Genomic DNA, 144179 nt, shown 5'->3' on the forward strand with positions numbered 1-144179 from the left:
CGATCAGTCAGGTGGAGGCGTTTTGGATGCGTTGTAGTCGTCGTAGGTGTTTGGCTGGGATTCCTGCGTAGAGTGCGATGCCGTAGTCCAGTGTTGTGCTGATGAGGGTCTGTGTCACCGTTCTTCTTGTTTTGGTCAGGATCCACTTGTATATCCTGCGGAGCATGCAGAGGGTGTTGTAGCAGGAGGAGGAGACAGCGTTGACCTGCTTTGACATGGAGAGGTTGGAGTTGAGGATGAATCCTAGGTTGCGTGCATGGTCAGTGGGTGTTGGTGCTGTTCCCAGTGTGGTCGACCACCAGGAGTCATCCCAGGCTAAGGGGGTGGGTCCTAGGATGAGAACCTCCATCTTGTCCGAGTTCAGCTTCAGACGGCTGCTCCTCATCCAGTCGGCGACGGCCTTCATTCCCTCGTGGAGGTTGGTTTTGGCGGGGTGTGCGTCCTTGGTGAGAGAGAGGATGAGCTGGGTGTCGTTGTGGCGTAGGAGATGATGTTGAGGTTGTGATGGCGGGCCACTTGTGTGAGGGGGGCCATGTAGACATTGAACAGCATCGGGCTGAGAGATGAGCACTGGGGGACGCTACAGATGATGTCGGTGGCTTCAGATCGGAAGGGTGGGACTCGGACGCTCTGGGTTCTGCCAGAGAGGAAGGACGTGGTCCAGTCAAGGGCCTTTTCTTGGATTCCGGCTTCTAGGGTGCGTGTCTTTAGAGTCCGATGGCAGACCGTGTCGAAGGCAGCTGACAGGTCCAGGAGGATGAGGGCTGATGTTTCGCCATTGTCTAGTTGGCGCCTGATGTCATCTGTGGCGGCGATGAGGGCTGTCTCGTGCTGTGGTTTCGTCTGAATCCGGACTGGGATGGGTCCAAGATGTTGTTGTCTTCCAGGTGGTGGGTCAGTTGCATGTTGACGATTTTCTCGATGACCTATGCCAGGAACGGGAGCAGTGAGATGGACTGGAAGTTCTTGAGGTCCTTGGGGTCCGCCTTGGGCTTCTTGAGGAGGGCGTTGATTTTGGCGTGCTTCCAGCTTTCCGGGAATGTCGCTGTTTCGAAGGAGATATTGATGACCTTCAGTAGTTGGGGTGTGATGGCTGCGTCTGCTTTGTTGAATACGTGGTGTGGGCACGGGTCTGACAGAGATCCTGAGTGGATGGAGTTCATGGCCTTGCTTGTCTCGATGTCGTTGACGTTGGACCAGGAGGTCAGGCGGTTGAAACTAGTAGTTTTCACAGGGGAGGTGGAGTCTGGCATAGTCAGCGTGGTTGTGGTGTTGAAGCTGTCGTGGATGTCAGCGATCTTGCGGTGGAAGAAGATGGCTAGTGAGTCGCACAGTTCTTGTGAGGGCGGGATGTCGTTGGCGTTGGCGCTGGGGTTGGAGAGTTCCTTTGTGATGCTGAAGAGCTCCTTGCTGTCGTGTGCGTTGTTATCCAAGCGGTCTTTGAAGGAGGATCTCTTGGCTAATCTGATGAGGTGGTGATGTCTGCGGGTGGCGTCCTTGTGGGCTGCGTGGCTGTCCGGTGTGTGTTCATGGAGCCATATCTTCTCCAGTTTCCGGCATGCGCGTTTGGAGGTATGGAGCTTGTCGGTGAACCAGGTGGCTCTCTTGGTAGTGTGGCTGTTGGAGGGTTTCTTGAGCGGGGCGAGGGAGTTGGCGCAGTCGTCGATCCACTGTCTGAGGTTGCTGGCTTCGCCGTCTGGGTTGGTGTGGACGGCGGGTGGGTTCTGGGCGAGGGTGGTGATCAGCTGGTCATAGGTGACTTTGCTCTAGCAGCGACGAGGCAGCTGTTGGGTGCGGTGGTGCGTGGTTGGTTTCTTGAAGGTGAAATGGATGCAGCGGTGGTCGGTCCAGTGGAGTTCGGTGGTGTGGTCGAAGTCGACGTGGGTGCCTGTGGAGAAGACAGGGTCCGGCGTGTGGCCGGCTGCATGGGTGGGTGCGGTGACAAGTTGTCTGAGGCCAAGGTTGGCGAGGTTGTCGATCAGGGTGACGGAGTTGGCGTCGTTGTCACAGTGGAAACTACTGACACTAGGTGGCTCCCCCTGACAGACTATATGATATAGTTCTTTTAATAGAAGGAGACATCCAACGTGTAATAAAAGGGATTTTTTGGGAACATTTGACCTCTACATATGACATTCTATTAACTGAGGCAGACTGGCCCCTGCTTTTCGTTTTGGCCGCTCCAAGAGGGGATGAGATGACCCACCCTAGTTTTCTGCACACCGTGCCCAAGGAGCAGTCAACAGAACTTTGCAGAAGAGTGGGCTCTGGTGCTTGCACCTGTGTTGTACCTTAGTCAAGTCGGGTGGGATAAACTTTCTCCCAGACACGATATTCCATTGCAGTCTATGCCACAGTCACAACCCCAATATCCCATGCGGCGAGAGGCTAAAGCTCCTGATGCGGAAATCCTTGAACAATTAGAATATGAAGGTTTGATTGAGACATGTGTGTCACCCATGAATAATCCTTGCTTCACTGTTACCAAACCTGATGGGTCGTACTGCCTGGTTTTGGATTATTGACATTTAAATTCACATTGTCGTACATGTGCGGTACAGAGCACCCACAGTTCAGCTCTCGTTGACAGTCTGGTGCGAAAAAGATTTAAGACCACACTAGACATATCGAATGGCTTTTTTAGTCATAACCTGTCCTCTGTTAGTAGTCAATGGACAGCGTTCACTTGTGGCGGCAAACAAAAACAATTTAAAAGATTGGCTATGGGCTATACAAACAGCCCAGGCGTCTTTGCCGCAGGTGTCGTCTCTTTGTTAGATGGCATTGTTCCTGATGCGTACTCGTACATTGATGATATTTATCTCATGGATGACAAATTAGGGCCGCATCTGTGTTGCAATGACCACATCATAGTTATGTTTGCGGGCTTTGGTTATAAATGTAACTTTGCAAAGTCACACATTGCGGAGTACATAGTGTTGTTCCTGGGCTATGAGCTCAACAATGAAGTTAGAAGTCTGGCACCTCACTTCCTAGAGAAATGCGCATGTTTACGGTCTCCTGCAACTCTGAAAAAACTACAATCCTTGCAGGGATTTTTGAATTTCGGGCGTATTTATACTCCCGATTATGCCCAGCGTATCAAACCGATATATGCTTTGATACAACCAACTTTTACCAAGTCATGTTGGCTGCCTGAACATTCAGCTATTCTGCCATTTTTGCAATCTGATCTTCTTGAATCTAAGTACTTATTGACTCATGATAACCACACTAACCTACTAACCTGGTAATAAGAATTGTGCCTGGTGCCGTGGGTTTCACGTACTTGACGTTTAATGAAGGAGACACAATTCCTATCGCTTACAAGTCACACTTGTACACTTCGGCTGAAAAGCGATTTTCTTCTGTCGGGAAAGTTTTGACAGCTGTACAGATGGCGATTCTAAAAGAGAGAGCGCTGTCACAAGGAAAACGCATGTTGGTTGTTACACCTTATCCTGCATCTGAAGCAGTGATGAAAGCCAGTGTACCAAATTCGAAAGTTATATATCCTAATTGGATACAATGGGCAACTTCGTTGACATCTCCGGATGTCACATTTATCTTTGACCCCTCATTGCAAACTCAGGAGTTCTTACAGTATGAGTTTGTTCATCCTGCTCCTCTGTCCATGCGCACACTTGAGGATTACCATTGTATCATTTAGTCTGACGGTTCAGCGCAACCGGCGATAGGATCTAAGTATTCTTATTCATTGGCCTGCGCAACCGTGGCTGGTACCATGGTGAATGGAGAATTCAAGTCTGATGTCGTGCACATGCAGACATTAGGTGACTGAGTGAGGGTCAGGAGTGAGTGAGGGCCAGGTCAGAAGTGAGAGTCAGGATTGAGTGAGGGTCAGGAGTGAGTGAGGGCCAGGTCAGGAGTGAGTGAGGGCCAGGTCAGGAGTGAGAGTCAGGATTGAGTGAGGGTCAGGATTGAGTGAGGGTCAGGATTGAGTGAGGGTCAGGAGTGAGTGAGGGCCAGGTCAGGAGTGAGTGAGGGCCAGGTCAGGAGTGAGAATCAGGATTGAGTGAGGGTCAGGCTTGAGTGAGGGTCAGGAGTGAGTAAGGGCCAGGTCAGGAGTGAGAGTCAGGATTGAGTTTGGGTCAGGAGTGAGTTGCTCACGATTGTCACTTTTGTCTCATGTAATGAAGTGTTTGCTTTTGTAACATGCTGGCGTGTAATCTTCTCCTCATGCTTCAGTTCTGTTCCTATTGTGAAGTGTTGGGTCAGTGAGCCCTGCACACCAGGTCTGCCGGAGTGATAGAGGGGGTCTCGGGGATCTCAGGACGCAGGACTGTGGCTCTCAGCTGCATTCACCGCCTGACACCTCTGCACACGCGCTCTCTGCGTGAACATACTTCAGGCCTCATCTTGTTGCATCAGTCTTGTAAACACTCAGTTGCTAAGACTCATTGGATTGAGTGAGGGTCAGGAGTGAGTGAGGGTCAGGAGTGAGTGAGGGTCAGGAGTGAGTGAGGGCCAAAAGTGAGTGAGGGCCAGGTCACGAGTGAGTGAGGGGGTCTAGGGGCTCGCGGGGGTCTCAGGACACAGGACTGTGGCTCTCAGCTGCATTCACCGCCTGACACCTCTGCACACGCGCTCTCTGTGTGAACATACTTCAGGCCTCATCTTGTTGCATCAGCCTTGTAAACTAAACACTCAGTTGCTGAGACTCATTGGATTGAGTGAGGGTCAGGAGTGAGTGAGGGTCAAGAGTGAGTGAGGGCCAAGAGTGAGTGAGGGCCAGGTCAGGAGTGAGTGAGGGGGTCTCGGGGGTCTCAGGACGCAGGACTGTGACTCTCAGCTGCATTCACCGCCTGACACCTCTGCACACGCGCTCTCTGTGTGAACATACTTCAGGCCTCATCTTGTTGCATCAGTCTCTCTTGTAAACACTCAGTTCCTGAGACTCGTTGGATTATAGTGAACACCTGGTGCAGGTGACTTCTGCCTGTTATTCCCAAGACGTGACTGTGTTACCCTCTGTGGCCCCATAAAACATGAGGACGTTACAAGGAGCCCTGCCTCACCGCACCCGCTGCTACAACAACCATCCTCTCGGCGGCGTAGCTAGGGGGGCTGTCCGCCCCAGGCGGCACAGTTGAGGGGGGCCGCGCTGCACTCGAGGGCCGTTGGGGTGGCATTTATCATTTATTTGGTGACACTCAGTGACAGTAGTGTCACTGTCCCCAAAAAAATGAAAAATTCCGCCGCAACCAGTGTTGCCAGATTGGGTTATTTTTCCCCCGCACAAATGGGAATAATGTTACGAGAGAAAAACGCATAAATAAAATCAATAAACCGAAGCACGCATGCGCACAGTGAGTGACACTCGCAGAGTGTGCAGCCAGATGGGGAAGCACGAATACACAGGCAGAACCTACCTGCATGAATCGACACCCCTCTGATGTAGGGGGTGTACAAAACGACGGGGTTGGAAATATAGTTAGAACACCGGCCCAGACAAGATTAATCTGCGACCGGAAGTACTGTCTTCGCTCTGCACATGCGCAGTGATGATGCACGGTCATGCGCATGCGCAGTTATGAGACGCGAGCGTGTTCTCGGAGTCGGTGGTTGTTATTTATACAATGGCGCACATTCCTTTCTGAGGCACCGCGCAGTGTGATTAATCTGCGACCGGAAGTAGTGTCTTCGCTCCCCACATGCGCAGTGATGACGCGCGGTCCTGCGCATGCGCAGTTATGAGACGCGACTGTGTTCTTGGAGTCGGTGGTTCCAATCGCGCACATTCCTCTCTTAGGCACCGGCAGTGTTCAGCCTCTTCATTTCTGAGGCCTGCAGCCTGAACTATAACATTTCAATGGATTCAATGTACTTATGAATAGGAATCCAATTCAGCTGCCAAATGTGTGACACTCATGGTGGCACTTTCTGAATTTACAAAAACCATCGAATGAAGTGCATTGGAAGAAAAAATATCAGAAATTTCTATATTTTGAACAATGAGAAGCTCTAAACATATTTTGAAAATGATGGGAAACGACTGAAAAGAAAGGTCACTAACTTACAACCTCTTTGTAATATAACTACATTTATAAACTAATTGCGGCAAAGAAGACACAAGAGAAGGAAGTTTGATGGGGCTGAGAGACACTTGAGAAGGAAGTTTGTCAAGCTAAGCATGTGTCTCACAGACACTTGCTTAGCTTGACAAGACCTCACTCATGGATCAACACTGTGCAGCAGACAAAATTTCGGGCACAAGACACGAAGCGCTCACGCATTCCCGGATACTGTGCCGACCCCTTCATTGAGTCCGAGTCCAGTGTGGTGCGAGACTGTGCTAGAGTGGAGCGTCCTTCATGAGAGTCGGAGATTGCGCACAAAGGCGCTCTCCTCTCATTTTCCGCCTCCTGTCATCCGGCCTCACCTCCCATCAGAACCATCATCCACACAGGTATTTGGGTGTCTCGAGAGAGTCGGAGACTGCGCATAAAGGCGCTCTCCTCTCTAGGCGCCCTACAGCTTCTTTGTCTTAATGATTGGGGAAAGTCTTCTCCTATAACGGATTAAACTCCATCCTTAGGAGTGTACTAGCTGTATGGTGTGCATGGTACTCAAGTACATCCCAGCAGAGTCTTCTAGGTACATCCTGGTTTTGCTTCCTGTAAGTATGAAGGGCATAGGTTTCGCTCTGCTTACTTGTATAGTGTGAGATTGTGGCCCTACTCATTCTGCTCTTGCTTTCTCATACATACAGGGATCCCAGAGGGTGCTCCAAAGAAAGCTACCAACTCCTGTGACGGAACAGGATACCTTTTGTTATTTTATCCCATTCCCTTTTTCCCCTGGGATACTTCTCTACCCATAGTGTGGTACTACATTGTGGTGAGAGTACTGTTTAAGGGACATTGGGAACTACTCTTCACGGCATTGTTCCTGCTGGCCGTACCTAAGGTTAGTGGCGTTTTATTCTTGGCGCTGCTGACACCCCTGACAGGGGGGAAAGTTTGTGGGGGGGTTGTTGTTTTTTTCCAGGCATTGTCTGTACTGCATTTCGGGCACGCGGTGGCTGCGTGGGACGTGGACTACGGCATGATGGGTTATTTCGCCTTACATGGGGCATAAATTCCTGAGTTGGAATGTGAGAGGGCTGGGTACATGCACCAAGAGATATAGGATTCTGTCCTCCGTTCGCAGGCACAAGGTTTCGATAGCGTGCCTCCAGGAAACTCACCTCACGGATGATGGGGCTCAAAAACTGGGGAGAAAATGACGGGGACAGGTTTTCCACTCTTCCTTTTCTACATATGCCAGGGGGGTCCTAGTGTGGGTAGCCCCGGAGTCAAGTAGTAAGTAAGTAAGTATTTATTTGTTGATTAATTAAAATCATTACAATTAAGAAAAGATAAAAACAACCAAATAAAACAAGCATATACAGTGGTAGTTAACCATTCCATCAAGATATTCATACATTACGCAAATAATTAAAATACATTGGACTTACTAAAATGCTTTATAATTGCCCCAAAAACTATTATAGCAGCATTTACATAAAATGACTTGTGTTGGCAGATACCGATATTAGCTGTAATTCATATAAGAACAATAATAAAATACAACATTATTACATTACACAACAATTAAAATACATAAGACTTACTAAAAGTGCCTTATAAATACTCCAAGAACTAATATAGCAGCATTTACATAAAGTGACTTTTGTTAGCAGTTTCAATTGGATATGCAAAATTTGACTATATTCCATATGCAAGCAATACGAAGAAGTGCAATATGCATGACTATATTAAAATATACTCCTAGTCCATTAAGCTAAATTAACACTTTGCATCCAATGATCCTTAAATTATGTTCCTTTACATATTTTATATCGCAATACAGTTATTTATCCGTTCTACTCCCTTGAGTTTCTTCTCTGCAATAATAATAAACTTAACAAAAAGATAAGTAAGTTTAATATTCTCTCCACTCAAACAGGTAATAATTGCTTGTCTACATGTTCTAATTCCTAATTCATTAAAGATCGATTTTAAGATGGATTTCCGAGCGTCTGCCAATGCTAGGCATAAGGTTACTATATGGATTATTGTTTCATCCCTTTGCCTACAAAGCCTGCAAATGCTTGATGGCCATTGATTTTCCCATTTTGGTATGCCATCCTTTGTCGGATATCTTCCCAACCTTAAGTACATACATTTATTCTTGAACCTTGGTTTTAAGTGATATGCTAAATAGGGTTGAGGCATCAGTTTACCAAAGGAATTAGCAATTGACCAGAAATGATTTATTTTCCTTAATTCTTTTTTGTCAGCGATGGCCGTTAATAGTGCGGCCATTTGATTCATTTCTTTTTTTAAAACTACTTTACTCCTCATTTCATTTTCCAAATTAGTGCAATCAAAATTATATAAGCATTCAGTTAGGTAGAGCTGCCAGTTTTTTTAATATTCTCCTTCTGATATTTCGAGCCAACAAAGCTTTGCTAAAGATCTTTCCTCCGAGCAGGCTAATGATATTAAGGACTTCAGAAATGCCGATTGACGTGCCACAAATTGGTTTTTCAATCCAAATTCCAATCTTATGTTTGCACGACTGATATATTTAGGAATTTTAAAAACAGCTTTATAAGTTCTAATTTCTATGTAATCGAGCACTTTAGCGTCTTTACCCCGAAAGATGAGTGAGCAGTAGTCCAAAGATGGAATTAACTTTGCTCTCACCACCTTCATCAAATGTTCATAATTAGGGCATAATAATTAGTCTCTTAGTTTCCTGAAGGCAAATGCAAGAGAACAACCCTTGGCTTCAAGGTTATTAAAATGTTGTCTAAATTTTAGGCCGTCATCAAACGTAATCCCAAGGTATTCATAAGATTTCACGTTTTCAATTACCAGGCCGTTGAAATTCCACTCTTTAGTCCTGTTTACCTTTTCCCATAGTCATTATTTTTGTCTTTTTTGTATTAATTGTTAGTCCATTTAGTGTAACATAGCCATTAAAAGAGTCAATTAACCTTTTTAACCCAATTTCTGTTTGGCTCAATAAAATGGTATCATCTGCATATTGCAGGTATTTAATTTCTTGACTCTGAATAAAAGGCGAATGTTAATTACTATCTTTAAAATGGGCTGGCAAGCCCCGGAGTCCTGTTTGCTGTCCAGTTTGTGGGGGCTGACATCCATGGGGGGTACCTGCTCCTTAGAGCTAAGCTAGATGGCAGGGATGTCGCCATACTGAACTCCTACGCCCCGAATACTGATGACCCAGCCTTTTTTCAGTCCCTGCAGGAGGCGCTGGTCCCGGAACTGGAGGTACCGTTGCTTTGGTTTGGGGACTTTAATTGCGTTCTTGACAGGTTCCTACCCTGTGCAGGCACGAAGCTACGAATGACAGCAAAACTCCGGGAGGTCATGGGGAATATAGGAGCTCAAGATATCTGGTGCCAGAGGCACCCGACTCAAAAAGTATACACCTGCTTTTCCCCCACTCACAACACACATAGTCGTTTGGACAAGGTCTTAATTGCAAACCCAGAGGCCACCATGTCACTTGAGGTTACCCATCAGGCACAATTCCTTTCCCCTGTGGCATGTGAGGTGAATTGGGGGCCCCGGTGTGTCGTCCCTGGACCTGGAGGTTACCGACAGAATTCTTGAGGACTAGGTAGTTAAGCACCACATAGATACTGCTATTGCTGACTACGTGGACCTTAACTGCGGGGGGGTAGATCTCTCACTGGCCACGAAATGGGATGCCCTAAAAGCCGTGCTGAAGGGGCGAGCATGAACCTAACCTATGGGGTCCAGAAGCAGCTCCAACGAGAGGTAAAGGAGGCGGAAAGCCGCCTCTTAGACCTGCAGACCTCTGAGACCCATGACACTATAATGAGCGCGGGGGAGCATGACGCCCGGACACGCATCCACGATAATATGGTTAGGCTCAATAAATATACCCTCACACAATATAGGTAGCATCTTCATAGGGAGGGGGATAAATCCGGTCGACTCTTGGCCTGTATTCTTCGACGGGAGAGGGCCCCGGAGAGAATTGTGGCCCTGCACGGCCTACGGGGGGCTTAGTCCACTCAGAAGTGGGACTGCTGTGGGTCCTTCGGTCACATCTCCAGCGGGTGTTCGCTACGGACCCCGTTGTTATTGAGACGTCTTATCTCGCTTACCTTCGGTAATTGGCCCTGCAGTCTCAACCCTAAGCTGGTGCAGGAGGACCTCGATGAAATCTAACACTGGGTGAGGTGTGCGCCGCTTTGCGGCACCTGCCGAAGGCCAAGTCCCCGGGGTGTGACGGATTCCCTGCTGAGTTTTATCAGGCCTTTGAGGGTACACTCCCCAAACTCCTACTGCAGGTTTATCTTGACGTGTTTGAGAGTGGGACTCTTCCACCGAGCATGACGCTGCGGGAAATATGCATGATCCTGAAGCCGGGGGGGGGGGATGCCCACGAGCCTTCCTCGTATCGCCCGATCACGATGATCAATACGGATGTTAAAATCTTGTGTAAGCTTCTAGCCATGCGCTTAGCGCCGTACATGACTCACCTGGTCCATGAGAACCAGTGCGGTTTCATACCGGGACGTAATATGGCTATGAATCTGCGGAGGCTGAATCACATTCTACACGAGGTGCAGGGTCGGGAAGAGCAGATGGCATTGGTATCCATTGACCTCACCAAAGAGTTTGACACGGTCGATTGGGATTATCTTCTTGAGGTCCTCCGTACCATGGGGCTAGGCCCCAATTTCTGTCGCTGGATTTGCATCTTATATACAGCCCCTTGCGTCAGGGTGAAACTGGGGGGCGTGCAATCCGAGATATGTTGGCTGGCACGGGGTACTCGCCAGGGCTGTCTTAGATGTGTCGACTGCCATAAGTCCCTGATCTTTCCACTGGCGTGGTTGGATTCGGTACCCCTGGGAGACCTACCAGACCTCGGGCTGCGCTAGGAACATAAAAGACTCCGTTATCTTGGTATACGGGTGGCCCCGATGGACGCGCAGGCGTTAGTCCAGAATGTCGATCGTATAATCGCGTCCTTACAGCAGTCGGTGTCTTTCTGGAATTCTTTACCACTCTCGTTAATGTGAAGACTGGCCGTCGCCAAGATGGTGATGCTCCCTAGGACGTTGTATGTCCTTCAGAATTTACTGTGTCCGCTTCCACCACGAGTCTTCCGCACTCTCAATACGCTTCTCACGTCCCTGCTTTGGGCGTGCCGACGCAGTAGAGTGGCTCTTCATACCATTGTTTGCAGCTACGAGGAGGGGGGCCTTGACGCCCCGCGCTTTCATCTATATTATTATGCGGCCCAGTTACAACATGCAGCCTGTTGGTTTACAGACGCTGACAACTGGGTGATACGCCTCCTCTCTGGTAGGGTACATATCCAGGCGCTGCAGGTGGCCCTGATGCAAGATAGGGGGCAGACACGTCCCTTCCTTATGTTGTGCGACATACAGCCGCTATATGGCTGTGGTTTGTTGAGAGAACCCTACGGAGAGCACACTTTCACAGGGAGCTCCGATTTGGATATTGGCCCCCTTCATCGATATGGAGCAATATATGTCCTTTCATTCCTGGAGGAAGGGTGGCTGCGAAGTTCTGGCTGACCTTTACCCTAATAAGTCCTTCATTACCTATGAGCAGGCTGAGGAGACTTTTGGCATTGGACAAGGGTAGTAGCTACACTTCGAGGGACTCCAGGGGGTGGCGAAGGTCACCTGGTCCCAGTACCCGGATGCTCCACCACTGACCAACACCATGGACATCCTTCTTTCCTGCGGCAAGGGGCGTAGGCTGATTTCACTTCTCTATAAGACCATGAAACAGGATTCAACCCGCCCCTGTGCCACTGTCCCGGGCAGCCTGGGAGGCAGATCTCGGCGCTCCGCTAGACCAGTGACAGTGGATGCGCATAGGTTCCCTCGAGCGCAAGGTCTCATGCAACGCAAGGTTTAAACTCACGCACTTCAACTTTTTACACTGCACCTACCTAACCCCAGTGTCTCTGAAGCGTATCTCAGAGGATAGGGGAGACGGATGCCCTAGATGTAATGCTGAGAAGGCGGGCTTCCTGCACTTAGCCTGGGACTGCCCTTTGGTTCGGCGATTCTTGGTGGGGGTGGTGGAGCGAATAGTCGCAGCGACAGGCCTTAGGATGGCACTCGAGCACCTGCATTGTCTGCTTGCACTGGTCCGGAATCCCAAGAAAAAGAAATTTCCTATAAACTCCTACAATTAATGTTGGTGTGCGCAAGGCGCAGGGTAGCGATCACTTGGATGGGGCAGAGGGCCTCGGAGGTCTCCACCTGGCTTAGAGATGTGCGGGAGTGGTCCCTGGCTGAGGAAACTCACATGCAATTCACTCTGAGGGATGAGAAGCTGCAGGACGACTTAATGGCCTGGCGCGTTATGTGTGCGTCGGGCTAGCAAAAGAGGAGCTCTCCTCATATGACACAACCGACAGTGAGAGTGGTGGGTGGGGCACGCCCTTTGGGTTTGGATCTGATGGGGAGCAGGGGGGTGGATCTCAGTGATATTCATCATCTGTATCAGAAATGTGCCTGGTTTCTTCTCATGACACTATTATTATATGCTTTTGTATCCCTTACCCATATGTCAGTTCCCTCTCTGTTTCCGCCTGTCGCCCTAAGTGCCGCTAATGAGGTCGTCGATCTGCGTACATACACTGAATAGATGCCAGTTGTGTGTTATTGTTTTTAAGATGTATAAACTGAAAAATAAAGTTAAAAAAATGATATATCTCCACTACTGTCTAACGGTTGTTACAGCTCATATATTCTATACGAGAAAAACAACTGTTCAATACATTCTTAATGAAACGCCCAGACTGTTTATTCTGTGTATCTCTGAGACAGACTAAGTGAACACGAGTGACTGAGCGAAAAGTAGTATATTGTTTCCATGATTCTGAGGGATCAGGGTTGTCATGCTCTGAGGTTGCCAGAAACTATTCTCTCCCTGATAAGAGGAGACTCTAGCGGCACTGTGAGCTAGCTAATACAAATAAGGCTAAGATACCCGGTGGGGGTGTACAGAATCAGTCTGCCACCAGACCCACAGCTTATGTTATCCAAACGCGCAGATCCTCTATAGGACATATAGGATCTAAACGACAGCGTCAATGTCTGCTAACGACAAGTACATAAAAAAGGTGAATCATTAATGTTTACATTTTAACAATTTGCATTAAGGCAGTTCTGGTCAGCACGAGCACTGCCCAACTGAGTTGGAAAAAGAGACTTAGCAAACTCTTCGAGAAGCTTTTTATGAAGTTGAGGTTTCACAGTTGCACACATACAATTCCCCCTTTCTCTCCCTGTCAGCTAAGGGTACCCAGAGCACCTCTCTCCCCTTTACCTGAGCTGTCCTTGTTTTCAGCTCTGCCGAGGTAGTTTGTGTGCTTCTTGTCTTTAATAGCTGTTTTTGCTGCGTTCTATGAGCTTTGACAGCAGTTTAATAAGCATTTGCATAGCCAATAGGTCTCGCCTTTGAGGCTTTATAAGTGTTTAGCCATGCAACCGTTGAGGTTGTTGCACCAAGGATATTGTGCTGCATAACTAAATACTTATAAGGTCCCAAAAGCGAGATCATGACCCACCAAGTCAACGCTGTCTCCTCCTTCTTCAACACCCTGCGCATGCTCCACAAGATCTACAGATGCATCCCCATCGAAACAAGAAGGATGGTCACCCAAGCCCTCGTCAGCAGAAGGCTGGACTACGGCAATGCCCTCTATGCGGGAACCACGGCCAAACTCCAGAAAAGACTCCAACACATATAAAACGCCTCCGCACGCCTCACCCTCAGAAACCCTCGCCAAAGCAACATCACCGCCCACCTCAGAGACCTGGACTGGCTCTCGGTCCACAAGAGGATTACCTTCGAGCGACTCACCCATGCTCACAAAGCACTCCACAATGCTGGACCAGCATAACTTAACGAACGGCCCACCTTCTACACCCCGAACCGCCAGCTTTGCTCCGCTGACCTCGCCTCCGTCCCATACATCCACCAAACGAACACCAGCGGCAGATCATTCTCCCACCATACAGCCAAGACATGGAACACCCTCCCCATCCACATGCGTCAGACCCAAGACCGACTGACTTTCAGGAGACCCCTCAAGACCTGGCTGTTCGATCAGTAGCTGCAACATCCCCCCCCCCGCCCCTTTCAGTGCATTGAGACCTTCACGGGTGAGTAGCGAGCTTTACAAATGTTTTGAGTGAATGAAATGAGATTCAGTTCAGCCCTGCTCCAGCTTACCATTTCTGTACTTAGCTCCTCATCAAACAAAGTAAAATGACAAAAGACCGCGAGTAAAATGCGAATGTTAAAAAGAAAGCCTGGAATTCTTGAATGTGATCCATTCTTGTAATCAAAGGCAAATATGGGGACCAGGTGGCTGTTTTGAATGAAATCATTAGCAGTCTCTGCGAAATTGAACCAGATAGGAGTTTGTTCTGAGCCAGTGACCGTGAAAAATGTCAGGCACTCAGCTCCTATATCCGGTGGCTTCATCTCAGCAAACAAAATTAAAGGTCCGTTGGGGAAGGAAGGAAAACACGTTAGGACAGGAAACCATTCTCATTATCATTTTACAAAAAAGTGCCTCACACATCAAGGCTTTTGTTATTAAAAAACAATCCACAATTCCATTGGTGTTTATTATTTATGGTCCTCTTATGTCAGACAGCAGACAAAATGTGCATAATTTAATCGCTCCAATCCCAGTGAGTATCAAGTGCTGAGATGAACAGAGAAAAAAGAGAAAAAAAGTAACACGCACAAAAAACACAGGACACTGAAACCTGGAAGGTTCAACACAAAATGATCCTGGGTTGTATGTAGTGATTATATTCTGGTGTTGTCAGAGCTGGTCAGGAGGCTTCCCAGAGACAAAAACACCCCAGAGGGCTGCGAATACCGAGACAAGAGTTCGCATCTTACAGACCGCCAGGAGAAGAGGCGCGGGGTGAGGAGTTAAAACCCCTAAATCCCGACTTTGTAGAACAAGGATATATTGCACATGACTTCCCTTTCCCTAACCGAACACTAGCTGTATGCTCTGAAATACAGTGGTGGTTAACCACGGGGGCGGCGTACAGAATCCCTTATTACAGCCTCACAACAGCTGGACTCCACCATATGGGCGCTGCCAAAGCACTAGCCTTAAGTGTTTGGAAAGAAAATACAGCGCCTTGTCTCGGAGTGCTCGTACACCACTCTGTGTACATGCCATGGCAATCTCCCCTGCTTTAGGTATTTATATCTCAGACGCTCTCTAGTGGCCTGGGTGTTTCAGCGCTTTACAAAACCCAAAAGAAAATCTGTATTAACTCCCTATATGTAAGACAGTGAGGCTACCGTTACAGAGCTCTTGATCTAGACCCAGGGTAAGGAAATAACCCAAAAACTCTCTATGGACCACCAAAGGCCACCTTACCATCTGCAATATACAGTTGACCACCTTCGTGCAAAGAGCGCTATATATCCAGGCCCCCTCACACAAGAACATAAACACAAAGTCCAGTACATGGTGGTATCACTCTGCAGCGTGTGAATGGCGGCGGGGGGACGGTGCAACGGCAGGAGCTGCAGCAGCATAAGACAGGGACTGTGAGCACCAGTGGGTGGCGGCGCTGTGCAGGTGAAGAGAGTGGGAGCCGGAAGCAGTCTTCAAGCAGCACGGGTCCCCATACGCCTGATGCGCGCCCTACACCGCTGACCCAATATCTGTGACGGTGGCGGGCGAGTGCAGGCACGTGAAATAAACAAGTGGGAGGGGTGGAGGGAGTGCGTCGAGAGCAGGGACTGGGGCAGGCAGGTTGGCGATCTAAAAGGTGCTGTCCGTGACAGCGGTGGGTAACTGCAGGCCCACGAAATAAACAAGTGGGAGGTGTTGGGGGAGAGTGCACAGGATGGAAGTGACACCCTTGGAATGCATCGTAACGCGCGCCGGCGAAATAAATAGGTGTGCGGGGTTGAGGGAGTGTACAGGCAAATGTAAGCAAGCGTGGCCATGTTAATTACAAACATATGGCCCCTGCGCGCCGCTGCTCACTCCGGCAAGGTGGATGCCCCCACATGCACGAGTGTGTGGAAAAGTGCAGACCGATTTCTAAAGGTCATTTCCTAGGCAGCGCATTCGTGCTGCCTAGGCGAGACCTAAAAAATGAAAATAGGGGGGCATAGGCATGAAAGGAAAGCAAAGCAGGGACTGAGGGAGCAGGAGCTAAGTCTGAACAGGTCTATTGCGAAAAACACCAGGCAGGGTCTGATATGGAAGGCAACACTGTGTGTTCTGCAAGGGAAATCGGGGTGCTTTAGACAGGATGGGCTGTTAATTGCCTGACTCTGCTAGGTAGTATGCAGAATCGGCTGGGAAGCATCACAATCAGATAAAAATACATTTCTAGTAACACATGCTAAAGCTTAAGCTGAATATTTAGAGGACAGAGACACAACCAGGCGTCCTCCAATTGGAGCAGTTAGCTTATTGACAAAAATGAAGATCTTTACTAAGGTGCATGAGCCATCCACGAACCATGTTCTTTGTTTCCTTTCGCTCGCACAGAACGACTTTACATGCATTCTGAAGTTAATTAACCCCTTCAAGTGCAGGCCTTGCTGTTCTGTACACTTTTGAGAAGTGCCCTGGGGAAATGCTGAATGTAAGCCATGGTCAGTCTGGCTGGAGTCCAAGGGTTGCAGAGACAGTGCCAGAGGCAGACCCTTGGCAGGCATGGGGTCGCAGCTGCGACCTCTGGCGCCCCCTTAATGAGGTCCATGCGTTTGCTTTGTGCCTGTAAAATCTTTTGCATTTAAAAAAAATCTTAAAAGTCTCCATTACTTACTATATGCTGGCTCCCACGTCACTTTTCTTAATTTGATTTGGCAATTTACAAATGCTTGAAGGCGTCAAGGCTCTAATGCGTTTAGTCTACTGGAGGGCAAGAGCATCATTCCTGACCTAAAGGACATTACAAGACAACAGCCAGGTCTTCAGAGCCTTGCGGAAAGGAAAATGGGTTTCCAGGCAGAAGGCGATGTACTGAGGGAGAGTATTCCAAAGCTTAGATGCAGCCATAGCAAAAGCTTTCCCTCCCCATCTTGCTCCAGACGTCTAGGAATAATCAACAGAATATTTCCAGCAGAACGCAGCTGTCTAGAATGATCATACTGTTGAAAGAGATGCTTAACTCCCTCAGGGCCTGAGTTGTGAAGTGCCTTATGGACAATGCATAAGGCCTTGAAGGCAATTCGTTTCGTGGCTGGAAGCCAATGCAGTTTCCGAATAGCAGCAGAGACTGAAATATATTTAGGAAGATCAAAAACGAGTCTTGCTGCAGCATTCTGGACAAGCAGCAACTTGTCAATGGCTGTCTTACTAATGTCCAGAAAGAGCGCGTTGCAGTGATCCATCCTGGACATAATTAGTGCCACAGCCGCTTGTTTACACGCAGGAAAAGAAAGAAACTGAAACATCTTCCTAAGGGATTGACCAGAAGATTAAAGATCAGATTGTTATCAACCAGGACGCAATAATTTTTTGCAAAGTCAACAGCGCTGGGATGTTGCCCCAGCATTTCTGGCCACCAAGAATGGGTCCAAATAGATTGTTGGCTACCAAAGATCAAATCCTCGGTTTTATCCCCAGTCAGTTGAAGGTAGTCAGAGGTACTTACCATTGGCTGTCTCCCACATGGCTCCCAAATCACTCATTCCCTTGCTTCCTATTGGTCAGCGCCTCCTCCTCGACCCCATCTTCCTTCTGGCCTTTGAGTCTTCGTTGCGCTGTCGACCCTGATAAAAGTACTGCTACTGGTGGCCAGTGTCCTTCCACTGCAGACACTCTCTCTTAACTTTTCAACATACACTCTTATTGTTGAGTGCGTGTCTCTGCACTCCATCTTCTTCACCCCCACGTGCTGCTAATTATTTTTTTTTTAACCTGCTTCCCATCTTTCACTCAAAAGTTGAGCATCCCACTGCTGATATATGGGTGTTCAGTCCCTGTGGGAGCACAAACTGCCTGTCGGCATATGCATGAATTGGATGTTTGCTCATCACGCACAATGGTCTTACTGCTTACACCAAAGGACTGGTAACAGTAAGATTAGAACGACATGCGTATTCTAGGCCATGTATCTGTATGGACATACCGGGCAATTGAAGATCAATTGGGAGCTTACTTTCTCTGAGAGGTAAAGACATTTTGTTTTATTTTTAGACAAAGCAGCGCTGGCAGGGATGTGCTACTCTGTTCTCCGAGCCATGCTATCTGTACCACATCCAAGTGGTTACATCCAGTGCCTTTGTTTTGGGTGGCTTACAATGATACCTCTACAACATACATGTTTATACTGATAGGTTATGAAATCAATCACCGAATTGTACTGAAACGATGCATAAATCAATTTTGCTGCCTATTTTTAAGGCATCTTTCGATCTTGCAAGTTGCCCACCAATGTGGTGTCTGTTTATAAACAATGGCCATCTCGACTCTGAGGGACTAAGATGCCCATAAGCAAGGTCACATCAAGCTGGCAAAGTAAGGGGAGAGATGGCTCCTATGAGCTGTGAAACCCAGTACCCTCTTTTTTCCGCTTAAGTGAAGGCGGCCGGGAGAAGCATGCTGTCCATGTTCTTACATTTGGGCTAATATGTCCCTTTTTCCCCCACCATTTTTAAGTTTTCCACGTTTTAGTTCCAGTTCCTAAGCAATGCTTGTTCGGAGTTGGCATCTGTGAAAAGGACCCGATTATCAACTTAAATATATTGTTATTGCTATTCATGAAGGCTGAACATATAATGGGGCATTTAGATAGATTTGTAATCCATGTGTTAGGTGAAACAATATTATTAGAACAGTTCTTTAAGCACAAATGCAGGCCAGGAGAGCTGCAACGCACTCAAGAACAAGTATCCCCAGAATGCAAATTAAGGAAAAGGCATAATATGGGATTTTCGTACAGTGGTAGCATTGTTTTATTAAGAGTACACATTTTTCTAATTAAATGGAAATAGGGGAAACTTTGTATTTCTCTTTGTTGCACACGTGTTCTTTGGTTATTTGGTGGTTTATTCCCCACATTGTATTTGTCCTTCTCCTCCCACCACCCACGACAGCTTGAGAACTTTTCTGGGTCACACAAGATCTTTGGGGCTGTTACCAATCATCTCCTTACCTCGTATCACAAGCCGGGTCGTTACCCCATGTCGAAAGGGTGTTATAGCTCATCCATGATCAGATATCGGCAGTGAGTCATCCAATCACAGGTCCCGCGTGCACTAGAGCTGCGCGTGTCTTACCAGAATAAACCAGTGGTCGGGGAAGTAGTACCTTCTCGCCCACAGCACCTTCCAGGCAGGAGGGGCAATAAGGAGCTGTTTGCACTCTTCTGCTTCACAGACAGACACACAGATGTCCCTCTGCATCCCATTTGATTGAAGAGTTTTCCCTGGGCCTGTGATCAGAGTGACCATTAAGGGTTTTCACCCTTAAACTCCTTTAAGGGTTTAAACACTTAAACTCATTCGTTAGTTCAAGTTCTTGTTTGTTACGTTTTTGTCAATGCAGTAAAAAGACACCATAAAATTTTTCTCTGTGCTTTACTAAACACCTGTTTAAATTCATAAACTGTACTGTGTCTACTTCTGTTTCATGAACTTTACACGTGTTCCAAACCTTTAGGCCTGTTGCCCCTCCTAGTTTATTGACCTTGGAGATACTTGGGTCTGTGCAGGCCATTATCAAGCCAAAGGAGAATCTCTGGATTCTTTAAAACAGCTGATCACAGTTGCCGAGTGTTTGCGGACACCTCATATCACTGTTTTACAATCCAACGCTATATATGTAGCAGTAACCTTTTTTCAGGATCACTGACATTTATTATTTTGTTATTCCTAAAGTAGAAACCCACACAGTGTTTTTTCTTTACTTGAAGCTGCTTTGCACAACAGCTGCACTGCTGTGCAACATGTCTAAAAGCATTGATAAATCCAATAGATCTTGCTTAGGCAAAACCTATTGGCTTTGAAGGTGCTTGTTTAGTAAGCTTTCACTCGCCCCTCTTTTTTATTTTTATATTATTAAATCGTTTTTATTTGCATTGAACAAGTTAACAATCCTGCCATGCTAGACAGACAGGTTCAGTTTACCCCGTTAACCGCGTTGGAATGTCTGTCGTGGTGCGGGCATTCCATTGAGCGGGCAGGGTGGCGGTGGCCAACGGTCACGTGCAACACCAGCGAGTTAATGCCGACGGAGCACGGAACGGGTTAATTAGCATTACATCAGTAGTTGAAACATCAGTCAAGCAAATGTAGATTTCGCCTATGAGGGACTCACTTCCCTCGCCCCTCTTTGACATGTTTTCTTATGTAGTACTGTTAAGAGAACAGACTCTCCTTACATGATTGGTTTAGTGGGGGGTGGTCTGACCCGGCCTTCACGCTTGAGCTGCACACGCTGCCACTGACTGACATCCAATCCATACTTTATGGGGACCGCATTCCATCCCGACTGCCGGACGTGATGCGTTCAGTGCTCCGTGCTTGGCAGGTGGCGCTGCGGCACACTCAGTGGACACACAAGTTGACCCGGTGCACCCCCCTCTGGCACAGCACCTGGCTTAAGGAGGTGAGTGGCCTACAGGGCTTTCGCTCCTGGGATCTTGGCGGATCTCTCAGCTGGGCGATGCGTGGGCGAATGACCATATGCGTTCCTTTGCAGACCTATGGACCCGGTATTCCCTGCACCAGTTCCAATTCTACAAATATTTGCAGCTGCGTCACGCCCTCCATGTACACCTCTCTGAGGGCACACGCATCCCTGAGCACAACCCGCCTGAGGCACAGATCATGCTTGGGGACCTGGGGAAGGTGGGAAGACTCCCGCATCTACCGCACACTAATTAATAATACCCCGACCACGCTCGACCGACTCCGACATCAATGGGTGGGAACTCTGGATGAGGTGGATTGGCGAGATGCCCTGATGGCCCACAGGACTATCACTCCTTCCGCCAGACTTCGCTTGGTCCAGCTATACTACTTGCACGCCGCCTACTTGACCCCAGCCCGCCTTCCTCAGGCTGGACTCTGCCCCTCCCCTGCATGCACCAGGTGCGGACATGATCCCGCGGACTTCTTCCACATGGTGTGGGCTTGTCCCAAATTGTCGCGGTTCTGGGGTGACATTGAAGAAGAGCTTACGGAGGTGCTGGGTTGGGTGGTCCCCCATGATCCTCGACATGAACTTGTGGGGATTACGGATGGGCTGGACGGATCCAGGAATGAAAAACTGTTTCTCACAACTGCATTGGATGTGGCTAAAAGGGACATAGCTGCCTCTTGGATATGTCCGGAATCTCCGAGTGTTGGACGATGGCGGAGCGGGGTTGACTGGTGAGCCGCGCAGGAGAAAACATTGTATGAAACACGTGGTTGTCCTAGGAAATATCGCAGGGTGTGGGAGAAGTGGCTGGGGGGACTGATTTAGATTTATGGAAATGTTTACTTATACTATTTTGTAACCTGTCAGATTTGTACATCGGGAAAGTCTTACCTTTTGTATATACCTATGCTTTTATGCGTTGTAATATGTGGCTGAATTTGTGTGTGAAGACAATAAAAATTGTTTATCAAAAAAAGAGAACAGAAAATTACAGGGACAGAGACAGTGGTCACGGATCCTCAATGTTGTCTTACACTACCAGTTACCACAACAGTACAGCATGGCAGGAATGTGATACCATTCCTTTGCATTCGCTTCAACCCCTTCATTATGTTCAACTTCTTATCTGCTTGTAGCCTTATTTGTCCATTAGGAGAAAAACATTTTTGGTTGACTAGACTGACTACCTGTCTTTTAAAATGTTGTCAACCAACAATTTTCCCAAAGGCATTGTGGGAGGGAAATATGGCTTTGATGATTTGGTTCTTCTGTGAATTTTGCTTTTTATTTGGGTGTTAGGATATGGTTGCGGTTTTATAAATCAATAATATAGATGAACACAATTCCAAAAGAGTAAGGAGTGGGGGCTGCGAGACAAGCATATGCTACTGGCAGGATCAACCAGGTAATGGTTGTCTCAAAGATGAAGCCATGCACGTGTAAGTGCACACGGCCGGTACAGTGAAACTGCGAATGGCTCATTAAATCAGTTATGGTTCCTTTGATCGCTCCATCTTTTACTTGGATAACTGTGGTAAATCTAGAGCTAATATATGCCGATGAGCGCTGACCTCCCGGGATGCGTGCATTTATCAGACCAAGACCAATTTGGGCTCGCCCGGCCGCTTTGGTGACTCTAGATAACCTCGGGCCGATCGCACGTCCCCGTAATTTGGAGCAACAAAATTCATCAGGAAGGTGCGCCTGAAGGTCCTGAAAAATGAGCTAGAAATCTGGTGCAAAGTAAGGACTAGGTGCGAGATAGGGTACTATTCAGACCATGCCGCCATTTGGGATTCCCCGGGGACTCCTCTTTGTCTTAAAGATGGTTTGGGTGCCCCTATTAGGCAGGCTGGAGTCTCCATTTGTGTCAGATCTGGGGGGGTACCAATGGGATGTATTCGTGGGAAATACTAAAAGCTAAGATAGGCCCTGGGTTCTCCAAATTTAAGTTGCTACAACTGAAATCATGGTTTGAGGTAGAGAGCGGGGGTATAATGGGAGATTGGGAAACTGAGAATCTCCTTATGTCAGAACATCAGATTAAGAGAGAGGTATCAATTTGGTACAGGAAAATGTTTGAAGCAGACGACAAAGACATTCCATCGCAGGCCTTGGTGTGGAGGCAATCTCCCTTTCAATCCATAATAGAGGAATTATTAGAGCCTTCCTTAAATATTTTATACAAATATACTAAATCCGCAAGCCTAAAGAAAAACCATTTCTTTGTAACTAATCGTATCTATTATACCCCAGCTAAAATAGCAAAGTTTCCCCCAATACCCGAGCCGAAATGTTATGGATGCCTGGCCCCTAGAGCAAACGATATCCATGGTTTTTTTAATGTGAAAAATTGGTAACATTTTGGGAAGGGATCAGAGGCTACCTGCGCAGGATTTTTGCTACCAACATCATGGTTAATGGGACTCTAGTCTTTTATGCTGATGACCGCCTATCACAAAAAACTTGGCTGTAAGAGATAGAGGACTATTACTGTGTCTGATCCTATTAGCGCGCAGGGAGATCTGCCTGAAATGGAAAGACCCTAACCCCCTAAGAACGGAGGAATGGCTGAATTCTGCATTTGCAATGGCTCGCCTTGATTCAGCCAGTGTTGGTAACACCTTAAATAGCCTCTGGCAACCCCTTACCACCATGGGCAGACAGCTGAGACTGTGTAGATACTGAAGGGCGAAGGCTCCCAGTCCTATGATTACACCTTAAACTCCAGTATAAAGAGTTGGTCTGGGGACCTGAGCACCCGCAATTGGCCGGAGGGAGCCCAGGTCCACGACAACGGCTGTAACACTCTGCAAATGCTTAAAGGTGAGATGAGGACAAAACAAAAGGAGTGGGGGCTGCAGCTTCTTGGTCTTGACAGGTATAGTAATGGATTCCTTTTTCTCTCCACAGGTTTCTTGAGGGATGGTGCCACTGGCAGTCTCCTCCCAAAACAAGCATTTGCAATGCAATAGGTCTCGCATTATTAACGTTTGAGCTATTGGCATTGGTAAATAATGCAACACCAATAGCTCAAACGTTAATAATGCGAGACCTATTTCATTGCAAATGCTTGTCTTAAATGTGAATAAAATGTTAATGTGGGTTAAAGAGCGACTGTGCGAATTAAGTTGATGAAAGCCTGCAGTTTTGGAGTTCTTCACAAACACTGCCATGTAATGCAGTATTGCATTACTTCACACCTCACCACTTGCTTCTGTTGTGCTATGGCTGTATGTCATGTGTGCATCTGCTAAATATTCACTGCCATTATTTCGGAGTGAAATAAAAAAATACACAAACAGGAAAAAAAAGCCAAACACGGGTACCAAATGTCGAGAGGGCTTTTAGCCAGCGTCGCTCTGTCCAGCACATCAGACTTACCATCACAAAAACGCACACAGTACGAACACAAGCAGCACACATTCCAACCTTGATGTCATGTTTACTCACAGCAAACTGCAGTTATCAGGAGCATAGATAGTGTTTTCGTACCAAGCCTCGAAAATGTACATTCAGGCTAAGCACATCGACAATATCAACCAAGCTGCTAGAAACAATTTTTTTTTCTTTTTTTTATAAACAGAAATGCTGGAGCATTAATCCCAGATATTCGAGATAAACAGCCACTGAATAACCCTATTCCATTCAGAATCGCTGCCTGTAAATGACATTTTAAGTGGTTATCATAGTGATCTGGCCCTCCTGGACATATCTTGCAGTGCTACAGAAGGGTTTATCGAGGTCTACACTTCCCTCCTTAATAAATGGTGCATCAGGTATGTGGACCAACCAGAGACGCCAGCTGACATTATGAAAGAGGCTCCGCCTCAAAGCGTTCTCCATATATTCAAACACCTACTTGAGGCAGGCTTCCCGGACACTAAATGCCAATGTAGCTTCCAAGTAAGTTGTGATATGTTTATTTTTTTATCCTAAACAGAGCTACAATAAGTAACCTGCAACTCCATTTAAAATTGAGCCTTTTGCGGTGCATGCTAATCACCTGATCCAGGCAAGCAACTAATAAGTGAGCCACAGCTAACTTTGAGGGACAGTGGCACGCGGTTTACCCGCTATCTCCTATTCGTCATGCAAAAGCACTTACACAACAGTCATACCGAGAAGAATTAGACACAAGATGAGACAGACAGCTTTGTGGTTGTACACAAAGAAAAAACGTGGATTGAGGACTTAAAAGCTCTTATGGAAGAGCATTCCAGAGTCTCACCCCTTTACTAAAACCAGCAGTAAGAGTGTGAGGTTCACAGGCAGCGTAAAAGGCAAGGCAAGAGTGGCAACCCAGCGGGCAGCCACGAACACCCACCCAAATTCGATGGATATGAGGTAGAAAGACCCCAGTGCGGCACACCAGAGCTCAATGGCGAGGGCACCAGGCGTGGCGCTCACCTATGTCGTAAGGGTCGGAGCAGCAGCCAGGGCCAAGAAAGACCCAAACGAGAGCCCAGGAGAGGAGCAAGGCCCGTTACGATCACCACCTCATGGAGATCCGCACTAATCAGCTCGGCGGTCAGGCTTGTGTAGCCAGAGACTGCCGGGCAGCACAGATGCAGGACTGGTCAGGAATAATACCCAACATCCAAGCCACGACAGGCAAGGGCAGTAGGAGGTACTTCCTACACTGATGCACCCCTGCCTCATCCAGGATGCATCAGTGTAGTAGCTCCAGCAAGCAGGGTGCTCCGGAAAGCTTGAGCGGGTGGGGCGGGTGATCCAACACGCTCCGTCTCGGCCCACCTTAGTCCTGTGTCAGCTGAGGCGTTATAGCAGGTAGCTTGGCACCCAGTGGGGAACAGCAACAAGGCTTGGTGGTCGGCATAGAAGTTCCAAGCTGGACTTTCTGGACTGGCTAGAGTGGGTGGGCGGGAGACACAACAAGCTCCAACAGACCCCAGCCTTGTCTGGTAGCGGCGTAGGCAGTGCAGCAAGTGGCATGGCGAACAAGATGGGGGTCTGCACAGGACCCTGTGGCCTGGGTGGGTGCAAATCCTTCTCAGCCCAAACTGCGAGCATAGAAGAAGGGGGTACTTCGCCCTCGCCGGGAGCACGGGAGGCAAGGAGGAGGGGGGTTGCCTCCAGTGCCGGAGAGAAAAAGCAGCGTTTAGCCGTTACAACCCTGGAAGAGAGCAATACCAGGGTCGGTCGGAGGGAAGAGGACGAGATCTCCACCAAATAAAGATCGAGGTCCGAGGTCGTCATGATGAATGATCGTCTGTCATTGGATACTCAGTCATGGGGCCATGGGAGGGGACGGGGACAACAGGAGGGGGTCAGGAGCATGTTGAATACGGACAACAGGAGGATGGGCGGGAGCAATGGGAATGCGCACAACAAGAGGGGGCAGGAGCAAAGTGAAACACAACAGAAAATTCAATGAAGAAGAAGCGCGAGCGCGCGCCACTGTAAGGCATGTGTTTCTATTATCGCTCCGTGTGTGCACGCTAATAGAAACCATGTGACTGCCTATTGGTGTCTATTACGCGCATCAAGCGCGTAATAGACACCAATAGGCCAGGAACGCGTCGGCCTTTGGCCAATTGCGTGCAGTCTTTTATAAAAAGACGCACGCAAAGGCCAATGGGGTAGCACTAAACAAAAAAGCACACGCACAGGCGTTTTACAGTCCAAAGTGACTGCTGAAACCACCTTTTTCGATTACAAAATGCCTCGTGCTGCGCGAAGCACTGCTACGCAGTGTAACGCTAGGCGCGAGAACTAAAAATAGGGACAATGCGAGGTGTAAGCTACTTTATTTTTTTACTATTTTCTCCCGTCACCAGGTCACCCACTATGAAGGATTCCAAACACTCTGTGTCTCTTTTCTCTCTGGTAGGAGTGTCATGGTGGCCCGGTGGGAGTGCCCAAGGTTATTAAGAAGTTCACAGATAAGTGCAAAAGGAGAAGGTAGGGAAGGAAATGAAGAGAAAAGAAATGGAAGCTTTGGATCTCTCAGTTCCTGTGCCCAACTTAAGGGAGAATTTCATATTATCCTCCCCCTACTTGTATACTGGCACTTTCTAGGACACATGCATGGGTCTCGAGTTTTCCTCCTTTCCCCTTCATGTAGGTACTCCCCCTACCCACAATGATGCGCCCCACCTTGCTCAGAGCTCTCCTGAGCTGCTGCGGCTGCAGCAGTATCTCTGGCAACGTCTACCATTCGGTGGCGAACCACACATAGTGGATCTCTTCTGTCTTGCTGCGGTCCTGCCGATTCTTCTTCTCCAGTGTGGCGCTGACTCGAGGCTTCTTTTTTGATGTCCCTTTGTTTTGCTGGTCTCGCTCCCGTCTCTCCTCCATGCTGGCGTCTTTCTCTTGGTCTCCCCCTTCTCTTACGGTGTTGCGTTTTAAAATGAAAAGGCTGAAGGACCAGGAACCAGCTTAGTATGCGAGGGTCCCTTTTGTACCGCTTTTGGCCGCCATAAGTGTGGCAGGGTATGCTCAGACGTGAGTCCCTTGCTCACTTTGCCACTGGATTCAAGCAAGTCGGGCTGAAGACGGCTGGAATGCCAGAAACCGGTCCTCAGAAGTTTGTTTCCGGTCCAGGGAAGACATGGCTTGGCAGTTCGGGCTGGACTGTTCCCATGAGGCACAGGGTCAGACTGATTTGCATATGGCCATGTCTGAACTGAAGTGGCAGAGTGGGCTAAAGAACGGTGATGGATTAAACCCAGATCTTTTGACTGGGTGTGAGTGTTTGATTGATTCGGATGCTCCGTCCATCACCACCCCCTTTTGTACCGCTTTTGGCCGCCATGAGTGTGGCAGGGTATGCTCAGACGTGAGTCCCTTGCTCACTTTGCCACTGGATTCAAGCAAGCCGGGCTGAAGACGGCTGGAATGCCAGAAACCGGTCCTCGAAGCTTGTTTCCGGTCCAGGGAAGACATGGCTTGGCAGTTCGGGCTGGACTGTTCCCATGAGGCACAGGGTCAGACTGATTTGCATATGGCCATGTCTGAACTGGGGTGGGAGAGTGGGCTAAAGAACGGTGATGGATTAAACCCAGATCTTTTGACTGGGTGTGAGCATTTGATTGATTCGGATGCTCCGTCCATCACCACCCCCTTTTGTACCGCTTTTGGCCGCCATAAGTGTGGCAGGGTATGCTCAGACGGGAGTCCCTTGCTCACTTTGCCACTGGATTCAAGCAAGCCGGGCTGAAGACGGCTGGAATGCCAGAAACCGGTCCTCGGAAGCTTGTTTCCGGTCCAGGGAAGACATGGCTTGGCAGTTCGGGCTGGACTGTTCCCATGAGGCACAGGGTCAGACTGATTTGCATATCGCCATGTCTGAACTGGGGTGGCAGAGTGGGCTAAAGAACGGTGATGGATTAGACCCAGATCTTTTGACTGGGTGTGAGTGTTTGATTGATTCGGATGCTCCGTCCATCACCACCCCCTTTTGTAATGCGAGGGTTTCTACCCTTGTTATGAGCCAGCCATTCAAGAGGAGCATGGTATGTATATAGGGCAATTTCCTGTCCTTCCAAGTAGTATTGAAGTGCCTTTATTAGCTAAGGCTTCTTTCTCCACTGTAGCATCGTTCTTTTCTTGGGGAAATAGCATGCAGCCATATATAGGATAGGGTTTTCCTCTCGTCTTTCATCTTTTTGGGACAGTGCTGTACCCAAGCCAACTTACACGATGTGTCGTCACTGGCATATTAGAGCGAATGCTTGCATTCAGTGACACAGTACAGTACAGCGACGTACACAGAGGAAGGAGACGCTGACCATGCGGTCTTGTTCTCTTTCCGACGCAGAGACCACGGAGCCGCCTCCGCTCCCCAGGCGCTTGGTAAGCCAAATCTTCGAAATTTTAAAACTCTGTTTAGGCCGCACAGGGATTGCATTTACAAGTGGGTTGGATTTCAACAAACCCTGTAATTACTGGTTGGTTTAAAGACCAAACTACCCCTCCCCTAGCCCCAACCCCCTCCAGTGTAGATTTCAGCAGGTCAAAGCTGCTTGGCTCCTGGGTATCAGATTTGAACGGGTGTGATAAGTACCATCTATCCATCAGGTAGGGTTGCTTCCCGACAAGTTTTTTACCATTCTGGCTAGGATAGAAAAAAAACCTAGAGATAACCATAAAAATCAGGTCCCTTGTCTGCATGAAAAGTACGAAAGGAAGTGGTAGGCTGCAGGGAAATAGGGCATGCAATCATGGCAAGGTCGGTAAGTGAAAATAAAAACGTGTGATCCTGGCCTTATTTTTACCTCTGCTGCGTGTGTCAAAGATGAGCACTGTTTCCTACATCTGTGCCTTGCGAGGAGTAGGAGCAGGGGGGTTTTTGTCCTCTATCTTATGTGAGCAGATACGATGCAGAGTGCTGGGAGAGGGAAGGTAAGTGTGCGCATATAGCGTACTTGAGGGGTTGAGCGAAAGTGCCTGTGTGCTTTGTGTGACTAATAGAGAAAGAGCTGTACGTCATCTCTGAGTGTCTAAACCTGTGTTCTGTGCAAGAATAGAAAAAGGATGTACTGTGTGCTTGCGCGTGCTCTGTCTGTGCAGAAGTGGTTTGTTTGGGATACATGCTATGCTTTCGTGTGTGAGTGTGCGGTTGTTTGAGCAGTGTGTATGTCTGAGTGCAGGGGTACTGGGTTCAGGGTCAGCAGGTCCCTTGTCTGCTTGACAAAGTCCGAAAGGAAGTGGTAGGCTGCTGGGAAGTGGGGCATGCAATCATGGCAAGGTCGGTGAGTGAAAATAAAAACGTGAACATTGCATACATGATTTGAAACACTGGAGGTATGGGGTCCCCCTCACAAGCCTAAGAGACCTTCTCTATTTTATAAAACATAGTTCCTCACTAGGGGGTGTGGCATACAAGGCACTATAGGACCTGTTCCCACCATCATTATAATATGATTTCCCCTTTTGTGTTTTATGGAATTGTAACAATGCTGCTTGTATTATTTCTAATCATATCCCTGATTATGCTCGCAAAAATACTGCATCTTGGAGCACGTTGTTAAAATAAACATTTTGAACTTTACAGTGTCTCTTTTTTACCCATGTTGTGGACTGGTGTGAGAATAACAAACAAAAGAGTGTTCTTGATTCCCACCATTCCTGTGAGTAACCTAAGTGGCATGTTCTGGGTTGTCTAATCATTGGTTACTTTGCTGTAGGACGAAGAGCTAATGTGACACTGATGCTAGTCGGTTAGGGGTTCTAGGTACTGAGGTGAGTTTTCTGATCCACCACAATTCACTGATGTTCTCGGTCTCTGTGCACAGTTCTGTGTTTGAGCAGAATCCATGCAACAGGAGTGAGAAGGATAGTGGAGGGATAGAAGGGGAAGAAAGGTTTGCATTCATTTAGCACCTGTTACCCCTGATGGGTGTTGAAGCGCTTTTCTGGCGACTAGCACGCTATTCTGGAACCCATAAAGGATTAGTGTTGAACATTAGTATAGTGAAATATGAAGTAATTTGAGTGGTGCAATCATTATTCAGTTATTTGGATAAAGGAGGGTAGGTGGGGGGATAGAAGAGGAAAAGAGGTTTGAATTTATATAGCGCTTGCTACCCCTAATGGGGTTTTAAAGCGCTTTTTTGGCGAGTAGCACACTACTCTGGAACCCATAAGGATTAGCATTGAATTAGTATGGTGAAACATGAAATTAATTTGAGTGGTGGATATGTCAGTCATTTATTTGGATAGAGAAGGGTAGGCAGCGGGATAGAAGAGGGAAAGAGGTTTGTATTTATATAGCGCTTGCTACCCCTGATGGGGTTTTGAAGTGCTTTTTTGGTGAGTAGGATGCTACTCCGGAACCCATAAGGATTAGTGTTGAATTAGTATTGTGAAACAGGAAATTAATTTGAGTGGTGGCTATGTTAGTCAGTTATTTGAATTGAGAAGGGTTGGGAAGGAGTAGAAAAGGGAAAAAAAAGGTTTGCATTTATATAGCGTTTCTAACCCTGACGGGGTGTTGAAACGCTTCATTGGCAAGTAGCACGCTACTCAGGAACCCATAAAGGATTAGTGGTGAATTAGTATAGTGGAATATGGAATTTGAGAAGTGAACATGTTAGTCTGTTATTTTGATTGAAAAGGATAGTGGTGGGATAGTCAAGGATTTCTTTTTTAGGTCATAGCAGTAGGAGGGGGCTTTTGGATGAGTAAAAGGGTTTTTGAGGGAAAGAGTCAGAGGGAAGAGTTTAGAAAGGTTTCATTTGGGGGGGTCAGTATAGTAAAAGATGTCAGATGATGCAGGGAGGGGTAGAGTAGGAGAGAGTCTAGAAAGGGTTATTTTGGGGATCATAGTATTGCTATGGGGTTTGGTATAAACGAGAGAGTGGATGTAGAGGATATATTGATAGCAGTATAGGTTGAGAGATAGGGTAGCACATTGGAAATAGTAGTCGAGATGAGACAGATAGTTGGGCTAGAAGATATATTGAGAGAGGTATATGCTGAGAAATAGGGTAGTGCATTGGAAAGAGTAAATTAGAAGAAAGTGATAAATGTATAGATCCATAAGTACATTGAAAGTATATAGATGCATAAAGGAGGTAAGTATATGTAGATTGAAGATATTGATAGAGATACATGATGAGAAATTGGGTAGTGCATTGGATATGCTTTTTCTGGAGAAAAGTAAATAACCCACAGATCCAAGAACATGGAAGGTACATAGATGCACAATGGAAGCAAGTACATGTAGACCAAAGATGATTTTTACATTTCTTTATTAACAACATAATTATTGTACATGTTCATACAAAGCAATACACAAAGATAGGTACATATCTATAGTGAAATAAATGCTTATTTACAGTGATATATATGGTAAATGTCTGTTTGTGTATGGTGCTTTTGTGGGGAAGAGCCAATTCTTGAGTAGTTTTCTGAAGATAAGGTGGTTGTCAGTGGATCTTATGTTGGGGGGTAAAGAGTTCCATAGTTTGGCTGCTTGAACAGAGAAGGGTGTGCCACCCAAGTTTTTTCTGGTATCTTCAGATTTTGAAGCAAGATGCCCCTTTAGAGCAGAGGTTCCTTTGTTTTTTTTTTATAGAATTTTTTTATTGTGGCGAAGATAAGAATAAGGCACAAAATATACAATCATCAACCCAGTCCGCATGTAAACAGCAGGAACAAGAAGTCCCAGAACCAATACACAGCCGTTTATGGCCCACATCCCGGAGGCAGGGCGGCGCAGGAGTAAACATACATTCGAATAGGGAAAAGTGCAATTGTGCTCCAAGTAACAATAAAACATTATCAATGTCTACGCCAGTTTTCTTATGTTGCATTCCTACACTACATAACAGCTTGAACTATAACGAACTACCCCATGAATGACATTCTAGTGCAGGTCAGAATATAGGAGGAGAAACATGCAAGGGCCAGCTAGGGCACAGTCACTAAAATGTTGTGTGGCCTATAGGGAATCCCAGCTAATCCAAACATGGCTGTCAAGGAACAGTGGCGTGACTACCAGGGGCCGCTGCACCAGCTCAAACACCCCTCTCCAGACCCCCCTCCTCCCCCTCACCAGACTCCGAGGACGCAGAGGAAAACAACTCAGTGCTGGTGGCGTCCGAGTCATCCTCCCTCATCCCTTCCATACACATAGTTCTCCAGGCGAGTAAGTCATCCTGGAGCTTCTCGTCTCTGCGAGAGCGCTGCATGTGTGTCTCCTCCGCCAAGGTCCATTCCTTGACATCTCGCAACCAATGAGAAAATTCAGGCGCCCTCTGGCCCATCCAGGTAATGGCCACCCGTCTCCTTGCCAGCACCAACAGAAGTTGCAGCAATTTATAAGACAGACCTTTCTTCTTTGGCTTAGGCACTAACGCTAGCAGGCAGGGAAGTGGGTCTAGTTGCAACCTAAGATGGGTGGTACGGGTAATGGATACCACCACCCTGCGCCAAAAATCCTGGACCAATGGGCATTCCCACGCCAGGTGTAGGAACCCCGCCCTTGCCATCCCACACCTAGGGCAATTGTGACGTCTATCTGACGATATACGGTGGAGGGAGACAGGTGTCATGTAAGTACGGTGAACAGAATTAAAGTGTATAAGCTTAAAGCGGGCATTGCAGGACACTTTACGAGTCAACAGTCCAATCCTCTTCCTCTGGGCCGGGTCCAATTCTATCCCCAGATCCGCCTCCCATGCCACCCAGGCCGGCGCTAACGGGGGAGTCGAGTCTCGGCGCATTGCGGAGTAAAGGAGGGAGATCAGGCGCCTACCTCTCCCACAGGACAAGATAATGTCCAGAGTATGAGTGAGCTGGGGTGCCTCTGGGAATGGGGGCCACGTCGTCCTGGCCCCCTCCCTAAGACTTCCATAGTGTAGGTATTGGCCCTCTTCGAGGTTAAAAGAGTCAATGGCCTTCTCAAAGGACACAAAGGAGTCATCCGGGTAGAGATCCGCCAAGGTCTCGCAGCCGCCCAAGCGCCACTCCCTAAAGGACATATTCTCCTCCAGTGTGAGTATCGGGGCCAATATCCAAAGTGGGAGCTCCCTATGGAACGGCGCGCGTCGTAGAACCTTCTCTACAAAGCGCTGCCAAATGTTGGCCGTATGTCTCACCACATAGGGCAGAGTATCGTCAGCGCCCCGACCCTGCATCAAGGCCTCCTGTAGGTCCTTAACAGTAGTCACGCCTGCAAACAGTGCCAGCTCCCAGTTCTCGTGTTCAGCAAACCACCGGGCGGCCGGGAGAAGCTGTGCCGCATAGTAGTACAAGTCAAACCTCGGGGCCTCGAGGCCGCCTTCGTCCCAGCACCTCGTCACCGTGCGCAGCGCGACCCTGCTGCGTCCACCCGCCCAGAGTAGGGAGGTGAGAAGCGAGATCAGGGTACGGAACACTCGGGGCGGCAACGGACACAGAGTATTCTGCAACACATAAAGGACTCTGGGGAGCATCACCATCTTGGCGACTGCCAGCCGCCCCATGAGGGAGAGGGGAAGTGTATTCCAGAAGGCAATGGATTTACCGAGGGCTGCGAGGATTTTGTCTATATTGTGCGCCAGGAGGGCGTCGTCAGAAGCCGCCATTTGAATACCCAAGTACCGAAACGCCACCCGTTCACACCTGAGGCCGAAATATTGGTGATCCACATCTGGGACCGGGACAGCGTCCGTCAGAGGAAACACCAGGGACTTGTTGACATTCATACGCAGTCCGGAGGCCGCACCAAAACGGTCCAATAGCCGCATTAAGATGGGGAGGGCCTCCACCGGAGAAGTCAAGTAGAAAAGCGCATCATACGCGTAGAGCGAGATAACATTGGTAGTATCCCCCACCACTATGCCCCAGTCGTGTAGTTCCCTACGGGCGGAAACTGCGAGGGGCTCAATGGCAAGAGCAAATAAGAGGGGGGAGAGAGGGCAGCCCTGTCGGGTGCCTCTCCCTAATGACCATTCGTCGGAGCGGGCCGATCCCAGCCGCACCGTGGCTCGGGGCGCCTTGTAGAGTACCCGGATCCAATTGCAAAATCCAGGGCCGAACCCCATTTTCAGGAGTACGTGGAAAAGATAACCCCAGTGCACCGTATCAAAGGCTTTGGCCAGGTCAACGGAGACCAGCACGTGAGGACCCTCTCGTCCTCGCACCTCATGCAGTATGTGGTTCAGGCGACGCAAATTCATCGCCGTATTGCGACCCGGGATGAAGCCGCACTGGTCGGGATGAACGAGTTGGGACATGTGCGGGGCCAGACGATTGGCCAGCATTTTAGTAAGGATTTTTGCATCTGAGTTGATCAATGTGATAGGTCGATAAGCTGCGGGGTCTGTTTTGTCACTGCCTGGCTTCAAGATCATACACACCTCACCCTGATTCATGGAGGGCGGGAGGGTGCCAGTACGCAGAGCCTCGTTATAGACCTGCAAGAGTGGAGGGGCCAGGACATGTCCAAAGGCCTGATAAAACTCAGCCGGGTATCCATCTCCACCAGGAGTCCTGGCTCGGGGGAGGGCGGCTATCGCCGCGGTAATCTCACCCAGCGCCAGCTTGACATCGAGTTCCTTCGCCACAGTTTCCGGCAGGGTCTGTAGGCGGAGGTCCTCAAGATACGAGTGGTAGGCGTCCGCTGATATGGACGGGTCAGTTGCATACACAGTTTGCAGATGGCCACGAAGGACTGCAAGAACATCCGCCTCCGAGTGGACCATAATGCCACTGGGGTTCCGAAGGGCCACGATTTGTTCGGGCGTGAACTCCCGACGAAGAATCCAGGCCAACAATCGGCCCGACTTGTCCCCTTCACGGTGTAGACGTTGCCTATACTGGCCTAGCGTAAATTTATCAAGTCGCGTTAATATGTCGTGGATGGATACCAGGGCAAGACCCTCCGCCAGTTGGTCCAACGCGTTCGGATCGGGCTGGGATTGGGCGCGCATGAGTGCATCCTCCGCAGTCCGTAAGTCAGAGAGCAACTGCTTCCTGACCCCGTACGATAAGCCCATACATGCTCCGGGTACGACTGCCTTAAGTGCCTCCCACCGGGTGGAGTAGGATAGGTCATTTCCCACCCAATTGAGTTCTAAGTAGTCAGAAAGCGACGTTGCTACATGATCTCTGGCCACCTGATCTTGAAGCAGGTCAGACGGCAGGCGCCACGTGCGCGGTCGCGACGCACGATCAGGCCACTGCGCCACGCACGTGACCGGGGCATGATCCGACAGATATCGGGCCAGGTGTGTAACCGTCAATGTAAGTGAAGGAGGAAGGTTAGCTGCGAGGACCCGGTCTAGCCGACTATGTGTACCGTGTGTCGGAGTATAGCATGTGTAAAGCTTCTGTGTGGGGTGGCAAGTACGCCACACGTCCACTGCCCCAAGATTATGCATCACGTCTCGTAAGCGCGCCGTCATGCGGGGCTTAGTGCCCTCTCTGGATGGGTGACGGTCCAACTCATGGTGCAATACGCAATTGAAATCCCCAAACCAAAGGAGGGGCGCATCTAAACTCGGAGCCACAACATCCTGCATCTGGGAGAAGAAGGCCGGATCATCAATATTCGGGGCATACGTGTTCAGAAGTAGGAGGTCCTTGTCATCTAGTCTGATTCTCGCCAATATATATCTACCTTCGACATCTGCGTCAATATATTGAACAGCACAGGGAATCCCAGGGGCCACCCAAATAAGAACCCCCCTAGCATATGTAGAATAGGAGGAATGGAAAACCTGGCCTCTCCACTTTCTAGCTAGGCGTTGTGCGCCTTCCTCGTCCAGGTGTGTCTCCTGTAAACAAGCAATCGAAACCCCATGGCGTTTAAGGAAGGTGAGGACCCTGTGTCTCTTGGTGCACGTGCCCAAGCCACGCACATTCCACGTTAAAAACTTAAATCCCATGGCCAATGCGTACGCCCAAACGGGCTACAGTATAGGCGCAATTCGGACCGCCTCCAAGTGGCCCTTACCACATTTAAATCTAGGGATGCAGCTCTGAGGTCAAGCCTCCCACAAATCGGAACCAATATGCACATAATGTCAGTGTCATCTGTATCACAATCCCAACCCCACCCCCCAACAACCCCAAAACACGAAACTTTTGCAAGAACACCCTCCTCCCCACCACCCATGAGCAATAGGACAGCAACAACCAAAAACGCCACCCCGCCCTTCCCCCGCCAGTGCCAGGACGTGCACCGCCACCCCATACCACACACTCCACACACACTCACACACAGCAAAACAACCCCACCCACCCAACCACCCAGCTTCCCGAAAGACCAAAGTATCTGAGAGAAGCACCCGGGCATATCTCCCCAGCCGTATCAGTAAGGTAAACACGACATCAGACAATTCCACTTCAGACCCCCCATAGCTCACATGACCCAAATGCAATCCCAAGGTACCGACCAGAGTTCGGAAGGTCCCGGCGACAATGTTGAAATGCTACAGGCCAGAGAATCGCAAGTGAAAGGAGGCCCGCTCAGCTGAGAGTGAGCACACAGAAATGCCATGATAGTTTAAACAAGGATCATTCTGACTCCTCTGCCGGTATGGCAGTCTCTGGGACCACCGGAGCTGTAGAAGCCGTGTCCAGCAGTATTTCCTGCAAGGTGTCCGGTACCAGGATGTCACCAGGAGCAGCCGCCCCCGCTGAGCTCGAGCTAGCTCTCGTCGGCGAGTTATTCATGAGGATGGCTCCATCCGGTCCCCCCGTGGGTCGAGCCTCAGGAGAACCCCGGGACCTAGAGCGACGAGTTCTCCTACCACGACGCCGTCTCTGTGGCCTGGTACCCCAAGTGTCACGTGAGCCCCCACGTTCTCCTGGGGGCAAGTCATCCCCTCTGATCTCCAGCCATTCCCAAACTTCCGCTGGTGTCTCAAAGAAATGTGCCCGGCCCTGGGCAAGCACCTTGAGCTTGGCGGGATACAGAAGCATGTACTGAAGCTGCATATCCCGGAGTTTTTGTTTAACCCCCAAGTAGGATTTCCTCTGTTCCTGCACCTGTTGGGTATAGTCAGGGTATATTGAGATGCGACAGTTCTCTATCATGTGGGGCCCCGTCTCCCTCGCCGCCCTGAGGATACAGTCGCGGTCCTTGTAATTCAGAATTTTCGCAATGAGGGCTCTAGGAGCCTCTCCCGGTCGCGGAGGGGGCACCAGGGCTCTGTGCGCCCGTTCCACAATGAAGACGTTGGACAATCCAGTCGGACACAGGTGCTCACGGATCCAAGTCTCTAGGAAGCGCTCAGGGTTCCCTGCCTCCAGTCGTTCCGGTACTCCCAGTACTCGTATGTTGCTCCGACACGCCCGTCCCTCCGCATCCTCAGCGCGCCTTTCCATGCCCGGGTAGTAGAGGTGAGCTGGGCAAGCGACTTTTGTAGGGAAGCGACCCCCGCCTGCAGCTGAGTGATATTGCCTTCCGCATCCGAGACCTTGTCCGCGACGTTGCGAAGGTCCGTCCTCAGAAGGTTTACATCTATCGAGACTGTCTCAATCTGGTGTTCCAGGGCCGCGTGGGAACCCTGAATAGCCTTGAGGAGTTCAGCTCTGGTCGGTTCCGACGGGTCCTCACCTCTGTCCTCAGGGCCTGTCTGCCGCGTGATCCTCTGCGGCTGGTGGCGAGGGGTGGTGTACTGGACGATCGTATTAGGCTGGGAGGGCTTTGAACCTCGACCCGTGCGGGCCGTCATGACGAGCAGCTCAAGTCTGTATGGCACAAATTGCGCACCTCAAGCCCGGTCGACCAAGGAGGCCCCCCCCGAACCGATCCAAGTCAGGGATGGTAGGCGCCCCCCGCGCTACACAGACGATGCAGTACCAGTAGTTCAAGGGAGCTGAGAGGCCAAACAGCGCAGGGGTAGCACTCGTGCACCACCCGACAGTGGGGGTCAGGATATAGAATCCCACCTCGAGAACAATGAGCAAGACCAGTGGGAACGCGGGCATCAGCACCTCCTCACCCCACAGTACTCACAGTTGGCAGTCCATCAAAGGATCCCCCAGGCTCCGCAGATCTGGGCCGGGAGGAACAGAGGCGCTCTCCGCCACCAGCCGCCGCAGACTTCTCGGAGGCCGCCCGGCACAGGCCCCAAGATGGCGGGCGTGTGGGGGAGGGGCGCAGTCCGACAGTAGGCCCAGCGACGCTGTTTCAGAGTCCCCCCTGAGGTAGTAGGGTGACAAGGAGCCAAAGGAGTAGACAGGCTGAGGTTCGGCAGGAGGAGGGAAGCAGGCCCCCAGTCCGTGCGAGGGTCCGTGAAGGTGTCGGGTCCAGCCAGGCACGCAGCAGCCCAGAGGCCCCCGCGGTCACCAGACACTGCAATGCGGGGTAAGTGTAGACGGTACTCACAGCTTCCCCCACCAGGTGCAGCCGCCACGGCGGGTCCGGGATACAGCACCCGGCAATGGTAGAAGCAGGGGGGGAGGGGGCCCAGAGCTCCGACTCAGGAGCGATGCGCAAAATGGACGGCGTCTCCGTCCGGACTTCCTCCTCACCTCCCAGCAGCAGGATCGCTTAGCCGCCGCCCTCCAGTCCCTCACTCACAGCGCGGGAGTCGTGGTTAGATCCTCGGCGGACATCAGGGGACTCGCCCAGGTCGGGAGCCCCGGGTGGTGTGCTCGCAGTCCGGCCTCACCGTGCAGGCCCAGTCCCCGGCGCTGCGTGATTCATCGCGCCGTCTCCGCCCTCAAGGAGCACCCGTGTCGGCGCTCACAGCGGAACGCAGGTCGTGGGTCCGTTTTTTCAGGCTCATGGAACCCAGCGGGGTCACAGCTCCGATCGACAAACCTGTCCAGCGACCAGGAGAGCCCGGGTAGGATCAAAGTTAGGATTTTGCTGGTCTTCGGGACGGAGCTGGAGGAGCTCACGTCCTGTCGGCCATGCTGCTTGGCCACGCCCCCGAGGTTCCTTTGTTGAATGTGTTTGGTGATTTTATTCCTAATGAAGAGCGGTCCCATTCCATGTAGTGCTTTGTGGGTGACGCAAAGTAGCTTGAATGTGGATCTTCTGGCAACCGGTTACCAATGCAGGGCTTTCAAGGCAGGTGAGATGTGGTCTCCAGGTTTGATATACAAGAGTAGTCTGGTAGCCGAGTTCTGAATCCGTTGTAGTCTTTTCATGGTCATTAAATGTGATCCGTGGTAGAGGCTATTGGAGTAATCGAGTTTGGACAGAACAAGGGAGATCGTAGCTTGGACCTTGTGTGGAAATCCCAAATGAGGGAAAATGTGTTGCAGTGTTGTTATAGTGACAAAGCTTGATCTTGCTAGTTTGTCCACTTGGGCATTCTTTGATAGCTTGGAGTCCATGGTCATTCCGAGGTTTCTAACTTCCTTCGATACTTTAGGCGGTGATCCCAGTTCATCAGGCCAGGCGGCAAGCGGGTCATAATGTTTCCAATCGCCACATTTGCGTATTTCCATTTTGGAAGCATTCAATTTGAGATGGCTCCAAGTCATCCACTGATCCACAGCTCTGAGACAACTGAAAATTGGGGATTTTCCAATGTCTTTGGGTGTTCCAGTTGGAGTATTTGTGTGTCGTCGGCATAGTTATAGCACGTGAGGTGAAATTGAATGATCAGTACCGGTAATGACTTCATGTAGATGTTGCAAAGCACAAATGCTGATTGTCCCCAGGTAGGCAAGCGTAGCCTGCCAGTCCTCCTTTACGCGGACGACGCAGTCCTTGGGCAAGGACAACTAGGGGCCTACAACTTCTTCTTAATTCTTTTGCCCTTTTTATGAAGGACTTGAACCTTTCATTTAATCATTCCAATTCGTTCATTTTTGCAGGTGGGACTTCGTAAAGCTATACAAAAACAGGGTTCCTTATCCTGGGTTCACTACGACATAAATAGTATTCTTATACCAACATGAGGGCGTTTATAACGGCGCAGGGGGTTACAATGTTACACCAGTTACCAAATTTACACCTTTGTGCATATGGTGCCTAATAGTATCAACAATGACATGAAACAGTAATATTTATAAAAACATTGATCAATCATTTATTGCAAAAAAAAGATTAAAAGTAAATGGTAACATATACAGGGTTAATGCCCAATTTATCATAAGATTTTTAAACAAAAACATACATCATACTTTAAAAGTTGCTAATATAGCAATGTGTTACGCAAACATTACATCATCATCTTTACAATTAAAATTAAAAAAAGTTATCATGGGAACGAAAAGTGTCGACGCGGCGTTTCGGTGCCTCTTTATTCTGCACCTTCTTCAAGGACTCGTTCGCAGCTCAATTTTAATCCAGGTTTGTTCTTCCTGGTTGTATTTCTTTTTATGTAGCTGAGCACGTTTTTCATCCGCTCACTTCATTCATCCTTTTATTCTTGTATATACACCTTTGATGAAGCTTCACTCAGTTTAAGAAAAATAGGGGACACACTTCAATCCGGTCCACCTTTTCTTGATCTTTTATAAGGTTGGGGGGACGCCTCAGGGAGCTACCTTCTGCTTGTTTCGTAAACCACTTGCTCTTTATGGTAAAAACGAAATGCTTGTGATTATTTCCTCTCCATCATAGGTTCATCTTAGTGGGGCCTTTTTTGAAACATTAGCTGTCCACTTTGTGAATGGTAGCTGAACTGCGCGGCGTCCTCCTCCTTCCCGGGCTCATCTGAAGTGAGCTTCGTAAAGCTAAGCAGTTCACCTTTCGTCAATACCGAAGACCAATGTTTTCTCCTATTTAGGAGTTGTGTAGCGATTCCTTGAGTTGGTGCCCTTTGCTGACTTGCAAGAAAGGGGATATAGTGAAAGCTTTTGCAGCTGTTCTTAACTTTGCCAGCAGAGTGGAAGGGAAGGCAATAGGGGCTCTTTTGAAGATATATGAAGCCAAATATATCTCAAAGGTTAGTTATGGGAGTGAGATATGCGGTCACTTTGGGGTAGGGGCAGTGCAAAGTGCTGAAAACTCTTTCCTGCGACGTGCCCTTTCTGTCCCACAAAGCAACCCATTTAACCCATTTTATGTCGTGCACGAAGAGTTGGGGATTTCTTCCCTCTCAGATGTACTGGCTTTCCGTCCCCTGTCTTTGTGGCTTAATATTTGGGCTTATTAACCCCTCCCATGCTCATGACAAGCTCAGCTCGTCATGAGCCACGGTTCCCGTGTGCTCATGACGAGCTGAGCTCGTCACGGCCGTTAGAATGCTGACACACGGGGATTATTCCCCTGCTGTGCTGAGCGTTCTATTGAAACTGGCGTGGCCGTGACAAGCTCAGCTCGTCATGAGCACACAAGAACCGTGGCTTATGACTAGCTGAGCTCGTCATGAGCACCGGAGCACTGTGCGTGCCCCTCCCCTCCCCCAGCACAGCAGGGGAATATGCCCCGCAGCCAAGGGATTAAGAAAATACACTTGCAAAGATGTCCTACGGGAATGACTTTCACTTGACCATGTCTCAAGCATCCGATGGCTCCAGTATATAAGAGTTGGTCTCTCCAGGGTAGGTAGAAACTATTTGATAACCTGAGTGCAGATGTAAGAGGGACCTTTCTCTGGTCAAAGAGTGTTTTTTAAGAATGAGCTCCTGTGATAGAGAGGGAACTATGAGCTGTGTAAGGCTAGTGTGCGTAAGTACATTGTGTTAAAAACTGTACCAACCACCGAACCTTATTTTCTAGGGCTTAAAAGCATCCATGATCGTTTTCTATTGACCCGGTTTCGGCTCAACCTCTTCCATTACCTCTTGGCACACCCTCGTGGCTCCCACAGAGGCCTGTGCCTCATGCCCTGTGGCTGCAACGGGGAGCCTACTCAGGACATGATGCACTTTTTAGGGTTTTGTAGTTTTTATGCTGTCCCTAGAAAGTTATTTATTATTCCCATTCTCAAAAAAGAGGGTTTTTGGAGGGTGAGACCAACTCTTATCTTTTACAACTGCTCTCTAATGACACTGTTTTGCATACGCTTAACTTTTTACGGGTCGCTCTTAGACTCAGGTCAAGCTGCGATTAACTTCTGTACTGTAATTCATGAATTTTTATCTTGTGTTCTGACTAACTTGGACATATTATATTTTTTCAATCTGTAACTTGGAAAATCATTTCATCATTTTATGTATGACTTTTATGGTTTTCTTTTATAAAACCGAATAAAGTTTGTTGATAATAATCACTAGGGGATTCATTTACAGGGTAGCATGGTATCCCTCACAATAACTGCAGGAGTCACAGTCCACACAATGTACATGCTTTGTTTCCCCTACTTCCAACCTTACATGTACTCCATATCACATGCCCAAACCTCTCCCTGCCGATGCCAATGTGGTCCTCCGTCCTCCCGTAGACCATATTTTTGGCCCCTTTGAAAGTGCCCATACAATAAAAATGCTGCAGTTGTAAATACATATCAACTACCATTTGTTGTGTTTGAAACATTTTATTGAATAATAAAACCTAATAAACATAAGCTGATTATTAAAGCAAAACAAAACATCAGTTGCCATACACATAAGAGACAAAAGTAGTACATAATAATCAACATACTGTGACACAGCAAAGTTATGTAGAGCACAATTCCTAATTTCGGGCAGTCTTTAAAGTTCAACAATGGAAACGTTCATAAAGAACAGGAAAGGAAAGAAGTTGGGATACATTGATGTCATTAATGTAATGCTTCCTACATATAGAAAAACAAATACTAATTATTTTCCTTAAGCAATAAAGTCCGCACATTAAAATACTAAGAAATATATTGAACAATGAACATTTCATGGGTAATTTGAATTCAATTTGAATATTTTAACCTCCTCAGCATTATTTGACTCATGATTACATCCTGCCTGCTTTCTGGAAAGGAACCGTCTCATGGGGTTCAAAATCACATCTTTTCCAACAATAGGATTCAAATGATAAACTTGAATTTCCATTCAATTTATTGATTTAGGCCTTTTTGGAGATCAGCAATTTTAAATATATACAACACCCATACACTTTTGTAAAATTGTCACCTAAACTTTAATTCAATCCACCTTCTAATTAAACACTACCCTTTCCAGCAAGCATCACAGGACCACTTGTTGTTATCTTCCCAATTAGTGATAATTTTTAGGATGGCAACAACAATAATTATGTTTTGAATTTTACTTCCGAAAGCAAAAACATGCCATTTCTGATTCATGGTGCACAATAAAATGTAAGAACAGAAGGGCATCTTTCGGTATAGCATTCATTAAGGGTTGACCAGGCTTGAAACCAGAATTCCTGAACTTTTGGACATTTAAATGTCATATTTTAAAAGTTTAAACAGACCCTGGACGAGTTCCGCAAAAAATAGAAGATGACTGAATTGTACTTAGAGAAAATGGGCTGATATGTAATCTATTGATGTAAAATACAGTGGTCAGGCAATGCCTGTGGATCTAAACTATTCAGATTTTAACTCCAGAGTTTGTTCAATACATTGACTGAGCATAATACTTGAAGGTCCATCTCTCAGATCAGTTCTATTACAGTGTTAGTTGAGATAACGCTAAAAGAGATCAATGATAAATAGATTTTAAAAGTCATGGCTGGAATTGATCCTTGGTCTAAATCTAGATTATTGTCTACAATAGAAACCAGTACAGACAGATCAAATCTAAAAGGATTGAATATGTTTATTATAGTGGTTTAGAGGAAACCCAGAAGACACACATTGTTCCTGAAACTCAGAAAATGTATCTTACAATTATGATTACATCCTTTTCTATGGCCAGAGACTGCTTTAGCTGCTTTCCTGTTTAAGTGACAACTTTTGCAAATATATTTAACAAAACATTAAAGCTGGATGTCAGAAATTCTGTCTTTAAGAATTGTGTAAGAGTTATGTGTGATGGTTTTTATTTGATCTGAAGGAACACTAACCCTAAATATGTACATGCACCTTTTATTATTCAACTAACATTATTAGCAAACTTAATTTGAAGAGAATTGAGAAAAATGGCCTCATGTACCACCGGTTTTATTGTTAAAAAAATTCCACTTGTTCGGTAATTCACAGAGTTTGTAAATGCTAAACCCCTTTTTTAAATGTACTAAGCCCATTTAACAATTCAGAATTTGGAAGGGAAATGTTAATAGTTTCCCTTCTGAATATTTAATACATCCTTAAGGTATGTATTAAGCTTTGAAACCATACGTGGGCTGAAAAACAGTAACAGGAGGTAGTAACCCAAGGGGACATTTGTTATGTTATGTTATGTTATGTTAATATCATTTATTTTGCGCACAGATGCTCCAGCTAAGGAGCGTCCTGGCGCAGGGAATGGTGGACATAACACAACGCTAAAAGAACAGGAAAGTGAATATAAGGAAATTTAAAACAAGTGAGTTTTCAGGGCCCTTCGAAATACTAATAAGTCCTCTAACAGGCGGATTTCTAAAGGGAGAGCATTCCAGAGGGTCGCAGCTCTCACACGAAAAGAACGACTGCCCATCCGGCTAAGCCTGAAACGCGGGACAACCACAAGGGATTGCCCGAGAGATCTAAGAGAGCGGGTCGGGACATAGGCGGATACGAGATTATTAAGAATCTCAGGTGCCGACCCTTTTAAAATTTTGAAAGCAAGGCTAAGGGCCTTGAAATGAATTCGACTTTTAATCGGTAGCCAGTGTAGGGACCGCAAAGTATTAGAAGTGGGACAGAACCTTGGCAGACCCACCACTGCTCTCGCAGCCGCGTTCTGTACGCGTTGTAAGCGAACGATCTCCGATTGGTTTGCTCCCAGTAGGAGCGAGCTGGCATAGTCCAGCCGGGAGATAATCGTCGCTTGAATGACCAACTGTCTTGTCGGAGCATCAAAAAATTTGAGCACCGGCCTTAGCCCACGCAGGACACCAAAACAGCATGCCGCCACTCTCTTAGTCTGGGTCGTAAAGCAGAGGGTGTGATCTAACCACACTCCCAGGTTTCTGAGTTCCATCACTGGTGTAGGGGCCGGCCCTAACTCACGAGGCCACCAGCTGTCCCCCCAGCTGAATCTGTGAATCTGTGAATCTGAAAGTAAAATGGGGTGCATTAAAAAATGCCTTTTTTTAAAAACAATCACAGACACAGTAGTGTGCTGACTCTACAAACAACCACTTTTTACCAAATGGATTATTAGTATTTCCTATATTGCCAAAATGTAGTCTTTAATATTTCTGTAATGTAGTGTAAATATTTGTTCCTGTTATTTCCCATTTCAATATTGTCATGAAATGTACCTATTCTTTTTGTCAAACATATTTAAATATCTTTTTTTTAAAAATCTGTTTTATTTTGTAAATCAGGAGTAGAACATAGGTCCAGATGTGCACAGCGTTAAGCCCACAACCCATTTAGGGCCGGCCGCGTTGCTTTCAAGTGTTTCCCAGCATAGAAAAAGGCAATAATAAACTAGTTGGAACACAGCATGTCCCCTACAACCCATAGGCCGGCCGCGTGATCTAGTACATATCACAATATTAGCGTGTTGTGGGAAGTCTCAGGACCTGTTTAAAACCAATAACATTGAGAACACGGGCTAGAGGCCCATATAAAGTGGATAGTGGTAGATGGACAGAAAAGGGTCGAAAAAAGACATAGTAGAAAGGAGAGGTATACAGCAAAGTAGGGGGTTGGGTGGACGGACAAGAATAGATGTGTGACGGTTTCAGGTGTGGAGAATGAAGGCCTTAATGCTTGTTGAAGGGGTTGGCGTGCACGACTGTTCTAATTATGTGAGAAGCCTGTTAGGATCTGGCAGGAGTATAGCATCCTCAAAGAGTCGCAGCGCTCTAAGCTTGCAGGGTAAATAGCGAGCATGTTCTATTTTACAGAGGTATTTAACTAAGGGTCGCCAAACAGCGGTGAAGCGGGTGTCTCGTGTTTGCAGTCGCGCTGTAAAAAGTTCCATAGTTATTACATACCACAAACGCACGAACCAAGCAGCAATTGGGGTAGTCTCTGCTTTTTTCCGATATAGTGCTATAAGTTGTTTAGCCGCCCCAAGCATGTGAAGTGCTATAGTCCAATCGCTGCAAGTGAGTGCTTTTAGGTTATCAGGTTTAAGGCCCAAAAGGATCATGGCTGTGGACTCAGGCAGGGGGAAGCCCAGTACTTCCTTAATATGACTAAGGACTTCCTTCCAGAGCATGGTCAGGAGCAGACAATCCCATCAAATATGAATGAAGTCTCCAGATGCATTCGAACACCTCCAGTACAAGGGGGACGTTGCAGGGAACATTTTGTGCAGTCGAGCGTGTAATACCATTGTGGCATAACTTTGTATGCATTTTCCCTCTGTGAGATGCTAAGATAGACCCTAGGAATGTCTCGCATTGAAATATCTTTATCACAATTTTTGTGGCACTCTAAAAAGTGTTTTTACTCTCTAACTTGAAGCTTCCTAAGAATAATACTGATGCGCAGTTCCTGGTTTCTCCTAGATCATTTAGCTTTCTCACTAAAACAAGCACAATATTGATTTGAGAGCGGTGGTTATTGTAGTCATACGCACTGGGGTTAGTTTAGAAAAGACCAATATAGAACTTCCTTTATCTTTAGAAATAATACTTGCAAAAGTTTATGTTCAATAATTTCAGATAATTTACAGATAAAGATCCCCTAATTACTTATACCTTGTGGTATCAAAAATCAGCTAGAATTAACAGACTTCTCTTCTAGATAAATCCAGGTTTGAGAAGGTATTAAATGCGATTATCAACTTTCTGTTATTTTAACACATTTTCTCAGTGCACAGAGTATTTTTCCTACATAGATCACAACATTTCAAGCAATGGTCTGTGCTTGAACGTACAATGAAGGGGTAAAAATGCATTTCTATCACAATCAAGAAACCCCTGGGTCTCTGAGGATTACTGTTTCAAATGAAGACCTAGCTAAGATAAAATATCCCTTTAAAATGATGATTTCCCTCACCCACCATAGTTGGCATGCTTCCTTATTGGGAATCTCCTTGCACCATGAAACAACCCCCTCACTGAGAGGGAGGAGTTCAGGCATATTTTGTTATAGAGAAAGATATACTAAATACCACAATAATGAGCTCAGGGTAGTGGGGGCAGCAGAGTGAAAGTTAAAACTTGCTAAAGGGTATGTGGTTTCTATTATTTGTACACCCCTGGGCCAGGATTAAAAATAGGACACTGTGGGAGAAATATATATGCACTGTTAGAGTCAATAGGAGGTCAACATGTTTCAGCCTATTAACCCTCCAAATAGGTGTTTGCGGCATTCTTCAGGGCTTAATCAAAAGTTCTGCCGCTCAATGTACTCAATCAATAACAAGCATTGTCATAGCCAATAGGTCTCGCCTTTGGGACCTTATAAGTGTTTAACCATGCATATTCAGTAACAATGTGAAATAATTACTATTAAAAAAAAAGAAGACTGTAAAGTAACTAAGCTAGACGTGACTTTATAACTGGTTAATCAAACGTTTCTGGTAAGAGTACACAACGTCAAAAAATTCAATACTGCTTTTATATTAATATACCTTTGAAAGCTTGAAGTGAAAGACAATTCTAAGTGGCATTTGGTTATGAGTAGGCGCTAATGACTATTTCCGGATGACAATGTAATTAGCATTTTTTGTATAAGATGTGTTAAAAGTATGGGTAGGGAAAATGTCTATTTTGGCCAAAGGCTGCCCTTTCTATATGCATGCGAGTTTTCATTTGTAAACAGAATCACAATTTGTTATGTGGTACACTGTAATGTTAGATGAATCTGTTTTACCCTTCTGGTAAGCAAGGGATGACGATGAACTGTTTTTTCGTCCCTGGTTTTAAATGGATTCAGGTTGGAACAGAAGAGGTGTTGGTTGACTTTACCTCAGAAAATGGTTGTTTCCCGCATGCTGCTTTCATGCAAATTAAATCCCTTCAGAGGAAGAGGCGGCTGCATGCCTGCATATATGGCCAGATCAGTACTTGGCTGTTTCGGTTCTCCACTGGGGCTAGAATAGAAGCTGTTAAGGGCAAGGGCTTAGCTTCCCATTGGTGCAGCAGGTGCAGTGGCACTAGGTCCCAGATGCCTGAAAGGCCCACTGAACCCTGATAACTGCTGTTTGTCACAGTTCAAACAGAGGCCTGAGGGGCCCACAGAACAATGACTATTGCTGTTTTCCACAGTCCAAATGAACGGCAGAGGTCACATTTCCTTTCTTGCCTTAGGGCCCAAGGCACACTGGCTAGGCCACTGGTTAAGGATGCAGTGGGGAAGAAGTGGCGAGACAGGTGGAATATCTAAACAGCTCGACGATGACTTCATGCCTGGGTATTAAAGTATTCATTACAATTAAAGACTTAAGCAGGAATAAATATCATAATATAGGAAGGCCTATGTACAAATGCAGCTCGATTAGCGGCTGCCTTTAACTTCTGACTTATCACCTCTCCTAATTTACAGTTTTATATTAGATGCAGACTTAAATCGTGACCTATGAATATGTTTATCTATCTTTAGGTTCCAAATGACCCATCTTTTCCTTATGCAAGTATCAGTCAGGTCGGAAAAGCCTAATGGCTTTGAACTTGATAAAGCCACATTAATCACTGGTCTTGAAATACAAATGGCAGCATTAGGCACACAGAGGTGTATTCTACGTAATCTCATTATGTTCAGGGTACGGGAGGGTGTTTAGGGCATAAAGCACTTTGACAAAAACATTTCTGCCACCATAGAAATTCAATCTTCCTTGTCCTACCCTAGTATACAAGTAGTACCACATTCTTTGTATACCTGAATTAAATAGGCACACAAAATAGTACCGTATTTAAAGGCCCAGTTCAGAATTACATGGAAGGTGCACTGTCCCAGACTACACAACTGTGCAGTTTTCAGTGGGTGCTATCATCCCACACAGGGGCGAGCACACCAGATTATGCTGGAAAAAACATGTGGTGCCCCAACGTAGGCGCAGTTGTAAACCACCAGTCTGCTTACATAGTAAAGCGTCTGGCAGCTATTAAGTGAGGTGGCACGTTTCCCCTACAGGTGGTTGGGGTCTGTCACCATCCTGTCAGGTGGGGGGTATACAATCAATGCGCCTCTTGACTGCTTGTTTGCCTTTTCGCCCGTGTCAATAATACAGTGCAGTCCTTGGAGGAGGAGTCAATTTGTATTCATGAAAGACACTTTTGTTTCTCGGATGTGTAATCCCCAGATGATGCCTGAACTGTTCCCCAATGGGCTATTTGTACATCGTATTGAATTGTATGGTCTTATGAGGACTGTTAATTATAATAGAAAATATTTAGTGAGTGTTTATTGCCCTCTATGTCACTCTACTTCTAAGCATCTAATACAGCTGGTACAGTGCTTACTGTCATCTGCTCACTTACATTATGCTTATTATGCTTAATATAAATAGTGCACAATTTTGGCGTTTGTGTCTGCCTACAACGTGGACCTGATACAAATAGCAGTACCTACAAGGTGGATGGTACAATTCAACAAGAGTCTAAGATACTCCAGCACAGATGACTTTGCATCAACATTACGGGGCATCAGTCTTGATGGCAAGCCAACTTAAAACTTATCAGTATTGTATACATTATTATCAGAGACTATACTTGCCTCTTGGATACAACTTTACAACGGAATTTTATTAATTTTTGTACAGTTGTGTGTATACAATAAAACAACCTCCCCACCATAATTGATCTGGCTATTCATCTTGTTGGGATCTGGAGTAGCATGCTACTCGCCTAAAAGCACTTCAACACTTCATCAGGAGTAGCAAGCGCTATATAAATGCAAAACCTTCCCTCTTCTATCCCCCCACAATCTTTTTTAACCCAACTAACAGACCAACATGTCCAGCTCTCATATACATTTTATATTTCCCTATACTAATTCACCACTAATCATTTTTGGATCCTAGAGTAGTGTGCTACTCGTCGAAAAAGCGCTTCAAAGTTCATATGGGGTAGTAAGTGTTATGTAAATCTAAATACATTACAATTACAGTTTACATCGGGCTGCACTAACCCGAGGATAGAAGTAGAGTGGGGATTAGAGTTTATCTGCCCAGAACAAAGCATACTACAGAAAGTGTGGGAACAGTCTATATGTTGTGCACCTGGCAGAGAAAAACACAGCAGAGGTGGGAAGAAGGTAGGTCATCTGATGGTCAGACCTATGTGGAAAGAGGCAATCACTTTGGGCAGAAAAGAGGGCTTACACGGAGGACTACTTTGTTCGGATGGACAGCAAGAAAGGCAGGTCTGGAAGATAAGCCTGAAGCTCACTCATCCTGCAAGCAGAGGTGATGGCAAGCAAAAAACTAGTCTTCTAAGGAGGCGAAGAGGATAATTATGTAGGCGCTCAAAGGAGCACACATAAGATAAGTGAGGTCAACTCCCACTAGGGCATTACGAAAGGAGAAGGAGGAAAGAGATGAGTAATGCACTTCAGAAATCTGTTAACAATAGGATCGAAGGCCATGCTCAAGAGCTCGGGGTACCAGACTTGGAACTGATCGCATTTGATCTTCTTCAGCAATCTTGGCAGAAGTGGTACAGGAGGCTGCAACTCCACTCACAACGAAAAGGGTCGCCGAGCGAGAGCCGCTTTGGAAACTCTAACACGCAGAACTGCTGACATTGAGCGTTCTCTTTGGTGGCGAATAGATCGAATCAAGGCTCTCCCCACTACTGAAAGAGACCTAGCACGACCTTCGATTGAAGATGCCATTTGTGATCCATCATGCACCAGCGGCGGAGTTTGACCGCCCTGGCGTTCAGGGAACCTGCCAGGTGTTGAACCACCAGAGATATGCCCTGATGTTCCAGCCATGTCCAAAGGCGAAGAGCCTCTTGAAATACGGTCCACAACCCCACCCTGCCCTGTTTGTTGCAGTACCACATGGCGGTGGTGTTGTCCGTGAACACCTGCACCACTCTTCGTTTGACAGAAAGAAGGAATGCCTTCAGTGCAAGACAAATCGCCCGGAGCTCCAGAGGGTTGATGTGGTGCCTGGACTCCGCCAGAGACCAGAGGTCTTTGAACTCCGCCATTCCCATATGGCTGCCCCAACCCAGGAGTGACGCATCCGTCACTACTGTGAACTCAGGTTGGGGAAGGTAGAGGGATCTGCTGTTGACCCAATCCTGGTTCGTGAGCCATCACTGCAACTGACTTGCAGTCCCCTCCGAAATCTGAACGTCATCGGAAAGATTCCCCTGGTGCTGCGCCCACTGAAACTTCAGGTCCCACTGCAGTGCACGTATATGCCATCTGGCATGATGCACCAGCAGGATGCAGGAGGCCATGAGGCCAGCAGCCTCAGGGTCATTCTCACCGAACACCGGGATGGAGGCTGAAACCTCGGTATCATAGCCCCAATATACTGGACTTGCTGCTAGGGAGGATAGACCCAAAACTGTGCTGTGTCCAGAACCGCTCTGATGAAAAGGAGCTTATCGGTTGGAATCAGGTGCGACTTCAGCACATTAACTGAGAACCCCAGCAAATGCAGGAAGTCCGTCGTAGTCTGGAGGTGGGAGCCTTCGACAGCCAGTCCTCAAGATAGTGGAAGACTGGAACCCTTGATCTGCGCAGATGAGCTGCGACCACCGCCATCACTTTCGTGAACACCCGGGGGAGGGGGGGCTGGTAAGGTCAAAGGGGAGCGTGGTAAACTGAAAATGCATGTGGCCTACCGTGAACCGTAGGTAATGCCGGTGGGCAGGCAAGACGGGGATGTGAAAGTAAGTGTCCTGCAAGTCCAACGCTACCATCAAATCTCCAGGTTCGAAGGCAGACAAGACCTGAGCCAAGGTTAACAACTTGAACTTCTCCTTTCGGAGAAAGCGGTTGATGTCCCTGAGGACTAAGCTAGGATGCAGGCCTTTGTCCTTCTTGGGTACCAAGAAGTAGTGGGAGAAGCAACCCCGACCTACTTCTGGCACAAGGACGCGTTTGACAAAGAGATCCATAGCTTCCTGGAAGAGAAGGGCCAAATGATCCTCCGACATGGGATGAAATCACCACAAACTGCATGACCCTTACGCACTCCGCTGCTTGCGGAACTCCGCGTTGACCGCCAGAGTTTTTTAGTCACTTTGCGGAGTTCCTCACTGAGGAACTCCGCATAGGCTGAATCTTATCATGAAAAAATAGATATCAGTCATATGTTAAGAAACAAGGGTGTGTAGAAACCTTTTGGGTGGAGTAAAATTTAAGACATTATTATTGTGTTTTTTTGGGCAATTAGTTGATTTTTGCAAGCACTAACACTTCTCTGTGTAAAGTAAAGACCTTGAGAGTTTTGTAACTTTCAGATACTCAAATTGTGGATTCTGTTGCAATTAAAAATATTTCCAGGCCTGAAATTTCTTTGGAGGTTGCATGCGGGCAGCCTAAGTTATCCTGCAAGAGTTTCTTGATGAATTCTATTGCAACTACAATATGTGCTCTCTCATGTAAAGTCAGGTTGTGAGAAGCTTTTCTGCAACTCAAGCTACGCCTTACTTTTCACCTGGTGTGGATGTATTTCTCATATTTAGTGATATCTCCTTTCTGAGTATAACGGTTCTGGCTTTCCCCTCCTGTATATGGCTTTAGTCCAGTGTGAATTCCCTCATGTGAAATGACATTGTATTCAAGAATAAACCTTATCTGACATTTGAGCATTTTTAAATATTTTTTATTTATATTTTTTTACATTCAGAACACACATAAGGCTTTGTTCCCCCGTGTGAGTTCGCTCATGTCAAGTGAGAAGTAATTTGTACCCAAAACTTTGCTTGCATTTCGAGCACTCATAAGGTTTTTCCCAGAGTGGGATCTCTCATGAAGCATAACACTGTCTTTCAGATTCAACCTTTTTTGGCATAAGGATTTTCTCTAGTGTGGAGTTTCTCATGGTGAGATAGCGTTTTTTTCTGCAGCTTTTCTGCCATTCAGAGCACTCATCAGTATGGAGTCGCTTATGGTTAGTGAGGCTGTGCCTATCAAATAGGAATTTCTGGCATTCACAGAAATTGGTAATGTTTTCCCCCTGTGTGCGTCTGCTCATGTAGAGTGAGATTGAGTTTAAAATGTATGCTTTTCTGGCATTCGGAGAACTGATTATTTTGATGGTGTGTTTTCTTATGGCACTTGTAACCATCTCTACCTCTGAATCTTTTCTGACATTTAGAGCACTGATCATTTTATTCACCAGTGTGGATTCTCATATGTTCAGTGAGATGAGATTTTTGTCTGAAACATTTTTGGCATTCGGAGCACTGATAAGGTTTTTCCCCAGTGTGGGTTCTTATATGCTTAGTGAGACGGCTTTTTACACTAAAACATACCTGGCATTCGGAGCACTGATAAGGTTTTTCCCCAGTGTGGATTCTTATATGCTCAGTGAGACTGCTTTTTTGACTGAAACATATCTGGCATTCAGGGCACTGATAAGGTTTTTCCCCAGTGTGGATTCTTATATGCTGAGTGAGATGGCTTTTTTCACTGAAACATTTGTCGCATTCAGTGCACCGATAACGTTTTACCCAAGTGTGGGTCCGTGTATGTTTAGTGAGTCTCATTTTGTCACTGAAACATCTCTGGCATTCAGAGCACTGATAAGGTTTTTCCCCAGTGTGGAATCTCACATGTGCAGTTAGAAGTGATTTAAGTTTGAAATGTTTTGGGCATTCAGAGCACTGGTAAGGTTTTTCCCCAGAGTGGATTCTCATATGTTCAGTGAGATGAGATTTTTGGTTGAAATTTTTTGGGCATTCAGAGCACTGATAACGTTTTTCCCCAGAGTGGGTTAATTCATGTCGATATAGACTCAGTTTGATACTAAACCTTTTCTGACATTCAGAGCACTGATAAGGTTTTTCCCCAGTGTGGATTCTCATATGCTCAGTGAGATAAGATTTACGGCTGAAACTTTTTTGGCATACTTTGCACTGAGAGTGGTTTTCCCCTGTGTGCATTCTGTCAAATTCGGTGAGATAAGATTTATGGCTGTATCTTGGTAACTTTTTTCCCTAGCTTCGGTTATTTTGCCTCGATTTTAGAGTCGGGCTTGTTTAGATAATGTTCAGCACTTATCTCTAAAAGAAATTGTGTGTAATCTTCTCAACACTTGAATTGAGCAAAAAATGTCGTGAAGCAGTCCTGTAACACCTGTTGAAATTTTTCTAACAGATAATAGTCTTTAAGTAATAGCCTCTCCGGCAGCAACTTCATTTGTGACTGAAGTTTTTCTCAAATCTATTTGTATAGGTTCTTAGCAATGCAGTAATAAGGTGTTAGTCTGATATTTAATGATTAAACTGATAAGTACCTTTTTGCACTGGTATAATGGCAGTAACTGAGGGCGTTAGAGCGTGCAGAGTACTATTGTGGATGATTAGTCGCAGAACATCAGTTCCTTCTATCCTTTCTATGTTTGGGGTAAGGTTAAGGTTTGTAGTTCTGAGGATGAGTATTTATTTACATTAGATATAGCGCAACGGTGCTCCTTTAATCCATTTTTATATTTAACAGTTTTACATATCATTCCTGCACAACAGATAATGTTGAGGCGATTTACATAGAATTACAGAACAGTACACAATAAAAAGGAAACAATCTGAGATGGTCATTAACACAATAAAGTGGTGAATTCTTAAGGTTTTCGCCAGAGTGAGCAGAGTGGGTCGAGGTCCCGAGGCAGATAGTCTCAAACTTGCGTAACTGGTTAAAAACGGTTGTTGAACAAAGGTGTTTTTCCAATCTTTTGGTTGTTAACGTGTCAGCTTCGGAGTCTTCTTTCAGCGTCTTTTCTTTGATGGTATCCAGAAGAAACCTTTTATTGTAACTTTCTTTTATGCAGTGTGTGCTTCCTCTCTAGAATTACAAGATGCTTTAGATGAACGTTATTCTGTCATGCTGAGGCAATTTGTCTTTCTGATAATATTTCAGATAAGGATGCTGAAGCGGTCTTTCTACATTATTTCTGATGCTGTGTTCACAGATATGACTTTGCTCTGGGTTAATGAAATGCAAAATTAGAGACTTCACTTACAGGTATAGTACTTTCCTCGCCACACTTAGATTTTTGGAAATTGTTTAAACGTAGAATGCTGGATGTCCTTCAGTTTTTCAAAATAATCCTTCTTATGCCACTGACATTCAGTTGCTTAGTGCTAAATCTTGCTTTCTTCGTCCGTAATTTCAATCACCTATAGTATTAAAATTAAATAGTTAATACATGTACATTTCCAAAAATATAATTTACGAGCCAAATCAATGCAGAATTTTGAAAATGTTGAGCTGTTTTTCAGACAGTGCAGAGTGTAGAATGGTAGCATGAGAGTACTTGGATGTTGGAGTGAGGTTTTGTAGAATTTTCAACATTTTATTAAGCTCACAAAGGATACATGTACCCTATGGAGTTGCAACATAGAATCCCAAAGGCAGATATGAAAGTCATATGGACTGGCACCAAACAGATATTAAAAACATATACACTATTAATTAATTTGTAATGCAGATTTCTGGGAAGGGAATGACTCCTCCACGGGCAACAGGCGTTTTCCCCTGCCCTGAGTTACCACCTACTTGTATCTGGTTTCCTGACTTTTGAGTTTTGGCCTCTGCCTCAAGCAAATCTATTGGGCGTTGTGAGGATTATGCCTAGACCTATCCCTCAACTATGGTCCAGAGTGTGAATCAAGGGCAATGAAATTAAGGCGTACTTTCATGTGTTCATTTTATTCCACCTGATCATTAGTTGTTAGGTTTTTCTGCACCTGGATTTACTGGGTGCAGAAAACCAGGACACAATCTTTTTCCAGACAGAAACCTTAGACTGAAAAGACGCATAAGACTCTGGGTGCAGCAGAAGCAGCCAAGACATATGCTGTTTTTTTTTCACTAACTGGGGGAAACACACAATTCTTCCCTCTGTTGGTGTTCACAGTTGTTGTCGGCCTGTGATTCGGTGTTGAGTGCAGAGCGTATCGATTAGAGCCGAGGAGGATTTGACGAGCAAGCAGATCGGAGTCTGGGACGACTGCCAGGGTTTGTTTTGTGACCGGTTCCCGCTTCACCCGTGTCTTGTTATACGGGCGCTTTAAGTTCTACGGATCTGCGATGGAGGCAGGAACGGCCGCTGCCAGCACCGTGGTGCTAAGGCGCTGCTAGTGCTGCTCGTGCGGCGGCTGCTGCAGAGCACAGAGGAGCCTTGGCCTGCCACCTGATATATGTCAAAAATGTGTTGATTATTTGTTTTTTTTCCACAGTCCACAGGCAAAAATTACATCATCACTTGGTCCCATGCAGGGGATCAGAAAGCCTCAACAGAATTATAACAGGTGGACAAAGTGCATTGATCAATGTAAATCAGCTCCTCCTCTTATTAGATAAGCCAAATGAAAGATACAGCTTCTAAGTGCCCCGGAGCTTAGAGAGAGAGATAAAAAAGAAAAAAAAGAAGATGATGCAACTTTGCTAAGCCAGCAGATAGGTCTAAAGAAAACTCAACGGCCTTCTGTAACGGTAATTTCTCCAGGTTGCTCCACCAAGGTGTTGTATGCGGAATAGCCAAAAAGCGTGGACAAACTCATCCTAATTTGGGATAAGTAATTATGAATCTAACAAGGAACAAAGAAAAAAAACTAATAAAAAACCACTTCCCGGCGTGGCTACCGGCCGAGAAAGATAGCCGCGTTCTAGCATAGCTCTGTGACTGCAGGGCACCTTCCCTGACAATCCGCACAATAATCCTGACTTCAGCAGGCGCTGCTACGGCTGTATAAAAACGGGAGATCTTCTGGTTCCCGGTGAAGCAATCCGCTACTCCAGACTCCTAAAACTCAAGCGGCTACGAGACAGTGCAACCAGGGCCTAACAGCACTACGGAAGCCGGGGACTAAAGTTTCACGGCGGCCCGGCATACAGATGACCCGACAAGAACTGCTCCTAGACACAGAATAAAGGCGGCGAAAACCAAAACGGACGCGGCTGCGCGCACAGGACATCCTCGGACTACAAGGTACTGGTGACTGCTGGAGGAGGCAGAGAGGGGGCTCTGAGTGAAAACCCGACGTTACCGGGCAGGGACTGTGGACTGGGGACGCCGCAGTACGGCGGCACATCAATAAATGGGGGAAATGTCTGACCACATTTGCCTGTCGTATTGGCCTAGAATAGCAAGAGAATTAGCCACCCGGAAAGTAGTTGCCGCCATGGTGGAAAACTTCTTTCCAATGGAATCAAGGTGTCTGCCATCTTGATCAGGAGGAGCAGATAATGGAGACGAGGGATTCCTGGCACGACGTTGTGCTGCCTGGGAGATAACCAAATCTGGCTTTGGTTGACCAATAAGACAGACTGGGAATCATCCGGGGCCTTGTACTTCATATCCAGGCGTAGCAGGACTGCAGGAATGGAAGCAGGGTTTTCATGACCTTCAAACCGTCCTGCCAGATTAAGTCAATGATCGGGATAGCCCAAACCTGTTTCCGTGGCTGATCTTTGGAATCATACAAGAAACAGTCGTATTCCTTGGTGACTCTAGGAAGTTGGAATCTCTTGGACTCCCTGTCCATTAACATGAAACCCACCTATGTCAGCTGACGGAGAGTCAACAGGAATTGGAGTGGTAGGTGACTGAGTCTGAATTTGATAATTGTCCCACTCAGTAAGGAGGGCTCTATCATCCAACTCCCCATTTTATCTGTCATCATCAGTGGTGTGTGCGTCCTCCGGGTGATGAGACATCGATGCCACCGGAGAAACCGGAGGTGGCGGCTCGATGATCAATGAAGGCAGAGGAAGATGCGTCTGTAGGACAGATCAGGCCGACTCCGAGGGAGGAAATCAGCGGTAGTAGTCATCAAGCATATGTTGCAAATTAGAGATGAGAGACATGGGCATCTGCACTGTTGGATTCTCAAGTGGTGGTTGAGTATTAGGCTTAGGGTAATATTCATATCCTTGGTCATCATCAATATCTTGGCATTTGATAAGAAGCTCCAAAGGAGTACGAGCAGCACAGAACCTGTCATCCTCTTCCGAATCCTCCTTATCAACCCCATAGTCAAAAAGCTCCACAGGAAGATTTGGAGATGGTTGAATTGGCAATAGATCCAAAGAAGAATTCCTACGTTGAAGTAGGGAAACATCCGTCGTTCCTGAAGGCGGCAAAAGTGTTGCTGAAGAGTTCAAGGGGATTAGAGACATCAAAGCTGAAGGTGGAACCAAGGATGCCGCTGACAACTCAGCGGTCGACGACGAAGTAACGTAAGGGAAGGCTTCTGTGCTGTCATTGAGGCAACCGTCGACGAGGCATCTGTTGACGAAGCAGGTAGAGCCTTGAGAGCCATCGACCGTCTCGTCGGCGAGGAGGCATCCGTCGGTGACTTACTGGAGACATACCTCTTTTTCGTCGACAACGAAGTGAGGGAGGTGGCAGACGGGCGAGGCTTCACTGACACCATGACAAACATCAACTGAGAGGACGCCGACAGCATAATCATTGTAGGTTGAGGAGAAGAGAAGGTAGAAGTCGTTGTCGTAGCAGTGGCAACGGAAGTCTTCATCGACGACGAGAGACCCATTTTTTTTAGGCAAATGTGTCTCAGGAAGAGACTTAGATGCCTGAGTTCTCTTCCAGGGGTTATCTTCTAGGGGTATCCTGATCAAAGTCATAAGCAATGAATATTCCCGCCCACGTGCGGGGACCCTGGAAATAATATAAAAATATATATGTAAATCCCATATAACTAGCTCCTCATATATGTATGCACATATATCATTTTTTCTCACACCAATGCAGCCCCAAAACTGAGGCTAAACAATGTAATTACTCATACATGTACTGAATTAGCAAGGAAATAAAAAACACATTAGGTCAAATGGCCCTTGAACTCTGTGGTTTAATGAGCAAAATACTCATAAATCATGAAAATTGCTAATAAATAAACATTGTTAGCCCATAGTCTGCATTGTAAAGCAAAAGCATAGAAAATTAAACCATTTTCAACAAATAAAACTGGCACCGTGCCTTTAAGGCAGCCATGACCCCTGGCTTCCCATCATGCCTCAGGGGTGACAGTGAGGTCAGTTGTTCTTTGCATAACCCTGAAGACAGGGCTCAACAATGAATTAGAAACACATAGTCATATCTCATTTGCCTGGGGAGGCGGCTGGGTTGCTTATGACTTTGATGAGGATACCCCTGGAAGAGAACTAGGATTACAGGGAAGTAACTTATCCTTCTCTTCCAGGGGATCCTCATCAATAGTCATAAGCACTGACTAGAATAGCAAGCCCAACCAACCACCAGCAGGCAAATGAGAAGAAACATGACCCAACCAAAACAATTGTAACAGCCAAGCTAGCTGTTAAACAGATTCCGCAAGGCCTACTTGGGTACATGCTCTAGCGTCTGAATCTAGACAATAATGCCTGGTAAATGTATGGACGGACCTTCAGGTGGAGAAGTGTGGCTCAATGGTTAGAGCAGGCAGACCTCGATGCAGAGCTCTGGCCAGGGACCAGGGTTCGATTCCTGCCTCGGCGGGTCTCGGGCTCATTAATTCCCCTGACCGGATATTCTCGCCTCAGTGCCTATTCTGATCATGGGTCCCAGGCTGCAACTCTGGGCAATAGCTTGCTTAGTCTCCACAACGGCCCCCACAACGCAAGGGATGCCTGGTCTGCAACATGGGGGTGCCCAGGAGTGGACACTTCACAGGGAAAGCCAGGAAGGGTTCCCTTGCGGTATTCGTACAAGCGCCGGGAAACCCACAGCGGGTAGCTGTGCACTATACAAGCACAAAAACATTTACATTTACATATACATTTCAGGTCGCTGCCTTACAAATCTCAGACATAGGCAAATTATTAAGAAAAGCCGCAGTAGCCGCTTTCCCTCTGGTAGAATGCGCCTTGGGAGAAAAACACCCAGGGTCTTCTCCGCCAACTGATAAGCCAGCTTAATACAAGAAACTATCCACCTTGAGATAGAACGTTTCGAGGCTGCATAACCTGGTCTGATCGACCCATAGTTGACAAATAACTAATCAGACTTACGTATAGTTTTGGACTTATCAAGGTCAAATTTCAGAACTCTTTTCAGGTCCAAAGAATGCAATGCCTTTTCAGCTGGTGTGGAGGGATTGGGAAAAAAGGTGGGTAGAGAGATGGTCTGGTTTACATGAACATTTTACACCACCTTAGGTAGAAAAGAAGGATGTGTTCTCAACACTACCCTATTCAGACGGAGCACTGTGTAAGGCTCTTTGGCACAGAGACCTTGAATTTCGCTCACCCTGCGAGCCGACGTGATTGCTACCAAAAAAGCAGCCTTCCACGAAATATGCTGCAAAGTTGCTTTATAAATGGGTTCAAAAGGTGGACCCAACAATTTTGATAGCACCAGGTTCACCTCCCTGGGGGGTGACGGAGGTTGCACTGGGGGATAAACCTTTTCGAACTCCTGCAGAAAATCCTTCACAGCTTGCAACTGGAAGAAAAGAAGGTTGGGAAGGTGATCGCCTATAAGCTGTTATCGCAGCCAAATGCACTTTAATAGAATTAAACTTCAACCCAGCTTTAGCCAGATACAATAAGTCGTTCTGCATACACCACATATAGAAGCGCTTCCACTTGCATGCATAAGAATGTCTTGTGGAAGGACGCCGTGCCTCTTTTAATATGGACATGCAGTCTTGCAGAAGTCCTAGGTGGCCGTATTGTATGACCTCAGGAGCCATGCTGCCAAGCTCAGTGACGGAAGGTTGGGATGATGAATCCTCCCTTTCATCTAGGATAGCAGGTCGGGCCTGCATGGCAGCTTCCTTTGCGGGCTCACTGACAGATGGAGAAAGTCCGTGTACCACCATTGTCTCGGCCAATCGGGGCGATGAGGCTCATCGCTGTGTACGAGTTCGTCAGCTTGCTCCCCACCTTCGGGATCAGCGGAAGGAGTGGAAAGACGTACACAAATTCACCTGATCAGTTTATCAAAAGGGCATTCCCTTTCGACCCTGGGCGGTAGAATCTTGAGGTGAAGTCTCGGCATTTGGTGTTTTCGTCGTCCGCGAAGCGATCTATGGTGGGACGACCCCAAGACTGGAAGATGTCTTCGACAACCTTGTCGTTAAGAACCCAGTCTTCTCTGTCTTCGAAATGCCGGCTTAGAGCGTTCGCCGTCACATTCTGTTCTCCTGGGAGGTGGACTGCTGTGATTGATAGATTGCGAGCCAGGAGCCAATGCCAAATGTTTGGAGCCTCCAGCTAAAGAGCCCGTGAGCGTGTACCTCCCTGCTTGTTCAGGTAGTACATTGTGATGGTGGGGTCCGTCTGTACTAACACGGACGAGTCCTGAATCGAGGGAAGGAACGCTTTGAGGGCGAAGTGGACTGCCCTCAACTCCAGCATGTTGATGTGGTAAGTACGCTCTTTGAGGGACCACAGACCTTGCATTTGGAGATGACCCATGTGTGCTCCCCATCCTTGCAAAGATGCATCTGTGATTAACGTCTGGGCAGGAGGAGTTTGATGGAACAGAATTCCGACCTGCATATTTTTCTTCTTTGCCCACCAAGGAATGGATGCCCGCGCTGCGTCTGACAGTGTGATTTTGTCATCCCAGCATGCTGACTGTTGGTCCCACTTGTCCTCCAGATCCTGCTGAAGAGGACGTATTCGTAGTCTGGCATTCGGGACCAGGAAAATGCAGGATGCCATCGACCCTAGCAGGGAGACAATCCTTCGCACCTTTAGGTCCTTGCTGCGAAGCACCAGTTGACACTTCTGAACTATGGAACACTGTCTCTTCTCCGAAGGAAACACTTTTCCTACCTCGGAGTCTAGCAGAGCTCCTAGGAAATGTATCTTCTGAGTAGGCTGTGAGATTGGCTTGTTGAAGTTCACATGCAGAGTGGCAGAGGTCGATGCAGCTCAGAAATTGATTTCTTACACTGTCTGGGGAAGGACCTTTCAACGGCCAGTCATCCAGGTATGGGTACACGAAGACATCCCTGCGGCGTAGAGCGGCCTCTACCACTGCGACACACTTCGTGAACACTCGAGGTGCTGACTTCAACCCGAACGGGATGACTTTGAACTGGAAGTGAGAGGTCCCCAACCGGAACCGAAGCAATCTTCTGTGATTGTGAGCGATCGGCACATGAAAATATGCATCTTGTAGGTCCAGCGAACACATCCAATCTCCTCTCGTGAGATGCGGATATATTTGATGAAGCGCCAACATGCAAAACCTCTCTTTCTTGACATACAGATTGAGTGTTCTCAAGTCTAGAATGGGTCTGTATTCTGCTTTCTGGCCCTTTTTCCTGACTAGAAAATATCAAGAATACACTCCTTTCCCCCTTTGAGAGATTGGCACCCTCTCGATGGCCGACTTTTCGAGAAGGATAGCCACTTCTTTTTTCAGAAGTTTCAGCTGATGACTTGATGTTGGCATTGGAGGAACGGGTGTAGGCCGTTGTTGGAAATTAAGACAGTATCCATTCTGAAGTGTAGCTAACACCCAGCGATCTTTTGCAATGGTATGCCACTCTTCCATATGATGCGCGATGCTTCCCCTCACTGGAGTGGTTAACGGCGCTGGGGGAAGGAAGGACTAATGGCTTGGATTGGGCTTTGTTGGAATTGTTGCCCTGGCGCTGATTTCCACCACCTCTGGAATTACGCCTGCCTCTATATTGAGACTTCTGCTGCCCCTGTTGGTCCTGACCCTTCTGCCACTGAGGGGTTTGAACCCTCTGCTTGGAAGAGACTTTACTGTAGGGACGAAACCTCCTCTGAAACTCTTTTTTCTTTTCAATCCCCACAGCTTTAAGAGGGTCTAATTATGCTTTTATCCGCTGCATCTCTTCATCGGTACCTGCCCCAAACAACGATGTTCCTGAAAAAGGCAAGTTCAAGATCCGGGATTGAGCTTCTGGTTTCAATGCAGTAAGACGTAGCCAGGAAGACTTTCTTGCACACACTCCGAGGGCATAGCCATGCGCTGAGAGGGTCGCACCTTCCGCTGCAGCGCTGATGATTTGGTTGGAGACTTGGCTGCCCTCCAAGAGAATCTCCTCAAAGTCCTTTCGTCCTCTTGCGGAAGTTTCTCGATGGACCGCTGCAGAGAATCCCACAGGGACCTATCATAGCGGCCGAAAAGCGCTATCGCATTGGATACTTTCAGGAGTGAGGCTGAGGTGTTGCAGACTCTTCTTCCACATGAATCCTGCGACTTGCTCTCCCCTAACATTAGGTACTGTGGAGGAGGAAGCTACAGCATGAGATTTTTTCACCACTGCGATGATGACCGAGTCTGGTGGCCGAACGCCTCTGAGGAAGAGTGGATCCTCCTCTGGCAAGCGATATTTCTTGAGAATCCTCACTGGAGCGGCCTTTATTGTCGCTGGCGTGAGGAACACCACCATAACCGGTCCTATAATCCCCGGAACCAAGGGTAGCAGAGGTTTGGGCGCAGACCTATGATGCAAAGTCTCAAAAATAACTGAGGTTTTGGTCTGGTGCGTTGTCATGGGAACACACAGCTTAAGAGCCCCTCTGCCCAAGATGTCTTGAAAGGTAAAGATGTCATCCACGGGATATATTCTGGATGGAGGACTGTCCGTCAAGGTCGGAGAATAATCCCTATGAGATCGAGTAGGGGAAGAGGAAGAAGTGGGAGATCTGCGTTCCCTTCTTCTGCTCCTAGACCTGGACCTCCGTCTGCTGGAGCACACCGGGGTGCGCGATTGTTCTCTGGGCCTGGACACTGGTTTGTCTCGAGCTGCTGCCAGCCTGGCTGCTGTTTCCTAGTCTGGCGCCCTGTGATGGAGAGGCCTGTACCATCTTGGTGACAACCTGATGGAGGGCGAATTCTGAGTATCTCTCCTCACAGGCAAACTTGTTGGTGGGGGTGATCTCCTCTGTCCATGCAGCGAACCATCAGGAGAATGCCTGGACCTCTCACTGTTGGAGGAATATATCACTACATCTGGAGATCTATTCCGGTGAGAAGAGTGAGAGCCTGAAGAAGATGATGAAAGGCTCACTGGAGGCAAATTCTCTCTGGAAAGGCTTCTAGACCGGGATCTTGAGCGACTCCGTGATGCCTCATCCGCTGGACCCGTCTTCCTTTTAGCAGGAAGACTCCTGCTCCCAGGAGAATGCTCAGTAGACCTAGAGTGTCTCCCTGAGGTCGTCTCTCCCTCTGCCGCCAACGCCGACTGTGGAGATCTCTGCTGCGACGGCTGTCTGTGACCTGGCGACGGAGATGGTAAACTTGACATCGTAGCTTTCTGGGTCGACGTGGACCTGGGCAGGACCGGCCTCGACACCGATGATGGAAGCTGCTCCGAGGCTAGTTGAACCTCTCCTTGCGGAGATCTATGGCTCGACGTCGAACACCTCTGGGATTCAGATGGAGAGACTTGCCTCGACGTCAGACTTCGGTGTTGAGAAGTCGAAGACATACGACTCGACGTCGAGAGTCGATGCTTTGACGACGACGGAGGATGCTGCGACGTCGAGCGCCGGTTGTGCGGCATCGACGGAGACTGCCTCGAAGTCGAGTGCCGGTGATGATCCGTCGACCAAGTGTGTCTCGACGTTGAGCGTCGGTGGTGAGGTGACGACGGAGTGTGTCTCGACATTGAGCGCCGGTGGTGAGGTGACGACGGAGTGTGTCTCGATGTCAAGCACCGGTGGTGAGACGCCAGAGTGTGCCTCGACGTCGAACACTTATGACTAGGCGTCAACGGAGAAAGCTTCGCCGTCGAAGGCCTATGATGCTGCGTCGACGGTTGACGTCAGCGGAGGTACCTTGGATCTCGACGCTGAAGTCTTCATCGTTGAAGGAAGATGACTCGTCTTCGACGTCGTCTTCGTCGCCGCTGGAAGCTTCGACACTGATCCTGACGCCGAAAGTGAACAAGTCGGGACTTCTCTCGACGTCGATTGCGTCCTTCATTTTTTCCGTCTCTCAGGAGGCCTACCTCTTTCAGAGAGGCCATAGATCCTTATCCTCTCTCTATCCTTGAGGGTTCTCCTAGAAAGATTCTTGCAGTGTTCACAAGGGTCTGCAGAGTGTGTCTCACAGAGACAGAGGATACACACAGGTCCTGGCCTTCTTCTTCCCACAGGAAGGGCAGGTGTCAAGAATAGAAGGCATTTTGACAAAAATATTCTTTTTTTGAAAGTCAAAAAAGGCAGCACAAACACTCTAAGCTTAAAAGACGTCAAGTGAAAGTAAAAATTGAGGAAAATCCCTAGTATTTTTTGACAGAAAGTCAAAAAAGGGAGGAGCTGTTAAACCAGGGTCCTGACTGAAGGAGCTGGAAAGAACAACTGTCCTAACTGTCACCCCTGAGGCACGATGGGAAGCCAGGGGTCATAGCTGCCTTAACGGCACGGTGCCAGTTTTATTTGTTGAAAATGGTTTCATTTTCTATGCTTTTGCTTTAACAATGCAGCCTATGGGCTAACAATGTCTATTTATTAGCAATTTTCATGATTTATGAGTATTTTGCTACTTAAAACACAGAGTTCAAGGGCCATTTGACCTAATATGTTTTTTATTTGCTTGATAATTTAGTACATGTATGAGTAATTACATTGTTTAACCTCAGTTTTGGGGCTGCATTGGTGTGAGAAAAAATTATATATGTGCATACATATATGTCGAGCTAGTTATATGTGATTTACATATATATTTTTATAATATTTCCGGGGTCCCCGCATGTGGGCGGGAATATTCAGTGCTTATGACTATTGATGAGGATCCCCTGGAAGAGAACTTGGGTTGTATGGGTTGAACCTGGCCTCTACTCACAAGGTGACCCAAGTATGCAACCTTTCCCTGCCCTATCTTGCACTTGCATGCCTTGATAACGAGGCTTGCACTTCTCAGAGCCTCCAGTACTTTCCTAAGGTGGATCAGGTGATCCTGCCAGGTAGAGCTAAAAACAGCAATATTGTGTAGATATGCTGCACTCAAGGATTCCAATTCAGCAAGGGCTTAGTTCACCAACCTTTGAAAAGTGGCAGGTGCATTTTTCAAACCAAAGGGCATTACAGTGAACTGATAATACCCATCTAGGGTTGAAAATGCAGATATTTATTTTGCTCCTGGAGTCAGACCTATATGCCAGTACTCTGAAGTGAGATCAAACGTACTCAAATACTTGGCTGCTCCCAACCTGTCAATAAGTTAATCTGCCCATGGAATTTGGTATGCATTGCTTTTTGGTCACAGCATTCACGCCCCAATAGTCCACACAAAACCTCATTTCTTTCTTACCATCCTGGTTATGAGGCTTGGGGATTAAGACAACTCGGCAGGTCCAGGGGCTCTCAGAAGGCTTTAGAACTCCCAATTCCAGCATCATGCTTACTTCAGTTTTGATGCTCTCATTCACATGTTCAGTCTGCCTGTATATTTTATTCTCGACAGGTAGGCTTTCATCAGCGTCTACATCATGGGTACACCAGCGAGTCTGGCGGGAGGTCAAAAAGAAGAGCCCAGCAAACTGATTTAGGACTTGTCTGCAATCAGTCTCCTGATGGGCAGGTAGGGTGTCTGACAAGACTGCACCTTCCACTGACCCATCTTTTGGATTGCTGTACAGGTCAGGGACAGGTTCACTCTTTGCTTCCTGATCCTCATCTGTAACCACGAGCATGGTCACATCTGCCATGTCATAGTAGGGTGTGAGTCGGTTGACATGAATGACACTATCGGGGTTCCTGTCAGAGCCAGGGTCTACCAGGTAGGTGACCGCCCCTTTTCGTTCTAGGGTAGGGTAGGGTCCACTCAACTTACCTTGCAGAGTCCTAGGAGCCACAGCCCCAAAACCCACAGCATCTGCCCTGGCTGGAACTCAACCATAGCAGCCTTTTAGCATGTCCAGAGCTTCTGGAGCTCTAGGCTGTCCTCAATGTTTTTGCTTGCTTTTTCCACGTACTCATACATCCTGGAGCAAAAGCCAAGCACAGAGTCCACTATATCTGCTAAGGTTCAACAAGAGGTTTCTCCAATCCCTCCTTCACAAGGCACAGTGGTCCCGACAGGAAACCCAAACAGAAGCTAAAATAAGGAGGATCCCACTCCCTTCTAAGGCCCTTCCCAATAGGCAAAAAGCAGGATTGGAAGTAAGACATCCAATCTTATTTTGAGCTTTTCAGGAAGTCCATCAATCATGCCCTTAATGGTCTTGTTAAATCTTTCAACAAGGCCATTACACATAGCAGAGTGGCTTTGGCCACACTGACCAGGACTTATGCAGCGGGGGATTGGAGGTCCCACATTTCGACCCCTAATATTATGCCGTTCAATTGCAACACGCAGCTCGATCGCTCCCTAGTTGGGAAATGTGGCTCTTGGCGGGAATGGTGGACGCAGGTTGTCTTCCAGAGCTGTTAATAGAGGAATCAGGTACACCGAGAGATACTCCATATATTGTGCGACAGGCGGCCAGAGTATGGCAATGGTTTGTAGTGAGAGTACTTAAGCGCGCACCATTCCATAGGGAGCTCCCAATCTGGATATTAAAACCAATCAGGCAGATAGCACTCAGTATGTCCTTCTAGGCATGGAGGGAGGGAGATGCGAGCAATAGGGTGAATTGTACCCAGATGAGACTTATCGCCTTAAACATGCCCGCAAAGAGTTTTGTCTAAGCCAGGGGCAATTTTTACAACATGTGATGCTTGGCAGACGTAACTAAGCACACCTGGCCATGCTTTGCGACCGCTCCGCTGCATACTCAAACCCTGGAGACACTGCTAACCTATGGTGCGTGTAGACACCTAATTATGCATCTTTACAGTACAATGCGATCAGATACAGTAGGCACTACACACGGGTCCGAGAGGCCTGGAATTTAGACTTTGACATTCCAATGGAAGATCAAGACTGGTAGCGGGCCTGTGAACTGACACGCATGGTTTCCAGTAATGCACATTTTCGACTGATACATTATAATTTTCTGCAAAGAACCTACTTAACGTCACAAGGCCTTCATCGAATGGTCGGGTCTTGCCCAGATATATGCTTGCGCTGCAACACTGTGGGGGCTGATTTCTTACATTAACCATGGTCCTGCGATGCAATACACTCCTTCTGGCAACTAGATGTAAAAGAAATGGTGCATGTCACACAACTAAGTATTGAGCTGACACCCAAATGCTGTTTATTAGGCCACTTTAGTTGTCAGAAAGGGCGCATGATAACCTATACATTTGGTCAGTCGCCTATGGTACTGGCATGACATAAAATTGCAATCACATGGCTGCCCCAGCATGCCCCAACGATTGCGCTCTGGCACAGAGATGGGCCTCTTCTTCTACGGCAGACGCTTCTATCTCGTCTTGGTCAGATTCTTCCCCCGAAAGTATGTCCCGAAGGCACATCTTGGGACTCCAGATAGATTTCGAGCTCGGAATCGGACTCTGGAATCGAGAAAGCCTCTTCTTCTACGGAGGACGCTTCTATCTCTTCTTGGTCAGATTCTTCTGCAAAGATATCCAAGAGTGTGTTAAATACTTTGACGCTTCCTCTCTCGTCATCGTGTCTGATGATCGGGTAGAGTCCTCTTGGACTGAAACGACTTACAAGCTTCGCAGTCTTCCTCCTTGTGCTCTGGAGAGAGGCATAAGTTACAAACTTGATGTAGGTCATGCGAGGGTACTTGGCGTGGCACCCAGGACAGAAATGGAATGGAGTCCGTTCCATTTGCAGATGGCTGGCCGTATGTAGCAAGGCCCAACGATTGCCCACAAGGTTTTCTATCCAAAATGGAGAGTTTGTCGATCGATTTGAAACGCAGAGAACAGGGAAACGCGTACCTAATCAATATCGTTGAGGGTAGAGTGGACTGCGCACTGAGAGGAACCAGAGTAGCGGTTTCGGAGCGCAGCAATACACATACAAACCAGTTTGGGGTAAAAAACAACAATGGAGTCAATGCCCATGCCCACTATAACCGAAAGGAGGAGTCACCTTAGCTCGTGACTGGAAAGACTTCTTCGAAGAAAAACAACTTGCAAACATCCGGACCCAACACAAGATGGCACCAAATCAACGCAGTCTCCTCAACCTGCTTCTACACCCTCCGCATGATCTATAGATGGATCCCTACAGACACACGGAAAACCGTCACCCACGCCCTCATCAGCAGCAGACTCGACTACGGAAACGACCTCTACGCCGGAGCCCCGTCCAAGCTCATCAGCAGACTTCAAAGAATACAGAACGCCTCTGCACGCCTAGTCCTCGACGTTCCCCGCCGAGACCACATCACCCCCTACCTGAGAGACTTGCACTGGCTCCCTGTCAACAAAAGAATTACCTTCAAACTCCTGACCCTCGCACACAAAGCACTCCACAACACCGGACCAGAATACCTCAACAGACGACTGTCATTCTACACACCCAACAGAGAACTCTCACTGGCCACCGTCCCACGCATCCACAGAACCACCTCCGGGGGAAGATCCTTCTCCCACCTAGCCACCAAGACATGGAACGCCCTCCCTCTACCCCTACACCAGACAGAAGACCCACAGACCTTCAGGAGTCTACTCAAGACCTGGCTCTTCGACCGCTAGCTGCAGCCAACCTCCCCCAGCGCCTTGAGACCCTCGCGGGTGTGTAGTGCGCTCTAGAAATTTTCTGATGATTGATTGAAGATGGCAGGAGTATGCAAAGCATGTGCATCTACAGCACACATGCCTCGAACAGAGAATTAATGGCCCCAAATCTCTGTTTTGGTATCTGGTCATGTTGTTGCTGAGTGTGCCATGTGATGTGACAGGCTATAGTGCTTGGTGTGATTTGGTCATTTTTGACAAGGTGGAGTGCTGAATGGTTAGGCAATTTTTGATTTTATTTGTTTTTGGGATCGTGTGACATAGTGCGATACCTACCTTATGATGTAAGTAAATAAATTACATTGCTAATATACCATAAGGATGTGGGGTGAGTGTTACTAGGGCCAAAGCCTTGCTGATTATATGCAGAATAACAGGTCTGGGAGGTCACTACTGACTAGAGCAGGTTAGCCGCTGCACAGGCCTTGGGCATTGATCCTATTGAGGATAATATGTGACCGGCCACTGGTGGCTGGAGCTGGCTAGCAACAACGCTAGCCTCTGGTATTCATTACAGGCAGGGTAACAATGCATGTCAATATTGACAGGACCTGGTTGGCAAAGGAGATGACCTCTGGTTTTGAATATTTGCAGGATCTAAGGAACAGGGGTCACTACTGACTGGAGTTACCTAGCTAGATAATAGCTCTCAGGGGGGCAATACTGACTGAAGCTGGTTAGTATGATCACTAGTCCCAAGGTGCTACTAATGACTCAAGTTGGCTAGAATGATATCAGGTCCCAGGGGCCAGTACTAACAGGAGCTGGCTAGTAGGCTTACATACAGGTCCAAGGTGCCACTACTGACTGGAGCTAGCTAAAAGAATAACAGTGGTGGGGTGCGAGTGGCACCAGTGACCGGAGTTGGCTAGAAGCATTGACGACCTTTGGTATTGATTAAATGCAGGATTCCAGGTCACAGGAGGCACTGCTGAATACAGCTGGATAGCAGCAGTGGTGGCCTCTAGGAAGAAGGAATTGAGAAAGCATAACCGGATATACTGGTTTCTTTAATACCGATAATTGGTTACACATGAATGCCACAACGTGCATTGATATATTACATTATCAAATTACAATATTCTTGTATTAATTTGATGTGACTGTTCGCCTTAATATGCCTGCAAAGTTACATGATTCTATTAGGGCTCAGAACCATTTTATTTAGTGATGTCCATCTGCACACTTTCCTGCATCTTGTAGTAAATTGAATATGTACGGCTATGGGAAATTCGGCCGCTCCTTGCTACGCTAACATCTACATGAAACTATTTGAAGAGTCACATATACTGAGCCAAAGCAACTGGATACAACATGGCAAACTGTACCTACGGTACATTGATGACGTCTTTTTATTATGGGAAGGTTCCACTGAAACTCTGGTCTACTTTCTGGAATCATGGAACAATGTCAATGAACGTATTCAGTTTACCTGGGAGTACAGTGATAAATGTGTCCACTACTTGGATGTTGTGAGAAGTTGGCCTGATAGGGGATGTTTCCAATTCTGGAACCACCTGCTATCTGACCAAACAATCCCTTATGGTGTCTGGTTGTAAGTCAACCTTATTAGACAAGCTATCCTAGGGGTAGCATGGACTAAGCAGCCTAAAGGCTTAACTTAAGAGGTCGTGTTAAGCGAGCTGTTTTACCACATACAATCCTGTAATATCAAATGAAAGGACACCACACAAGTATATATTATAAAAATATATGTATTTATTACTAAAAACAATCCCCAGTATTCTTTATGAATAAAGGGGCACAAGCGTTAAATCAAAAGCACTGTTTAAACATACAAGTTGCACAATTATGGATGAGGGCGGGTGGCCACTCAAACCATATACTAAACAAGTGGTATAAGAAATGCCACTCGAACAGTGGTTAGGCCTAGGGCCTAGGGAATCGCTGGGAGCAGTCAGGACAAGCAATGCTGAAGTCGGGAATGGCCCTCGGGATTCGGGAGATGTGCGGAAAGCGCACGCATGCACCAATGTTAACCAATGGTGCGTAAAAGTCATAAAGTTAAAGTTTAAGGACACTTCCGCTGGACCTAGAGGAACAAAACTTAACACACAGACCCTAGAGATGTGCACCAGTGTGGGAACACCGGCGGAGCAAAGTTACCTCACCCACAGGAAGTGGGTGCACAGGGTCGAAGTGGCGTCGGGTTTTGACACGCAGGCTCTTGGTGCTTGAAGCTGAAAGGGCTGCAGGCGGGTTAAAGATGAAGTGTCCGGTGGAGTCCAAGGGTGGACTCAAGTCGAAGGGTACCTGAAAGCAGAGGGGACAGAGTCTGGGTCACTCAGCAGTGACCAGGGTGGAACCAGGACGGAACCAGGCAATGTCGGGCGCACTCAGGTGGTCGTCGAGGAGCTTCTCTCCGCTGTCACGTGGGCTCTGGGGCATCTGCGACGTCCAGGAGCAGGTCACGATCTGTCCCACGCAGGCTCTCACCGTCGGTGCAGTCGGCTTCAAGTTTGGAGCAAACAAGCCTTGGCAAGAGCAATCCACGCGGGATCGGAAGATTGCTTCTCACTCGGACCAGGAAGGTCAGAGTCGGGTCTCCTTTTCAGGGGAGCTGGTGTGGATCTGGAGCAACCAGATTCACGAGTCTTCTTTGTAGTTTCGTCGGCACAGGGACCACTAGCCGGCTGGCAAGTGACCGGGCCAACGCGTTGAGCCAAATGGAGCAGAAGGGCCCCACGCAGCACTCGTCGAGTGTGGAGGGCTGAACTTCGGCTCAGGAGTAGCTCAGGGTGGGGGCTTCTCAAACCCCGGAGCACAGCTTCGAGGGTCACTCGTGGGCTGCACGGTCAGCGTCTCGTGGTCAATTCAAGATGGCGTGCCCCACGCTTCCGGTCGCCTCCACGGGTCTCAGCTCTGCAGGGACTGTGGATCGGGCTGTTGGAAGGCAGGCAAGCTTGATCTCGTCGATCTCAGTTGCTCGAGTTCCGGCGGGAACTGCAACTAAGTAGACGTCGAGGGCTGGATGGTGCCTGCTGCTGCAGGGTGGTCACTCCTTGACCACAAGGGAGATTCTTCGGGCTTCCACGTTGAGATGGAGGTCCAAGGGTCCAGAGTTTCGTTTCTAATGTTTCTTCCAGGAAATCTGATGTGCATTGGCACTGCTCCCACTCTTATTCCAATCTGGGGGGCGTGATTACCTGCTAGGTCCCCTCCTATGGGTGGGACCCAGGAAGTGGGTGGATACACCCCCTTCCTTTGATCCAGGCCGCCCTGGCACGAGGGCTGGAGTGCCCCAGAACCGGTTTGGCCGGATTATGCAAGGGGCAGCCTTGTGCGCCCCAGGCAGTGTCTGGTTTCTTTCAAACCTCCCTGCTACAATCCACTATCTCCTGTCTGGAGGGCGGTGACACCCTCCTGTGACAGGAAACCCTTTGTCCAGGACCCATTTGGTTGAGTTTCGGTCAACTGCAGGGGTCCAGACATTTGTCTGTGGCAGAGGCATCCATTTTGTGGATCTTAAGGTCTTTGGAGAAATTAACCGCATTTAAGTGAAGTAACATGTCTTACCCCTCTAGAGGGGTGGAATGCTATCCCCGTCGCCAGAACTGGCGAGGGGATAGTATTCCAAATCGTATGACACCTTACACGACATGTTTTGATAAAGCCAAACCAAAGTTGCTATTTAACCGCGAGGATTATAAGGCACTTAAGAGTATATGGTATGGCATTATCCTGAAACAGCTTAGGGAGTTGTTCCCGACAGCTGCAGACAGGCTCAGCTCATGCTAGAGCTCCATCTCACATAAAACCACGCACTCTGCCTCCAGGATTGATGAGGCCTTCCATAGGAGTGGCTCACAGGTTTACATGTGTCCAGATATAGGTTTAGATACAGGTATACTATATCTAAGCAAGGGGTGATTACACCACCTTACCCCAGCTGAGTGATCAGCCAGTTGTGTCAATTTAAGAACCAGCCAGGGGTGGCAAAAGATATGCTGCAGCCCCTGGTAGGCCTTGGTGGCCCCTATGCCCTGGGCACCTATAGTGCATTATACAGGGGCTGACAAGGAGTCCATTTCCAATTGGTATGTGCCTATAGCACATGTGTCATTAATTTAGTGAGAGAACAGCAGGCTGGGGGTCTGATCAGCAGGCCCACAGCCTCAGTAGTCGAAAACCAGTGAAGCAAAAAGCAAAAATTTGGGGTGACCATAGGATAGCAGACCCTACTCTCCTACACAACCCCCCCCCAAACGCAGGGACATTAAACTAACCTTGACCAGATAAGTCTTCATGTTCTAAGTGGAAGTACCTGGAGAGACCATCTGCATTACCATGGTCAGTCCCTGGGCGGTGCTCCACTGTAAAGTCCATCCCCTGTAGGGAAATGGACCACCTGAGCAGTTTGGGATTTTCACCCTTCATCTGATTAAGCCATAAGAGGGGCTTATGGTCTGTCTGCACCAGGAAGTGAGTTCCAAACAAGTAGGACCTCAACTTCTTTAATGCCCAAACCACAGCAAAGGCCTCCCTCTCAATGGCTGACCAACGTTTCTCTCTGGGAGTCAGCCTCCTGCTAATGAAAGCAATAGGCTGGTCTTGACCATCTTGATTAAGTTGTGAGAGCACAGCTCCCACCCCCAACTCAGAAGCATCTGTCTGAACAATGAACTGTTTGGAGTAGTCAGGACTCTTCAGGATAGGTGCAGAGCACATGGCCTTCTTCAGGTCATCAAATGCCTTTTGACAGCTAACTGTCCACTGAACCTTTTTTGGCATCTTCTTGGATGTCAAGTCATTTAATGGTGTCACTATAGACCCATAGTTTTTCACAAACTTTCTGTAATACCCAGTCAGGCCCAAGAAGGCTCTGACTTGTGTCTGGGTAACTGGAGGAGCCCAGTCCTGTATGGCCTGGATTTTGCTTTCCAGTGGCTGAACCTGGCCCCCACCTACTAGGTGGCCCAGGTATACAACCTTACTCTGCCCTATCTGGCACTTAGTGGCCTTGATAGTTAGGCCTGCCTTTTGCAGGGCCTCCAAACCTTTCTTCAGGTGGATCAGGTGATCCTCCCAGGTGGAGCTAAAGACAGCAATATCATCTAGATATGCTGCACAAAAGTCATCCAACCCAGTAAGGACTTGGTTCACCAACCTTTGGAAAGTGGCAGGTGCATTCTTCAAACCAAAGGGCATTACCACAAATTGATAATGTCCACTAGGGGTAGAGAATGCTGTTTTGGCTTTTGACTCCTCAGCTAATCTGATTTGCCAGTAGCCAGCTGTCAGATCAAATGTGCTCAGAAACTTGGCAGAAGCCAATCTGTCAATGAGCTCATCTGCTCTTGGAATGGGGTGAGCATCTGTCCTAGTGACAGCATTGAGACCCCTGTAGTCCACGCAAAATCTCATTTCTCTCTTTCCATCTTGGGTATGAGGTTTTGGCACAAGGACTACTGGGCTGGCCCATGGGCTCTCTGATGGCTCAATCACTCCAAGCTCCAACATCTTTTGCACCTCAGCCTTGATGCAATCCCTGACATGGTCAGGTTGCCTGTAGATCTTATTCTTCACAGGCAGACTGTCACCAGTGTCCACTACATGGGTACACCAGTCAGTCTGGCTGGGTGTGAGTGAAAACAAATGCCTGTGGGCCTGCAAAACTTGTCTGCAGTCCATCTGTTGCTGGTCAGTGAGGCTGCCTGCCAAGGCTACTCCATCAACTGAACCATCATCAGGGTTCTGAGAAAGCAGGTCTGGGAGAGGGTCACTCTCTTCCTCCTGATCCCCATCTGTGGCCATGAGCAAGCTCATGTCCTCCCTGTCCACAAATGCTTTCAAGCGATTCACATGGATTACCCTGTGAGGGCTCCTGGGTATTCCAAAGTCCACCAAGTAGGTGACTTCTCCCTTCTTTTCAATGATAGGATAGGGTCCACTCCATTTGTCCTGGAGTGCTGCTGGAGCCACTGGCTCCAGTACCCACACCTTCTGTCCTGGTTGGAACTCTACCAGTACAGCCTTTTGGTCATGCCAAGCTTTCTGCAATTCTTGGCTGGCCTCCAGGTTTTTGGATGCTCTTTCCATGTATTCAGCCATCCTGGAGCGGAGACCAAGTACATAGTCCACTATGTCTAGTTTGGGCTTTTTGAGAGGTAACTCCCATCCTTCCTTCACCAAACACAATGGACCTCTCACAGGGTGGCCAAACAAAAGTTCAAAAGGGCTGTAGCCAACCCCCTTCTGTGGGACCTCTCTGTAAGCAAAGAGCAGGCAGGGTAAAAGAATGTCCCATTTCCGCCTGAGCTTCTCTGGTAATCCCTTTATCATGCCTTTAAGGGTCTTGTTAAATCTCTCCACAAGCCCATTGCATTGTGGATGATATGGGGTGGTAAACTTATAGTTTACTCCACATTCCTTCCACATTGCTTTCAGATAGCTGGACATAAAATTAGTGCCCCTATCTGATAACACCTCCTTTGGGAAGCCCACTCTTGAGAAAACTGCAATGAGGGCTTTTGCCACCACAGGTGCTGTGGTGGTCCTCAGGGGAATAGACTCTGGATACCTGGTGGCATGATCCACTACCACCAGTATAAACCTGTTCCCAGATGCTGTTTGGGGGTCCATGGGACCCACAATATCAATTCCAACTCTTTCAAAGGGAACCCCCACCACAGGTAGTGGTATTAGGGGGGCCTTTGTTGTGCCACCTGACTTACCACTGGCTTGGCAAGTGACACAGGAGCGACAAAACTCCTTGACATCCTCTGACATGTGAGGCCAGTGAAAGTGTGAAACAAGCCTGTCCCACGTCTTGTTCTGGCCTAAGTGTCCTGCAAGGGGAATATCATGGGCCAAGGTAAGAAGGAACCCCCTAAACTGCAGAGGTATGACCAACCTCCTGGTCATGCCAGGCTTGGGGTCTCTAGCCTCTGAGTAAAGGAGTCCATCATCCCAATACACAGTATGGGTACCTTGGGCATCCCCAGCAGCCTCAGCAGCAGCCTGCTGTCTGAGGGGTTCAAGGGAAGGGCAATCTAATTGAGCCTGCCTCAGGTCTGCCCTTGAGGGTCCCCCTGTCCCCAGAAACTCAACCTGGTCAGGTTCAAGCTCCTCAGAGACAGTCTCCTCTTGGACTGCAGAATCAGTTTCCTCTGAAACCTGATCCTCAACCTGGGGCAAGGTGGAAGGCTGAGCCTTTCCTCTCTTGCTCCTTCTCTTGGGTTGTGGTTGGTCTATTGTTTCAAGATCCACCACTGGTTCAGGAAGGCACTTCTTAGCCTGAGCCCTTGTCATGGCAAGGACATGCTCTGAAATCCCTAGCATTTCTGCATGAGTCCTGTACTCCACTTCTGACCATGCTGAGCTTTCAAGGTCATTGCCTAACAGACAGTCTACTGGTAGGTCTGCACTCACCACAACTTTCTTTAGGCCATCAACCCCTCCCCAGGAGAAGTTCACAACTGCCACACTATGGGAGGTAGTGGAGTTGCTGGCGTTGGTCACTAGGTAGTTCTCACCTAGTACAATCTGTCCAGGGTCCACAAAGCCAGGTGTCACCATTGTGACACTGGCACATGTGTCTCTGTAGGCTTGAGCCAGTTTCTCATTAATTAAGGGAGTCTGCCTGTATTTGCCCAGGTTACTGGGGCTTACTGCAGTGGGCAACTCAATGTCCACATCATACAGGAGAACTGCCTGTGTAGGGATTCTGACTAGGCCAGATCCTACTTCAATACCCAGGGTCAACCCAGCTACACCCTTGGACTGTGTTCCACCACTGCTTACTGTACTTGGGGTTGCAGTTGCTTTAGGAGCTGTAGTGGTGGGAACTGGATTTGCCTTGGTGCACTCACTGCCCCAGTGTGAAACTGATTTGCAGGTATTACACCAAGGTGTCTTTGGACCTTTGTTCTTCTTCTTCTTGTTTCCATTTTGGGAACCACCCTCCTTACTATTAGTTTGGGGGCCTGAAGACTTCTGGTCTTTTTCTTTATCTTTCTGATTCTGATTACCACCCTTCTGGTCTGTTTTCTTCTGGTCACCACCTTGGTTCTGGGGTTTCTGCTTAATCCTTGTTCTGACCCATTTGTCTGCCTTCTTTCCCAATTCTTGGGGAGAGGTCAGATCAGAGTCAATAAGGTATTGATGCAACAGCTGGTTTGTACAGTTATTAAGGATCTGTTCTCTCATTATAAGATTGTACAATCCTGTATAGTCTGAAACTTTACTTCCCTGCAACCAACCCTCCAAAGCCTTAGTGGCACACTCAACGAAATCAGTCCAGTCTTGAGTCTGTGCTTTCTGGGTGTCTCTGAACAACAACCTGTATTGCTCAGTGGTTAGGCCAAACCCTTCAATAAGAACACTCTTCAAAACAGAGTAGTTTTTGGCATCCTCAGGTCTAACTGTGAGGAGCCTGTCCCTCCCTTTCTCAGAAAAGGAGTACCATAAAATTGCAGCCCACTGATCTTGAGGAACCTGCTGTACCATGCAGGCTCTCTCCAGAGCAGTCATCCATTTGTGGATGTCATCCCCTTCTTTAAAGGGGGGCGCAATTTTTGTCAGGTTTCTATTGTCATAGCCCCTGTCTTTTTCTCTTGGAAAATTGCTGCCACCAGTGGCATCTAAGCCACTTAATTTCTGCTCTCTTGCCAAGGTAAGTCTAGCTTGAGCCAAGGTAAGTTTAGCTTGAGCCAGGGCTACCTCCTCCCTCTCTATCTGGAGTCTGACAGCCCTCATTCTGGCCCTATGCTCAGTCTTTTGAGAGGCAGTCATACCTCTCTCAGATTCTCTGGAGGCACTAGAAATATGAGAGTCCCCTGAGGGAGATCTCACTCTTCTGTTGCCTGGGAGAATAAGACTGTGGGATCTGGGGAGGTGCTGGCCCTCTCCATTTCCCAGTAGGTTTAAATTGGCCTGGCTAAGCCTGGCAAATCCAACCTGGCTACCCTCCTGACCCTGGTCTTCTGTGTCCTCAATCTCTGAGTCCTCATCCACCTCTTCTCCTTCTTCCTCCTGAGGGGTACCAGTTACAGCTGGGTTCTCTCCTTCGCCCTTTCTAAGTCATCCTGTTCTAGAATGGCTATCAGGATTGGACAGGTGGGGCTTCTGCCCCTTTTTAACCCTCTTGATTTGCACAAGGCAACCAAGTCCTTTCGGGTTAGCTTGTCATAGCTGGAAGTTGCCTGGGTAAGGTCAACTGTCACAGGAGTAGACCCTGAGGCTTTTCCTGTGTCAGACATGACTCTAGTGTGGTGTAAGTGATGCACCTACCTACACTAAGTGTTTTCCTACTGTACCTTACTAGTGAGTTGTAGTCAGGGTGTGCTAATCCCTTCAACCTACAACTACTAAGTTCAGTAGAACTTAATATGCTAAGCTTTTGATTTTATATGTACCTAGAGGTACTTGATGTGATCTTTCAATTTGATACAAAGATTGCAATGGTAAAACAACAGCAAGCTCAAATCCGCACCGCTGCTCACCAATGTGAGAAGTTGGCCTGATAGGGGATGTTTCCAATTCTGGAACCACCTGCTATCTGACCAAACAATCCCTTATGGTGTCTGGTTGTAAGTCAACCTTATTAGACAAGCTATCCTAGGGGTAGCATGGACTAAGCAGCCTAAAGGCTTAACTTAAGAGGTCGTGTTAAGCGAGCTGTTTTACCACATACAATCCTGTAATATCAAATGAAAGGACACCACACAAGTATATATTATAAAAATATATGTATTTATTACTAAAAACAATCCCCAGTATTCTTTATGAATAAAGGGGCACAAGCGTTAAATCAAAAGCACTGTTTAAACATACAAGTTGCACAATTATGGATGAGGGCGGGTGGCCACTCAAACCATATACTAAACAAGTGGTATAAGAAATGCCACTCGAACAGTGGTTAGGCCTAGGGCCTAGGGAATCGCTGGGAGCAGTCAGGACAAGCAATGCTGAAGTCGGGAATGGCCCTCGGGATTCGGGAGATGTGCGGAAAGCGCACGCATGCACCAATGTTAACCAATGGTGCGTAAAAGTCATAAAGTTCAAGTTTAAGGACACTTCCGCTGGACCTAGAGGAACAAAACTTAACACACAGACCCTAGAGATGTGCACCAGTGTGGGAACATCGGCGGAGCAAAGTTACCTCACCCACAGGAAGTGGGTGCACAGGGTCGAAGTGGCGTCGGGTTTTGACACGCAGGCTCTTGGTGCTTGAAGCTGAAAGGGCTGCAGGCGGGTTAAAGATGAAGTGTCCGGTGGAGTCCAAGGGTGGACTCAAGTCGAAGGGTACCTGAAAGCAGAGGGGACAGAGTCTGGGTCACTCAGCAGTGACCAGGGTGGAACCAGGACGGAACCAGGCAATGTCGGGCGCACTCAGGTGGTCGTCGAGGAGCTTCTCTCCGCTGTCACGTGGGCTCTGGGGCATCTGCGACGTCCAGGAGCAGGTCACGATCTGTCCCACGCAGGCTCTCACCGTCGGTGCAGTCGGCTTCAAGTTTGGAGCAAACAAGCCTTGGCAAGAGCAATCCACGCGGGATCGGAAGATTGCTTCTCACTCGGACCAGGAAGGTCAGAGTCGGGGCTCCTTTTCAGGGGAGCTGGTGTGGATCTGGAGCAACCAGATTCACGAGTCTTCTTTGTAGTTTCGTCGGCACAGGGACCACTAGCCGGCTGGCAAGTGACAGGGCCAACACGTTGAGCCAAATGGAGCAGAAGGGCCCCACGCAGCACTCGTCGAGTGTGGAGGGCTGAACTTCGGCTCAGGAGTAGCTCAGGGTGGGGGCTTCTCAAACCCCGGTGCACAGCTTCGAGGGTCACTCGTGGGCTGCACGGTCAGCGTCTCGTGGTCAATTCAAGATGGCGTGCCCCACGCTTCCGGTCGCCTCCACGGGTCTCAGCTCTGCAGGGACTGTGGATCGGGCTGTTGGAAGGCAGGCAAGCTTGATCTCGTCGATCTCAGTCGCTCGAGTTCCGGCGGGAACTGCAACTAAGTAGATGTTGAGGGCTGGATGGTGCCTGCTGCTGCAGGGTGGTCACTCCTTGACCACAAGGGAGATTCTTCGGGATTCCACGTTGAGATGGAGGTCCAAGGGTCCAGAGTTTCGTTTCTAATGTTTCTTCCAGGAAATCTGATGTGCATTGGCACTGCTCCCACTCTTATTCCAATCTGGGGGGCGTGATTACCTGCTAGGTCCCCTCCTATGGGTGGGACCCAGGAAGTGGGTGGATACACCCCCTTCCTTTGATCCAGGCCGCCCTGGCACGAGGGCTGGAGTGCCCCAGAACCGGTTTGGCCGGATTATGCAAGGGGCAGCCTTGTGCGCCCCAGGCAGTGTCTGGTTTCTTTCAAACCTCCCTGCTACAATCCACTATCTCCTGTCTGGAGGGCGGTGACACCCTCCTGTGACAGGAAACCCTTTGTCCAGGACCCATTTGGTTGAGTTTCGGTCAACTGCAGGGGTCCAGACATTTGTCTGTGGCAGAGGCATCCATTTTGTGGATCTTAAGGTCTTTGGAGAAATTAACCGCATTTAAGTGAAGTAACATGTCTTACCCCTCTAGAGGGGTGGAATGCTATCCCCGTCGCCAGAACTGGCGAGGGGATAGTATTCCAAATCGTATGACACCTTACACGACATGTTTTGATAAAGCCAAACCAAAGTTGCTATTTAACCGCGAGGATTATAAGGCACTTAAGAGTATATGGTATGGCATTATCCTGAAACAGCTTAGGGAGTTGTTCCCGACAGCTGCAGACAGGCTCAGCTCATGCTAGAGCTCCATCTCACATAAAACCACGCACTCTGCCTCCAGGATTGATGAGGCCTTCCATAGGAGTGGCTCACAGGTTTACATGTGTCCAGATATAGGTTTAGATACAGGTATACTATATCTAAGCAAGGGGTGATTACACCACCTTACCCCAGCTGAGTGATCAGCCAGTTGTGTCAATTTAAGAACCAGCCAGGGGTGGCAAAAGATATGCTGCAGCCCCTGGTAGGCCTTGGTGGCCCCAATGCCCTGGGCACCTATAGTGCATTATACAGGGGCTGACAAGGAGTCCATTTCCAATTGGTATGTGCCTATAGCACATGTGTCATTAATTTAGTGAGAGAACAGCAGGCTGGGGGTCTGATCAGCAGGCCCACAGCCTCAGTAGTCGAAAACCAGTGAAGCAAAAAGCAAAAATTTGGGGTGACCATAGGATAGCAGACCCTACTCTCCTACAGATGTGGAAATACATCGAGACCCTAATGACTGGTCAACAACCATATATCGAAAACCCACGGACAGGAACTCCATACTACATTACAGTAGTTTTCATCGACTTAGCCTCAGGAACAACCTACCCTTTGCTCAGCTTTTAAGAGTAAAACGTATAGTTTCCAAAGATCACGAATGTAAACAGGCCCTTAAAAACACCCTGGAGAGACTTAAAGCACGTGGGTACCCCACACCCATCTTGGATCTAGCCATGGAGAGAACTGATAAATGTGTGAGATCTCAACTACTAAAACCCAAACCAAAAAAAACCACTGATCGCATGGTTGTAGTTTCAAAACACTCAAAGTTGTCGAATCAGTTTCAACACATCATTCGGAAACACTGGCCCATACTTACAATGGAACCTGATTTCAACGGTATATTTAACCAATCTCCAATGTTTGCATTCACCAGAGGCCGTAATGTCAAAGAACCATTGAATAAACCCATGTCTATCACCACCCCTTTGGTTTATAATGGCTTCAAACCTTGTTATAATTGCAGTAATTGTGGGAACTGCATCCCTGGCAACAGAACTACTCACCCCATGAAAGGACATGTCATAAAACTGAAAGTGAACGCTACATGCAACACCAGCAATGTCATCTATATGTTGAAGTGCCCTTGTGGCAAGTGTTATATTGGGCACACGGAGAGAAAAATCCGTGCACGCATTTTGGAACATAAAAGCAATATACGGACATTCAACTCGAAATCCAGTGTGGCTACTCACTTTATGGAACAGAGACACAGTGTTGCCCAATTGAAATTTCAAGTACTCGAACAAGTCAAGATAACCATGAACAACAAGAACACGTTGTTAAAAAGAGAAAACTTTTGGATCCGCTTGATGTCCACCATGGCACCGCATGGTCTTAATGACCGGATGGAATTTTTGTGCTATCTGTAACTTACTTATGTACTCTAATTTGGTTCATGAACTTGTGTTTCAGCACATGTAGGTTTTGTTACCTTAATGTCACAACGTTTCTCATATTGCATGTTATTTTGACTTTCTTTGGCTTTATTCACCGTTCCAATATGGCCCCCACCTTGGCTATCACCCTTCCTTAGGCTACACCTGAGTTGTAGTCCCTCGTTCATTTCCGGTTTAATCGCGGGTCACCTCTGGGTTTTGTTTGCGCTCACTTCGGCTTTCCTGACAGTTCACCGACTTGACGGCTCTTGGCGGAGCTTGTTCAACGTTTGCATGAAGTAAGTACCTGAGTTGGGACATATTAGGCGGCATGTTATTTTGGTTTATTTCGATTTCAGAGCACGGTGTTTTTAACATTCACTGACCCTGAGTTTCCATCACGCACTTTGGTTCTTCTCCGACTTTTTACCGCAGCGGGTTACACGAGGTTTTGTTACAACCGTTTCTACTCACCGGGTGATATAACAGTGTCGATAGTCTGAAGCCATGACTGCTTGCACCGTTACTAAGCATTATTCTTATTATCTTTATTCACTTGGACACACTACCTTTTTGATGTATAAGTTCGTGTTGCATGATATTTCACGTTTTTTCACAGTGTGCACGACACATGTAATTGAGTATAACTCATTTTTACACCAAACTGAATCGTTTTTATTTGGATTGTTTTCATAGAGTATTCCCCTGAAGAAGGGCTTGGCCCGAAATGCATCGGGATACGTGATTATGTGTTTGGAACATACTTACTGTTGGAATGATATTCGTTTGGATTACTACCTTGATTCTCACTTTCAAAATCATGAATAAAATGTGAAAGCTGATGAATACCTCACATTGAATCAACGCTCTTAAATTTTTGTTTAAAAAGAACTAGACCTTTTTGGTCTCTACCGTTGTGCGCAGAGGTGCTCTCTCAACTGAGTGAGCTTTGTATGAGTACCTTGGTTTTCACACTGCCGGCGCAGACAGTGTTTCCTCTGCTGCACACTCATTGTCTAAAAGACACTACCCTGATCACCCTCAGCTGTGCGAGCTCCTGTTCAATTTAGTAAATTGAATATGGACAAACAGAAGTGTTATTTCCAGAAACAGTGACTTCTGCAGCTTGTCTGTGTATCTTTGATCTGCACCTCATGGACTCCTCACATTCCTCTCGAGAGAAGATCCTACCTCCTACTCATTAGTGTTTTTTTCAGTAGCTGCGTCTATCACGTGTTCATGTTTCATTGACTTGTATTAGGAGAAAAGTGTATAAAAATACATGGGGAGCATTAGCATTATATACTCCAACTTGCTTTAGGGTGGATGCTCTCGTCCATTGCAAAGACAATTGTCACTTGTTAGTTTGCTTGGCCTTTTGCTATTTTTGCATTAAATGTATGATAGATTTGTTGGCCTCCCGGAGTGTTGTGTTTTATTTTACATAGCACAAGAGATGCTGAGGAAAATGACAGTCCAGTATACACATTCTTCATATAAATCAACTCTCAGTATACTGTTCTGGAGGTTCAGTCCCACAGACATTATCTCTAACTGAACGCAGGAACCCTAGGAAGCATGTGCTTTTCAAACCAGTTGCCCTCTGATGCGGCGTCCTCGTTATTGTATAAGTCAGTATGTCCTGAATTTTAGGAGGGTTACCGTATCTAGTGCACCCTGTTAGACAGCGCTCACCTGTGGCAGTAAGATGTTAATAGGCACCTTATCACCTATGCACGGTGCAGGGCTTTGAGTTACAGAGCTCCTCACCCTGTGGAGAAGATTAGGTCAAATTTACCCATTTTCCCATATTTGGTCCTGATGAAATGCCAACAGATTGCTCCATGACTACACAAGGCATGAAAAACGTTGACCTGAAGTATAGACCCCAGCTTACCAGCAGGTCCATAGGTGATCGACACTTTCACACAGTGATAGGGGCCATTAGTTCCTCAATTTCTCTGCCACTGCTTTTAATCTCAACATGGACGAGGAAGATCACATTAACTATATTGTGGCAACTGGTCGATAGTTGATCTTATATTCAGGCTTTCACCAATCTCACATCTTATGACACAACATCCTCTGTCCTACTATGCTCATCCGGCATACTTAATAAAAGATCTCCGACAAAGTGCCCTCTGGTGGTGCCCACCAGGCATTGTAGCGCCGCATGTCACCATCAGGTGAGTGAACGCAACTTGTCTTAAAAGCACCTGCTTCCTAGGGTGTCTGCATTCAGTTACAGATAATGACTCTGGGACTGAACCTCCGGAACAGTATTCTGTGATTTGTTTGTGTTTTATTTTAACAAATGTACATAGCAGATATTGGCGGTTGCTTGTTTCACAAAAATTATTGGATACCTGCCTCAGAGTGCACTTCTTACAGACGAGTATGAGGTTATCATGTTGCTGCTACAAGCTCCTTACCTGTGCGAGTTATCGGGAACGATGCAGGGGCAGACCCAAACCAGCCACACGTGGAGATCAATGACAAATACTGAAGAATTAACAGAGCTTCCAAGCTGGTGACCATTACTTAATTGACCCTGAAAATAAAAGAAGTTTTTAGTATTCTGGTGACTCATGACCATAAAAACAAAGGTTATAAATTCAATATTATGTCAAATACTTAAAAAATGGAACTGGATGTGCTGAATCGATGTTGCCCCAGGTCATGTGTGACACCTTACACCACTATTGCTTATGGGACTTGTAGTTTTGTTTTTCTCATTAAAAGGATGGGTTCTAAAGTCCCAGTGTTCTAAGCGATGTTAGTTAAAATCAGAGGTCTGAGTGAGGGTGAAGCAGGACACTGCTCTGCTTAGCAGTGAGATGAATGACAATTCCACAGCCATTCCATTTTTTGACAGACAGAGGCTCGTTGGCCGTTCGTATTTTCTTGCAACGAGAAAGAAACCTGTTTTGCAGCTTGTGTCAACTGAAGAGATAAAACGCTTGGGTGTGTTTCATTAACTACTGACAAACATGAACAATCAAGAACATGAGTTTATGGAAAACTATCAAGCACCCAATCAGAATCAGCCGCCCTTCACACCCGGGAATTCTTGAGGCTTTGGAGAGAATGAATTGCACGGGGTATAAGAGGAACACTACATCGACTCAAAGCTCACTTCTCAGGGATGTACTGAAATGCCAGCCTCATGGCACATTTAGCCAGCTCTTCACCTCCTCCTCCTCAAACGGTTGACCAGCTATCAGGGCAAATGAACCTGCAGCAAAGCCTCGCTGGCTTGGTTCCACACCGGACCAGGCAATACTCCTCCAAGTCAGCAAGCACTTTGGTCGAGCCAGTCCTAACCCCACATGAATGTTCCCCATCACAACTATTTTAATGGTACTAAGTTATGTTTCTGCTAAATGTAGGAGTCAAAAAGTGAAAGATTTTAGTAGGAAGTACTGAAAGATAAATCATGAAGTTGTTCAATATTTCTGAGTCTGCCACAGTACACAGGAGCATTATTTCTCTACAGCAGCAAATCATGTATGTGCCCTGTAGAAAGCTTGTTGGAATGAAACATGGAATTTATTGCAGCCTACAATTCATGCAACAACATAGAGTGCAAGATAACTTGTGTTATTATTCCAGCAGAACGAAATGCCATTCCTAATGTGTACGTCATTTTAAAGACAAACCCAGAAAAATGTGTGGTCAGTGTTGTTCTTCTGTCTGTTAAAAGACAATCTCCATTAATGTGTTAGGATATAAAATACTATGAGAAATCCTACTCTATGGCAGGGTGCTGCCTGCCACTATATTGCAGGTTACTTCAAACATAATCTGATTTATACATACATACTCCAGGGTGCTGCCAGCTATCGGGTCTGCACACAGCAGTCTGGAGCCACTCAGGAAGGATATAAGCTCTTCATTTCATCTTAAGCCCTTATGTTACATGCACAGCCTGATGGGTCCGGAGAACTTTATCCGCGCTCTAACTGCACCGAGAAGATAGACGTAGCCCAACATAGTCTGTGTTGTGTGGTGGGTGATGCCTGGCATCTTATTATTCGTTGGCGGATGGATGAAGCTCTGATAAGAGCTACTACAAGAAGAGCAGAGAAACAGGACCACAGATCGCCACAGAGTGATAACTGCCCAGAAGCTGAAGAAATAACTGAAACAGCAAACCTCCTACACCCTGGAGATTCTCCAGAGTAAGCAAATGATAGTAATGAAATGCAAACTGCAGCATTAAGGTCACTGTAACACTGGGCAGGGGACGGGAGGAAAAGAACCGGATAATGTTGAGTGGTGGCGTAGTGAACTAACGTCCTCCCCCTCTCTGCCTCATTATCAGCATGACTCGAACAGGGGAGAAGCCTGTTCCTGGGAACTAGCCGACGAATTGGATGACGCCCCCTTTAACTGGAAGACACACAAGTACGCAGCTCCTTCCCCTGATGACGACGCGGGATTCCTAGTGGGTAAAAACACAGAAGAAGTTGTCGTGGCATGTGACGTCACCGACCGAGGATCGAGAGTGGGAGAGCGGCCCGGAGGAGCAGAGAACGGAGCTTTTGAAGGCGAACCCGAGGACGACAGGAGTAAGCCAGGAGGCCACTGGATCCATGAATCGCCGTGCCACACTCCCGAGGGAGGAGTGTGGCTACAACAGGTACGGCAGCGTTTTGCAGGCTGGGTAGGAAGACGGGGTTCTTCTAAACCGTAGCCGCGTGTGTGCCAGAATATCTGCCCAACCTTTCTTTGTCCTCACCGTGTAAATATACCTCTCCTCACCAGTAATCAAGCCTCTGCACCCTCACACGTTTAATAAAGTGTTTAGCACCTTAGCACGGGTGTCTCCTGCACTTGCCCGGTTCCCTGTGGGAGAGTCCAGATAGAGTACATATCCTGACGATCTGTACCTGTTTCTTTTCCCTGGCGGAGTCCAACGAGGAGTTAGGAAGAACGGAACATCCCCTGAAGTCTGCTTCTTAACCATCTGGAAACAAGACCATAACCAGACACCATCACGGACCCCAGAGCTTTTCAGAGAGACACCCTGACAACCCGCCATAAAAAAACATTTTCCAAAATAAAACCTTACCTACCCCGAACTGGTGTTAGGTCTCTTCTTGATCCCACGCCACAGTCACACACTACAACATCTTTCCCTTTAAACCGAAGATAACAGCCTACAATAAAAAACTAACCAAAAAGCAACAAAACTAGAAAATGCATTTCCAAAAGCTGCAAAAGAGAAGCTGTTAATATAAATGAACAATATTAAACGTTGTTGGTACCTTAGTAATGTGCTTGCTTCTGGCTTCACTCCATCTGCAGCAATAACGCTCTGAAAGGAGAAATTACTGCTGTGAGTCTCAGAGTCTTCAGTATTACTGGTCTCAGTCACGAAGACTGTGGTGTCGGAAGATAACTTTCTCTTATTTGGCTTCATAGATCCACCAGTCATGCCATCGCTATTAGCAGACAGGCCACTGTCAGCAGCATCATAACTTCAGGCAGACCAGCAAAGCGGATCTCACCACTCACATTGGGTGAACAGACTCATCTCTGCTACATACATCCACTCTGTTCTCAAATTTGCTTGGGGCTGCCAAAATGCAAAGAGCTGCAATATATTCGCCAAACTTTCCTGACTACCTTGTTTTAAAAAGTTGTGACATTCAAGCGTGATTCTTGGTTCATCTCCAAGCTGAATTTTTTAGAGGTTCTATTGCCACACAATACTATTCCCATATTCCAGTTTGTCCACAGGGTGGTTCAAGCCTGGTAGGTTATCACCTGTCTGTTTTGCAGATAATTTCAGATAGTTTCTGTAAGAAACTGAATTAATATTTACGGTAGATGAGGAACAATCACAACCGTTGTCAGAATGAAAGCCATTCAATTAACCTAGGATCAACCCCCTGATACCTAAGCACGGAACAGGCAGGCTTAACTTAAGGTAATATGTCAAATATTTATGCAGAAACCAAAAAAGTAAAACTCAAAATGCAAAACAATAAAAAACCCAAACCAAAATAGAAAAAAAAGTAAAATGTATTGAACTATATGACACTAAAATGACAAAATCCAATAAGGGGAATGAGATATGAACTGTAACGCTGTAAGAATCACAAGGTGCCAATGGATGAGGGGCCCGGGCATGGATTAGTCTCTCTGGAGCTGACTGCAAAGTCTGAGTGAACTTGTTCTCCCTGTTCAGCAGGAAGTTACTATACCGGAGGAAGGGCTTTAAGTGGAATGAAAAACCTTGTGATGGCTCCCAGAGGGACGTGGTCGACGTAATGAAGGGCGTGGCTTAAAAACCCAAACTGAAAATCCATGCTCTGCATAGTGTGTCACCCCACTGGTATTTTGCTGCTTCGCCATTCCATCCATATACAACAAGTAACATTACATCTACTACAAGCCAGGACTATTGGCTTTGTCAATGGTTATTAGTTGCGTAAGATAAATACGCAATAGCGATGGCTTCAAAGCTTGAGGGGGGCTGCTAAGGGTGAGAGTGGGCTGCGAGAGGTGAGAGAACTGTAGCTGGTGTGAGAGCAGCGCTGCAAGGGTGTAATGGGTGACCGTCCTGACTCGTTCAGAAGCGGTCGCTCCCACACACTCCCTGGCCACTTGAGTATCTTAGCGATATATTGCTCACTGCTGCATTGCTTTTCATAGCTTTTGTGCCTGATTATCATAGCAGCGCTGTACTCGCATTGCCTTAAAAGCTGTTGTGCTTGGAGGAGCTACGCTAGCAACCAAGATGGCCGCATAAGCTCCCGGCTCCGTCGACCTCCGTCGCTGACGGACATATCCTGAACTTAATCCTGACCTCCCGCCAGACTCCCGTGTGTCTGAATCGTCTCTGAGTCCAGGAGCGCAATCCCGGAGTCTTTATCACCTTTTTTGACGAAGTTACACCGTCTGCCTTTTTCGGGCCTCCTCCAGTCTGTGAGCCGGGGCCTCGAGTACTGACCCAGCCGGGTTTCAGTTGAACAACATCAGCCGCGGATACCTGACAAGGTCCGGTCTCATTGGAGTGACACGAATTCTCGATCCTGGTGGTGGTCTCGAGTCCCTGCGTATACTGGCCAGACGGCGACGAGACGTGGATGCCGCAGTGAGTGGGGGTCCGGTTCCTGGGACCCTGCTGCAGCCCTCGGGGTCCGCGGGGGGGGCCCCGCTCTCGGCAGCGGGGTAAAGAGCGCACAGTCTGAAAGTCGCCAGTCGCCTTCGCCCACCTCACTCCAGTTGGTTTCCCCGGAGTAGCCGGCCTCTGGGGTTGATGACCTGCTTTGTCATCGATTAAGCGGAGATGGATCGGACGACGTGTGGACCAACACTGGGGACCGTAATGGCCGCCATCGGGGCTCTTCACTGGCAAATGGAGGCTGCTCTCCACAACCTAACCGTACGCATCGAGACTATTTGTTCGAGACCGGACCCTAGCCCAGAGTCAGACCCGCAACATATGGTGACCCCCGCGAAGTTTGATTTTATCCGGGAGGAGAACCCCGAGCATCGTTCTAATCTGACGCCTATTGTATCTACGCAACTACAGCGACCCGCGACTGGAGCCCCTGACCAGCCAGCGAGCTCGACAAAGTCATCGCCCTCACAGGACTTATTTCTTTCTTCGTTTCTGGAGACCTCCATCGATATTCTTTGGATTGACTTTCGTATTCCTGATAGACTTCGAGACATGACTCTTCTGACACTTTCATGCTATATTGATCTTCTCCCCTTTCTACAACGTTTTGACTCTTTTGCTATTGTGTTGGTCCTATCGGAGAGGGTTTGTGTGATGGATCGTAGAGGCCAGGGTTGAACTTGACTGCTTTAATTCTGTACAGAGACTTCCTTTGACACTGCTGGGTGGTATCGGTGGGAGTGAGGGCCATATGGGATTCTGCTTTTCTGGCTTTGGTGTACTGACTGTGTTCGACAATGGGATTTGCTGCCTCTGTGATATCTGGGGCTGGGCGGGATGGTCTTTTCTCTCTTGGTGATTTCCCTATCAGTTTGCTTATAAGCCTGCTTTACCTCTCTTAGTACCATGGTGGGGAACATCTGCTCGCGGTGGGGGGGAGGGGAGTCCGGGAGCCCGCATTATGTCGTAATATATTCCTCCTCCGTCTTTTCCCTTCCTTGGGGTGTAGTTTAGGGGGCGACAGGCACACTGCTAGTGGGGTAAGGTCGTAGCCATCTGCAGGGGTGCAGGGTGGGGGGGGTTTATTTTTCCTTTCTTTTGTTCTATGACCTATCTTTTTCCCTTTTCCCTTCTCCACAAGAGATGTGGCATATTCTCCTGAGCCTGTTGTTATGCATATTCGGGTGTCGAGTGTCTATTTTTATATCCTGTATCCTTGGTGGGCAGGTTCTGATAATGTTTGCTTATGATTATTTGTCTTGTATTGTTTTGACCCAGCTCCGGCTGGTATTGATACTTTCCAGATGCCTACAATTGTATTGTATTTCTTCATTTCATCTGCCCGTTCGCCACTGTAATATGTTATACCAACGATACCCGAAATGTACATTTCTACTCTTGTGTTATAATTAATAAAAATATATTAAAAAAAAAAAAGCTGTTGTGCTTGACTTTGTGCCTGATTATCATCGTAACGCTGTGCTCGCATTACCTTTAAAAACTGTTGTGCCTGACTATTATCATAGCGCGGTGCTCGCATTGCCTTAAAAGTTGTTGTGCTTGACTAATACCATAGCGCTGTGCTCGCACTGCCTTTATAAATTGTTGTGCCTGACTATCATCGTAGCGCTCTGTTGCCCATTACAACCATTGCATTGCTCGCATTAATTGGTAAATTAATTAGTTACTGATTGTGCCAGTGCCACTGCCCATAGCTATACTCCTCATTGTGCCCCAATCTCGTCCTCTTTTGCTTTTGTTTTCTGCTGCCATTTTGTTGTTGTTGTGCCTCCTAGCCCGTCTCTCCCCCCCCCGCTCCCGCCTCCCAGCTGCTCCTCCCTCCCTCTGGTAGTTTAGGATCGTCCCGTCTGCTGAAGCGCTGTGACCGTCCTGACTCGTTCAGAAGCGGTCGCTCCCACACGCTCCCTGGCCACTTGAGTATCTTAGCGATATATTGCTCACTGCTGCATTGCTTTTCATAGCTTTTGTGCCCGATTATCATATTAGCGCTGTACTCGCATTGCCTTAAAAGCTGTTGTGCTTGACTTTTTGCCTGATTATCATCGTAACGCTGTGCTCGCATTACCTTTAAAAACTGTTGTGCCTGACTATTATCATAGCGCGGTGCTCGCATTGCCTTAAAAGTTGTGCTTGACTAATATCATAGCGCTGTGCTCGCACTGCCTTTATAAATTGTTGTGCCTGACTATCATCGTAGCGCTCTATTGCCCATTACTACCATTACATTGCTCGCATTAATTGGTAAATTAATTAGTGACTGATTGTGCCAGTGCCACTGCCCATAGCTATACTCCTCATTGTGCCCCAATCTCGTCCTGTTTCGCTTTTGTTTTCTGCTGCCATTTTGTTGTTGTTGTGCCTCCTAGCCCGTCTCTCCCCCCCCCGCTCCCGCCTCCCAGCTGCTCCTCCCTCCCTCTGGTAGTTCAGGATCGTCCCGTCTGCTGAAGCGCTGTGACCGTCCTGACTCGTTCAGAAGCGGTCGCTCCCACACGCTCCCTGGCCACTTGAGTATCTTAGCGATATATTGCTCACTGCTGCATTGCTTTTCATAGCTTTTGTGCCTGATTATCATATTAGCGCTGTACTCGCATTGCCTTAAAAGCTGTTGTGCTTGACTTTTTGCCTGATTATCATCGTAACGCTGTGCTCGCATTACCTTTTAAAACTGTTGTGCCTGACTATTATCATAGCGCGGTGCTCGCATTGCCTTAAAAGTTGTTGTGCTTGACTAATATCATAGCGCTGTGCTCGCACTGCCTTTATAAATTGCTGTGCCTGACTATCATCGTAGCGCTCTATTGCCCATTACTACCATTACATTGCTCGCATTAATTGGTAAATTAATTAGTGACTGATTGTGCCAGTGCCACTGCCCATAGCTATACTCCTCATTGTGCCCCAATCTCGTCCTGTTTCGCTTTTGTTTTCTGCTGCCATTTTGTTGTTGTTGTGCCTCCTAGCCCGTCTCTCCACCCCGCTCCCGCCTCCCAGCGGCTCCTCCCTCGCTCCGCCCCCCTTCACTATCCACTTATGACAGATGCACTTTCGCGCAGCGTTCACGCGCAGCGGACACGCCCTATGCGCGCTGAAGGTGCGCCAAAGGTAAGCCCGTCTATGCCCGTCCGCGCCTGGACCACGCCCAGCGCCAAACCCCCTGGCCCTCGCAAAATACACTCCACCTGCATTACGTACGACACCGCTACCCTCTCAGCACTTAACCCTGGCCAACTCCCAAACTGCTACCAAGCCGCCCCAGGACACACCCATGGACCCTTCACCTGCCACTCCTACAAGTTCGACAACACCAGAACCCACACCAAATCCACAAACTCCAAACAGAGCTCCGACACTAACCACCTGAAGTGCATCCTGCTCAACACCCGCTCGGTCCACAGACACGCCATTGAACTTTGGAACCTACTAGACACCACATCGCCAGACGTCGCCTTTCTTACAGAAACCTGGATGAACGCCTCATCAATGCCCGACATCGCCATAGCCATCCCGGACGGCTACAAGATCATCCGAAAGGACCGCATCAATCAAACAGGAGGAGGCATCGCCATCTTCCATAAGAACACCATCCGCATCACGACCAGCTCCGACGATACCCTCGCAGCCGCCGAACACCTTCACTTCCAGATCCACACCGACCCCAAGACCACACTCAGAGGCACCCTCATCTACAGACCACCAGGACCCCGCAAACAATTCAGCAAAGACATCACTGACTTCATCAGCCCACACGCCCTCCCCTCCGAGGACTACATTTTACTGGGAGACCTCAACTTCCACCTGGAAAAGAACAACAACAGCAACACCACCACCCTTCTGGACAACCTCGCCAATCTCGGACTCAAACAACTTGTTGACACCCCCACCCACTATGCCGGGCACACGCTCGACCCAATCTTCACCTCCAGCAAGCACATCTCCTTCAATCACACCACAACTCTCCAATGGACTGACCACAGCTGCGTTCACTTCAACTACAAAAAGACTACGACCCACAACCACCCACAACCAATTCCCCGCAGAAACTGGAACAAAATTACCACCGACCAGCTCATCACATCGCTTCACCAAAACCCTCCTGCCAAATCATCGGACCCAAACCAAGCAGCCACCAACCTCACACAATGGATCACCCACAGCGCTGACGAATTAGCACCCTTGAAAAACCATCAAATCAAGCAAGGCAGCAAAAAAGCCCCCTGGTTCAATGATGACCTTAAGAAATCCAAGAAGATATGTCGCACCCTCGAGAAAGCCTGGCGAAAATACCCAACCACTGACAACCTGGCCACCTTCAAGAACGCCACCCGCAAACACCACCAACTGATCCGATCCACCAAGAAATCAGCATTCAAGGATCGACTCGACAACAACGCCCGCAACAGCAAAGAACTATTCAACATCGTCAAAGAGTTAACCAACCGCACCGCCGGCACCAACGACATAACTCCCTCCCAAGACCTCTGCGACTCTCTAGCCTCGTTCTTCCACAACAAAATCGCTGACATACATAACAGCTTTGGAGACCAGTCCACCCCACCCACCTCCGAACTAAAACCCCCCTCCAACAACCTTTGCGCCTGGAAACCAATCACCACTGAAGGCACCATCCGCCTGATGAACTCCATCCACTCAGGATCGCCAACTGACCCATGTCCCCACCACATTTTCAACAAAGCAGACTCCATTATCGCACCCCATCTCCGAGACGTCATCAACTGCTCCCTCAACTCCGCTACCTTCCCGGAAATCTGGAAACATGCCGAACTCAGCGCCCTCCTGAAGAAACCCACAGCAGAACCCACTGAACTTAAGAACTACCGCCCCATTTCGCTCCTCCCATTCCCTGCCAAAGTCATCGTGAAAGCCGTCAACAGTCAGCTCGCCGCCTTCCTTGAATCCAACAAATCCCTCGACCCTTCACAGTCAGCCTTTCGAGCCAAACACAGCACCGAGACCGCCCTCATCGCAGCAACAGACGACATTCGAACTCTACTGGACAACGGAGAAATAGCTGCCCTCATCCTACTTGACCTCTCCGCAGCCTTCGACACAGTCTGTCATAGCACCCTTATACAACACCTCAGCAACGTCGGAATACAAGGAAAAGCATTGGACTGGATCATCTCGTTCCTAGCCGGAAGAACCCAGAGAGTCCGCCTCCCCCCTTTTAGATCAGAGGCCACCGAAGTCATCTGATGCGTACCACAAGGATCATCACTCAGTCCCACTCTCTTCAACGTATACATGAGTCCCCTCGCAACCATCGCGCACCAACACAACCTCAACATCATCTCCTACGCAGACGACACCCAACTGATCCTTTCCCTCACCAAAGACCCAAACACCGCCAAAACCAACCTACACGAAGGGATGAAAGAAGTAGCCGAGTGGATGAAGAACAGCCGTTTAAAACTGCTCATCTTAGGATCATCCCCCTCCGCCTGGGATGACTCATGGTGGCCACCGGCTCTGGGAAACGCACCCATACCAACGGACCACGCACGCAACCTGGGCTTCATCCTGGACTCCTCCCTCTCGATGACCAGACAAATCAACGCCGTCTCATCATCATGCTTCAACATCCTACGTATGCTCAAAAAAATCTTCCGTTGGATCCCCACCGAAACAAGAAAGACGGTCACCCATGCACTGGTCACAAGCCGACTGGACTACGGAAACACCCTTTACGCCGGAACCACAGCCAAACTACAGAAAAAACTCCAACGCATCCAAAACGCCTCAGCCAGACTCATCCTAGACATCCCCCGCCAAGCTCACATCTCCGGGCACCTGAGAGACCTTCACTGGCTCCCCGTCAACAAGAGAATAACGTTCTGTCTCCTCACCCACGCACACAAAGCCCTCTACGAACTAGGATCCGAATACCTCAACACGCGCCTGTCCTTTTACACCCCCACCCGCCAAATGCGTTCGACCAATCAAGCCCTCGCCGCAATTCCACGCATCCAAAGATCCACCATGGGGGGGAAGATCCTTCTCCTACTTAGCGGCCAAGACCTGGAATTCTCTCCCCACCTACCTCTGCCTTACACAGAACCACCTCTCCTTCAGAAAACAACTAAAAACTTGGATATTCGATAAGTAAAGTACCCCCCCTCCCTCAAGCGCCTTGAGACCCTCTGGGTGAGTAGTGCGCTATACAAATTTTAAACTTGAACTTATGGGTGCTGCGAGGGTGTGATGGGCGCTGCGAGGGTGTGATGGGCGCTGCAAGGGTGTGATGGGCGCTGCGAGGATATGAGAGGCGCTGCGAGGATATGAGAGGCGCTGTGGGGTGGTGAGAGGACGCTGTGAGTGGTGCTGCTGGGGATGAGAGTGGCGCTACTAAGGGTGAAAGGGGCTCTGCTAGAGGTGAGAAAGAACTCCAGGTGGTATGAAAGCTGCACTGCTTGAGCGAGAGAGGGCCTGGTGGGGGTAACAGATGGGCTGGGCGCGTGTCTTCAGAGAAATGTGTGCACCGGGAACCATTGGGCAGACGTTATATCAGAGGGAGTGTGTCAGTGAGATTGTGCATAGAGAGGCTTCTTGCAGAAAGTCACTACAACAAAATGTGTGCAGGGGGGAGTGCGTGTATGGGGGTCACTGGCTAGGAAGTTATTGCGACAAAAGTGTGTGCAGGGTGAAGGCATGCATGGGGGTCACCAGCTAGGAAGTCGCTGTAAGGAAAGTGTGTGCAAGGTAAGTGCGTGCATGGGGGTCACTGGCTAGGAAGTTATTGCGACAAAAGTGTGTGCAGGGTGAAGGCATGCATGGGGGTCACCAGCTAGGAAGTCGCTGTAAGGAAAGTGTGTGCAAGGTAAGTGCGTGCATGGGGGTCACTGGCTAGGAAGTTATTGCGACAAAAGTGTGTGCAGGGTGAAGGCATGCATGGGGGTCACCAGCTAGGAAGTCGCTTTAAGGAAAGTGTGTGCTGAATGAGTGCATGTATGGGGGGATTACTGGCTTGAAAGTTATGTGGCCTACACTGTCATCCACTCGAAAGGGTGTTCTGTTCTGTATTATTATATGTGTGGTATACGAGGCTCCGAGTAGGATTGCATGCCATGAGTCAGCAGGGGGCAGTTATTCCGCAGCTGTTTACTCCTGCCGCTCATGAGTATTCTAAGGTATGGGTAATCCACACGCACAGGGGTGTAATCACTCAGAAAAACACAGCAGGCCGTACACGATGAATACCACTTTAATTTGACAAGTCCCAAAGACAGCTCTGTGATCAACAACAGAGAATGGTGCATGTGTGCGTGCTTACGTGCGTGTGTGGGGATTGCCCTAGAGTAAAATGTCAAAGTCTTTGTTCCCTCACAGATTTTCTGTAATTTTCGCCAAACTGCGCTTAAGTGGACAATATTGCGTCCATCACCACCATGTCCACCACATTCACCACCACTACATCCACCACCTCCACCACAATCACTACGTCCACAACCCCCACCATGTCCATCACCACCACATCCATCACCACGTCCACCCCCACCATGTCTACCACCACCACGTCCACCACCACCACCCTCCACCTCCACCACCACCATGTCCACCACCACCACACCCACCACCACCACCACGTCCACCATCACCATGTCCAACATGTCCACCACCATCACCATGTCCACCATCACCATGTCCACCAACACCACGTCCACCATGTCCACCACCAATACCACCACATCCACCACCACATCCACCACCACCATGTCCACCACATCCACCACAACCACCACGTCACCACCACCACGTCCACCACCACTATGTCCACCACCATCATGTCCACCACCACTACGTCCACCACTATGTCCACCACCACCAAGTCCACCACCACACCCACCTCCACCAGCACCACGTCTGCCATCACCACACCCACCACCACCACGTCCACCACCACTACCACCACCATCACATCCACCACCACCATCACCACATATACCACCACCATGTCCACCACCACGTCCATCACCACCACGTCCATCACCACTATGTCCAAAACCACCATGTCCACGTCCACCACCACACCCACCACCACCACGTCCACCACCACATCCACCACCACCACCACATCCACCACCACTACGTCTACCACCATGTTCACCACCACCACGTCCACCACCACCACATCCACCTCCACCACGTTCACCACCACCACCACCACATCCACCACCACTACGTCCACCACCACTACGTCCACCACCACCATGTCCACCACATCTACCACCACCACCACGGCCACCACCACTACATCCATGTCCTCAACCACCACATCCACCACTACCATGTCCACCACCAACACCACCACATCCACCACCACCATGTCCAACACCACGTCCACCACCACCACGTCCACCACCACTATGTCCACCACCATCATGTCCACCACCATGTCCACCACCACCACGTCCACCACCACACCAACTTCCACCACCACCACATCCACCATCACCACACCCACCACCACCACATCAACCACCACATCCATCACCATCACATCCATGTCCTCCACCACCACATCCACCACTACCATGCCCACCACCAACACCACCACATCCACCACCGAAACCACCACCACATCCACCACTACGTCCACCACCATGTCCACCACCATGTTCACCACCACCACCACCACGTCCACCACCACACCAACTTCCACCACCACCACATCCACCATCACCACACCCACCACCACCACATCAACCACCACATCCATCACCATCACATCCATGACCTCCACCACCACATCCACCACTACCATGTCCACCACCAACACCACCACATCCACCACCGAAACCACCACCACATCCACCACTACGTCCACCACCATGTCCACCACCACCACGTCCGCCACCACACCAACCTCCATCACCACCACGTCCACCATCACCATACCCACCACCACCACGTCCAGCACCACTACCACCACCACCACATCCACCACCACCACATCCATCACCACCACGTCCATCACCACCATGTCCAAAACCACCATGTCCATGTCCACCACCACCACACCCACCACCACCACGTCCACCACCACCACATCCACCACCACTACGTCCACCACCACATCCACCACCACCACATCCACCACCACCATGTCTACCACGTACACCACATCTACCACCATCACCACGTCCACCACCACCACATCCATGTCCTCCACCACCACATCCACCTCTACCACGTCCACCACCACCACCACATCCACCACCACATCCACCACCACCTCCACCACGTCCACCACCACCACCTCCACCACCATCATGTCCACCACCACTACGTCCACCACCACGTCCACCACCACACCCACCTCCACCATCACCACACCTACCACCACCACATCCCCACCACCATCACCACATCCACCACCCCGTCCACCACCACCATGTCCACCACCACCATGTCCATCACCACCATGTCCACCACCACCACGTCCATCACCACCACCACATCCACCACCAAAATGTCCACCACCACCTCGTACACCACCACCTCGTACACCATCTTCTCGTGTAAGAGAGGAGGAGATTTTGACGGGGAGAGTATCCGGGATTGCCTTGGGGCTGTTTTCCAATGGTTCCAACTGAACAGCCTCAAGTGCAATTCCGATAAGTCCGAGGTACTCTTCTTTGGGTGTGATACAGAGCCAGACTGGCAGGCTTGGTGGCCCATTAATATGTTCCCTCCGTCTTGTTCTTCCAAAATTGCTAAGAACTTGGGGGTCAAGATGGATATGGGGCTAACTCTGAAATCCCAGCTCCTCGGGGTGTCGGGCTCCTGCTTTGGCCTCCTCAGGATGCTGCGGAGGTTCCTTCCCCTGTTGTCTGAGGAGCACAGGAAGCTGACGGTGCAGGCTCTAATCGGGTCCAGGTTAGATTACGCGAACATTCTTTACCTGGGCCTGCCAGAGTATCTGCTGCAGCGGCTCCAAGTGGTGCAGAACGCTGCCGCGAGAGCTATCTTTGGTTTAAATAGACGGGCCAGTGCAGCAGGTCTGTTGAAGACCTTGCACTGGCTTCCAATCCGGAAACGGATTGCCTTTAACCCCTTCGACGCTCATGACGAGCTGGGCTCGTCATGAGGTAGCCTCCTCGCACGCTCATGACGAGCCCAGCTCGTCATGTAAAGTGCGGTTTTAAAAAACTCAGCACAGGATCAGAATTCCGCTAGCGCGCATGCGGTTAAGGCTTTGACTCTGGCCTATAAGGCCCTCCATGCGGTGGGAGCAAAGTATCTCCAAAAGAGACTGGCCTTTTATCATCCGACTCGCTCTTTGAGGTCGGAATCCCTGCTCCTGGCGGCTGTCCCGCGAGTGAAGAGAGCTCGCCTGGGAGGCCGCTCTTTTGGACTACTAGCGCCACAGTTGTGGAACTCTCTGCCGTTCACTCTGCGGGGAGCCACCAGCCTACTTGCCTTTAGAAAAGGCCTTAAAACCTGGCTGTTTACCCAGTAGCCCGCTTTTTGTGTGCCCGCTCGGCCTTCTGTCCTTTTTCCTTTTTAACTGTGTTATGTTATTATGATGCAGCCCTCCTTACTAAAAGCGCCGGGACACTCTTTTTGAGTAGCCGTGCGCTATACAAAAGATAAAATAACATAACATAACATAACATAACACCACCACGTTCACCACCACCATGTCCACCACCACCAGCACGACACCCACTTCCACCACCACCAAGTCCACCAGCACCACACCCACCACCACCACGTCCACCACCACCACATCCACCACCACGTCCACCACCATCACTACCACCACCTCCACTACCACCAGCACGTCCACCACTACCACATCCACCACCACAACGTCCACTACTACCACATCCACCACCACCACGTCCACCACCATCACGTCCACCACCACGTCCACCACTACCACGTCCACCACCACCATGTCCACCACCACCACCACGTCCACCATCACTACGTCCACCACCACCACCACTCCACCACCACCACATCTGCCACCACCACCATGTCCACCACATCCACCACCAAGTCCACCACAATGTCCACCACCATAACATCCACCACCACCACATCCACCACCACGTCCACAACCACCACATCCACCACCACGTCCACAACTACCACCACCTCATCCACCACCACCACCACCACCACCACGTCCACAACCACCACCTCCACCACCACCTCCACCACCACCACCATGTCCACCACCACCACCACGTTCACAACGAGGCCACCACCAAGTCTACCACCACCACGTCCAACACATCCACCACCATGTCCACCACCACGTCCACCATCACGTCCACAACCACATCTACCACCACCGCGTCCACCACCACTGTGTCCAACACCACCGCGTCCATCACCACCGCGTCCATCACCACCTCGTCAATTACCACCACGTCCACCACCACCACGTCTACCACCACCATGTCCACCACAATATCCACCACCACCCCCACCACCAGCATATCCACCACCACGTCCACCACCACCAAGTCTACCACCACCACCATGTCCACCACCACCACCACCACGTCCACCACCACCACCAAGTCCACCACCACCGCATCCACCACCACCATGTCCACCACCTTAATTTCCTATGCAATGAATAACGTTAACAGATTTTTCAGTGGCGCATCTGCAGAAAAGTCCTCTTCGTGTTGGAAATTAAGAGAAACTTAACCCCTCACCCAAACAATACATTTACGAATAAAAATGGACTGAATGAGAACCGTGGCCTGCGGCCTTGGTGCTACAGTAATATTACACCTGGCGGCCAAGAAACCAAGCGCGTAGGAGCCCTGAGAGCACGGCCGCCGCGCCGCAGATGCACGCAACGCGGCGGCCATCTGTGGGTTCTGCCCCGGTAGCTCGCGTGGTTTAATGTAACAGGCCATTGGCTTTGAATAGATCCCACGGGCTTCCCTGGGGCGGGATACACTTACAGGGGCAGATTTAATCTTCCATGAAAAATCTGTGGGATGCCAGTGGAGCATGGGACAAAGAGGCGCGAGGGGGTTATAGCCGCTGCCAAAAGGACCACTGGACATAACTTCTCCAAACAGTATATGTCCATCTTCACCATTGACCTAGTAATGCACACCAGAACCTCAAGGACAACTGTGGCAATCAAACCACACACACACAGGTATCTAGGTAATCCATAGGATTGCTTCTGTTGTGGGGTGGGAAGGGGGAATTCCATAAATCTAATGCCATTTGAATTAATTAAATTGGGGACTTTACTATAAGGACAATAGTACTTCAAGGAAGAAAGCGGCCACTGAGGCATTTATGCCACACACATGTTTATTTGTTGACAGGAAAATACACTATGCAAAATGTTTCAGTAACTGACAGCTGTTGGTTAAACCTGGGCAGAATCATTCAAATTCAAACTTTGTTGACAACGAATTAGAAATGTATGGTTGTGTGTACAGCACCCTAGGCCATAAGGGCCCACACAAAAGCTTCAAATTTAAGTTTTCTAATGTTACTAAAAAGACCATGAGACTGAAGATAACAAGCATTTGCAATGCAACAGGTAGCGCATTTACACGAGTTTAAGCTATTAGGATTTTAAATGACAAAACATTTTATATATGTTTTGAAACCCAAAACATAAATAAAAGGCATTGTCATTTACAATGCCAATAGCTCAAACTTGCGTCAATGTGAGACCAATTGCATTGCAAATGCTTGTTCCAGTTTGTTGTGTGTCCAAACACCCATTTGGTAGCAAGTAGTAGGTATACCCCAACTGCCTGGTTTTTAGTAAACATCAAATGAATCGCTAGTGGGCTGCCAACTATCAGGTTCGCACTGAGATAGAGAATATTTACGGGCACCAAAATAAAAATGCTCACCATTAGTGAATAGCTGAAGAAGTGGCATCTATAAGCTAACTGTAATGCACAGCTATCATGCAAAAGGAAATTAATAATAGACTACTGCATAGAATATCTGTGCAATGCAGTAAAAAAAGTACATAGATATGCAAGTCAGATTCAGAGAGGACTATATTCATTCTGTGCATAAACAAAAGGAATCCTACCAGGAGAGAAGTGCGGCCCATATAGGGTATGGGAGCACTCAGTGTTTGGTAAAATACCCCTCACACACCAAAAGGCCCCTTGGTGTCATGCTTCATCATCGGGGTCTTCGCACCCCTCTAACGGAATGCGGCGTGCTGCGACCTACGACTACGCGGGAGCACTGGTAAATGACTATGTGTGGTGCAAGTGATAGGGATGATAATGTGAGTGGTGGTAGGTAGTGAAGAGTTAAAAAGTACCTGGCTCGTAGGTGAAATTTTTTTTTTATTCAAGACCTCGGGCTGGCACTGTTAAAAGAAGTGAAGTGCGAGGTAAAGTCTGTCGTGATTATGAACAGTACCTCATGTGTGCGTCGACATGTTTCGGAGCTTGCGCTCCTTCTTCAGGACGGGAGCACAACTTCCCCACCTTACTCACGTATTACTAGTTCGTAACTCAAAAATATTGGTTAGTTAACAAAAAGTGACAAATTATTTTAAGTGATAAAAAGGCTACAATGTGCCTACAGCGGATTTTTGGCTCAGGATACATGCAGTTGCATGACTTAATAGATAAAAGTTGCTTGCTTCATGAGCTCATACAAGCGTCTGGGGGTTGATTGCTATTTTGTGCAATAAGCTGGGGACAAATTATCCACTGTCTGACCCCACACGTAAAAGTTAATGTTAACATGTTCCCCCACGTTTCATTAAAACTCCCCCACATTGTTGTACCAAAATACATTTAAGCTTTCTTTATTCATGTACATGAGGGTATACGCTGCTCATGTGTGTGCTTATATTACGTGAATCACGGTTCATTACCATTACAGAGAGGCATAATAGATTTGCTATGTCCCTCTCTGTGACATTACTGCACACTGCCTATTCTAATTTGCAAACCCTGCCCCTCTAAAACCTATTTTTTGTTTTGTTTAGGGCTCGTGCCCCCTGTGCTTTTCATGTTTGTACTTGCGGTTTGCTGTTTTCAGTATCTGTATGGACTTAAATATACAAAAGTGATGTTATTACAATCCTTAAAATAGCAAATGTGTCACAAATTGTGGCTTTCGTAAGGACGGAGGGACAGGAGACTGATTAGTTAAGTGGTGAATAAATACACCAGCCTCGTCACACTCACACTTCCTTGAAGACTTGACAAGCCTGTCTGCTCAACTGCGACCCCTTTTTGAAGAACATGGAAATACACATGTAGCTGGGGTGGTCGCCGGGAGGATCTAGATCAGTGATACCCAAAGTACGGCCCAGGGGCCGCATAAAGCCCTTCAGGTCTTTACTTGCAGACCCCTGGGCAGCAGCAGCACTGGCCTGCTGTTTACTCGAGTCAGAACTAACATGAACAAGAAACGTACATATACAGCAAACACTTATTTTAAAGGTTAATTGCAGTTAGGAAAATGAAGTAACAAGGCCTTTATCTTTAGGAACACCTTCATTCTTAAAGGCAGCCACTAGATATACATGCTTTGTTTCCCTACCCCGACTTTACACCCCCCGCTGGCATCAGGGCGGCCCTCGGTCACACCATAGACCAAACTTTGTGGCCCCCGAGAAAATGTTTGTGAGTACCCATGACCTAGATCAAGAAAAGGCGGAAGTAGTTAGACACGAGGACGGAACAGAAGCTTGCATCTCTAAAAGCCACAAACAGGAACCAATGAAAACAAGCATCTGCATAGCCAATAGGTCTCGCCTTTGGGACCTTATAAGTGTTTAGCCGTGCAACAGTTGATGTTGTTGCACCAAGGATATTGTGCTGGATAACAAAACACTTATAAGGTCCCAGAGGCGAGACCTACTGGCGATGCCAATGCTTGTTTACCTGATGGGCATCGGCTGACCGCAGCCTGGTTACTGAGGCCCTAGTGAGGTGGAGACATATTTGGGGGAGTTTTAGCGTCATCAGATGAAGCTGTGCAGGCCCAGGTACAATGAGGCGCAGTCGGTGCTGCCTGGGAGTGGGTTCTTTCACTTTTGATTGGCGGGGCCGCCCCCCTTCACTCTGGGGAGAGCCACAAACGGGATTCAAGTCGATCTTCGCATCACAGACTTTTCAGGTGAAACAAATGTCACCGTTTGCTGAGGCCTTGAAAAGAGCGACCCAACTCCAGCAGAGAGGGCCAATGAGCATTGATACAAAATAATCATGTCTAAGGATCGATGCAACAACAACAACAAATGAACCCCGGAGAGCAGGCTCGAGACCCTCCAGCAGCAGACACTCTTTGTACCTTATGGCCTCACCTGGGGTTCAATGTGGTGCTCTGGTCCCTCCTGGGGTCGGGCCTCACCTGGGCTCCCTGCTGTGGGGCCTGGGCTCCCTGCTGTGGGGCCTGGGCTCCCTGCTGTGGGGCCTGGGCTCCCTGCTGTGGGGCCTGGGCTCCCTGCTGTGGGTCCTGGGCTCCCTGCTGTGGGTCCTGGGCTCCCTGCTGTGGGTCCTGGGCTCCCTGCTGTGGGGCCTGGGCTCCCTGCTGTGGGTCCTGGGCTCCCTGCTGTGGGTCCTGGGCTCCCTGCTGTGGGTCGTGTTAAGCTTTGTAAGGTCTTTGTGTAACGCCCGGCCTGAACTATGAGCGCGGGGAGATGAGGCTGTTCGTTGACAACTGCGCATGCGCTGGGGACAGACACCGCAAAGAGGCCATGGATTAACTGCGCATGCGCTGGAGATAGACATTGCTTTCCATAGCGTGGATTAAAGAGGCCTTGGATTAACTGCGCGTGCGCCGAGGACAGACGCCGCTGTTAGGGCAATCCAACTCCAGAAGTCGTTGCAAGAGAGATTCACAGCACGGAGCGCAGCACAGGCCCCGACAGCACGGAGCGCAGGGAAGGGCCACACCTCTGAGCCAGCACCGGTGGGACGGGGTCCTCGCAGGGACACAACGAGTGAGAAGCAACAGCTGCCTTCTGCCGAGGGGCACGAGGCGCCTCGCGCCACAGCACAGGGTGAGAGGTATGTCAGGGCAGAGCTTCTCTTTGGAGCGGGCGTGTCTTTGCTCTGCGCATGCGCACTGAGGCTGGGCGTCCCCTGTCTAGGACAGGTCATAGGCTGCGCTCCGTGCAAGGTCCTCACTCGGTGATGGGAAGTAGGGTCTTCGCCTCGCACGTGCGCAGCTGTGACGCGCGGTCCTGCGCGTGCGCTGCCGCGAGACGCCATGTTTTGTTCTCGCACTCGATGGAGGCTCGTGCAGCGTCGTGAGCGCGCGCGTCACTCCTGGGTGGAATAACACACCGGACCCCACTCCTCACAGGCGGCCGGTGCCCCCTGGGTGCCCCCCGGGCCCTGCAGCCCCCACGGACCGGAGCACGAGCAGAGCGGAGGGAGGCCTCTGACCCCGCAGGTCCACACGTTTAATGAAGAGTATTTATTTATTTATTTATATCTAAGTCAACCTTGTTAAAAAATTCTCAGGGTATTTTATCTCGAACACTAAGAAACAATGACTGCTAGAAAGAACAAAGATACCTGGCTCTAGAATGATCCAGGGGTCTGGACAGAGAGACGGACACTTGGACACTTTATGTTTAATTATCTCTCTTCTGCATTTTCTATTTTAAGAGCAAAGCTCTGCCTTTCCTGTTCACATAGATCACTAGAGGTGACAAGATATATTTGCCACAAAAAGCCCCTGAGCCTAGCGCGAGTGATCCTAATGCTGAATGTATGCATGTGGGATGGTGTCTGCTGTGTTAAATGTATGCATGTGGGATGGTGTCTGCTGGGTTAAATGTATGCATGTGGGATGGTGTCTGCTGGGTTAAATGTATGCATGTGGGATGGTGTCTGCTGTGTCAAATGTATGCATGTGGGATGGTGTCTGCTGTGTCAAATGTATGCATGTGGGATGGTGTCTGTTGTGTGAAATGTATGCATGTGGGATGTTGTCTGCTGTGTCAAATGTATGCATGTGGGATGGTGTCTGCTGTGTTAAATGTATGCATGTGGGATGGTGTCTGCGTTGTCAAATGTATGCATGTGGGATGGTGTCTGCTGTGTTAAATGTATGCATGTGGGATGTTGTCTGCTGTGTCAAATGTATACATGTGGGAGGGTGTCTGCTGTTTTAAATGTATGCATGTGGGATGTTGTCTGCTGTGTCAAATGTATGCATGTGGGATGGTGTCTGCTCTGTTAAATGTATGCATGTGGGATGTTGTCTGCTGTGTCAAATGTATACATGTGGGAGGGTGTCTGCTGCGTTAAATGTATGCATGTGGGATGTTGTCTGCTGTGTTAAATGTATGCATGTGGGATGGTGTCTGCTGGGTTAAATGTATGCATGTGGGATGGTGTCTGCTGTGTCAAATGTATGCATGTGGGATGGTGTCTGCTGTGTGAAATGTATGCATGTGGGATGGTGTCTGCTGTGTCAAATGTATGCATGTGGGATGGTGTCTGCTGGGTTAAATGTATGCATGTGGGATGGTGTCTGCTGTGTCAAATGTATGCATGTGGGATGGTGTCTGCTGTGTCAAATGTATGCATGTGGGATGGAGTCTGCTGCGTTAAATGTATGCATCGGGATGGTGTCTGCTGTGTTAAATGTATGCATGTGGGATGGTGTCTGCTGTGTCAAATGTATGCATGTGGGATGGCGTCTGCTGTGTCAAATGTATGCATGTGAGATGGTGTCTGCTGTGTTAAATGTATGCATGTGGGATGGTGTCTGCTGCGTTAAATGTATGCATGTGGGATGGTGTCTGCTGTGTTAAATGTATGCATGTGGGATGGTGTCTGCTGTGTCAAATGTATGCATGTGGGATGGAGTCTGCTGCGTTAAATGTATGCATCGGGATGGTGTCTGCTGTGTTAAATGTATGCATGTGGGATGGTGTCTGCTGTGTCAAATGTATGCATGTGGGATGGCGTCTGCTGTGTCAAATGTATGCATGTGAGATGGTGTCTGCTGTGTTAAATGTATGCATGTGGGATGGTGTCTGCTGCGTTAAATGTATGCATGTGGGATGGTGTCTGCTGCGTTAAATGTATGCATGTGGGATGGTGTCTGCTGCGTTAAATGTATGCATGTGGGATGGTGTCTGCTGTGTTAAATGTATGCATGCGGGATGGTGTCTGCTGTGTTAAATGTATGCATGTGGGATGGTGTCTGCTGTGTCAAATATATGCATGTGGGATGGTGTCTGCTGCGTTAAATGTATGCATGCGGGATGGTGTCTGCTGCGTCAAATGTATGCATGTGGGATGGTGTCTGTTGTGTGAAATGTATGCATGTGGGATGGTGTCTGCTGGGTTAAATGTATGCATTTGGGGTGGTGTCTGCTGTGTCAAATGTATGCATGTGGGATGGTGTCTGCTGTGTTAAATGTATGCATGTGGGATGGTGTCTGCTGCGTTAAATGTATGCATGCGGGATGGTGTCTGCTGTGTGAAATGTATGCATGTGGGATGGTGTCTGCTGTGTCAAATGTATGCATGTGGGATGGTGTCTGCTGTGTCAAATGTATGCATGTGGGATGGTGTCTGCTGTGTCAAATGTATGCATGTGAGATGGTGTCTGCTGTGTCAAATGTATGCAATGTATGCATGTGGGATGGTGTCTGCTGTGTCAAATGTATGCATGTGGGATGGTGTCTGCTGTGTTAAACATATGCAGGTGGGATGGTGTCTGCTGTGTAAAATGTATGCATGTGGGATGGTGTCTGCTGTGTCAAATGTATGCATGTGGGATGGTGTCTGCTGTGTCAAAAGTATGCATGTGGGATGGTGTCTGCTGGGTCGAATGTATGCATGTGGGAAGGTGTCTGCTGTGTTAAATGTATGCACGTGGGATGGTGTCTGCTGTGTCAAATGTATGCATGTGGGATGGTGTCTGCTGTGTCAAATGTATGCATGTCGGATGGTGTCTGCTGTGTTAAATGTATGCATGTGGGATGGTGTCTGCTGTGTCAAATGTATGCACGTGGGATGGTGTCTGCTGTGTCAAATGTATGCATGTCGGATGGTGTCTGCTGTGTTAAATGTATGCACGTGGGATGGTGTCTGCTGTGTCAAATGTATGCATGTGGGATGGTGTCTGCTGTGTTAAATGTATGCATGTGGGATGGTGTCTGCTGTGTCAAATGTATGCATGTCGGATGGTGTCTGCTGTGTCAAATGTATGCATGTGGGATGGTGTCCGCTGTGTCAAATGTATGCATGTGAGATGGTGTCTGCTGTGTTAAATGTATGCATGTGAGATGGTGTCTGCTGTGTTAAATGTATGCATGTGGGATGGTGTCTGCTGTGTTAAATGTATGCATGCGGGATGGCGTCTGCTGTGTTAAATGTTCAGCGTGTTCTTTAGTCAGTCCTCGAACAGAAATGAAAAACAAAGTTAGTTTGTCATTCAGTTTGGCCGGTCTCGGAGAGGCCTGCTTTATGGTATAATCTCCAAATTGCACTTGCTATGCTATGAACTTTGTTTTTAGGCTACCATGCTGTCATGAATGTTCAAATCAATTAGCTCTTCTGAGCAGCTGCAGTGCCTGCTTGCCTTACGTTACTGAGAACTGCAGTCACGCAGTCTGTCTCTGGGTAGTGCCCTTCCATTTCTGGTGCTTTGTAGTAGTTTTAAGATCTTTTTACAGGTTCCCATTACTCAATTGAGTGTAATTTCTGATTTTTATAAGTTTTCCTCATGATTTTGCTCATGATAAAGTGTCACTCATAATTACAATGAAATTTTGAAAATGTCACACATTGCAATCTGAAAACTTGGCAGCAATGTGTGTGATAGCTGTATTGGATGAACATGGACTTTGAGACTGTCCCCCGCGATATAAACGTTCTTCTGGGGTTACCTCTTTGCCCAGGGATGTGGGGATGGTTCTGTAAACCTTGGTAGAGCTGGAGACCAGGTCACTTAGAAGCGGGTGATAGTACACATGGAGTGAAGCAAGAACCCATGGACATAGAATGTATACACATGGAGTGAAGCAAGAACCCATGGACATAGAATGTGTACACATTGAGTGAAGCAAGAACCCATGGACATAGAATGTGTACACATGGAGTGAAGCAAGAACCCATGGACATAGAATGTGTACACATGGAGTGAAGCAAGAACCCATGGACATAGAATGTGTACACATGGAGTGAAGCAAGAACCCATGGACATAGAATGTGTACACATGGACTGAAGCAAGAACCCATGGACATAGAATGTGTACACATGGAGTGAAGCAAGAACACATGGACATAGAATGTGTACACATGGAGTGAAGCAAGAACCCATTGACATAGAATGTGTACACATGGAGTGAAGCAAGAACCCATGGACATAGAATGTGTACACATGGAGTGAAGCAAGAACACATGGACATAGAATGTGTACACATGGAGTGAAGCAAGAACCCATGGACATAGAATGTGTACACATGGAGTGAAGCAAGAACCCATGGACATAGAATGTGTACACATGGAGTGAAGCAAGAACACATGGACATAGAATGTGTACACATGGAGTGAAGCAAGAACCCATGGACATAGAATGTGTACACATGGAGTGAAGCAAGAGCCCATGGACATAGAATGTGTACACATGGAGTGAAGCAAGAACCCATGGACATAGAATGTGTACACATGGAGTGAAGCAATAACCCATGGACATAGAATGTGTACACATGGAGTGAAGCAAGAACCCATGGACATAGAATGTGTACACATGGAGTGAAGCAAGAACCCATGGACATAGAATGTGTACACATGGAGTGAAGCAAGAGCCCATGGACATAGAATGTGTACACATGGAGTGAAGCAAGAACCCATGGACATAGAATGTGTACACATGGAGTGAAGCAAGAACCTATGGACGTAGGAGACATGGAGTGAAGCAAGAACCCATGGACATAGAATGTGTACACATGGAGTGAAGCAAGAACCCATGGACATAGAATGTGTACACATGGAGTGAAGCAAGAACCCATGGACATAGAATGTGTACACATGGAGTGAAGGAAGAACCCAGGGACATAGAATGTGTACACATGGAGTGAAGCAAGAACCCATGGACATAGAATGTGTACACATTGAATGAAGCGAGTGAAGCAAGAGCCCATGGACATAGAATGTGTACACATGGAGTGAAGCAAGAACCCATGGACATAGAATGTGTACACATGGAGTGAAGCAAGAACCTATGGACGTAGGAGACATGGAGTGAAGCAAGAACCCATGGACATAGAATGTGTACACATGGAGTGAAGCAAGAACCCATGGACATAGAATGTGTACACATGGAGTGAAGCAAGAACCCATGGACATAGAATGTGTACACATGGAGTGAAGCAAGAACCCATGGACATAGAATGTGTACACATGGAGTGAAGCAAGAACCCATGGACATAGAATGTGTACACATGGAGTGAAGCAAGAACCCATGGACATAGAATGTGTACACATGGAGTGAAGCAAGAACCCATGGACATAGAATGTGTACACATGGACTGAAGCAAGAACCCATGGACATAGAATGTGTACACATGGAGTGAAGCAAGAACACATGGACATAGAATGTGTACACATGGAGTGAAGCAAGAACCCATTGACATAGAATGTGTACACATGGAGTGAAGCAAGAACCCATGGACATAGAATGTGTACACATGGAGTGAAGCAAGAACACATGGACATAGAATGTGTACACATGGAGTGAAGCAAGAACCCATGGACATAGAATGTGTACACATGGAGTGAAGCAAGAACCCATGGACATAGAATGTGTACACATGGAGTGAAGCAAGAACACATGGACATAGAATGTGTACACATGGAGTGAAGCAAGAACCCATGGACATAGAATGTGTACACATGGAGTGAAGCAAGAGCCCATGGACATAGAATGTGTACACATGGAGTGAAGCAAGAACCCATGGACATAGAATGTGTACACATGGAGTGAAGCAATAACCCATGGACATAGAATGTGTACACATGGAGTGAAGCAAGAACCCATGGACATAGAATGTGTACACATGGAGTGAAGCAAGAACCCATGGACATAGAATGTGTACACATGGAGTGAAGCAAGAGCCCATGGACATAGAATGTGTACACATGGAGTGAAGCAAGAACCCATGGACATAGAATGTGTACACATGGAGTGAAGCAAGAACCTATGGACGTAGGAGACATGGAGTGAAGCAAGAACCCATGGACATAGAATGTGTACACATGGAGTGAAGCAAGAACCCATGGACATAGAATGTGTACACATGGAGTGAAGCAAGAACCCATGGACATAGAATGTGTACACATGGAGTGAAGGAAGAACCCAGGGACATAGAATGTGTACACATGGAGTGAAGCAAGAACCCATGGACATAGAATGTGTACACATTGAATGAAGCGAGTGAAGCAAGAGCCCATGGACATAGAATGTGTACACATGGAGTGAAGCAAGAACCCATGGACATAGAATGTGTACACATGGAGTGAAGCAAGAACCTATGGACGTAGGAGACATGGAGTGAAGCAAGAACCCATGGACATAGAATGTGTACACATGGAGTGAAGCAAGAACCCATGGACATAGAATGTGTACACATGGAGTGAAGCAAGAACCCATGGACATAGAATGTGTACACATGGAGTGAAGCAAGAACCCATGGACATAGAATGTGTACACATGGAGTGAAGCAAGAACCCATGGACATAGAATGTGTACACATTGAGTGAAGCGAGTGAAGCAAGAGCCCATGGACATAGAATGTGTACACATTGATACACATGGAGTGAAGCAAGAACCCATGTACATAGAATGTGTACACATGGAGTGAAGCAAGAACCCATGGACATAGAATGTGTACACATTGATACACATGGAGTGAAGCAAGAACCCATGTACATAGAAAGTGTACACATGGAGTGAAGCAAGAACCCATGGACATAGAATGTGTACACATGGAGTGAAGCAAGAACCCATGGACATAGAATGTGTACACATTGAGTGAAGCAAGAGCCCATGGACATAGAATGTGTACACATGGAGTGAAGCAAGAACCCATGGACATAGAATGTGTACACATGGACTGAAGCAAGAACCCATGGACATAGAATGTGTACACATGGAGTGAAGCAAGAACCCATGGACATAGAATGTGTACACATGGAATGAAGCAAGAACCCATGGACATAGAATGTGTACACATGGAGTGAAGCAAGAACCTATGGACATAGAATGTGTACACATGGAGTGAAGCAAGAACCCATGGACATAGAATGTGTACACATGGACTGAAGCAAGAACCCATGTACATAGAATGTGTACACATGGAGTGAAGCAAGAACCCATGGACATAGAATGTGTACACATGGAGTGAAGCAAGAACCCATGTACATAGAATGTGTACACATGGAGTGAAGCAAGAACCCATGGACATAGAATGTGTTCACATTGATACACATGGAGTGAAGCAAGAACCCATGTACATAGAATGTGTACACATGGAGTGAAGCAAGAGCCCATGGACATAGAATGTGTACACATGGAGTGAAGCAAGAGCCCATGGACATAGAATGTGTACACATGGATTGAAGCAAGAACCCATGTACATAGAATGTGTACACATGGAGTGAAGCAAGAACCCATGGACATAGAATGTGTACACATTGATACACATGGAGTGAAGCAAGAACCCATGTACATATGGAGTGAAGCAAGAACCCATGTACATAGAATGTGTACACATGGAGTGAAGCAAGAACCCATGGACATAGAATGTGTACACATTGAGTGAAGCAAGAACCCATGGACATAGAATTTGTAGCTCTGGCCAGTTGCGGTTTGACTAACCTGCAGCTTTGAGCTCTTTTTGTCAAGAGCCTCTGGAAGCTGTGGGTTCAATGCAGTGGACAAAACATGGGGGTGCGCTCGTTGCTAAAATGGAGCTAGTGAAAGTTGAAAATTAGGCACCCACAGACCAAGTGGACTATTCCCTGTTGGTGAGTGTCACATGTCATGAAAGATTACAGTGAACTGCATATACCATAATGCACTGGGAGTTATGGGGCTAACATTCTGGTAGTTTTAATAATTTGTGTTTTTCCGCTGGTGAAAGGCAAAATGGACTTTCCTCTTCCGGGTCAGTGACGGCAGGTTCATTCATTCATTCATTCATTCAGCTGCATTGCTGTGGTTGTATTTATACCTGTCGTAGCCTGCTCTTAGGGAAGTGGTCCTCCACCGCCTTCTTTTTAAATAAATCTTATAAATAGTACCAATGTAATGACGTCGTCAGGCAATTGGCACATTTCTCGGGTGGGTTTTGTGTCTCGTTGCAGGTTTTTCTGTGGGGGTTTCCACACTAATACTGTACGTCCCACGGTAAGCAAAGGGCACCCCAAGGTCGTCTGCGGGGGGGCCTCTGGATGATCCGAGCTCCTCAAAGCCGCTGCGGTTCGGGCGCAATAAACCTGCATTGCATGGCGAGGTGGGGGAAAGAATGAATAGTTTAACTGCCCTCCAGGGTAGAGGGTGTCAGCCCTGAATCAGCTGCGCTTAACTCCAAATAACAACAACAGCCTGTGGCTGCTTCAGGGAGACTGAAGGCAGTGACATCCGAGGAGGCAAAGGTTTGATTCAAAGCAGAGAGCGCTCGAGACACACGCACGAGACAACAGAGGCCGCACGGAGCCTCTGGGCAGGAGGGTTATTAATAATAGGATTGCAGCATTTGTGGCCGTGAGCTCAGCCTGGTGGCAGAAAGGATGCTCTGCAGCCACAGTGTGCGTCACAAGTTTACAAGTCGATGGGTTTAAAGCCGAGATTCAGGGCAAGCATTCATTTCATTTGATGTAAACACCGTGAAGAAATGATGCTTTGTGTTTATTAGCAGGTAAACATGCGCACTTTCTACAGAGGAATAGTATTTGTATCTGTTCACAGGCTTCTTTCATATTGTCACACTCGGGCTTTAAGTGGGCCGGGTCTCTATCTAGCAGGACCACCCTTCACTCTTTATGTCAATTCAAAGAGACTCCTTATAGTCCTTTCACAGTCTCATCATTTCAGAAATGATGCTTTGTGTTTATTAGCAGGTAAACATGCGTACTTTCTACGGAGGAATAGTATTTGTATCTGTTCACAGGCTTCTTTTATATTGTCCTACGCAGGGCTTTAAGTGGGACGGATCTCTCTCTAGCAGGACCACCCTTCACTATGTATGTCAATTCAAAGAGACTCCTTATAGTTCTTTCACAGTCTCATCATTTCAGAAATGATGCTTTGTGTTTATTAGCAGGTAAACATGCGCACTTTCTACAGAGGAATAGTATTTGTATCTGTTCACAGGCTTCTTTCATATTGTCCTACGCAGGGCTTTAAGTGGGACGGATCTCTCTCTAGCAGGACCACCCTTCACTATGTATGTCAATTCAAAGAGACTCCTTATAGTTCTTTCACAGTCTCATCATTTCAGAAATGATGCTTTGTGTTTATTAGCAGGTAAACATGCGTACTTTCTACGGAGGAATAGTATTTGTATCTGTTCACAGGCTTCTTTCATATTGTCCTACGCAGGGCTTTAAGTGGGACGGGTCTCTCTCTAGCAGGACCCCCCTTCACTCTTTATGTCAATTCAAAGAAACTCCTTATAGTTCTTTCACAGTCTCATCATTCCAGAAATGATGCTTTGTGTTTATTAGCAGGTAAACATGCGTACTTTCACCAGAGGAATAGTATTTGTATCTGTTCACAGGCTTCTTTCGTATTGTCATACGCGGGGCTTTAAGTGGGACGAGTCTCTATCTAGCAGGACCACCCTTCACTATGTGTCAATTCAAAGAGACTTGTTGGACAGGCCGCATGGTCGGGCTGTCCCCCCTCCCCGCAACGGGGCCCGGACCCTGGCTCTCCCTGAATCCCCAGCCAGAGTCCCCGGCGACCTCCCGAAGTAACCTGCAATCCCTCCACCACGAGACACCAGCTCCGGACCCGGCTGGCCCGGGTCACCATCCGCACCCCGACCTCGGCCCAGCCGCCATTTTAGGGTACTACAGCACGAGGCCGCGTGGCCTCAACTCGACCCTAACCCTGGGCCCGGCCGGCCCCGACATCGAGGCACCAACCTCCCCCCAGGAGGCAGAGTGACTACTTGGCGAGTCAATGGAAGAAGGAATCGTCAACGGCTCTCCTCCGCCAGGTGTCGATCACCCCCGGCCGCCCTGGGCGCTGGCTCCACCCCCCTGCTGGGTGTCTGGACTCCCTCAACCCGGACCTCCGGGCCCCCAGGCGCGAGGGTCCGGACATCAAAGGGGACCAGACCTATAACTGGGGCAGGGCCAGACCAGGAAGGCAGTTGTATCCTGGAGTCGAGAGACCCTGAGAAGAACTCATCCGTGACTGGCCTGCTGGCGCTGCCGCGGCCCTCTGCCTCGTGAAACCATCCTCTTGGCCTGCTGGCACTGCCGCGGCCCTCTGCCTCGTGAAACCATCGTCTTGGCCTGCTGGCGCTGCCGCGGCCCTCTGCCTCGTGAGACCATCGTCTTGGCCTGCTGGCGCTGCCGCGGCCCTCTGCCTCGTGAAACCATCGCCTTGGCCTGCTGGCGCTGCCGCGGCACTCTGTCTCGTGAAACCATCATCTGGGCCCGCTGGCGCTGCCGCGGCCCGACTTGCAGACTCTCCAGCTCGAGGATTGTGAGCTCGCCTCTTGCCACCTCCTGTACCGACCCGGTACCAAGACTGTCCCGCTACCCCCTTTTCCCTACAGAGACTAGAAGTGAGAGGACCCTCGGGTCCGATATATCCTGTATCGCCAATATCCTTGCCTTACGAACCTTATATAAAGTATTGAACTCAACCTGGTGTGGTGCCTATTTGTGGGGAGGGAGGTGACCTGTCTGTACGATCGCCGGAGACGGTCCTCATCGGGGACCTCTCCCTCAGTATTCGGCCGACCCTCAGGGTCCCCGTCTAACATTGATGGCCAGCGGCGCGATCCGAACCTACGCATAATCGTACAGAGAGTCACTCGCCCCACGACACACAACCACCATGACAACAGAGAGCGGAACAACGGAAAAATTCCAGATGGAAAAATTGGAAGACTACAACCACCGGGAACTGAAGCAATATTGCATAGAACTTGGCCTTCCAACCACAGGTCTGAGCACGAAGGAAGACTTCAAACGAGCCCTAGAAGCTTGGGCAGAAACGGGTACGGCCGTACCCCGAACACGAAACACCGAGACGAGCCCCGCACCAATTGAAGAAAGAAGAGCAGGTCTCTCCCTAGAAGAGATCCAAGAACGAGAAAAAAGCAGACTCCACGAATTGGAACTGGCCCGACTTCGCTTGGATGGAGAACTCAAACTGGCGGAACAAAAAATAACGCTAGAACACTTACGGCTCCGAGAGGAGCGAGAAGAGAAGCAAAAACAGAGAGAGCTAGAGGAAAAGAAGCTAGCGTACGAACATGAGCGCAACCTCAAGGAACTGGAAATTCAGAAACAGAAGAAAGAACTCGGGTTCCCCGAACGCCCGACCCTGCCTGCCTCTACCGAGCCCAAGGTTCACATCCCCAAAGATGTCATCCGGGAATACTACAAGAACGATGATATACAGCAGTGGTTTAAAGCCTATGAGGTAGCCATGACCTCCCACCGGATTCCACGGAGCGACTGGGGAGCCGGGTTATGGGGGAGGTTTGTCAACGAAGGGCGGGACGCCCTGCTGCAACTCCCGGACCATCTGATGACATCCTACGACCACATGAAGGCCGCCCTCCTCACTCGATACGGGCTCACACCCGAGATGTACCGCCAGCGGTTCCGCGACTGCAAACGGATCCCGGGTACGACTTGGGTGGAGTACGTGAACTTCTTTAGTCGAGCCTTCGAGGGGTGGATCAAGGGCAGCAAAGTGACCACCTACGAACAACTTTTCGACCTTATCGTATGGGAGCACCTTTCTAACAACTGCTTCGTGGAACTCCGGCAACACCTCTTGGACAGTAAACTAACCGAACCTCGACAACTCGCCGCCGAAGCCGACCGGTGGGAAAGCACCCTAGTTGGCCGGAACGGGCCCAGCGAATCATCCAGACCTTACCCAGGGCCCCATCGCCCCCGGGGAGGAGGAGGGGGCCAGGGTCGGGGGAGAGACCCCGGCCCCATGTCTCCCACAAGCAGCCCCTCGACCCCGGCCGGCCGAGGGAGCCCGGCCATCCGGGCCGGTTTCCGGGCCAACATTATGTGCCACAGATGCCAGCGACCCGGCCACTACGCCAGTGATCCCAACTGCCCAAAGAATCCGAACGCTACCCCCCGCCAGGTCGCAGCGGCCGCCCTAGGGGAAGAACTAATCCCGGAAGACCAAGAAGAGTACGAGACCGACCCGCCTGAGTGGGCGCCAGCCGCCATGGCTCTGGTCTGCTTGGGGGAGAGAGATATGATTCCGCGGGCCCCCCTTCCCGCCAACACGCAGAAGTACAGCCAGTGGGTCAACATTAATGGCCGCCGGGCGGAAGCCCTCCGCGACACCGGGGCCAGTGTAACTGCGGTCCGATGCCACCTGGTCACTCCAGACCAAATCCTGCCGAACATTCTTTGCCCTGTCCGATCAGCAGACAACTCAGAAAGTCTGTGTCGCATGGCCTGCGTCCCCTTCGAATGGGGAGGAGTATCAGGGATGCTAAAAGTGACTGTCCGCGATGATGCCCCCGTGGATTGCCTCCTGGGAAACGACCTCGAAAGTTCTCCCTGGGCAGCCGTCGAACGAAGAGAACACCTGGGGATGCTCGGCCTCCCCGAATGGGTCTGCGTCACGACCCGGTCCATGACCGCCCGCGCGGTCCCCAGTCTAGAAGAGCCCGAGTGGCCGGAACCTCCTCCCGCGCTCATCCAAGAGGAGGCCGCCCCAGAAGCCAGTCCCTCGACCCAAACAGAAGAAGGATCCGACCAGCTTCGGGACGTCCCTGACCTGGCACAGTGGCGTCAGGAGGGGGGCCCCACCCAGGAACAATTCCGGGACGAACAGAGAACATGTCCGTCTCTCGAGGGACTCCGGCAGCAAGCCCTGGCCCAGAGCACAGGGGATACCTCGGGGGCCCACTGGATCTACTGGGACCAGGACCTGCTCTACAGCGAGCAGAAAATTGCAGAGCTAGGAGCCAGTCGGGTACTGGTGGTGCCCCTTCGCTTCCGAGACTTTCTCCTGAACTTAGCCCACGATGTCCCCCTTGCCGGACACCTGGGACAAGATAAAACCTACGACCGCCTGGCGACTCATTTTTACTGGCCCCAAATGCGAAAGGATGTCACCAACCACTGCAGGGCCTGCCCCACCTGCCAGGCCAGCGGAAAAAGTGGCCGAAAAATCAAAGCCCCTTTACAACCCTTTCCTGTCGTCACCACCCCGTTCGAACGAGTGGGAATAGACATTGTGGGGCCCCTCGACCCCCGAACAGCCCAAGGACACCGGTTCATCCTGGTCCTAGTGGACCACGTCACCCGCTATCCCGAGGCCATCCCTCTTCGGACTGTGACGGCCCCCGTGGTAGGCCGAGCCCTGATGGGGATCTTCTCCCGGGTGGGGTTTCCCTGGGAGGTCGTCAGCGACAGGGGCACGAACTTTATCTCCCGATATATGAAGTCTCTCTGGCAACAATGCGGGGTCACCTACAAATTCACGACCCCCTATCACCCGCAAGGAAACGGACTGGTCGAGAGGTTCAACCGCACTCTCAAAGGAATGATTATGGGCCTAGAGGAACCCCTTCGTCGCCAGTGGGATGTACTACTCCCGTGCCTTCTGTTTGCCTATCTGGAAGTCCCGCAGAAATCACTCAGCTTCAGCCCATTTGAACTCCTGTACGGGCACCCCGTCCGGGGCCCCCTCAGCCTAGTCAAGGAAGGTTGGGAGCAGCCTCCCCAGAAAACTCCCCCGGACATCTACAAGTATCTCCTGGCTCTTCGCAACCAGACCCGGCGATTCCGAGAGACCGCAAAAGCCAATCTAGAGGCCAGTCAGGAGGACATGAAGAGATGGTACGATCAGCACGCATCCTCCATTGAGTTCGAACCGGGACAACAGGTCTGGGTGATGTCCCCGGTTGAACCCTGTGCGCTTCAAGACAAATGGTCCGGGCCCTTCAAGGTGATCGAACGCAAAGGGCCCGTCACCTATTTAATCGACATGGAGACCGCCCGGAACCCTCTACGGGTCCTCCACGCCAACAGACTCAAACCCCATTTTGTGCGATCAGAACTCAGCCTCCTGATGGCTACAGATAATGGGACGGAAGAAGACTCCGAGCCCCTTCCGGACTTACTGAGGACCCTCGAGCGAGATGGCTCAGTGGAAGGGGTCCAGCTCTCCGAGGCCTTGTCCCCGGAGCAACGCCAAGACTGTCAAGCCCTCCTGAGGCGGTTCGCCTCCCTGTTCTCCCTCACACCCGGAGTCACCCCCTGGTGCCTTCACGATGTGGACACCGGGGACAGCCCTCCTATTCGACACCGGGCGTACCGCGTACCAGACCGGGTGCGCGCCTGCATCCAGACCGAGGTGTCCAAGATGCTGGCCCTAGGAGTAATCGAACCCTCTGACAGCCCCTGGGCCAGCCCAGTCGTCCTGGTTCCCAAGGCGGCTGCCCCGGGCGTTGCCCCTGAGCTCCGGTTTTGCGCGGACTATCGGGGGCTGAATGCCATTACCAGGACCGACGCTCACCCCATCCCCCGGGCAGATGAGCTAATTGACCGGATGGGGGCCGCCCGCTACCTGAGCATCTTCGACCTAACAGCGGGCTACTGGCAGATCGCCCTCACCCCTAGGGCCCAAGAACGATCCGCCTTCTCTACCCCGGACGGTCACTACCACTTTAAAGTGATGCCCTTCGGCATGAAAAACGCTCCGGCAACGTTTCAACGGCTGGTGAACCAGGTGCTGGCGGGCCTTGAAGACTTCAGCGCCGCCTACCTGGACGACATTGCTGTGTACAGCCACCACTGGACCGACCACCTCCGTCACCTGCGGGACGTTCTACACGCCCTCCAGCAAGCCGGGCTCACCATCAAGGCCAGCAAATGCCAGGTTGGCCAAGGGTCCGTGACCTACCTGGGACACCAAGTGGGAAGCGGGCTGATGGCCCCCCTCCAGCTCAAGATTGCTGCCATACAGGCCTGGCAACCCCCTACGACCCAGACGGAGGTCCGGGCCTTCCTGGGGCTCACCGGATACTACCGGCGGTTCGTGAAGGACTATGGCAGCATCGTGGGGCCCCTCACGGAGCTCACCTCTAAGAAGAGCCCCAAAACAGTCAACTGGACCCCGGACTGCCAATCCGCCTTCGAGAGATTGAAAACCGCCATGTGCACGGCCCCCGTGCTCCAGGCTCCCGACTACAGCCGGGAATTCATTGTACAGACGGACGCCTCCGATCATGGCGTGGGGGCCGTCCTCTCCCAACTCAACACCGAAGGGGTCGATCAACCAGTGGCCTTCATCAGCCGGCGGCTACTGGCCAGAGAACAGCGATGGAGCACCATCGAGAGGGAGGCCTTCGCCGTAGTCTGGGCCCTCAAGAAGCTCCGGCCCTACCTCTTCGGCACCCACTTCCGGGTGCAAACAGACCACCGACCCCTGCAATGGCTGATGCAAATGCGGGGGGAGAACCCGAAGCTGTTGCGCTGGTCCATCTCCCTACAGGGGATGGACTTCACGGTGGAACATCGTCCAGGCCAGGACCACGCCAACGCAGACGGCCTGTCACGCTTTTTCCGCCTCAGCGAGGAGAGTCCCCAGGAAGATGGCTGACTCTCCCCGCCTTCAGCTGGGGGGGACGCATGTTGGACAGGCCGCATGGTCGGGCTGTCCCCCCTCCCCGCAACGGGGCCCGGACCCTGGCTCTCCCTGAATCCCCAGCCAGAGTCCCCGGCGACCTCCCGAAGTAACCTGCAATCCCTCCACCACGAGACACCAGCTCCGGACCCGGCTGGCCCGGGTCACCATCCGCACCCCGACCTCGGCCAAGCCGCCATTTTGGGGTACTACAGCACGAGGCCGCGTGGCCTCAACTCGACCCTAACCCTGGGCCCGGCCGGCCCCGACATCGAGGCACCAACCTCCCCCCAGGAGGCAGAGTGACTACTTGGCGAGTCAATGGAAGAAGGAATCGTCAACGGCTCTCCTCCGCCAGGTGTCGATCACCCCCGGCCGCCCTGGGCGCTGGCTCCACCCCCCTGCTGGGTGTCTGGACTCCCTCATCCCGGACCTCCCGGCCCCCAGGTGCGAGGGTCCGGACATCAAAGGGGACCAGACCTATAACTGGGGCAGGGCCAGACCAGGAAGGCAGTTGTATCCTGGAGTCGAGAGACCCTGAGAAGAACTCATCCGTGACTGGCCTGCTGGCGCTGCCGCGGCCCTCTGCCTCGTGAAACCATCGTCTTGGCCTGCTGGCGCTGCCGCGGCCCTCTGCCTCGTGAAACCATCGTCTTGGCCTGCTGGCGCTGCCGCGGCCCTCTGCCTCGTGAGACCATCGTCTTGGCCTGCTGGCGCTGCCGCGGCCCTCTGCCTCGTGAAACCATCGCCTTGGCCTGCTGGCGCTGCCGCGGCCCTCTGTCTCGTGAAACCATCATCTGGGCCCGCTGGCGCTGCCGCGGCCCGACTTGCAGACTCTCCAGCTCGAGGATTGTGAGCTCGCCTCTTGCCACCTCCTGTACCGACCCGGTACCAAGACTGTCCCGCTACCCCCTTTTCCCTACAGAGACTAGAAGTGAGAGGACCCTCGGGTCCGATATATCCTGTATCGCCAATATCCTTGCCTTACGAACCTTATATAAAGTATTGAACTCAACCTGGTGTGGTGCCTATTTGTGGGGAGGGAGGTGACCTGTCTGTACGATCGCCGGAGACGGTCCTCATCGGGGACCTCTCCCTCAGTATTCGGCCGACCCTCAGGGTCCCCGTCTAACATGACTCCTTATAGTTCTTTCACAGTCTCATCATTTCAGAAATGATGCTTTGTGGTTATTAGCAGGTAAACATGCGCACTTTCTACAGAGGAATAGTATTTGTATCTGTTCACAAGGTTCTTTCATATTGTCACACTCGGGCTTTAAGTGGGACGAGTCTCTATCTAGCAGTACCACCCTTCACTATGTATGTCAATTCAAAGACACTCCTTATAGTTCTTTCACAGTCTCATCATTTCAGAAGTGATGCTTTGTGTTTATTAGCAGGTAAACATGCGTACTTTCTACAGAGGAATAGTATTTGTATCTGTTCACAGGCTTCTTTCATATTGTCATACGTGGGGCTTTAAGTGGGACGGGGCTCTATCTAGCAGGACCCCCCTTCACTCTTCATGTCAATTCAAAGAGACTCCTTATAGTTCTTTCACAGTCTCATCATTTCAGAAATGATGCTTTGTGGTTATTAGCAGGTAAACATGCGCACTTTCTACAGAGGAATAGTATTTGTATCTGTTCACAAGGTTCTTTCATATCGTCATACGCAGGGCTTTAAGTGGGACGGATCTCTCTAGCAGGAGCACCCTTCACTATGTATGTCAATTCAAAGAGACTCCTTATAGTTCTTTCACAGTCTCATTTCAGAAGTGAATCATTTTAAATATTCTAAACAACGAAGCCATGGTCGTTGCTTTTTTATCTGATGCATCTAGGGTGACTCACCAGCATGGGTGCATATTCAGAACACTGAGGGTAAACATTCAGGGCAGGGGCTGCAGTGGTTTCCAGACTCTGAACTGTTTCATACATTTGTGACTTAAGAAAAGAAAGTGCATTCAAATCGGATCCGTACAGTCCCCGCAGCGCCATAGTGCACTCTCAATGATCCGGGAAAGTGAAGCCTGCCAGAAATGAATGACGTCACACAAGACATACAGACACTTAGCAGTTTCACATTCTTCTGCTCGTGTTCTCTTCTTTGTAACTTACACCGCTGATAACTAGTCTTCTTCCCTGCATAGAACTGCACACGTTACCTTTCATTATTTGCCTTTCTCAAACAAGTCATAACGCTTTTTCAAAGTTCCTTTATATTATATTGCAGAACAGCTCACCAAGTTAAAACTTTTTTTTTGTAATTACTAATCAGATAGGAGTAACCTAATGCATTTACCAATGCTTGTTTACATTGTACTACAGTTAATTAGATATTCAACATACATTAACAAGCATTGGCATAGCCAATAGGTCTCGCCTTTGGGATCTTAATGTTGTTGCACCAAGGATATTGTGCTGCATAACTAAATGCCTATAAGGTCCCAAAAGTGAGACCTATTGGTTATGCCAAGGCTTGTTTTGCATTTGTCACCTCGTGTGGGCCAGGTATGCCCAGATGTGGGTCCCACACTATCCATGCCACTGGAGTCCAGCTGTCCTGGCTGATGAGGGCTGAAAGCCCGAAACCGTTCCTAGGATGCTTGTTTCCAGTTCAGGGAGGGCCTGGCCTGGCAGTTCGGGCTGGACTGTTCCCATTGGGTGCAGGGTCAAGATTGATTTGCATATGGCTGGGTACAAACTGGAATAATACAATTAAAAATGTCAGTATGTTTTTAGGTCTCGCTGAGTCAGCGCATATGCGCTGCTCGGAGATACTTTAGTAAGTGAGTTTTGAAAATGGTACAGGCTGGCTACAGCCTTGAGTTCACGCGAGCGTGCACATGCTGCAGCCGCCATCTGTCTCCTCAGTCATGGGTCATTAAGTAGCTTGTTCCTTTCTTTCATGGCTCAGTAAGCCTTACAGCATGCTCCTCCACCCCCTCCCACGCAGCCCTCCTCCTCTGTTCGAACCCCCTTCGCTGCCTAGCCTTTCGTCACAACCAACACATAAACATTCAACACACACACCCTCATACCCACACACAGCCACACAAACACACAACCACACACAATCACACCCACAACCACACACACCCAACCACACACAACCGCACACACACTCACACACAACCACACACACTACCTCACACAACCATACCCACACACAACCACACCCAGTGGTGCTGCAGAGTGGTGGTTTAGATTGGTGCTGTAAAGGAGTACTGTAGAGTGGTGCTGCAGAGTGGTGCTGCAGAGTGGTGCTGTACAATGGTGCTGCAGAGTGCTGCTGTACAGTGGTGCTGCAGAGTGCTGCTGTACAGTGGGTAAGGAGCTTGAAGGTGATCCTCTTGTTGACTGGGAGCTAGTGCAGGTTTCTCAGGTGGGCGGTGATGTGGCTGTTGCGAGTTAGTCCGATGATGAGGCGTGCAGAGGCGTTTTGTAGGCAATGGAGTCTCTTCTGGAGTGTGGCCGTGGTTCCTGCGTAGAGGGCGTTGCCGTAGTCCAGCTTGCTGCTGACGATTGCTTGGGTGACCGTCCTTCTGATTTTGGTGGGGATCCATCTGTAGATCTTTCAGAGCATGCGGAGGGTGTTGAAGCAGGAAGAGGAAACAGCATTACCTTGCTGGGCCATAGAGAGCGTGGAGTCCACAATGAACCCCAGGTTGCATGTGATGTTGGTGGGTATCAGGGCAGCTCCCAGCATAGCCGGCCACCAAGAGTCGTCCCATGCGCAGCGGGTGGATCTGAGGATGAGGACCTCCCGTCTTGTCCGAGTTCAGTTTCAGCCGGCTAGTCTTCATCTAGTCTGCAACAGCCTTCATTTCCTTTTGGAGGTTGGATTTGGTGGTGGCCAGGTCATTGGTGAGGGAGTGGATCCGCTGGGTATCGTCTGTGTACAAGATGATGTTCAGGTGGTGTGCTCGGATGATGTTGGCGAGCGGTGCCATGTAGATATTGAAAAGGATAGGGCTGAGGGATGATACTTGGGGTACACCGCAGGTGATCGTGGTGGCTTTGGATCGGAAAGGGGGAGGCGGACTCTCTGGGTTCTACCGGTGAGGAAAGAGGTGATAGAAGTAATTAGCAGTATAAGCACATTGAACAAAATAAATAGTTCCACCATCTTTCTAAAACAATGTACATATGCCAGCATATAAAAACTGTATCAGGCGTTTTCCTACGATGCTTTCCTGTGTGTGTGTGTGTGTGTGTGTGGTTGTCTCTTACTCCCATTCCCTGGAGGGAGAGTTTGTAGCTCCCCATTGTAGAAGAGTCGGCTGAGAAGGAGCTCACTGCATTGAATAATTTCTTGGTATACACTTTTTATTAGTATTGCAGGAAATCACAATGATTGATTGTCTCTTTTGTATTCTTCTTTCCCACAGGGTCTTCCACTTCAGTCCCTTAGGTGAGCCTAGGCCGCTGTCATCCCTTGGACAGAAGGAAAAGGCTCAGGTAAGTGTTTTTGCTTCATGGTTTAGTCAAGGGAGGATGTGAGGAATAAATAATAGCTATGCATAAATGTGAAGGGAGGGGCTAGAGGTTGGAGTAACCAAAAGAAAAAGAGTAGTCGATGATTTCTGCTTTTGTCTTTCTTTTCCGTCTCACTTATTTCCTTTACCCTGGGTCCCTTTCACCCCTCTGCCTCTCCGCCCGTCCCTCTCTGACTCAGCCCCTTTCCAAAAGCCCCGTAGACGCCCATGCACCTGGAAGAGCAAAGTCCCTCCGGGGCCGTGGCGTGGTGACGAGTTCAAATTTCGAGATGGCATTGATTGATCGGAAGTCTATAGAAAAACGGATGGAACCATCCGGTTTCAGAACTATGACATTGGGGGAGGACCAGTTACTGCTGGAAGGTTTTATGACTCCTAGTTGTAACATGCTCTCTATTGCGGCCGGAACCGCGTCCCGCCTAGCGCATGGTATTCTGTAGGGGCGTTGTTTTATTACTTCATTTGGTGGGGTAACAATGGCATGCTCGACGATTGTTGTTTTTCCCAGGAGGTCGGAAAAGATGGAGGAGAAGGACTCTAAGAGGGTCTGAAGAGACTCTTTTTGTTCCTCTGTTAGATGTTCGTTTATGAGCAATTGAGTCAATATTGAAGGAATGGGTTTTTAGTCAGACAAAACGTAATAAGTGTCTTTGGGGAGGGGTCCCAACAATTTCTTTAGTAGATTTATGTGGTATATCTGGGTTTTGGTTGAGGAAAGGCGTAACCGGTAAGTAGTGAGGCCTAACCTTTCAACAACTACATATGGTCCCTTCAATTCTGCCCTTTTTTGGCGTATAGAGGAAGGTAGGAGTAGGAACACCTAGTCATGGACTTGTAACTGCTGTCACCTCTTTCCTTTATTGCAAGACATCTGCTAGCTTCTTTGAGCTTTTTCTAGGTTGTCATGAGCAAAATCTCTCCGTTTCTGTATGCGGTTTCTTAGGCTTTGGGTGTATTCTAGAGGGTGTTGTGTGTCTTCTTGTTTCTCTTGTTCCCAGTGGCAACAACATGTCCCATTCTTTACCTTCGGTGGTTAGCATTTTCTTCATGGTTAGATTGAAGGTGGCATTATATCGCTTGCACAGACCCTCTGTCTGAGGGCAATAAGCCGATGTTCTTATTTGGGTAATTTTCAAGGTTTTATAGACTTGTTTCAAGAAACAAAGGGGGTACCCTGGTCTGTCAAAATCTCTGTGGGAAATGCTACCCTCGAAAACAGTTCTAGTAACTTTTCAATGATGTTTTTTTCGTGCTTGGTGTTCGTAGGGGAAATGCTTCTGGGTATCGAGTTGCGTAATCCACAATAACCAGTATATAGATATATAATTTTTTCGATTTTGGGAGAGGACCCAGTAAATCCATACTTATCCTCTCAAAGGGGTTATCAATGATTGGTAGAGGATGTAAGGGGTTTTTTGGGGTCCTTCTTCTGACATATTTCACACTCCCTGCAGTATTTATGTACATTGGCGAATATCCCTGGCCAATAAAAAATATCTCAACACAGTCTGGGTTGTTGTTTCAGGCACACTGTGACCTGCTAGAATGTGTGACTGGGCAAAAAATAATATTTGATAGCGAAATCTCTTGAGAACCACTAACTGTGGGGGATCGTGTTGTTTTCCTATCCTGTATATTAAATTGTTTTTGAGGATGAATGAGGGGATTGAGGACGGTATCACTGGGTTCTGCGCTTGTTGCCAGGCATTCTGGCAGGTGGGGTCTTTGAATTGAGCATACTGAAATGACCAGAGCAGCGTACAAGGGGGTGTAGGAGTCTCCCTCAGTGTGCATTTGAGCAACAAGATGAATTCTCGATAGTCTGTGTCCAAACTGAGTTGTTCGGGTAGGTTGTCCAATACTCCTACCCTGACCAGTAGAGTACTGTTATTGGGTAACTTGATGGGAATTTCGGGTATTGGATAGGTTCTGATGTCTCCATGAACGCAGCAGATGAGTGTCTTTTTCTCCATGCCAGTGCTTAATTTGTGCCGGTGCTTTCAGGTGCTAAGCACAAGCACCTATTTCTCAGGGCCGGGTCTATAAGAATTGAGAGCCATGGGTATGCTCCAAAGCCTGAGGAGTGTTGCAGGTGCTGACTTTTTCATGGTGAAGCTTCGTTCATTGTTTGAGGCTCAATCGGAGTCGGTCAGCTACAGAGCAAGTAATGAAGCGGTGAGGGGGGCTGTGGTTGGAGGCAGCTTCAAGACTCTTCAGGGACAGGGCAGGCCTCAATGCAGATGGAACAGCCACAAATCGACTTCCGGGGCACTCCTGGCAGTGTGAGACCTGGTTGCTTCTCCCCATCCAATCCCCCGGGTCTGGCCACGAAGGAATCCTCTGGAAAAGAGAAGGAACAGTTGAGTTTGATGAGAGGACATGGAGCAAGCGGAGGAAGTGGCAGAGGGAACAGTTGGGAATCCCCTAACAACTTCTGGCAGCACTGGGTAAAATGTCAGATCAGTTGGAGGTGAGAGATTTAAGACAAGTACCAGAAATGGATACACCCTAAAAACTAAAAAAATCTGATGATCAGTCTTCTTTGTAAAATAGGGTCCATGTTAAATACATTTTCAGTTTTTCCCAAGGTGACACATTGAAACTTCTTTGCTAACAAAAGTGCAGATTCCTGCTGGGGCTTATTTAGGGTAGAAATATAAACAACTGTGATTAGCAGAAAGTCAAATGCCATATTTTGTGTACGCATTAGGAAAAAATGTTGCATAGAGGCAGGGACGGAAAGAGTGTTGGGAGATAGGGGGGTGTGTTTTCTTGAGCAAAAGGGATATAAAAAGTCCTCTTGCCAGATCTTAACTAATAAAGAAGTTGTCTCTTCCAAGAGCCTGGTGTTCCCTCAAAAGATCTGTTTCTGAATTTTATAAAAGGAAAAAGGCGCACACAGACCAGTCCAGGCCCAGCGTTTCTAACCGCCACCCCCAGCTAGTCATTCCAGTCGTTCTCCGAAGGGGCAGTTTGACCTTAGGCCCAAAGTGGTGCGCGCTCTGTCAGAGATGGTGATTGGCACTGGCGGAGGCAAACGCTGTGTGCCGAGGACTCCAGTCTACCCTTCACTATCGCTTATGCTCTGTGCACACGGGGGCGCTGCAGGACCCGGGCTTCACAGGACAGTGCCATGAGTGCACGGCCAGTCATTCATGCTGCAATGACGAGCATTATTAACACACCACCATGGCCACCACAGGAATGTGCATCCCACAGAGAGAAGCGTTACACTCTGGAACAAGCTCCACACAGGCACAGCCCACCCTCTCAATCACACTCTTACCTCCTAGGTCCAGTGACTCCACAGCGAGGAGCTGGTACAGAGTTGTGATTCTGTTATGGTGACACGGAGGGATGAGAGTATTTAATTAGGATTTTACTTGCAGGGGCTGATCTTAGGACTACTTTTCTTGGTTTTGAATTAATCAGGAACGTTGTTTCCATTGATGCAGCAGGTGCAGTAGCACTGAGGCTCATTCAGTTGGCCTATTGCTGTTGTTTACAATCCAAACAGCAGCTAGGAGTGGGGTGTGGGTAAGGGCATTTTCTGCTTTGCACTAGGGCCCATGACACACTGGCTACGCTATTGGAACAAAATGTTCTAAAATCAAATCTTGGCTTCCCATTCCAAAAAGATAGTACCCTGATCAAGCTACTCAACCTCTGTGTCCCACTTCTGTTTGCCATGGTCAGGAGTCATACACTTTGCTCTCCTGCTGTACCATTTTGCACCGATATTTGCACTTCTGCCTGATATGCAAAATCAGCTATTTACTGAATGATGTGTGAAAATTGAAGTTTGCAATGGTTAACAGGTTCAAAAGATATTGATTACACTGTGGGCAATCTATAGACATGGTAGAGGAAACCTCTATTGCATCAGTACCAAACTGCGTAATTTGGACACAAGAACAGAAGAATGACCAATCATGGCAAGAGAAAAAAAAGTTAATCTCACAGACGTTGATTTTTTTGAAACCTTACCAGCTATGTTCCTTTAAAAAATACACAATGCATTGGCAAAAGAAAGTGAAAAGGACGGAGTACAGTTTGTGCGTATTAGGCAAAAACTACGTTGACATTCTGGCCATTTCAATAAATAAACACTTAGGCGTGACTTCACACCTGGCTTGACACACAAAATCATAATCACTAGCTTTTTCTAATCACTAAGACCGCAACTCAGCACTTAAAAAAATATTTATTTTTAAGAAACTGAGTATAGAAGTTAATATTTCATCAATAAAAGCATTGGTGCCATATCTTGGCTTTAATATTTGCTAAGTGTTAGCGTGTTTCAAGAAAGATACACAGCAGGTTTTGTGTTTACATCCTGGCAGCCACGCCAGCCTCCATCACCGCTTAAGACTCCTTGGCGGTAGGTTGGCGGTCACTTATCCATCAAACAATCTTCCCCCACAACTCAACCTTCGGTTATACACAGAACCAGGCGCACTGCAGCCTCGTTCGCATATAATAATATTATGTTATGTTTTATTGATTTGCATAGTGCATTAATCACTCAAGAGGGTATCCAGGCGCTTGGACAGGTGTGTAGGTGTGAAGCCCCCCAAGGTGCTTATGTGAAGAGCCGGGGTTTCAGCTTCTTGCGGAACTCAAGAGGTGAGGAGGCGGCTCTGATGTGTTGAGGCTTATGGTTGTGGGTGGAGCTAATAAATGAAGTGGGTGGGGCCACTGAGGAAAGGGCGGGGCAGGGGGAGTGGGTGTGGCCTCCTAAAAAAATGTGAGCACCTGCACCTAATATTTTACAAATTGAGCACTGCTCCGGGCAGATCTGAAAGTCTTTCACCAGTGTGCTCTGTACGACGGACTGCCTACAACCCGAATCCAGTAAGGCTGTCACGTTTTTTTCCATTGAGTGTAAGACTTACGTAGAAGCCAGAACCCATTTCTTCTGTATATAGGATGGTTTTGGGTATACAACTGACATCCATCGGTTCTTCCGTTGACTTTTTTGGTGGACAGGTCCTAGCTATATACCCACACTCCCAACACTCGTAGCATTGGGGTCCCTGGAACGGAGCGGCCTCACCTCTAGAGGGCTTGCCTTTCAGAGACTCCGGGGTGGCCCGGTTTTCTTCTCATTTTGCATGCATCCTGTGGCATACCGTGAGGACCTATCAGGTTCAAAAGCTAGTTTCTTTGGTTGGGCCCGAGCAAAGGACGTTGCCATCTCCACAGGTTGATCCACAGAGAGATGTGGCTGTTGACATAGCCACCTCTGGGTGGGTGTTGGTAAGGCCTCAAGAAACTGCTCCAGAGAAATGACCACCAATATGTGTTCCTTGCTGTTCTCTTGGGGTCTTACCCATTTATCCGCAGCCGCCTTTAACTTTAAAAATATTGTCTTTGGGGTACCTCCAGGGTTACCTCGTTCCTTTCTGAATCTTGACCGATATGCTTAGGAATCCATTCCCAAATGGTCTAATATGACAGTCTTAATGCCCTTGTAAGGAGTGTTTCCTGTGGGGTTAGCCACCTGGTACACAGCCTGGGCCTCCCCTGTCAATAGCAGTGCTAAAGAGAAAGGCCAGTTCCCCTCCGGCCAGCCTCAGGCTTGGGTAGCCCTTTTGAAATTCGTAAGGAAGGCATCCGGGTCCCCTCCCGGTTGATATTTCTAGAGGGATATGTTGGGGGGCCCTGCATGTACCCCTTGGTGGCTCTGTTTGCTCGTGGTTGAGTGCGTTTGACTGTCAGCAACCTTATGTATGCATTCAATCTGCTGGGTGAGCGAAGCCTTGAACATTTCCCTGTCCACTTGGGCCGTCGTCATGTGTCTCTCTATGGCCCATTCCAATTTTTCTTGACCATGAATTAGTTGTTGTATTAGGCTTACCATTATCTCGGACTAATGGAATTATGCCCACATTCTACACCAAGTATGTAGAATAGTCGGTCAAGCAGGAGCTCACTGCATTGAATAATTTCTTGGTATGCACTTTGTATTAGTATTACAGGAAATCACAATGATTGATTGTCTCTGTTATATTCTTCTTTCCCACAGGGTCTTTCAATTCAGTCCCTTAGGTGAGCCTCGGCCGCCGTCGTCCCTTGGACAGAAGGAAAAGACTCAAGTAAGTGTTTTTGCTTTATGGTTTAGTCAAGGGAGGATGTGAGGGATAAATAATAGCTATGCATAAATGTGAAGGGAGGGGGTAGAGGTTGGAGTAAAAAAAAAGAAAGAGTAGCCAATGATTTCTGCTCTTGTCTTTGTTTCCGTCTCACTTATATCCTTTTCCCTGGGTCCTTTTCACCCCTCCGCCTCCCCTCCCGTCCCTCTCTGACTCAGACCCTTTCCAAAACCCCTTCAGACGCCCAGACGCACCTGGAAGAGCCACGTCCCTCCGGGGCCGTGGCGTAGTGACTATGCGTCCTTCTTTGAGGTCTGGTCTCCTTCTTCTTCGGCTTTTCCTCCTCCGCCGGGTTGGGGTGTTCTGTTAGCGGACAAGCTGTGACCTCTCCAGGGCTCCGGTTCTCTCTCTCGGAAGGCTGTTAGGTGTTCTCCATCTGTTTTCTCCACCTTGCGCTCCCTTGCTGCATGTAGCTGGACCAACTACTGACCAACCTGACGCGCTCTCCGCCCCGCCTTCTTGAATCGTGTATCGTCTGACGTCTGTCCTCATCTCCGTCTTAAAGGGGCCTCCTGCCGATTCCCCTCTCTCCACTTCTTGCTGGCAGCAAAGCAGCCAACTGGTAACAGGGGACTGTGAATATAGGAGGGGAGAAATGTATGAAGGGATGGCATGGCACTCCTTATCCTCTATCCCATTGTGTACTACAGGGGCTTCCTGACACCCGTCTTGCACACAGGTTGGACATCCCTCCTCGCAAAGTGATTGGCAAGCAGCTGAGTTGAGGTTTTAGCATGGAGTGACCTTGCAATGACAGCAAGTGTTCCTGTGCCCCAACCCAGAAATTCTTGTTTATTTATAGCAAATAGCATTCTTGTTCCCAGGCCAAGACCTTAGTCAGGCCGCCCTTGCCAATGATCTATTGACAGCTGCTTCGCCTCATGGACGAATAACAAACCGTCTCATCTGCACAATGTATGTTCAGACCTTATGATGTTGGTCAAGGTGTAGTGATAGTGTTCTTACAAAGGGGAGTTTGTAAGCAAATGTAGTTTCATAGAAACTAATCCTTCACTTTCACAGATGCAAATGCGTCAAAAGTCATCATGTGAAAGAAAAGGCAACTTTGTCGAACGTGTCCATGTTAAAATGCTGCGTTTCACCCTGGGCCTAACTGAGCCATGTGACAAACCGTCACAAGTAAGATTTTAAGATGGGATAATACAATAGCAGTTTTAAAGCAGTGAATAGATATTAGTTAAGCTGGAGAGATTTAGTAGTGCGGTTCAGCTGAGAAATGTATCCAAAAAGGTGTTTAACATTCATGCCCATGAAGAGGTCAGATGGTGTGGAAGATGGATTGGCTAAATTGAAAATTGAAATGGGTTCTCTAGGTGAAAAAAAAAAGAATTAAAGTGAGATTGTTCAGCAATAAAAGAGGGGCAGTAAGTGAAGTAGCAGGGTGTTCCCAAAAGTGGTGATCTTAGAGGAAAGTATGACGTACGGTCAGTGGTAGAAAGTGTGGAGTGAATGATATCCCTACAAGCTCAGCAAATTTGGGATAGGGTGATTCAACATCAGATCACTTTAACAGCAGTCCATGTTCCGGGAGTGTCCAACCTTCTAGCGGACTTCCTGAGCAGGTCAGTCTCATCAAACCACGAGTGGGAACTTCATCAGCCGACGCTGGACCATATCTTTCAGCTTTGCGGACGCCCCAATCTGGATTTATTTGCGACCAACCTGAAGCGCAAATGCCCATTCTATGCAAGTTGGCTTCCTGCCCAGAATCGTGCGAGAATACGTTTTTTATGAACTGGTCAAAAATGTATACTTCCGCTTTTCCACCGACTCCTTTACTCCCAAGGGTACTTTGGAAAATGCAAAAGAACCCTGCCGTATTCGTCTCATGGCCCCCAGATGGCCTCGCCAGTTCTGGTTTACAGAGCTCCTCCTCCTGTCGGAGTGCAATCCAATTTGGCTGCGCCCAATTTCGAAATTTCTTACTATGAACCACGGCCTGATCTGCCATCTGGATCCAACTTCTCTGCGATTGGCAGCCTGGTGCCTGAACACTATGAGTTTGCCGATTGGATTATTCCTCCGACTGCAGGGTGGTCTTCACTAACTCTAGAGCACCCTCCACTATCAAAACCTACAAACTCAAGTGGAAACGCTTGTCTTTGGTGCGAAGCTTCAAATGTTTACCCTGTTCACTCTACGCCAGAGCAGCTACTGTCTTTTCTTACAATGAGCAAAATCTGGCCTCGCTCACTCTACCCTGAAGATTTTTCTGGCCGCAATCTACAGATTCCGGCAGGATGGCTCCAATTCTCTTTATTCTTCAAGAATCATTCAACAATTTTTCAAAGGCTTATTTCGGATGTTCCCCCCCCAATTTGACGCCCGCCTCCTCCTTGGCATCTGAACATTGTGTTGGCACAACTCATGAAGTCCTCATTTGAGCCCATTTGTAGGGCTGATCTTACATTCATCTCCTAAATTCATACCCTGTGGTGCTCCACACTAATCCGGCCTTTATTCCTAAAATTCCATCTGGTTTCCACCTGAATGAGCCTTAAAGACTTTTTTCCCTAATCCACAGTCGCCAGCGGAAAAGACTTTACATTCTCTAGATGTTAAGAGATGTTTGACATTTTATTTGCAAAGAACAACCAGTATCCGTAAAACTGATCAGCTCTTCATAGCCTACGGCAGGATGCGTAAAGGGCCTCCAGTTGCTAAACAGACTATTGCACGTTGGATATCTAGAGAAATTTCCTTTTGCCATCAGCAAACAGGCAAGACACTTCATGCAACGATTAAAGCGCACTCTACTAGAGCAGTCTCCTCTTCTACTGCTCTCTTTGCTGGTGTGCCTCTTCATCAGATTTGCAGAGCTGCGACCAAGCACTACTGTCTGGAAGCTGCTAACAATGCTGACACTGCTGTGGGGCAAGCGGTGCTACGTAATCTTTTTAAGTAAGGTGAGCCTCTGTTTCTTACCTCCTCCTGCACACAAGGTATATATTTCTGCTTTTGCAGATGTGCCCATGTTTACAGCTATGCTGTAATATACGTATATGTATTCTCTCGTACTCTGTTTACGATTTACTTATGGTTTACCATGCACAGTTCTCGAATTGCGGCTATCTACTCTGATTCAAGCATGTGAATCTATGAAAGATACCCCATACTGGAGAAGAGCATAAGTTACTTACCTGGAAACTGTGGTTCTCCAGTATTGGTATCTTTCATAGATTCACATGCGACCCACCCACCTCCCCTCAGAGGCTCCCCTCTTCTCCTTGGCTCTTATGCCACATTTGTGCTCGAAGATCTGAGCCTCTGAGTAGAAGGTTCCAGAGGGTGCTCTTGCCTGATTGGCTGGAGTTTGGACCATATTTAATGACTTGGACAAGATATTAAAGTGACACGTTTTTTCCTATTAACTTCTATGTTACAGTACTTCCTATTGCTCTTTTAGCTATGCTATTGCTATATTGCTATTTATTCTATGTACCGTGGGACTCCCACTTCGACAACAGGGAATGATTCAAACATCTGAATCTATCAAAGATACCAATACTGGAGAACCACAGTTTACGGGTAAGTTACTTATGTTCATCTTCCTGAGGTGAAAAAAGCAGGTAGAGACCACCGTCCCAATCTGGGATTTCACAGATAGTATTGCAGTCAGTTGTGATGCCAAGGTTTTTAGTTGATCTAGATGGTAGGGGTGGGTCTCCCAACTCAGTCGGCCAAAAATTAGAGTTCCAGGGCCCACCAATTAAGATCATTTCTGTTTTGTCTGGGTTTAAATTCAGGTGGTTACTGTTCATCCTGCTACCAATATCTCACATGGTAGTTTGAAAGTTACTAACAGAGGATGCAGACTGGTCGATTTCCAAGATCAGTTGAGGATCGTCAGCATAGTTGAAAGTGCATACCTTTCTTTCGCCAAAGGATTGAATTAGAGGATACAGGTACAGATTAAGAAGGTGCGGTGACAGGGAGTAGGCCTGCGGCACCCCACAAGTCAGTTTGACTTCAGAGGTAGAGAATTGGGAAAAGCGTACAGCTTGAGTGCGATCCTCTTGAGAAGACGTAAGCCACTTAAGGGCCAGGCCCTGTATCACTGCATTACGCACGTTGTCCACCAAGAGGACGATGAAGACTCTGTAGAGGAAGGTTAGTCTCATCCTCTTTCATTTGGGGGGGAGGGTGTCATGAATACACATGCCTCTTTTGGACATAGTTATCCCCCACTTTTTGGCTGGAAAATATTGTGGTTTTGACTGGGGTTGTGTGTGTGGTTGAGTGTGTGTGGTTGTGTGTGTGTGGTTGTGTATGTGTGGTTGTGTGTGTGTGGTTGTGTGTGTGTGGTCGTGCTTATGTGTGGTTGTGGGTGTGGTTGTGTGTGGTTGTGGGTGTGGTTGTGTGTTGTGGTTTTGTGTGTTGTGTGGTGTTGGTTGGTTTGGGTGTGGTTGTGTGGCATGTGTGTGTTTGTGGATGTGTGTGGTGTGTGTGTGTGTGTTGTGTGTGTGTGTGTGGTTGTGTGTGTTTGTGGTGTGTGTGTGTGTTGATGCGTAGTTGTGTGTGTGTTTTAGATGTGTGTGTGTTGTGTGTGTGGTTGGGTTGTGGTGTTGGGTGGTTGGTTGAGTGTGGTTGTGTGTGGTTGTAGGTGTGGTTGTGTGTATGGGTGTGGTTTTGTGTGGTTGTGGTTGTGTGTGTGGTTGTGTGTGTGGTTGTGTGTGTGTGTGGTTGAGTGTGGTTGTGTGTGTGGTTGTGTGTGTGGTTGTGTGTGTGGTTGTGTGTGGTTGTGTGTGTGGTTGTGTGTGTGTGTGTGGCTGTGTGTGCGTGGTGGAGTGCGTGGTTGTGTGCGTGGTTGAGTGCATGGTTGTGTGTGTGGTTGTGTGTGTGGTTTTGTGTGTGGTTTTGTGTGGTTGTGTGTGGTTGTTTGTGTGTGGTTGTGTGTGTGTGTACTGTAATCCACGCAAGTTGCGTGTTGGGAGCAATTCAATTAGGCCGATAGCAATTTGTATAGTTGGTAGGCATTGACGAGCAGAGTAAATTAGTGGTCGTGCACATTAGAGACTACAAAGTTTGAGACCAATAAGTTTATTCATATGACTAATAATAATGAGACTATTTTGATGCAACTTGAAACATTTTGCACACCATGGTAATTTACATTTGGATTCAAACGAAAGTGAAAGTGATCAGACGGAGGCAGAGGGGAAAGCACTGGAAATAGAAATAAGCAACTCAATGACCCGTGACGGAGGGCACAGATGGCGGCTGCACGTGTGCACCCTCGCGTGATCGCAAGCGCGTGGCCAGCCAGTAGCACTTTGAAAACTCACCTACTAAATGTTTCTCTGAGCAGAGCATGCGCTGGCTCAGCGAGACCTCAAAAGTATGTTACAGGCGACCAGGTGTCTCTTGCCCCTGACTTCTGAGGACGTAATGGTGCACAGTTAACAGCAGCAACATTGCAAAGTGTCAAAAGCCTGATTTAGAGTTTGTTGGCCGGGTTACTCAGACACACATGTGACGGATATCCTGGCCACCGTATTACTAGCACCACTGAATATAATATATGGGAGCCTCGTTTCTTTCATACTTTCTTTTTCTCTTGTTTTTATTATCTTTATTTTACTCTTTTTTCTCTTATTGCTTTTTATGTTTCGCTCTTCTTGGTTTATCTTTCTTTCATTTCTTAATTTAAGAATGCTTAGCCTCCTAAAGCATTTTATTTATTCATTTGTATTTCTTCTTTCCTGTCATGGGATAACTGCACAGATATCCTTACTAGTAGGATCTTTTGAATTCTGCATGAACCTATTACTAATGTTCCTAGTTGGAGGTGTCCTTTAGAAGTTAAATATAGGTTTCTGATGTGAGGTAGGGTGGGTATGTGTGAGAATGTGTGTGAGAGAGTGTGTGTGTGTGTGTGTGTCAGTGTCTGTTTGTCTGTGTCTGAGTGTGTGTCAGTACTTGAGCGTGGGGAGTCGGTTCTCAATATAGTATACCAAAAAGAGGTATAGTGTGCAAAGTCCAGTGGGAGAGCAGTTAGACGTATCCGAGGGTAGTGTTAAGCATTTGTTGTACACACAGTGGCAATAAATGACACAAACTGTTGTACACACAGTGGCAATAAATGACACAAACTGTTGTACACACAGTGGCAATATATGGCACACACTCAATGAATAAATCTGAGACCAATTTATGAAATGACACTTGGTTAGATTTATTTTGCAGAACCACAGAGTTTCATCTTGAGTAAATGCGTTTCGCAATAGAAATACTGTTCAATATAAAAAGTGGACAATTAGTGCAATTTTCAGACTTTGCAATGTTAACCTATGGGATGAAGCAAACATTCAACATACGTATAGGCACAATCTACTTACAAGACCATTCTTCGGAAGTTAAGGTCAGTATTGGACAAGGTTCCGTTCAGAACCAACAGTGCACCACCAGCGGCACAGGGGCGCCCAGGTGCAAGTTCAAGGTTAGAAACCCAATACAAATTAAGGGGGACTGGGGCAATCGGACAGAGGCTGCTTACAGGTATGTAACAGCGGCTTCGGGGAACTAGTCTCTGGTGGTTGAGGCCAACATTGACATGGCCCACAGCAGCACCATGACTACACCATACCACCAGCAGCACAGGGACGTCCGGGTGCAGGATGCCAACACAGCATCAAAGATAGGCCAAATTGGAAAAGGTCTGCAGGGTCAGGCCAGTCGAAAGAAACCAGAGGCTGTCATGGTAAGTTTCGATTCTCTGGGACGTAACAACACCTTTTGTCCTCTTCACCAAAGCCCAGGACGGATGATTGCAGGGGTGCCTTTTGGTGTCAGAAAAGACATACCAGAGCAGGTCACGGTTGAGTGGGTCTCCTTGCAGAGGCTGCAGGTAACGTTGAGGAGTCCAGAAGAGGTCAGCTCATGGTGGACTCTCGCTCTAGACAGACTGGGAGTGATCCTCTAGAAAGGAGCTAATCCAGCTAAGGGCTGGGGCCTAAATGGCAGCCTATTTGACACGGTCCACCAAGATACCATGGTCGACCGTGTTAAAGGCAGCCGAGAGATCCAACAGCACCAGGGCCTGAGGAGCACCCCTGTCAGTCTTCTCTCACAGGGAGCCCAATAACATCAGAATTATGGTCTCCATTGAGTGGGCAGGCTGAAGTCCAGCTTGTTGTGAGTCAAGATAATTGGATTGTTTAATAAAATTGGACAGTCACTTCACCACATGAGCCTACAGTACCTTTGCCAGGTACAGGAGCAAAGACATTGGGCGGTAATTCAACAGGATCTGGGGGTCTGCCCTTGATTTCTTCAGAAGGTGAAGAACAATTGCCTCTTTAAAGGCCTTAGGGATACAACCTTGGACTAGGGACTCATTCAGAAAAGAGAGGACTGGACCCGGTAGACCGGTGAAGGCTTCTTTTAGGACGTGTGGTGGGCAGCAGTCCATAGGGGATCCAGATTTTACTTTAGACAAAAGGTCCTGGAACACCTGTGTACAGTAGAGCTCTGCAATCTTCTCTGCTGGTGCAGATCGGTAGTGCCTGGTCGTCAGGAACTGAAGTTCAGAGACTGGGGATGCTACCTAAAAACTAGATTTAAGGGTGTTACAAGGAAGTGACAGCTAGTGTCCAATGGGCCCTTTGCCTGGGTGTCTAGGCCCTCTAACATGCCCACCTTCTGTGAGAGGAGGACACAGTCCTAGCCCTAACTGGATAAGTCCCACCATCTTCATGATGGTGGGCACTGAAAAGTGTACTTGACCTAGCCTCCAGCACCCGAGAGGTGGAGTTGGCAGAGGGGGGCACATCTCCTATTCTATCTAAGGTTTCCCACCTGTCCTGTCGCCAAAAAGGAGGTGAGGACAGGACAGAGGCCATATCCTTCGAACAGGAGAGGCTGGGGTCACATTACAAAGGAGGCAAGACCTCTGAAGCTCCCCATCACGGATGGATCTTCCTATCCAGGGGGCGACGTGAACACCTCCACCCCGGAAAGGCATTATTCTCAGTCTCAGAGTGCGCAGGCTCTCTCCCCTGAGGTCAGAACACACTCTGATGGTAGCAGGCTGGCTCGGGCCAGTCAATGACCACACCAAGGATTGGTAGGTTTCAGGGGACCCCTCTAAGGGGCCCTCACCCCCTTACCCTCACACACCCTCACACACCCTCACCCTCACTCACCCTCTCACCCTTACATACCCTCTCACCCTCACACACCCTCTCACCCCCCTCACCCTCACACCCCCTCACCCTCATACCCCCTCACCCTCAACCTCACACACCCTCTCACCCTCACACACCCTCTCACCTTTACACACCCTCTCACCCTCACCACCCTCACCCTCACCCCCTTCACCCTCACACCCTCTCACCCTCACACCCTCTCACCCTCACACCCTCTCACCCTCACACACCCTCTCACCCTCACACACCCTCTCACCCTCACACCCCCTCACCCTCCCTCACCCTCACCCCCTCACACCCCCTCATCCTTACACCCCCTCACCCTCACCCCCCCTCACCCCATCACCCTCACCCCATCACCCTCACCCCCTCACCCTCTCTGACCCTCACACCCCCTCACCCTCACACCCCCTCACAACCCCTCACCCTCACACCCCCACACCCTCACTCACCCTCACACCCCCTCACACCCCCTCACCCTCACACCCCCTCACCCCCACACCCCCTCACCCCCACACCCCCTCACTCCCTTACCCTCACACCCATAACCCTCACACACCCTCACCCTCACACACCCTCACCCTCACACTCTCACACCCCCTCTCACCCTCACGCACCCTCACTCCCCCTCACAACCCCTCACCCTCACTCACCCTCACACACCCTCACCGTCACCCTCACACACCCTCACTCTCACACACCCTCACTCTCACACACCCTCACCCTCACTCACCCTCTCACCCTTACATACCCTCTCACCCTCACACCCTCTCACCCCCTCACACCCCCTCACCCTCATACCCCCTCACCCTCACCCTCACACACCCTCTCACCTTCTCACACCCTCTCACCTTCACACACCCTCTCACCCTCACCACCCTCACCCTCACCCCCTTCACCCTCACACACTCACCCTCACACCCCCTCACCCTCACACCCCCTCACCCTCACACCCTCTCACCCTCACACACCCTCTCACCCTCACACACCCTCACCCTCTGTTGGACAGGCCCCATGAAGGGCTCGCTCCCTCCCCGCAGGTCAGGGCCCGGGTCCCGGCCTTCCAGGTACTACCCACAGAACAAACACGCAACCCGTCCCCCATGGGACGCCTGCTCCCGGATGTCCCTGTGTCACGGGCCCGGGCCACCGTCAGCACCATTGCCCGGCCCAGCCGCCATCTTGGACACGGCACCACGCGGCCGCACGGCCTCAGCCCGACCCCGACCCTGGGCCTGGCCAGGCCCCGACATCCCGGCACCACCATCCACCCAGGAGGTGAACAGACCACTTGGCAGGTCAATGGGAGTAAGAAGTGTCGATGGCTCTCCCCCGCCAGGTGCCGATCACCCCCAGCCTCCTCGGGCGCTGGCTCCACCCCCCTGCTGGGTGTCTGGACTCCCTCATCCCAGACCTCCCGACCTCCAAGAGCGAGGGTCCGGACATCAAAGGGCGCCAGACCTATAACTGAGGCAGCCCCAGGACAGGAAGGCAGTTGTATCCTGGAGTCGAGAGACACCGCGACGAACTCATCCTTGACGGACTGCTGGCGCTGCCACAGCCCTGCCTTGTGAACTATTGTCCTGCCTGCTGGCGCTGCCGCGGCCCTCTGCAACCTCCATCCTCGTGGGACCTGCTGGCGCTGCCGCGGCCCATCGTAACCTTCATCCTCGTTGGGACCTGCTGGCGCTGCCGCGGCCCTCTGCAACCTTCATCCTCGTGGGACCTGCTGGCGCTGCCGCGGCCCATCGTAACCGTCATCCTCGTTGGGACCTGCTGGCGCTGCCGCGGCCCGTTGCCACCTACGACCTCTTCGGGACCTGCTGGCGCTGCCGCGGCCCTCTGCAACCTTCATCCTCGTGGGACCTGCTGGCGCTGCCGCGGCCCGTCGTAACTTTCATCCTCGTTGGGACCTGCTGGCGCTGCCGCGGCCCGTTGCCACCTACGACCTCTTCGGGACCTGCTGGCGCTGCCGCGGTCTGACTCTCCCGCACACCGAGCTCGAGGATTGTGAGCTACCACCAGTACACCTCAGTACCTGTGGGTACCAAGACTGTCCCGCTACCCCCTTCCCCTACTAGAGACTAGAATTGAGAGGATCATCGTGTCCTGATCGCCTTGTATCGTACCACCCTACCCAAAGAATTGCCTATAAAAGGTGTTACCCTGATCTTCGTGTGGTGTCCATCTGTGGGGGGGAAGTTACCTGTCTGTGCGATCGCTAGAGACGGTCCTCACTGGAGGCCTCTCCCTTGTGCTCGGCCGACCCTCCAGGTCCCCGTCTAACACCCTCCCTCACCCTCACCCCCTCACACCCCCTCATCCTTACACCCCCTCACCCTCACCCTCACACACCCTCACCCCATCACCCTTACCCCTTCACCCTCACCCCCTCACCCTCTCTGACCCTCACACCCCTCACCCTCACACCCCCTCACAACCCCTCACCCTCACACCCCCACACCCTCACTCACCCTCACACCCCCTCACCCTCACACCCCCTCACCCTCACACCCCCTCACTCCCTCACACCCATAACCCTCGCACACCCTCACCCTCACATACCCTCACCCACACACACCCTCACCCTCACACTCTCACACCCCCTCTCACCCTCACGCACCATCACGCCCCCTCACAACCCCTCACCCTCACTCACCCTCACTCCCCCTCACCCTCACACACCCTCACTCTCACACCCCATAACCCTCACACACCCTCACCCTCACATACCCTCACCCTCACACACCCTCACCCTCTCACACCCCCTCTCACCCTCACACCCCCTCACCCTCATCCTCTTACCCCCTCACCCTCACTCACCCCCTCACACCCCCTCAGCCTCACAGCCCTCTCACCCTCACACACCCTCACCCTCACTCACCCTCACACCCCCTCACCCTCACTCACCCTCACACTCCCTTCACACACCCTCACATACCCTCACACACCCTCACCAGCATAGCATAACCAAACCCAGCATAGCATAGCATAACAAAAAAAAGCATAGGATAGCAAAACATAGCACAGCATAACAAAACAAAGCATAGGATAGCAAAACAAAACATAGCATAACAAAACAAAACATTTCAAATGCATATCTCTGACCGATACCCATTCAGATTCAGTTACTGTTGATGAAGTAGATTTCCTAATAGATCTACTCAGTTTATTTAATAGAATCCAGAAGCCTCTTGACTTACTCCTTTTGCAAGCATATAGAGCTTTTTCCCACAACTATTGCTTTTCTTGCATTTTGTCCTTCCAGACCATTTTCCTTACTCCTGTATTTATCTTTTTACGTTTAACTCTGTAAATTAATTAACTTCGAACTTTTTGACCAATCTCAGGATTCTGTTACGTCCTTTTTTTAATTGATGGCTTTCAAACAAAATTTTCACCAATGAACATGCTGGTTTTTTCCTCCACTGACCTTTACTAGCATAATATTGAGATTG

At 48.6% G+C, this 144179-nt stretch overlaps 1 long non-coding RNA gene across 1 annotated transcript; it reads right to left on the minus strand.

The window, feature by feature from the left end:
• Window positions 1-54588: 54588 nt before the first annotated feature.
• LOC144806493 (uncharacterized) lies at window positions 54589-105713 on the minus strand. The gene is made up of 4 exons (XR_013605813.1): window positions 105372-105713; window positions 88185-88234; window positions 85347-85465; window positions 54589-55309 (listed from the first exon to the last, which is right to left on the minus strand). It is a non-coding gene; the product is annotated as an uncharacterized LOC144806493 (long non-coding RNA).
• Between the last annotated feature and the right edge of the window lie 38466 nt (window positions 105714-144179).

The sequence above is a fragment of the Lissotriton helveticus genome (assembly GCF_964261635.1).
Source record: "Lissotriton helveticus chromosome 1_1 unlocalized genomic scaffold, aLisHel1.1 SUPER_1_unloc_8, whole genome shotgun sequence".
Taxonomy (NCBI): domain Eukaryota; kingdom Metazoa; phylum Chordata; class Amphibia; order Caudata; family Salamandridae; genus Lissotriton; species Lissotriton helveticus.